The 107,420-nt window shown below is 35.1% G+C and overlaps 5 protein-coding genes across 8 annotated transcripts; 3 read left to right on the plus strand and 2 right to left on the minus strand.

Moving 5' to 3' along the window:
- Window positions 1-5,389: 5,389 nt before the first annotated feature.
- On the minus strand, window positions 5,390-17,666 carry LOC123549507 (transmembrane protein 231-like). The gene is made up of 5 exons (XM_045337648.2): window positions 17,499-17,666; window positions 14,012-14,178; window positions 12,338-12,466; window positions 10,739-10,882; window positions 5,390-8,409 (listed from the first exon to the last, which is right to left on the minus strand). The coding sequence occupies exons 1-5, from the start codon at window positions 17,635-17,637 to the stop codon at window positions 8,053-8,055; spliced, it is 936 nt and encodes a 311-aa protein (XP_045193583.2). The 5' UTR covers window positions 17,638-17,666; the 3' UTR covers window positions 5,390-8,052.
- A 2,622-nt stretch (window positions 17,667-20,288) lies between these two features.
- On the plus strand, window positions 20,289-27,950 carry LOC123549506 (uncharacterized). Of its 2 annotated transcripts, none has more exons than XM_045337647.2 (5): window positions 20,289-20,543; window positions 24,264-25,016; window positions 25,338-25,565; window positions 25,831-26,332; window positions 26,810-27,950. In XM_045337647.2, exons 2-5 carry the CDS (start codon window positions 24,287-24,289, stop codon window positions 27,513-27,515), a joined length of 2,166 nt encoding a protein of 721 aa, XP_045193582.2. In that variant the 5' UTR covers window positions 20,289-20,543; window positions 24,264-24,286; the 3' UTR covers window positions 27,516-27,950. The 2 variants fall into 2 exon arrangements, with proteins under 2 accessions (XP_045193582.2, XP_045193581.2); XM_045337646.2 differs by lacking the exon at window positions 20,289-20,543 and adding an exon at window positions 20,836-21,782.
- Window positions 27,951-28,801: 851 nt separating this feature from the next.
- Window positions 28,802-55,309, minus strand: LOC123549504 (nuclear pore complex protein Nup93-like). Its single transcript, XM_045337644.2, has 24 exons — window positions 55,204-55,309; window positions 49,701-49,907; window positions 48,582-48,699; window positions 47,433-47,495; window positions 46,579-46,707; window positions 45,107-45,181; window positions 44,374-44,469; window positions 43,943-44,076; window positions 43,348-43,480; window positions 42,795-42,892; window positions 42,384-42,443; window positions 41,283-41,360; window positions 38,471-38,643; window positions 37,663-37,854; window positions 37,003-37,129; window positions 35,877-35,949; window positions 33,948-33,992; window positions 33,306-33,422; window positions 32,503-32,621; window positions 32,133-32,253; window positions 31,588-31,671; window positions 31,096-31,166; window positions 30,430-30,490; window positions 28,802-29,947 (listed from the first exon to the last, which is right to left on the minus strand). The coding sequence occupies exons 2-24, from the start codon at window positions 49,883-49,885 to the stop codon at window positions 29,828-29,830; spliced, it is 2,472 nt and encodes an 823-aa protein (XP_045193579.1). The 5' UTR covers window positions 49,886-49,907; window positions 55,204-55,309; the 3' UTR covers window positions 28,802-29,827.
- A 4-nt stretch (window positions 55,310-55,313) lies between these two features.
- On the plus strand, window positions 55,314-80,449 carry LOC123549505 (alanine--glyoxylate aminotransferase 2, mitochondrial-like). The gene is made up of 14 exons (XM_045337645.2): window positions 55,314-55,462; window positions 58,619-58,692; window positions 60,792-60,976; window positions 62,041-62,164; window positions 63,942-64,036; window positions 64,942-65,035; window positions 65,456-65,521; window positions 67,163-67,294; window positions 69,801-69,893; window positions 70,457-70,529; window positions 71,066-71,214; window positions 73,317-73,466; window positions 76,419-76,517; window positions 77,333-80,449. The coding sequence occupies exons 1-14, from the start codon at window positions 55,417-55,419 to the stop codon at window positions 77,429-77,431; spliced, it is 1,479 nt and encodes a 492-aa protein (XP_045193580.1). The 5' UTR covers window positions 55,314-55,416; the 3' UTR covers window positions 77,432-80,449.
- A 2,766-nt stretch (window positions 80,450-83,215) lies between these two features.
- LOC123549503 (uncharacterized) lies at window positions 83,216-103,986 on the plus strand. Of its 3 annotated transcripts, XM_045337643.2 has the most exons (13): window positions 83,216-83,359; window positions 85,588-85,649; window positions 86,870-86,944; window positions 93,134-93,187; window positions 94,731-94,781; window positions 95,068-95,124; window positions 95,666-95,740; window positions 97,865-97,951; window positions 99,545-99,691; window positions 100,310-100,553; window positions 100,766-100,911; window positions 101,490-101,592; window positions 102,511-103,986. In XM_045337643.2, the coding sequence occupies exons 2-13, from the start codon at window positions 85,644-85,646 to the stop codon at window positions 102,600-102,602; spliced, it is 1,137 nt and encodes a 378-aa protein (XP_045193578.2). In that variant the 5' UTR covers window positions 83,216-83,359; window positions 85,588-85,643; the 3' UTR covers window positions 102,603-103,986. The 3 variants fall into 3 exon arrangements, with proteins under 3 accessions (XP_045193578.2, XP_045193576.2, XP_053401254.1); XM_045337641.2 differs by lacking the exons at window positions 83,216-83,359; window positions 85,588-85,649; window positions 86,870-86,944 and adding an exon at window positions 89,058-90,331; XM_053545279.1 differs by lacking the exons at window positions 83,216-83,359; window positions 85,588-85,649; window positions 86,870-86,944; ... (3 more) ...; window positions 95,666-95,740; window positions 97,865-97,951 and adding an exon at window positions 89,060-90,331.
- The last annotated feature ends 3,434 nt before the right edge of the window (window positions 103,987-107,420 follow it).

Consider the following 107,420-nt stretch of genomic DNA (forward strand, 5'->3'; position numbering starts at 1 on the left):
TACTTAGAAAATATCAGATTTCTTGGTTAAGTTTTATGTTTAGGTCAACTTTTCTCCTAAACTATCAAAGCTATTGCTTTGAAACTTGGAATACTTGTTCACCATCATAAGCAGACCCTGTACATCAAGAAACATAACTCCATCTTTTTTTTTGCAAGATTTATGGCCCCTTTTGGACTTAGAAAATCAGTTTTCTTGGTTAAGTTTTATGTTTAGGTCAGCTTTTATCCTAAACTATCAAAGCTATTGCTTTAAAACTTGCAACACTTGTTCACCATCATAAGTTGACCCTGTACAGCAAGAAACATAACTCCATCCTGCTTTTTGCAAGATTTATGGCCCCTTTTGGACTTAGAAAATATCAGATTTCTTGGTTAAGTTTATGTTTAGGTCAACTTTTTCTCTTAAACTATCAAAGCTATTGCTTTGAAACTTGCAACACTTGTTGACCATCATAAGCTGACCCTGTACAGCAAGCAACATAACTCCATCCTGCTTTTTGCAATAATTATTGCCCTTTTTGGACTTAGAAAATAATTTTCTTGGTTGAGTATTATGTTTAAGTCAACTTTTCTCATAAACTATCAAAGCTATTGCTTTAAAACTTGCAACAGTTTTTCACCATCATAAGTGGACACTGAACATCAAGAAACATAACTCTAACCTGCTTTTTGCAAGAATGATGGCCCTTTTTAGACTTAGAAAATCATGGGTAGGACAATATTTCTATTACACAAAAAAAATCAGATGAGCGTCAGCACCCGCAAGGCGGTGCTCTTGTTTAGCTCACCTGTCACAAAGTGACAAGGTGAGCTTTTGTGATCTTGCAGCGTCCGTCGTCCGTGCGTGCGTGCGTCCGTGCGTAAACTTTTGCTTGTGACCACTCTAGAGGTCACATTTTTCATGGGATCTTTATGAAAGTTGGTCAGAATGTTCATCTTGATGATATCTAGGTCAAGTTCGAAACTGGGTCACGTGCAGTCAAAAACTAGGTCAGTAGATCTAAAAATAGAAAAACCTTGTGACCTCTCTAGAGGCCATATTTTTCATGAGATCTTCATGAAAATTGGTCAGAATGTTCACCTTGATGATATCTAGGTCAAGTTCGAAACTGGGTCACGTGCGGTCAAAAACTAGGTCAGTAGGTCTAAAAATAGAAAAACCTTGTGACCTCTCTAGAGGCCATATTTCTTAATGGATCTTCATGAAAATTGGTCAGAATGTTCATCTTGATGATATCTAGGTCAAGTTCGAAACTGGGTCACGTGGGGTCAAAAACTAGGTCAGTAGATTTAAAAATAGAAAAACCTTGTGACCTCTCTAGAGGCCATATTTTTCATGAGATCTTCATGAAAATTGGTCAGAATGTTCACTTTGATGATATCTAGGTTAAATTCGAAACTGGGTCACGTGGGGTCAAAAACTAGGTCAGTAGGTCTAAAAAAAGAAAAACCTTGTGACCTCTCTAGAGGTCATATTTTTCAATGGATCTTCATGAAAATTGGTCAGAATGTTCTCCTTGATGATATCTAGGTCAAGTTTGAAGCTGGGTCACGTGCAGTCAAAACTAGGTCAGTAGGTCTTAAAATAAAAAAACTTTGTGACCTCTCTAGAGGCCATATTTTTCATGGGATCTTTATGAAGATTGGTCAGAATGTTCACCTTGATGATATCTAGGTCAAGTTTGAAACTGGGTCATGTGTGGTCAATAACTAGGTCAGTAGGTCTAAAAATAGAAAAACCTTGTGACCTCTCTAGAGGCCATATTTTTCAAGAGATCTTCATGAAAATTGGTCAGAATGTTCATCTTGATGATATCTAGGTCAGGTTCGAAACTAGGTCAACTGCGATCAAAAACTAGGTCAGTAGGTCTAAAAATAGAAAAACCCTGTGATGTCTCTAGAGGCCATATTTCTCAATGGATCTTCATGAAAATTGGTGAGAATGTTCAGCATGATGATATCTAGGTCAGGTTTGTAACTGGGTCATGTGCGGTCAAAAACTAGGTCAGTAGGTCAAATAATGAAAAAACCTTGTGATCTCCCTAGAGGCCATTTTTTTCATGGGATCTGTATGAAAATTGGTCTAAATGTTCATCTTGATGATATCTAGGTCAAGTTTGAAACTGGGTCAACTGCAATCAAAAACTAGGTCAGTAGGTCTAAAAAAAGAAAAACCTTGTGACCTCTCTAGAGGTCATATTTTTCAATGGATCTTCATGAAAATTGGTCAGAATGTTCTCCTTGATGATATCTAGGTCAAGTTTGAAGCTGGGTCACGTGCAGTCAAAACTAGGTCAGTAGGTCTTAAAATAAAAAAACTTTGTGACCTCTCTAGAGGCCATATTTTTCATGGGATCTTTATGAAGATTGGTCAGAATGTTCACCTTGATGATATCTAGGTCAAGTTTGAAACTGGGTCATGTGTGGTCAATAACTAGGTCAGTAGGTCTAAAAATAGAAAAACCTTGTGACCTCTCTAGAGGCCATATTTTTCAAGAGATCTTCATGAAAATTGGTCAGAATGTTCATCTTGATGATATCTAGGTCAGGTTCGAAACTAGGTCAACTGCGATCAAAAACTAGGTCAGTAGGTCTAAAAATAGAAAAACCCTGTGATGTCTCTAGAGGCCATATTTCTCAATGGATCTTCATGAAAATTGGTGAGAATGTTCAGCATGATGATATCTAGGTCAGGTTTGTAACTGGGTCATGTGCGGTCAAAAACTAGGTCAGTAGGTCAAATAATGAAAAAACCTTGTGATCTCCCTAGAGGCCATTTTTTTCATGGGATCTGTATGAAAATTGGTCTAAATGTTCATCTTGATGATATCTAGGTCAAGTTTGAAACTGGGTCAACTGCAATCAAAAACTAGGTCAGTAGGTCTAAAAATAGAAAAACTTTGTGACCTCTCTAGAGGCCATACTTTTGAATGGATCTTCATGAAAATTGGTCAGAATTTCCACCTTGATGATATCTAGATCAAGTTTGCAACTGGGTCACGTGCCATCAAAAACTAGGTCAGTAAGTCAAATAATAAAAAAACCTTGTGACCTCTCTGGAGGCCATATTTTTCATGAGATCTTCATGAAATTTAGTGAGAATATTCACCTTTATGATATCTAGGTCACGTATCTTCAAAAACTAGGTCAATAGGTCAAATAAAAGAAAAACCTTCTGACCTCTCTAGAGGCCATATTTTTCAATGGATCTTCAAGAAAATTGGTCAGAATTTTTAGCTTGATGATATCTAGGTCAAGTTCAAAACTGCGTCACATGAGCTCAAAAACTAGGTCACTATGTCAAATAATAGAAAAAACAACATCGTACTCAAAACTGGGTCATGTGGGAACAGGTGAGCGATTCAGGACCATCATGGTCCTCTTGTTTTTTTCTTTGATGCCTTTTAGGTCCTTCCCTCTGATTAAGAAGTTACAGGCATAACATTACAGCATTACTCAGTACAGACACCTTGATTTTGAGGAGGTATTGGCCCCACTTTAACTCACATTCTGAGTGGAGCACTTCATATATTTCTCTCGATAGGAGCAAATATAGCTTGTAAACTATCCCGACAATGTGCCAAACTAGACCAGAAACTTACCATTCCTTTTGACTTGGAATATAAGATTTCTTCATTTCTAGATATCCATTCTTGCACAATTGTCCTGTTTCAATGTTTCATTCTTAGAAATTAAGATTGAAATTAGAACTGTCAGTATCTGTGCATTACTGCAATGCCATAGGAAATAGCACATTTTGTCCAAGTCCAAGACTGCATAACTTGATAGACCTTTAACAAGACAACATTGTAAGACAAATGCCATCTGAAAATGCTTCTTAAAATAATACAATAAAGGCCAAAAAAGGACACTCAAACAAACATGAAACTCGTACAATATACAGAGATGGTACCTAAAAATTCAAATTCATCTTTACAGGTTTTTAAAAATATCTGAAGCAAAATGGACTACAGATGACTGTACGGCCAGGGTTTTTGAACTCTGGGTGGTGGAGAGATATTTACAAAGTGGTCATTTGTATGAGGTTTCATTGTAATCTGTTTAGAACTTGGCAGTACGTTCATTTTAGGCTTTCAGTGATATACTATATGCAGTTATTGAAAAGTGTACACCTTCAAGTGATATACAATAAGCAGCTAATCTATTGGTGTTCCTGTGTATTGTAGATCTGAACACATTCCAGTGTAGATAATAGGCAGTTATTATGTCTCCCCCAGTTTTTGCCCTGTCCGTCCATCCTTCCGTCACACTTCATTTCCGATCAATAACTGGTGAACCATTTGACATAGAACCTTCAAACTTCATAGGCTGGCAGGGCTTATGGAGTAGACGATCCCTATTGTTTTTGGGGTCACTCCAGCAAAGGTCAAGGTCACAATCCTGACTTTACCGATCAATAACTTGACCCAGAATGTTGAAACTTAATAGGGTGATTGGTTATGCAGAGTAGATAACACCTATTGATTATTGATTTTAGGGTCACTCTGTTAAAGGTCAAGGTCACAGGGGCCTGAACATGGAAATCCATTTACGGTCAATAACATGAGAACTACTTGACCCAGAATGTTGAAAACTTCATAGGATGATTGGTTATGCAGAGTAGATGACCCCTACAGATTTTGGGTTCACTCTGTTAAAGGTGAAGGTCACAGGGGCCTGAACATGAAAAAAGCATTTCCGATCAATAACTTGAGAACCACTTTACCCAGAATGTTGAAACTTAATAGGATGATTGAACTACTTCAGAGGTGGTGCTGAAAAATTTAAACTGAGAAGTCTGAAGACCTTACTTTGAGATGTTGCTGAATACCTTCTATTGAGGTGGGGCTGAACATCTTTAAGTGATACATAATAGGCAGCCATAATGCATTCTATCAGTGTTCCTAGATCAGGTTGCGTTATACACCTTTCATTCATATATAACAGGCAGACTTCTTATCAGTATTCATGGTTCTAGTGGTATTAAACATATCAAAAGAGGTGGTGCTGAACACCTTATTCTGAGGTGATACTAAAGACCTTACTCTGGTGGTGCTGAACACCTTCACCCAATAAGCTAACACCTTATTCAGAGGTGGTGAACACCTTCTCCTGATAAGCTGACCGCCTTATTCTGAAGTGGTGCAGAACACCTTACTCTGGTGCCCTTTTGTTTCCTTATTCTCGGGTGATACTTAAAACCTTAACACCTTCACGATAAACGACATGCCTTACTCTGAGGTAGTGCTGAACACTCTTTGAGACATGCTGAACATTTTTTTTTCTGAGGTGGAGCAAAACACCTTTATTTGGTGTCCTTTTATTTTGTGACTATAAAATAAAAAGTATTTTATTTAACAAGTTAAGACCAAAGACTAACACCAATGTCCAATTTTATCAGTTTTTTATTCTTGTAAAATATCTACAAATTATACGACCATAGTACACAAGTATAAATAAGATGACTTCACACACATTACCTCACAGCACTGAATAATGAAACACTACTGGCAACAAGAACCTCAGGGTTTACTTCTTTTTGCTACATTTTGAAATTTCATGCTAAATGCATATCTCTCCGTGTGATAAAATTTCAGAATAAAGCATCCAAGACAGCTTTTTTATAAGTTAACTCTTAAACTGTATTCTTTTTAATTATGACCTACTATATTTTCTTGTTTCAAACTTTGAAAATATTGTATTTAGACTGGGTTCTATCTTATACTTAAACAGGAAGGCTCCACCTTACACTTAAATAGCATTGTTCTATCCTATAACTAGAGCTATCACTAAAGGTGATGAATGTATCCCCCGCATGCACTGACACAGTACATTGCAATTTGACAATGTGGACTGTATGTTTATAGACTGTATGTATATAGTATAGTAACAAAAAACAAAGTCCCATAACTCTGAAGAATATTTATTTAACAGAACGTAACATGCACCATGCACAACTAGGGATGGTACTGATCACTTGTGTGAAGTTTCATTAAATTGTGTGCAAGGGTTCTGAAGATTAGGCACGCACAAGATTGCACATGCAGACTGTGTGTACAAAGTATGTTAAAAAAATATTAACAAAAAACAAAGTCCAATAACTGTGCAGAATTTTTTTCTGAAAGAACCATGCACCATGCAAAACTAGGGTTACTACCAATCACTTATGTGAAGTTTCATTAAATTGTGTGTATGGGTTCAGGAGATTAGGTGCGCACAAGATTGCATATGCAGGCATTAAATGATATAGTATAGTAACAAAATTTGAAGTCCCATAACTCTGCAATTGTTTTTCCTGAAAGAAAGTATCATGCCCTATGCATAACTACTGTTGTTACTGATCACTTGTGTGAAGTTTCATTAAACTGTGTCATGGGGATGAGGAGAGATGGTGCACACAAGATTGTGTCTACGGACAAACAGACAGAAAGACAACCTGAAACCAGTATACCCCACTTACAACTTCGTTGTTCCGGGGGGTACAATTAAACAGTAATATTCCATTTTATACTTAAAACACTATATATAAACACTAATGTTCAATCTTATACTTAAACACTAACGTTCCATCTTATACTTAAATTTTAACTAATATAGTAATGTTCGATCTTATACTGAAACAGCAATATTCCACCTTAGACTGAAATAACAAAGCACTTAAATGGTAAAGTTCTGCCTTCAACTTATACTTACAGGTAAATAACATGTACATTACTGTAACATCTATACAACTTTTTCTTCAAGAAATATGTGATAGACAAGCCTTGCATTTTTCATCATATAGTCTAGTGTGTTAATGTAGCATATGATTCTTTGGTGGTTCATCACACTGAATAGTCTCTGGCAACTGTATTGAATAGAGCGGCTATATACATAGTGAACATTCTGTTGTGTTTTTTATAAAATGTATGTATATATACAAGACTGAAATGAAATATAAATAACTTAATAAAATTTCGTAAATGACACACATGCTGAGTTTACTTCAACATGCAAACAAACAAAAAATGGTTACACTTTGCTAATTTGAATGCTCTTATATACAGTAGTACATAACCTCTGAATTTCAGACACTTTAAGCATTTCATTTAAATACATACATGCCTTTCATAAATATATAAAATACATTCTTCATAAACACAAGATAAACAATTCTATAACTGGATGTATAATCATACATTTTAGGGACGGAATGAATTTTCTGTGAAATCATTGATATTTGTGGGGGACTAAGTTTCCTGGTTGCACCAGTCCAATGAACAAATTTAAAAATCCTGTTCATGTTATCTGCCAAAGTTGACATCTACAAAAAATCCAAAAGAAATAGCTGTCGAGGCCTAAACAATGGAATTTTAATGCCCCAAAAATTAAAAGATTTCTCAGAAAGCTGTAAAATTTATTAAGAAACATGTAAAAACTATATCACTTGTGTCAGTAATGAGTATTTATGATCTAAAGAGAGTAATTTGATACAGATGTAAACTAGTTTTGAAAGTAGAACCTGTAAAGTAACTACTCAGTTATGGAAATAAAAATATATTTCAAATGACAGTTGGAAGTCCTCTAACGGCTGCATGGATAGAGGAAACTCAAGATTTTTTTTATGAATATTATTTCTGATAAGTAAAAGTGTGCTTCTACAAATTTGAAATCTCAAATATTAAGCCATGCTGGAATAATAAAGTTATCAACTGTATGTCTATTTAATGTACAAACACACTTGCCATCTGTCAAGTTTTATTATGACCACGAACTATTACTTCCTGTTCTAAAATCACCAGCCTTCCAACAGTTATCTTTACCCATCCCACATGTAACACATGACTAAACATTATCTTGTCAGGCCAACTCATGTAACTGGACATATCTGCTGCAGTGCAAGACAATAAGCATTAACATTTTCAATTTCCTTTCGCTGCATATCATTACAAGCTCAACAAACTTTCTGTTCATCACTTGACACTAACCTTTAACAGGATGGTACAAATTTACAAACTTCTCTGGCACTAAAATATATCACAGTATGTCTAAACTGAAGTTATAAATGTTTCTAATTGAGCTTTATATCCTCCTTCCATGGTCTGTCGACCATCGTCGCTACAAGCTGATTCTGGTATATAAAGATCTTTATTCTGTCAAATACGAAAAGGAACAGCAACAATACTGACACGTATTGTACCCAGCCCCATTTGATAAGGTACCAGAACCCTGGTATATAACTAAACAGTTCCTCGGGGTATGATATAGTTGCCGAGAGAACAAACGGCTGATCTGCTCCACGTCCTGTACTCCACACAGTGTATGGAGCATTGAGGTAAGTTGTGAGATTACGAGCCACGTAGTTTTTAAAGATTGTAGGAAAGTGATAAGATTCAGCATATATACTGGTGCTGTCAATAATCGATGTCTGGAAATAGAGAATGACAATTTATTGGTTTAAAGTTGAACAGTATTTACTTCATATTCATGTAAAGTACACTTCAAAAAACAAGAGGGTCATGATGACCCTGGATCGCTCACCAGAGTAATATGTTTCAAATGTCAAACTGATAATTTTTAGAAAATTTTCCAATGTACAATCAAGTAACCCCTAGGGCGGGGCCAATTTTACCCCGGGGGTCATGATTTGAACAAAGTTTGTAGAAGTCGACTAGGCAATGTTACATATCGAATATCTAAGATCTAGGCCTTCTGGTTTATTTTAAGCAAATTTATGAAGATTTCCTATGTACAATAAAGTAACCCCTGGGGCTGGGTCAATTTGACCCTGGGGGTCAAGATTTGAACAAATTTTATAGAGGTCCACTAGGCAATGCTACATGTCGAATATCTAAGCTCTAGGCCTTCTGGTTTATTTTTAGAAAATATTGGAAGATTTTTCTATGTACAATCAAGTAACCCCATGGGGCGGGGCCAATTTGACCCCGGGGGTCATGATTTGAAGCAATTTTGTAGAGGTCTACTAGGCAATGCTACATGTCAAATATCTAAAATCTAGGCCTTCTTGTTTATTTTTAGAAATTTTTTGAAGATTTTCCTATGTAAAATCAAGTGACCCCTGGGGCGGGGTCAATTTTGACCCTGGGGTCATGATTTGAATAAATGTTGTAGAGGTCCACTAGGCAATGCTACACGTGAAATATCTAAGCTCTAGGCCTTCTGGTTTATTTTAAGAAATTTTTTGAAGATTTTCATATGTAAAGTAAAGCGACCCCTAGTGCGGGGTCAATTTTGACCCCGGGGGTCATGATTTGAACAATTTTAGTAGAGGTCCACTAGGCAATGCTACATGTCAAATATCTAAGCTCTAGGTCTTCTGCTTTTTGAGAAGAAATTTTTTTAAAGTTTTCCTATGTAAAATCGAGTGACCCCTGGGTCGGGGTCAATTTTGACCCCGGGGGTCTGATTTGAACAAATTTTGTAGAGGTCCACTAGGCAATGCTACATGTGAAATATCTAAGACCTAGGCCTTCTGCTTTACTTTTAGAAAATTTTTGAAGATTTTCCTATGTAAAATCAAGTGACCCCTGGGGCGGGGTCAATTTTGATCCCGGGGTCATGATTTGAACAACATTAGTAGAGGTCCATTAGGCAATGCTACATGTCAAATATGTAAGGTCTAGGGCTTCTGGTTTTCGAGAAGAAGATTTTTTAAGATTTTTCTATGTATAATCAAGTGACCCCTGGGGCGGGGTCAATTTTGACCCCGGGGTCATGATTTGAAAAAATCTGGTAGAGGTCCACTAGGCAATGCTTCACACCAAATATCTAAGCTCTAGGGCTTCTGGTTTTTGAGAAGAAGATTTTTAAAGTTTTTCCTTTCAGTTGCCATGGCAACCAGAGTTCTGCATGGAATTCAATTCTTTGAATAATATTTAGAGAAGACCATCCAAGGAACATCCCTGTGAAGTTTCATCAAAATTGGCCTGTTGGTTTAGGAGGAGATGTTGTTTAAAGGAAAGTGTGGATGGACGGACGGACGCCGGACGGTGAGCAATCACAATAGCTCACCCTGAGCACTTTGTGCTCTGGTGAGCTAACAATAAAAGAGGCAATTATTAGTTTATTACAGAGAATTTGAAAACAAGCTTACACTGAAAACATACATGTATCTATTTTACTGACAATTTATAGATGTGATAAAAGTAAAAATAACAAACATGCAAAATGCCTTTTCATAATAACTTGTAACATAAAAACAAGTATGCCCATGGGCAGAATGTCAAGCCCACCAGCTGTCAAGTGTTAACTTGACCTTAGACCTAGTTCTTGTGCATTACACTCCGTCTCATTATGGTGAACATACTGCCAAGTTACATCAAAATCCCAACATGCATGAAGAACAAATGCTGCGGACAAACTTCAATTTGACCTTTGACCTCCAACTGTGACCTTGACCTTTGAGATAGGAACATGGAGTTTGCAAATGACACACCTTCTCAATGAGGTAAACATTCACGCCAAATAAAAACAAGATTGGTCCATGCATGTCAAAGTTATGGTCCGGACAAAATCGCACGCACGCACATACATCCAACCGCCCAAGGTGGCGATTATATAGGGCTCACCACAAGCGGGCTCAACAAAAACACTGTAAATTATCAAATATTATGTTCTGATGTAAAGTTTGGTAAATAGCAGTAAATAGTTATTTTATTACTTCATACAAAAGCTATGTGCTAAAACAATTTTTTTTTTCAAATACCAAAACATTACTGTCCCTTCTTTTTACTTACATTAAATCTGTAGTCAGTTCCTCTGTGAGCTAGAGGTTCTTTCTGGTTAAATCGGAGTTCCCCAACGACATCGTATCTAGCACCAGCCTTCATGCTGTCATGGTTAATGTACGCCATTCCTTCCATATTCAATGTGGAAAATTGCTATAAAAATCAGATTAGGGTTTTAAAAGGGTCATTTTGTCATGAAGACATTGAAAAACGAAAGTCACCTTCAAAAGGAGACACCTGTACAGACATGCAGTGTATATCATCATGGACAACTTTAACCACAGCTTCGTCTAATGCAGCAAAATATGCTCTTTTGCAAGCAGAATGGGTCAGGGCAGTAAAAACTGATTAACTGAATTATATTAAAAATATTTCCAGCTGTACCATCCTTTATATTTATCTTTCAACAGAAACAATACCTGTAAAATTGTCTATGCAGTCCTGATTTTTCATGACGGCAGATAGAGTTAACATGGAGCACAGTAGAGATACTGTCTCATAAAATATCAATAATAACCATATTTATATACTTAACAAGCAAATTTGATGAACTGGTATCCCCCGCCCAAAGGGTTTGTGGTGAGGAATGGCAAAACAGTATATCCAGCAAAAAAGTTAAGGATGTTAAGAGGCAAACAATTTCATTAGTCAAATTCAATTTAACAGAAAATGAATGCTATTTTTTGGTGGTGGTGGTGGGGGGGGGGGGGGCAGTGGGGGTGACTAGGTTAGGGTACAAAACATTATATGTTGATTAGTTGATTATAAATATTGATGGAAAATTAAAAATGAAAAAAAAATGGGGGGGGGGGGGGGGGAAAGAGAGGGGGTGGGGCGATGCATGCTTGGGGTGGTGGGCACGACTGGGTGGAGGAGTGCAGTGGGGGAATGGTAAAAATAAATAAATGCTCATGGAAAAGAATGAAAGACGTTTAATGAAATTCTACCAATTGGTTGGTTTCTTATGTACAAATCTGTAGATTTTTAAACAATTTAAGGGCAATAACTCTAAGGAAAATTGACCAATTAAAAAAAAATGACAGGCATCATCGAAGTATGTTGGTTCATATTTATTTCAAGTTTCATGATTGAATTCTACCAGCTTGTTACTGAGAAATTGCTGCAGACGTGGATTTTTCATTAAATCAAGGGCAGTAACTGTAAGGGAAATTGACCAATCAAAAAAAAAACTTGAGGGGCATCATGGCAGTATGTTGGTGCATGTTTATTTCAAATTTTTTGAAATTCTACATGATAGTTACTGAGAAATGGCTGCGGACGGACATTTTTCATTAAATCAAGGGCAATAACTCTAAGGAAAATTGACCAATCAAAAAAATATCTTGATGGGCATCATTGCATTATGTTGGTTCATGTTTATTTGAAGTTTCATGAAATTCTACCAGGTAGTTACCGAGATATGGCTGCGGACGGACGCACGCACGGATGCACGGACGGACAACGCCATTTCAATACCCACCTACCGATTTCATCGGCAGGGGATAATAAGTCAGCATACAATAAAAGTCAAGGAGTGATACTTTTTTAAAGATAAAAATTTTACTATTTTTTAAACTATATAAAAGAGTTCACAATACTAGTACTTACAAAGAGTTTGTAATCAAAGATAAGAATGAGTCTAAGTCCTATAATGTTTTCTGTGTCTGCCAATGGGACTTCCATGGTGAACAGTAACGTGTCGGGACGACCATCTCCATTCACATCTTCTTCTCGAGACTAATAAATAATCAATTACAATTATCATTAACATCAAAAGGTAATGAATAACAACTTGTTTCCCGAGAATAACAAAATGATTAACCACAGTTTACATGCTTTTTCTACAAAATGGCAGAATCGGGCATCAACTTAAAATTCATTTTACTTATGATAACTGGTTGTTTTCTTATGAAAACACAGTCATATCTTCAGGTACGTCTGTATATCTGACCACGTTACTATTTCTATTGATCCCTTTGAAATAGCAGGTTAGGGTTTGTGCATGACATTTATGCCAAACGGAAATAAGATTGCCTGTTCCATACACGACTGTCCAAGTCACAAACCAGACCAGTCTTTATCAGTCAGGGGTGTAACTGTTTTAAGTTAAGTGACCTTTCAAGTGAAATTAGTAGCAAACTGTGGTTAATCAAATTCTCTTTTAGTCTGATCATGACCTGATAAGCATAATGGGATGTTAAGAGTTTTATAGCTTTAAAACTTTGCGTAACACTTTATCAGCCTTGCATAAAGGATTCAGGAAATAACTGCATTAGTCTCATTCAAAATGAGAAATTGGCACAGGAAGGCTTTGTAATATTTTATGATAACTGAAACAAGTTATGAAAGTATAAGCAATAACTCAAATGGGTTATAAACTGCGATAACTTGAAACTGTTACACCCCTGACTGTTTATGGCCCATTTTCTGTCCAGTTTACCTTTCACCCCAAGGGTTATCTTGACCTTGGGGTTTGCATGTGACACTCCATCTCACAGCGGGTAACATTTATGCAAATGTGAAAAAAATTGCTCCATGAATGTCAAAGTTATTGTTTTGACAAAATGTGACACACATTAACAAACGTATTACACCAAACAGCCATTCTAACAACTTCTGTTGAGCTCCTTGAAAGCTGTCTTGACGAAAGGTTAAAGAACCAGAATAAAATGCCTTGGTCCAGCCCCAGCTGGAATATACTTCTACCACCTGGAGCCCTTATACCAAGACAATTATCAACAAGGTAGAAATGGTCCAGAGATGTGCCATACAATTGGTTAAGTGTTATTATTTCCCTTTTTTGAGTGTTACAGCCATGCAGGAAGATCTGGGCTGGCTGTCTCTGGAAAACTGGCGATTAGACTTCACGCTAGTTATGTTTTATAGAATCTATCACAACCTTGTAGCAATCAACCTACCATCTTTCATACGAACACCTTTCAGACTAATCAGTAATATGCATCCACAGGAACAGTATTAACCAAGACAGAATCTGATACAGGTTACCTTTGATTATGTTATGTATCTATGAAGTAACATAGTGAAAGTTTAATATTTAGCCTGCTGGGGGCAAGCGATTCCGCCTTTGTGACCAGTGCAGACCAAGCTCAGCCTGCACGGATCATGGTCTGCACCGTTCGCTATTCATTTTTAGAAATTTAGCAGGGTAAATGTTTAATCTGTTGAAAAGTTGAATATCTGTTATCTGAAAGAACATCTTCAACTGTTAAATCATTGATAAAAATCATTAAATCCTGGATAAAAAGAAAGTGTTATACTTACTGTGATAAGTGGAATCCTGACATGATCTTGCTGTAGTACGTTGTATGCCTGGAATGTGCTGTAAGTTACGTAGTTATTTTCACCTTCTAACTCAGCAACCATGAGTAACTCATTCTTGAAATGAATCTCAGGATATTCCCGGTATGTATCAGTCTTTAGCCAAAACCCTTGAAAGAGAAATGAAATCAAAGAAATAAAAAGGCATTGTTTTAGGAAATTCAATAGTTTTTTCTCATTATTATTTTTTGAAAACAGGATGTCCTTGGTGTGAGTTCATACCCTTTGAATATATTATACACTATCACTTTTTTTATCCGAAAACCAATCTAAATCAATTGTTCTTTATCAAGTATGGCCATGCTGAAGTTTCGGCACACTTCAAAAAACACAAGGAGCTTGAAGCTTTAAATGTTTATTCAACTGACCGCCCCTATGTTTTATCTTTTCCCCCCAGTTAACTTCTCAAAGTGTCAATTACAAAACATGACAGACATAACACACAACAACAGTAAAGATATCGATGTTTTTTTCAAGGTAAATCTGATTTATTATGAAACAGAGAACAAGTCTGGGTTGCTTAATTAAAATCGCTTATATCACTACAGAAATGGTGAAAAGAAAGCTTTTATTTTTGCCAACTGTCAAAAATCTTCACCAAATTCTTAAATCTGTCGCAAATGGCTATCGGTACATTGGCGAGTGGCATTGGAGGCCCTGATGACTGTCATCTTTTCATAGATTTGACCATGCACAGTGCACCAGGGCCAGCTATCATAACTTAACTGATGCTATATTAATTTTCTGACAGTCACATCCAACGTGACATAACCTATTTGTTCACCTAAACAGTTTTAAACCGTAACAGTGAACACCTGTGCATTAACTTGCATCAGAAACTGATTTAATATGTCACGCAAGATTTGTAGCAGACACAAGATTTTCCTCCCTAGAAAAAATTTGGAAGTGTTTAGGGGTACAGATCCGTATCCCTAGACAAGCCTGTTAAGGGTTGTCTTGGCATACAGACCTCCTTTTCCAAGATATTTATGGTTATTTACATCTTAAATTTTGTTGAAAATGAAATATCAAATACAATTAACCTAATATTCACAAGAAATTTGAATCTAAATGGTTAATAGAATTCACCCGATTGTAAAGATTTTTCTCTCAAAATGTAAATAACCGAGGAACACCAAACTTTGATAAATCACAAGGAATCGACCTGAGGCATAAAATAGATTTGAAAAAATAATGTAAATTAAGTTGTGAAAAAACATTTTTCTTAAATAATATTTATGGTATTTATGTTTTCCTTACATTGATAACCATTACGAGATACACTGAAGATTTTACAAACAGTTCGATTTACTTGTGTCTGTCAACTGATTATTTCAGTATATTCATTTGGAGTTTCTTGGTTATTACATTTTAGAAGAATCTGTAAACAATCGGCTAAATGCTAAAAAAATGTAAACAATTTGCTGAATGCTGGCATCTGTAAACCATTTAGATTTACGTTTTACTTTAGGCGAATATTGATTAAATCTTATTTGATATTTCATATTCAACAAAGTTTAATATGTAAATGAACCAAAATATTAGGGAAAATGAGGTACATACCCCTAAACAACCCCTAACAATATTGTCTATTCTAGAGGTACGGATCCATGCCCCTAGACACTTCCAAAAATTTCCAAAGAAAAACATAAAATGTTATGCTTACACAAATTATCAAACGGAATAATTTATGAGGAAGGACCAACATTTTCATATATGAACGGATTTTCTTGCTGGATACGCAGTTCCTAATTTTATATGAACTTAAAATACCATGTGTAGGACTAGGAGTAGTCTAGTGTCAGATATGTCTCAGTTAACAGTCAGGGATGTAACTGTTTTAAGTTATATAACCTATTTCAGTTACTTTTTCAAGCATTTTATAACCTGTTTAGTTATAAAATATAGTTAACTCAGGTAAGTTATTCAAAAAAAAGTCTTTTTGCTGTTCTCACAAACTGACCTTTAAAGTGTAATTAGTAGCAAACTGAGGTTAATCAAATTCTCTTTTAGTCTGAGCATGACCTGATAAGCATAATGGGATAATAATGAGATATTACCGTAAAGACTTGAATATATGACGCAGTTTTTTAACGATTTTTTTTCATTTTCTTAAAGGGATGCGTCATATATACCAAGGTAGAGCTTCAAACATTTTTTTCCAGCTTGAAAACCCGAAAATATCGGCGAAAATCGGACAATTTTGTCAACTATCATGTGTTTACATTTTGGGCCGTGCTTTTTTAACCTCCTCTTGAAGAGCGTTTTATTAGTCAGGTCTAAAAACACGTACGGAACAGAACCTGATGATATACGGTAAAGTTGATTTTATTTGTGAGTTTAAATTTTTTTTATTTGTAAATTTAATTAATAAGTATCGTACATATCCAGAGCACCGGATAATGTGTCAGTTTAATAATTAGGCAAAATACAAAATTTCGCGGTTCCGTGTTGTTGGCGTTTGATCATTAAAATCATTATCTTTCAAGCTAGGATGCTCAAATAAATTGCAGTTAAAACAGATCGTTTGTTATTTCTTTATTTCCAGCAAATTATTACTGATCAATATAGCAGCTTGTACATTGTTAAACAAACACGCTAATTAGCCGCGATTTTCTCGTTTGATGTGCCCATAATTATGAGATGTTTGTTTGCACGTCTGTTAAAGTGCCAAGGTGTTGACAGCTTGAGAAAGTCCTCAAATACTTTAGAAAGAATTTGTCTGTCAGTTATTGTCACTGTTGTCTGTAACCGATGCAGCAGTTGTGATTTTCACGAGAAATCGTTTTTACACATGCCGCTAATGGCCGCTTTCGACTTTGTAAACAACGTTTTCGACTGATTTTTCGGTGCGTGATATATTCCAATGTAAGCATTTTCCCCAAGATTTTGATACAAGATCGGGGGTGCGTCATATACATGCTAGCGTGATATATTCGAGTTTTTACGGTAAGAGTTTTATAGCTTTAAAGCTTTTGCGTAAAACTTTATTAGCCTTGGTAAAAATTTTTACTGCACAGCTGGAAAGATAAAAGGTCAAAGATTCAGGAAATAATTGCATTAGTCTCAATCGAAATGAGGAATTGGCACAGGAGGGCTTTGTAATATTTTATGATAACTGAAACAAGTTATGAAAGTTTAACCAATAACTCAAATGGGTTATAAATTGCGATAACTTGAAACAGTTACACCCCTGACTGGTTAACCAGAGGACTGAGCCAATAAACAAATAAGACTTTTGCCCTACAACATTTTTCTCGCTGAACAAAACTATACAGCACATACATAATAAAAAAGCCTACTATGAAAGTTAAAGCTTTGTTAATTTAACGATTCTGTACCCCACCCACTAATTTTGCATGGTAAATTACAAGATCAAACATGTTTATAGATTCAATTTAAGTTTGTGGCATAAATAAATCAGACTCACCATAACTTCTATATACAACAAATAGCGGAGGTATAAATGTGAGGAAAAGTATTATCACTAGCAGTATTGATGCTTTAGAACAGATATGAGTACGATATCTTCGCAACTCTGGATGCGAAAACACTTCGTAGACCGCCATTTCTAAACAAACGTTACTTCCGGTATTTTACATCGCGACAATAAAATAAAATAAAATGCGTTCTGATAAGTTGGTAAGTACAAACTACGGAAGAGCATTAGTGCCAGGTGTATGTTATTTATCAACTCGAAATTTCGAGTTACTAAGTCGAAATTTCGAGTTAAGTATCTCGAAAGTTTATGTTACGCATCTCGAAATTTCTACTTACTAAGTCGAAATTTCGAGTTACTAATCGAAAATTCGAGTAACTAAGTCGAAATTTCGAGTTAGTAACTTGAAATTTCGAGATTCATAACTCAAAATTTCGAGGTACGTAACTCGAAATTTCTACTTTGTAATTATAAATTTCGAGTTAGATATCTCGAAATTAATTCGAGTTACTAACTACAATATTTACGTTAATGTATCTATATAGCTAGGTCCTGGCCAAGATTAAGTAGGTGTATCCATCGGGTAGCCCTACAGGGTCATATGATTACGATTACCGGGCAGCGTTTGCTCATAAAAATATAACTATTTAAACCATGTTTAAGGATAGTTTGAGCCCATTATGACAAGAATATATAGACATACCTGAACGTGAAGTAATATGAGTCTGACCAAGATTGGGTACCTGGATAGATCTAGATTTTGAGAAGAGGTCATAGAAGGTGACCGGGAAGTATTCAAACTTAGAATATTTCACTATTTTGACCATATTTGGAGGTTTTCGACCTAGTTCGTGCCCCTGCCACCTGAACATACTATACATGTAAATGAAGGTATATATCCTGGATACAGTTTGAAATCTGGAGTAGCTATAGGGCAGGTCATACATTGATGTATGGTAGTATATGTTCAAGCCTCTACATGTTGGGTAGAATATATGAATATGCCAGTAGATAGATGATTCCACTTCGAAGAGTCAAAAGTCGTCCATTACATTTTTGGCCAGACGTTCAAATTCTACGGAAATATAGCAAGATACGAAGTCGAAATTTCGTGTTATTAACTCAAAGTTCCGGCTTATTAACTCGATATTTCGTGTTACTAACTCGAAATATCGAGATACGTAACTAGAAATTTCGAGATAAGTTACTCTTCCGTAACAAACCATTCTCGCATACCAGAGGTCTACCGTGGTTCCCCGGATGTTCGTCTCGGGATTTTGCCGAACCTCTGATGGATGAGAATGGTAACAAACATATAACGTTAGCTTAAAGCTATTTTCCGACAAACACAAGTAAATAAGCTCAACATAAGTAAAGCGGCTGTAAGAAAATTGCATACATGTTAAAGCACATTAAAGTGAAAAAAAAAAACAACATATCTGACAGTAAGCAAATAAGAAGAAATCACAAATTATCACATACATGTTAAAACACATTGAAAGCAACATAAAATAGCTGGCACTAAGCTTTTTTAAATTTTTTATGAAAAAATCACAATTTACAACATATACATATTAAAGCAACATAAAAAAAGAACTCACACACGTTAAAGCACCATAAAACAACTTAAACATAACTGACGAAGACATTTGCATTACCAGCATACATCATCTGTAACTAAGCTAAAAAAGAAAACAAGGATTACACACACAGAAATAAAAAGTACATTTAAAGGTGCTGATATTATATAATACATGCATTACAGATGACAAAGCAAGCAAAGCACAAAAGCAACTACTAGACTAGTAATCAAAAACTAAGAAAAAAAGAAGCAACTAAAGCGGGAACTATAAACACATGCACATTTGCATTTGGGGCCAGTCCAGGTGCGGACCAGTCTGACAAATTCCTTGTAGTTATCAATGACGCTGATCTTATTTGGCAGATTGTTCCACACCCTGACAGCCTCAAACCTAAATGTATTTTTGCCATACCTGATAGTCTTCACCCTGGGAACTTCTAACATATTTACGTACCTGAAATTATAGGAAGAATTTTTATCTTAAATTTTCTGGTGACATACGTACTATGAATAAATTTAAATGTTTCAGTGGCAGTAGTTCTGAGCCTACCTAAATGAAGTGATGTCATATTAACTTTGTTTAATCAAAAACAATCTTAAGTGCTCTATATTGAAGTTTTCCATTTTTTTCTGTATTACTTTTGCTACAAAAGTGCCAGATTAAAGGCCAGTAATTAAAGTTGGATTTGATAAAAGTTTTGAAAGTAACTAGTATCAAAATTTAAGAATTTACTTAATCTTTGCAGGACATTTAGTTGTTTTGCTGCCTTTTGACATAAATTAGTAACTTGGCTGTCAAAATTTAAGAGGTAATCAAGATTAATTCCTAAACACTAACTTCATCTTCACATATGATCTCATTTTGGCCAATTTGAAAATATTTTCTTACCTTATTTGTTTTACTCCCTACACATATAGACTGATTTTTTGGATTTGCTTGAATATGGTTAATTAATGTAAAACCAGTTTATTAAAGATTTACATTCTGTTTCTAGGATGTATTTGAAGATGACTGAAGGATAGAGTATTGTCATCTCCATAGTTGTATGGAGTAGATTGATGTACAAAATGCAAAATATCATTTATAAAATTATTAAAGATAAGAGGCCCAGAAATTGATCCTTGGGGCACTCCCTTAATGATTTCTAACCTGTCACTTTTAACATCAATAATTTTAACTCTTTGGCTTCTATTTGTCAGGTAACTATCCATTAATCCACATGCCTTGATCATCTGTAAGACCATGGGCTCTTATCTTTAAAATAATAAGATTATGGGGCAGACACTCAAAGGCCGTAGACAGATTCATCAGCACTGCACCCACATATTTGTTTTCGTCTAGAGATTGTTTCCAGTCTTCAACCAGCCGTAGAAGCTAGAGTGGTCTGACAGCCAAAAAGATGTTCGAAATGCTACTAAGGAAGGGTGAAAAATGGAGCTGAAATGTTCATTCAGTTAGTTAAATTACTTGTTATATTCCTGCGCGAAGATTTTGTCGTCTCCGGACTTAATTAAAGTTCTTCTCGTTCTAAATCATAAAATGTAGTCTGTGTTCAGACCGTATGGTTTGTTCACAGGAGATAACTCCTGAGGCTATTCAAATTTATTTTGTATAATTATGTCCCTTTTCTTCTCGAAACGTAATCAGAGTCTGGAAGACTAATGGATTCAGAATAGATCTATATTAAAGAATTGTTGTGTGTTTTTTTTCTCTAAAAAAAAGATTATCTAGTCGGTAGCCAGACTAAAGATCATGCAGCATTGTAGTAAAATTGCCAGTTTGGCAATGCAGTGTAGTTTTACAACAAATTCTACGTGGCTGCACAGTCAAGACAAAACCATCTCGGACAAAATACCTTCCGTTATTTTTATGAAGCGAACAACACCCACCCCGTTAAAACCCCTCCCGTTAAATTTTCAAGGTAGACCTAACCACGCCCGTTGAATTATCAAAATATCTCCGTCTTTATTCCAAGTAGAACAAAACCCATCTCGTTAGTTATAGAAGTATATTGGACATAATCGCACGATATAACTTGCTTTTGTAAATATCATTTCTTCACACAAGAAAACTAAAAATGGTTACTTTAATCTTTTTATCATAATTATGGCTATTAAAAATATTACTAATAATATATTTTACAAGCATCTCTACAGCACTGCAGAGATCGCCGGAAGGGGTTTTGTCCGCCTTGAAATATCAGCTGGAGTGGTTTTGTACAACTTGAAATTTAAACGGGAGGGGTTTTGTCCTAACATTTCGAAGTTCATCTTCCTTCTAAAATTACTTGCGTTTGGATAGGGGTCCTGAATTGGTGCTTTACACCTGGCATGCACGCAGCTTTTTTCAAAACAGACAAAAAAGAAAGAAGTAAATAAATTAATGACATGAAAAATAGAATAAAATAAAATAAGGGAAGAAATCGCCGCAATGATAGTTTTCATCATTTCTGCGTTATCTGTACACACAGGCGAAAATAATCATGACACGTGTATCATGCTGGCCTTGGACAGGTGAGTACACAGTTACTACATCTCGGTCACCATGGTAACGCTATAGGTATTCTCATAATCTGATGCAGTGTTAATTCACACAATATGTCTACACGCTTATAAGCCATGTGGCTGTCATGATAACATACACTAGACAAAGGTAAAATCGAGAAAAATAGATTTGGACGGATTTTACAAATGCAAGTATTCTTTTTTCGCTAAATGTGCATGTATATTTTCCTATTTAAATGTAGGTTACCTGTGGGGAACATTCCAACAGCGGTATGTACCTCAACACAATATCCTTTAAACTTGGCAGGAATATTATAATTCTTGAAAACTATTCAACGCTAAGCTGCTAATGCATGTAGTATTCTATAAAATATGTATTCGAAGTACACACTTTTAATGAAGAAATGAGTACGTATAGTGCTTGCTCTGCCGGTGTGATGAAGTATTTCGACCCCCATAGAATAATGACCCCCGGTCATTATTCTATAGAAAAAGTGACCTCCCGGTCATAGTATTATGACCTCCAGATCATAGTACTATGACTCCCCCACGTGAAGTAAACTGAACGTCACGAAGAATATTGACTCCCATAAAAAACGACCCCGGTCATTTGGTCAAATTTAGTGATAACTCGTGTATCCAAGGCCTAATTGCTGCATTTTATGCTCCCACTCGGGGGAGGGGGGCATATAGATTTGCCCTTGTCCGTCCGTTCGCCCTTCCGTTTGACCATTAGCCCCAGATACCATCACTTGGCACAGAAATCAGAACATTCCGCAATGGGAAAAGGGATTCTATTTCTAGACGCTGTATCTTGGTGTATACATTTTTTTCTCAGGAAAATAACAATTCGCAATACGTTCACAAAACACACCAGTGTCAATAATCCCTGCAAACTGCGGTATGAAGTAATTCTTCAGAAGAAAACTGCACAAGAAACTGCTAGCATAGAACTTAGTATTAATAGAAGTTGCAATACTTAGCAGTGGCAGTACAGTACGGTAGCGGCAACAATAGAAAGTAGTAGTAGTAGTAGTGGCGGCAGTGGTAGTGGCAGTTGCAGTAGCAGCAGCAGCAGCAGAGGAATAAGTGACAGCAACAACAGCAGCAGGAGAAGAAGAGGTAGATGTACAAGACGTATAAGTGGAAGCAGGTATAGCAGTATCAGTAGTAGCAGTTGTAGTAGTAGTAGCAGAAGTAGTAGTAGTAGTAGTAGAAGAAGAAGAAGTACATGCAGTAATAGCAATAGAAGTAGCGGCACCAGTAGTAGTAGTACAATCAAAATGTTAACTATTGGCAATGGAGGGTATTAGAGTTGTAGATCTAGTAAAAATGTCCGTTAGGTTTGGTGGGGAACACTTTTTAATAGATATTATCGTCGAAAGTCTTTTTAGGAGCCGGTGTTTTACACGGAAAGAGTAACTTTTTTATCCGGGAATCGATATTGTTTGAGAGTTCGAATGTAGTAATTTCGGCAGTGAGTATTTTACATGGAAGGAGTCACTTTTTCTATAGAATAATAACCGGGGTCGTTATTCTATGAGATTCGAAGGGAGTCCTCTTTAGGGAGTCAGTATTTTACTTGGAGGGGTCAGTTTGCTATAGAATAATGACCGGGGGATGGGGGGGGGGGGGGTGCCGTTATTCTATAGAGTTTTCAAAGGGAGTCAGTTTTTTATAAGGGGAGTCAATATTTTACAGGAAAGGAGTCACATTTTCTATAGAATAATGACCGGGCACCGGCAATAATACGCTCAGACAATTAAGGGCATATAGTTTTTCTTTTTTTCTCTCTTCATACCGGACCGCGTTCTTTGTCAATTATAAAACATCTGCAGTGCAATAAACAAAAAAACAAAAATCACTCTCTCTCTAGTGGTGTTGATTGCTAATTTGCTATATTTCAGGTAGGAACATGCATATAGGGGCTCACAAATTGAAACATATATATAGCCAAACCTTTCAAAAGCTTTCGGATACCTTTGTTTTTTGTAACTTTTGTTTTCTTCTATAAAACTAATATCTCAACATGTTCATTTCCAACAAGTTTGGCGTAGAATGTATATATGACACTGAAAAATGCAGTAAAAAGGGAAGAAGAATGTTGATTTTCTCCTTTTTCTAAAGCGTTGCAACGGTTTTCCCCCTTCTGTACAGTATTTTTGCTTATTTATTGCAAAAATGTCATGTCAATAAGTTTGTACCATTGGTCAGTTTCACAATAGGCCCACTTACACTTGTTGATTTTTGAGAGAATATAAAAAATCTTAATTGAAATACAAGAGCAACTGCTGTTTTAAACTTTATGATATGTAAGTATATGAATAATATCAGGAAGGTCTAATACGTATCAGTTGTTCCAGATAATATACAACGTGTATTTTTGTGTCTGACTCTATGGCTTTTCCTTTGGAATAGATGTATCACAAAGAATCTAGCGATATTTGACTGTACTTATTAGAGTTTTTCTGAATGTATATAGAAATTGTATTTTAGATGCAAGATTTTGGTGAAAAGCATGCTCCCATTTTACCGCACGTATACGTCTACAAAGCAAAATAAAATCTGAACATTGCAGAAACGCATTGTTCGGTCACAACATCTTTGAATTTATACAGGAACAAGCCGCACTAGACATGCTGTTTGATTTTGTTCTATTTCAATTGCAGTTTTTTGACCGCTTCTCGTAGACATGGAAGATGTAACTGAAACCGAAAAGGAAATTATTGCCATTACAGCAAAGATAGAAGTCGAGAAATCTGAAGAAAATTTTGTCAATCGATCCAAACTATTTTATTCAGCTCAGCTCTATCGTCAGGCACTTGATGATGCGAAAAGTGCGTTGAAAATTAACCCGAAGTCCATCGACGGGCTTGTAGCCGCTGGAAAAGCATCGCTGAAGCTTCAGAATTTCCTTGAAAGTTACGAGTTCTACAAGGAAGGTTTAGCCTTAGATCCTAAGAATTCAGAAATTGCCGAAGACTTACGAAACCTTCAGACTATACTGCTCTCCGATTATGAAAACGACAGAGAACTTTCAGAGAGATCTTATAACGCGGTTGAACTTTGCTCTCAAGACGTGTACCCTGGTGACGATGAACTCTTTAAACTGGAGGTAGAAATTCTCGCTAAGAAACACAAAACTGACGCGACAAAATGTATTGCTCCAGCACAGGTTGATATGAAGACACGAAAAGATGCGGCCACCATTGCTGTTATGGCCTATAACGCACTTGAGGACGGGCGGCTCCAAGAGGCTCTCGAGTGTATACAGGTGGCGCTGCGCAAAGATAGCACCAACGCTCGTATGATCCAAATACGTGCCGAGATTTTCCGTGATCTTGGTGAAGATGAGAAGGCTCTTCAAGACGTGATGAGTATTCCGAAACCACACAGAGTAGCCGATGTATGGAAACTGGGAGGTAAGATACAAACTATGTTCGGCATTCTGAAAAAAGAAATTAAGCTGAATACATTTTACGAATTTTACATTGCAACAACATCTGAAATACGAGTATATTAATACACTGTGAAAAAATGTTCCCGTCAGTTTTTACTCTATTTTTAAACGAAACATCGATTAGAAATGTCAGTCCAGATAACAAATCAACAGTATCAGTTATCTCTGTTAGATTGTTTTTGCTTCTGACTTAATTATTATAAAAGAAATATGTAGGTCGAATAGACAGAAGTTTTTTACCACTTTGTTAAGGTATGCTAACGCATTGCTTTTGCTGTTGCAGGTAAAATATTGGCAAAGCTGTCTCTGCCCATACTAGCGGAGTTCTGGTTCAGGAAAGCAACGGCACTTATTCCACAAAAAGAGAAAAGTAAGGACCTGGAGGCACCAATCTTGTTCCAGAAAGTTCGAGTCAAGAGGATCTATGGACCATTAACAATAGATTTCCCAGTGAAGGTGGACTTCACAAATTACGGGAGAGCAGTGTACGCGACAGATACGCTAGAACCAGGTAAATGATATTAATACCGTCATATTCATTTTAAATTGCACACACATCTTTCAGAAGCCTGTATACTTCGTTGTATTAAATCAAGAAATTATTTCTTCACTTCTTTCAGAAGCCTGTATACTTCGTTGTGTTAAATAAAGAAATTATTTCTTCACTATCTGTCGTCTTCTGAACTAAGGGTACGAAATACAGCAGGAAATTCCAAGAAAACGTATATGCATGTGTAAATTATAAGCAGTTATTTAACCCGTTTCAATAATTTTAGGTGAAGATGCATTTGACGATTTACCCGTCGTGGTTGGCCAGTTACTAACCTGCCTCGACCTCCCCGGCTGCGACCACTGCGGGAACTCGCTTATAACTCAACGCGATTACTTTGGTGATCAATGGAAGACACTTCCTTCACACCTGCGCGCCTTCGTGGACCAACACTGGCCGGAAGTGACGCCGCTCTATTGTAGATTCTGCAGGCGAGAAAAGTACTGTAGCGCCACCTGTCAAGCAGAGGCATGGGAACGGTACCACCAAATTATCTGTCCATCAGTGAACCCCGTTAGTACCGAGTTGTACGACATCATTGACAACAAAGGGCAGGCAAAGAACGAAAGGGGCGTGTTACAGGACGTATGGGCGGGTCATTATAGTCCCATAATTCTGATCAAAATATGGGCCTCCATAATTGCGGAAGCTAAACGACAGATGAAACAAGCTGGGTTGTCGCAGCCAAGTACGGAAAACTGGGCCCATGCAAAGATGCCATTCCGCAAGTGAGTTGTAACTGCTGTTTTCTTCAACACACTTTTTTTTTTCTCGGTCGGAAGGTTATTGAACTCCTTTCCTATTTTTTATCCACAGCACTTATTTATCCATGATGTTATATACCGATATGTTTTTGACATACAGTATTTCATATTGCAACACGCTTAAAATACTACAAACTCGTGAAACTTTGTAAAACCGCAGTTGCCGTGCAATTGACGGCGACAAAAGAATTTGAAGCGAAATTAAGTAAATGATCGCCAACAAACCGTGGAACTTTTAGTACTGGTACTGTATTCAGTCTCATTTAGTGGAAATGGGAATATAAATTCTCGAGTTTTTGTTTTAAATTTCCTTTTCTGAGTCTTTATTCGGTAGTAACTCGAGTTCGGAAACTAGTTGCTGTTTATTACTTCACACTTTACTATTGAGTGAATACACCAAAGAATTGTTTAGAAATTTGGTTATTTAATTTCCATTTTCAGGTTCATTTCCTTCGGTCGAGAATCCGCGGTAAAACGTATGCCAGAGATTTTCAAACTGGTTCAGAGATTATTCGCTGACTGTGGGGATGGAGTCAAGTATCCAATCAGCGAGGAGGAATTTGAGGCACGTTATTTCCAAGCCACGTGCAACCTGCAAGCGTTCAGCTCCTCGATAACACCAAAACATAAATTCATGGAGAAATTGCCAACAATTGAGGATTTACGTTCTTTGCAGATTTTGAAATTTCTCGAGGAAAAACCACCAATGGTTTTGTTTGCAGGAATGTTCCCGCTACATGCATGTTTAAATCACGCGTGTGACAATAATGTTGAAGTTATGGACGGGTTCGTAGAGGGTAAACCCGCCGTGCACGTGCGCGTTAAAAAGCATATTAAACCGGGTGAGGAATTGTTTACAACATACATAGACACATCTATGCCGAAAAGATTACGAAGGGCGTGGTTATACAAATCATTTAACTTCTGGTGTCTCTGCAAACGGTGTCAATTCGAAGGTGACGATAATACTTCGTGCACTCAGTGCAAAAAGGCCGCTCCCGAGGGAAAGAAGTTCCCCGGATGTAGTAAATGCAAGAAAGCATGGTATTGTTCTACAAAATGTCAGAAAGAGGCTTGGGTGAAAGGTCACAAAGATATTTGTGCCTTGCTTCATTCCATTGTGCAAATGCAAGCTGCTGAGAACTGATTTCAATTCTAGTCTGGCAAATGTCAGTGTGTCTGTGTACAAGTAGCTGTTCGTATTTTGGGTTACAGTTTTCACAAGTGTAAGAAGGTGTGAATGTATCTATTTCTTGTAGGAGTGCACATGCTTAATAATTAATTTTAGACATTACTACTATAGTTTTTCTCCTTGGAAAAGCATTGGACAAAATAAAAAATATATATGTATCACTTTTTTTCATATTATTATCTAGTTGCGAAGTTAGGAAAGTCTATGTTTTAAACATAGAAAATTTAGGTAAATTTCCACAACCTTGTCTCTGAATAATGGATTCTGTAGTTATTTATATAGTTCTATTTAAATTGTTCTAACTTATTTACAATGCCTTACCATACAAATGTATTATTTGTGATATATAAATTTGCTAAATGATTAATAAATAAATGGTGAATCAAGGACTTCACATTTTCACATTCACAAGTCAAAAATTGCTGTTAAGACATTTTGGACATTTCAGTATGAGTATCCAGATGGCGATGTACAGCACTTAATAGTGTATATATCCCATTCAAATATCCTTTAGGTACCTATTATATATTTTGGCGTAATTCAATTACCAGTATAGCACTTTCATACTAACACAGAAACACCTATTGCCCAGTCAATATTGTCTGCCATCGTGTGGACAGGGCTTGACCCACTTTTCATGCACACCAAATATCATTGCCATGAATACAAACTTGACGAACCTGGAAACAAAGGAAAATGGCTCTGTACACAAACTTCTCCCAGTTCCATATAAGGCATTTTGGAATATGAAATGTTTAACTAGTTTCGAAATTCATGACGTCGCAATTGTTGATCAACAAGCATATACGCGAGGCTACGCATAGATTATTTTCAAACCACTTAAATATAAATACATAGTGCAGAAAGGAGAGTAGAAGTGACATTGAAAGTGTGGACTCTCACTAGTGTCCCAGTTGAGTTAGGAGTGTGTATCTCCTACTTCCAATCTGGTGTCGAAAGTAAATATTTGGAGATGGTAACATGCAGTATGTAGTCTGATTCATCCCGTCCTTGTTGCCAAACAGCTTCTTTTGTGGTCGGGTGTCCTAAGGTTATAAAAAATCCAGGTTTTGTTAAATCGAGACTTTTCTAAAGACTTTATAACAAGTTTGAACAAGAAAAGACATTTCTGACAAAAATAATTCTTAAAACATGCATTGGGTGAAATCTCTATGTTTCTACACATCATTATCAGATATACAGCACTTAACAGTGTCAGTACATAATACACTAAACACATATCTACTTTTCTACTTTATTTTTTCTGTCTCTATTGTCAATCTCACATTTCTCATACAATGTCAAATATACTTTTGCAATTATAAATAACAGCTGTCCATAACATAGTGTGCTGGATGATTCGACACTTTCCAAGTCAAACAAGGGCCATAACTTTGCAAGACTTATGAAACTTAAGTTCTTTTCTTACACTGTAAAAAAAATCTAAATTTTATTATGTTAATGATATCAACTTGCATGCAAAACTTCAACCAAATTTTCAAAGTAAAAAAAAAAAGGGTCATAATTTAAACAAAATTCAACCAACAGTTACCCAACTTGGTATTTAATTAGGTCTGATGACTGGAAAGCATTGTGTTAAGTTTAAATTCAATACATACAGCTGTTACTGTCAGAGGTTCAGTTTGATATTAACCCTTAGTCTGCTAAATATCTAAAATGGACTGGTCCATCATTCAATTTGGGCAATACCATTTATCATTCGAAGGGGTGTTCACTGAAAACGGATGTGCAGGCTGATCTTGGTCTGCACTGGTCGCAGAGGCAGAATCACTTGTCGCCAGCAGGCTAAAGGTTAAAGATAGTTGCATGAAAAACTTTAACCAAATTTTCTAAGATGGAAAAAAGGGCCATTATTTGAATTAAATTCATTCAAGACTACGAAGCCTTTGTGTAAAGTTTCAATCCAAATGCAATGGTTACTGAGATGTGAACTTGCACGCCCAAGTGAGTAGAATAGCTCTCACTATTCTTCAAATTGTCGAGCTAATTATTCATTCATTGCAAAATGCATTTTTCTTTCATTCTTAATACAGGGACCATCACTCAGACTGTCAACACAATCAAATGAACACATATAAGGTGGATTTGTAGTCAGTCAAGTGAATATTTAAACTCTGTATCACATTTTGTTTCTTTTCTGTCGTTAATGATTTTATAAATTTTCATCGCAGCCTTTAAAGCAGGGTTACTGAATAGTTTCTGGTCACATCTGATATTTAAAAAAATCACATAAGCCATCCTGTATTTCAGTTCATAAGCACTTCTATCTGCACAAGTCTAGCGTATGTGTCGCCGGGTAATCTGTATGGTAACATGCCAGCAAACATGATCAGTGCCTTGGCTTGACTTCTCAAGTAGTTCAAATACTGTAACAAAATGTTTTATATCTATAATATTAGTATTTACAATGTACATGTACTTAATTCTACTAGCAAATATCAAGCTTTCATTTTTTTCATTTTATTTATAAAAAGGTGTGTTAACAGCATGTGATCTCCATGACAACACACATTTACTCTCCTGTTAGAAAATGACAATACAGTTTTATTCGAGAATAAAGTTTGATGCTAGAATAATTATTTTCATCTGCTAAAAACGAAAAAACAATACCTTGCTAATAAAAATGAAAATCTCTGTGCAAAAGAAGTTTACTGTGATAGGAATTAAGCAAAGTGTAATTTATTACATGTATGCATTTGTCTCGACAGAAAAGTAACGTTCCGTGTACAAACCTAAAGAAAAATATGAACAAGTGTTTTGTCTGTAAAAACCTTAAGTTTAAAAAGGGCTCAAATGTTACCATATTAAGTGACATGATATACATTGTCAAGTGAAGTGATATACATACTGTTTCTTTGCCTCCATCATCTGTTCTCCCTCGTACCAATGGACTTTGAGGTGCTGTATTTCTAACAAGGCAAGAGGAAACATGATTTAGAACTGTTAATAAAATGCTAACAGAGTCCATCTTTGAATAAACGGCAGTCAACAAACAGAGGAGGCAATGGTTGTTTATTGCTTTGTTTATAAACTGCATTCAAAAATATTAATCTGACCATGTAACCCGACTTTATTTTTTTCTGCAAATAACTGACATTCTGTACAATTACTGGTTTAAGATACATATTGTCAAATTGTCAAAAGAGAAAACTGACTCTTTGTTGGAGTAGAAAGCTCTAGATTTCATACTGTCACAAACACATCTGAAACCGAAACTTTAAAAAAAACCCCATCTTTACTAGAGTTTAGGATTGTTTATGATATATAAAAGATAAGAGAATAATTTGAGCTGTGCCATGGGAAAACCAACATAGTGGGTGTGCGACCAGCATGGATCCAGACCAGCCTGCGCATCCGCGCAGTCTGGTCAGGATCCATGCTGTTCGCTAACAGTTTCTCCAATTCCAATAGGCTTTAAAAGCGAACAGCATGGAGCCTGACCAGACTGGATCCATGCTGGTCGCACACCCACTATGTTGGTTTTCCCATGGCATGGCTCATTTTGAGTTCTCACCTAGCATTTTTGTACTGACTGTGTAAAACATTCATTGTGGCTAACAAAACATCTGGCAGACATCTTCGGACCTGTAAGGAAAAAAAAAGCTAAATACATGTAACCATTTATCTGAATTACTTCATCTAAATTAGCCTCTACCTAAATGTCTGAAGTGACCTTCAGATAACCAATATACCCATATGATTCTTCATACATGTAATATCTTAGAAAAAGGTGGACATCTGTGCAGTCACTGGATTAAAAATTTAAGAAATAGAACCACTTACCTGGCATGGTATTGAAGCAGACATGAAACAAGGCAGATAGGATTATAACAAAACAAAAAGATAGAACTGATCCTTTTATCTCTTATTTTGCTAAAGCAAAGTACTGTAAAATCAAAATATTTTGTCAGGTAAGTTTAAGAGATGAAAGAAAACAACTTGAGAAAATGTTACTTTAGAAAAAAAATGTAAGAAAAATTAATGTTATTACAGAAATAGTACTTACCTCCTCAGAATAATTTCTAAATGTGTTCACTTTATGTTCAACGGCATCTGTTGTCAGGGGAAGTAACTGCAGCTGCCTGATTATCTGAAACGAAAGAACTTGAGATTATATCTATTTTAGTTTCAATTGAAGGAAAACTTTAAAAGTTTATTTGAATCACTCTCTAGACCACTACTTGGGGAAATGCCGTATTTTTACTGGTAAGTCATTTTGTTCCGACTTGGGCCTGAAAACTCTAAACTTTACAACCATTCTTTAATTTAAATGTTACATAACACCATTTTAACTACTGGTAAACAATGAACATCTAATATTTAGATTTTGAAATATAGGTGTTGACAGGCCAAAATCCTAATGTCCGTATTATTTTGTAGAATCAAATTAAAAGCATTAAAACTTAGCTTGAAGAATAAATGTCACAGTCAAAATAATATTCAAAGTGCAGTCATAAATGGAAATCTTGAAAAATTCAGAAAAGTTTATTCTAAACATAGATAGTTGCAGATTAAAAGAAAATAATCATCTATATATCATTCAGAACCTACTTCCAAAGCTTCCTCCATTTTACTTTCATGGTAAAGGTCAAAGAATGTGATAAGGTCAAGGATGAGGTAAAAACTGCTTGTGTTTGCTCTTAAATTGTCAGCTACCCCACTGTTTCTGTATCTGTAATAAGAAAACAGACAACCATACATAAAACAATTTCTTGCCTTTTATCATGAAAAGTTTATATGAACTTTCACTTTTCAAAAACGCTATGAAGTTCAGCGTCAAGAATTTAAAAATAACTTTATTTGAAACGATGCATTCAAGTATCATTTCACATAAAAAGCAACATTTAATCAATTTCACTTCAACCAACATACGATAAATGATGAAAGAAACGAAGGAGATTTTCTGATGAATAAAATGTACCTTTCTGCAATTCCTAGCGCCAGATTTTTCAGTCTGTCCCTGTTGGTTTGATTGCTGGAGGTCTGTGACACCACCTGGCTTAGTAGTTTGTTCAACAACTCCAATACTTTGTCTGGTTTCTGAAAATTGTAAGCACTTTATGAACAATATTCTGGAATCAAATCCACCTTTTAATTGGTTATAGGGGCCTCCGTGACCAAGTGGTTATGGTCGCTGAGCCTCACTCAGGGCGTTGAATTCTTCATGTGAGGAAGCCATCCAGCTGGCTTATGGAATGTCTGTGGTTCTACCCAGGTGCCCGCTCGTGATGAAATTAGCCCAGAATACATAGTGAATATCTAACAAAAGCTGTTTGTAACAAACAGCTTCCGCTGAGAGATAATCAACTTTACTTTAAACATTATAATGATAATATCACACAGAACAGTGAGCTTTTTAGCCTAAAATATCAAATACAGAACTGCAAGTACTTTCTCCTACAATGTCAATTATAGAACACCTAGCATTTTATCCTACAATGACTAACACAGAACGGCAAGAATTTTATTATACAATGTTAAACACAGATTGCAAGAATCTATCCTAGTGTCAAATACAGAGCAAACAGCATTTTATCCTACAATATCAAACACAGCACAGCAAACATTTTATTCTACAATGTCAAACACAGCACAGCAAACATTTTATCCTACAATTTCAACAGGATTATTAAGTGCCAAACCCCTGTATCTATAGTCTAAATTTCTTCTTATTATGCTAGAAGGGAAAGTCTAGTAAAGTTACCAGGAGCTGAAGACATTTACCTTTCCAAGATCATATAGCCTGACAGCATCTTCAAATGCTCCTTTACTCTCGGTATCCCTGGCAACCTTCTCTATGATTCTTTGAGTATCTACTTGAAATTTGTCTATAGCACCAGGCTGCAAGAAGATTGTAAATGTTAGAAAGCCGAACAGAAATCATTTGAACTGTAAGGGCAATACTGAGAGATTTTTATGTTTTATACAGCAATGAAAAATAAAGTTCAGGGTTATGTATATTTCAAATTTTATAATATAAGGAATACTTACATTCTTAGCATTGAAGGAACATACCAAGTTCAACAAACTTACTTAAGAGTTTTTACATAAAAGTAATATTCAACTACCAGTAAATGTCTACACCTATGTAGCTATCAAACAATGTAGAATGCAAATTCTGACCAATTTATCCTTAAGATGACACAGCACATAACTATAATATATAAGACATGTAACCCTAGTTAATGTGCATGGTAAAGCATCTTGAGGGGTGAATGCAAGAGAAGTCTGAGTGCTTTTTTGTCTATATGCACTTCGGCTTCATTAGCATTTACCCCTCAATATGTTTAACCTCTGTTATAAGAATGCCTATGCATTGAGAAAAACATGGATATCATATTTAGATGACCAGTTGCTAGTACTGACCTTTCTTGTTCCGTCTTTGAGTAACTTGCCCAGAAGCATCTCATACTGTAAACAATAACACTTACAGGTAAATACAGTCTTGTATGGTATGTGCATATATGAGAGTATGTAGGGTATTTTAGGAAGAAGTCACTTCTCTCTCAGTCAAGATTAGAATAAGTGGAAAGACTTCAGGCAGAAGTGGTACTTCCTCTGTTTATAGCATGTGATGTAACCATGAAAGTTGTAACTGTTTAAAATCTGATTAAAGCATTTTTTTTTTTTACTTCATTTTAATCAATAAATTTCTGACCTTCAGTAGAATCTAAAACAAAATAGAAGCAAATAACCGTTTTAGCTTCACTGTAAAGCAACTGCTAAACTAAGCAGGGGTTGCGCTGTCTGTCGCCAAATGCGACAATTTACAAAATTTGGCTCTAATTAGGATCAACTGGCAAAAGTCTCTGGTGACAACAAAGCGAAGATCGGGCTGAGACATTTTTTGTTTCAATGACACCAAGGATCATCATTCAGATTCGCTGTAAAGTCGGCCACTTTGCCTAATTATCGCCTCTGGGCGAAATCCGAATTGTCAATTGTAATATGTTTACTTAAGTTGTAAAACTTGATGCACACAAAAGCGTAATACACTAGATGTAAATTATAGATAAATCCATGGTTAACTCCGCCTACTTGCCTGTCAAACTTCAACCAATCGTAGCATTAATATCCCACTGTAGTTTATCAATATTGTAAGACGGCACGATTTTGAAAATTTTCAATCGGCATGTAAAAAGCTGATAAACTTAACACCTCCTTCAACATATTCTTATGCATCAATCGTATGTTATTTCTTGATTTTATTATAAATTACTTCAGAATTTATTTCAAATACAGCCACTGTGGATGAAAACCGATTCCGCGGACGTCTGAACTGCCGTACAAAATATTGTAAAAAGATCGCCAAGTCTGGTATTGTTTTTGAAAAGATTAACAAATATAAATGTATCAATCTGAACAAGTTGGTGCAAAAATCGGCCATTATTAAAGCAAGAGAATCGAAACATGTATGAAAACTTTCGCGGCGTTCGATCGTGCACCTGATAAATTTAAGAGTTTCAGACGCGTAAATTTTGGACAAAAATTTAAAGGCGACTTTTTCCATAGCGCAGTTTGTACTTTATTTAGAAACAGTTAAAAGAACTTGTAAAACACTCATTTTACTAAAATGTTCTTTAAACTGTGCTTTTTATTTTTGTATTTGTTTTGTAGTTTTGAAAATAGAACTGAAAATAAATGAACTTAAATTTAAGCGCAGTTTGTACTTTATTTAGAAACAGTTAAAAGAACTTGTAAAACACTCATTTTACTAAAATGTTCTTTAAACTGTGCTTTTTATTTTTGTATTTTTTTTGTAGTTTTGAAAATAGAACTGAAAATAAATGAACTTAAATTTAAGTATTTGTTTTTGTTCTTGTAGTTTATAATGCAGGTAAAATGAACTTTCATTTCCCATCTTCCTTTGGCGCTATTGTTAGCTCCAGTGGCTCCTCTTTGGCTCCAACTTTTGCCAAATGGCGAGTGTTGGCGACAGCTAAAAAAATATCCAGAGCCAATCCTGCTAAGTGTCTATACTTCAATGCAATTCAATACTAAGTATATTAAATTATAACTGGATATGCAATAAAAGAAAGACTGCTACCGGTAGGATTTTCAACAGCCCTCTGTTCCTCTGAATGTACAATCTTATATTCTCATAGAAGATCAACTATTTTTAACTATAAATGCTTTTTACTACACAGCTATCATCTCACTAATATCAGCTATTTGACAGTGAATGGTTAGAGCAAGAAACAGGGACAAAAATGATGTATTATAAAAAAATAACAGAAAATTCTAATTTGTTGATGGAACAGAAATGTTTGAAACAAACAAAGAAATATTTTGTACCTCTTTGGTTTCTTGTACAAGCTCCGAGACGCAGGTCATAAAAAGGTTTTCATTCTGACTGGTCTTCAGCTCTCTGAAATAAAGCAACATTAACCCTTACCATGCTGGACATGGTGCAGTCTGATCATGATCTGCACTGGTCGCTATTCAGCCAATATCTTTTTGGTAAGCACCCCTTTTAACAGTTAATGATACCGTCCAAATTGGAAGATGAACAAGTTCATTATAGAAATTTACCAGGGTAAGGGTTAAACTCAGAAAGACATAAATCTGGGTGTTTATTAATGTCAATGGGCTATCTTTGATAACATCTAACCAAGTCAACCATTACATTCTAGTGTGTGTATTCGAGTTTAGCTTCTTTTTAAACAATTTTCACAATCCCGCTGTAGACATGTGATATGATACCCCACCCAGTCACAATATACTGACACCAGGCTGACCAGTCCTAGAACTATCCTCTCAATGCTGAGCGCCATTTTTAGTAGAAATGTACTAACTACATACAGTCTTCACGCTTCATGATCAAACTGCCAAGTCACTTATCCAACTGAACTACCTGCCTTGAAAAATCATGCAGGCCTAGATCTCATACTGATATAGCATTTCATTATTATTATTATACCAGATTTATATAGCCCCCTTTGAGGGTTGAATGATCAGAATCACAATCTAGGGAGGAAATATGTCGACGACTTAGTAGCTCAACCAGTAGAACATCAGAACGGACTGTATTTCGAAACATTGGGCTAGGGAACCAATCTGACTGGCTGCACCTGTTTCCACCTTGAGCCAATTGGCACCCAATGTGGGACTATGATAACATTACATGGTTAGTCTTACAACATTTGTAATTAATTCAAAGAACTCGCAGAAATTAATAAAAGTGCAGTGAGTAAAATGTTGCAATGCCAGGTTGAGTCCCAGGCAGACTATATCTCCATCACCTTATGACATATTTATTTCTACAAAAAAGTCAGTACAGATATATAAGTGGATTTTGCAGTCACTATCTCACTTCTAATTAATTCTCTGTTGTTAAAATATATCATAGTGACTTTAACCACACTGTATGTGGCATTATTTTAGTTTAACTATGGTACAACATGGAACTATATTTCCATACCTGAGAAAGTAGAAATATTGCAGGGCCTCTCTAGGGTCAGTCTCTTCAAACTTCCTGGTGTACATCATCAGTAGTCTGGCAAAGTTTAGTCTCCTCAATGGACTTGGGTCATCGGGATCTCTGCTTACTGTACAGGTATACAACCAACAATACAATGTGGTAAAACTGACAGATGAGAATTGAAGCTTTTCTACAAAAACATGACACTGTATCATCATTTTACACAACCCATTTCCATTGGCAAAAATTATTTATTCATAAATTCTATACAGTTATTTAATGATATACAATTTTATAATGGCTAAACTGACAAGACTTCAAGTTTTTCCTTTAGACCAACAAATTTTACATTGTTTATCTTTTTCTTCGCTTATGCGTAACAGACCAGTAATGACAGGGTCGGAAGAAATGCCTTTGAGGTAATAATTGTGGTACAAACAGTATAGTTAGTCCTTCAGTATTAGGATACCTGTCAGATTACCTGTAGTTTATATTCTTGGTTCCTTCATTATCAATGCTGACCCTTTTACCTTATCAAGTACAATAACTAACTTAAGAGATTAATTTTCCCTTGCAAGATGTTTGCAAGCAGCTTATAAATTTTTATGTTTATAAACTTTTCTTCATTTACAAAAATCATAATTTATAAGTAGCACATACATAGCTGCGCTTGTGTTGACTGTGAACATAACAGCAGTTTTGTTTGATACAGCACAAGAGCCACGTGCACAGCATGACATCGTAACCTCTCTATACGAGACAGGAATTCTATAGCCGCCTCAAACTGTCCTGTCAGAACCAATACTTGGAAATATAGGAATGGTTGCTGGTATCCATTGAAATGGCTTTCTCCTACAAAACAAAGGCACATTCATCAAGCGAATTCTACAGATATCTTAATATCTGATGTTTTTACGAGGCTGTAAGCTCAGTGTTTTTAACATTGAAATTGGTGAATGAAATATACATGTATGGCCAACTTGTGAAACATAGACAAGCAGGACTATATATAACAATAAAAGCACTATACTATTCAACATATTTTGCTTTTTGTAAATACAGCAAGCAAATATTGCAAAAATATATCCAGCATGAAGATGTTTGATTTTACAAGAGGGTATTGTCATGCTTACTTAATTTGTTCTGCTAGTTTTACAAAAAGGAACTGAATTCATAGACCAAAGTTTACCTAAAACTACAAATTTTCATATTACTGAGCTAAGTGTGTGTGAAATGATGCCACCAAAAACGAACACACAAATCTATCAATGAAAACAAAACTCATTTCTCATTTTACTATATGAGGATCAAGGTCATTTTTGTAGGTCAGTTTGTAGGTCTTGTCTCAAGGACTGCTGAGTGTGAGTATGAAATAAACCTTCTCATTGTGAGCTATCGGCAGCCCAGTATGTACGGACAGACAGTTCAATTGCTACATGGCAGGGGGCATAAAAAAATTACAGCTTACCATAATCCTCAAACATAATAGTCTGTAGTTTCTGTAATGTAAGAACATCTGATCTGTCTTCAGCCTCTACCTGTGTCTGACATAACTTCATCCATAAATAATCATCTATCTTATCTGCTATATCCCCGTGGTCCTCCATGTAATCACACTGTCCAATGATGCAAAACACTGCCCTATCATGTATATAATGATAAAACATTGTGGTATCTTGTATATAATAAAATAACACTGATCATGTATATAACAATAAAACTATGCCCTATCATGTATATAATATCAAAAGTATGCCCTTAGTATCATGTTTTTTATAACAGAACAATGCCGGTATAACAAAACACTGATCTATCATGTATAAAATAAGAAATCACAAGGCTAAACCTCTCTTGGTGTCATTTCCATTTTTATTTAATAAGACCTTTTAACACTTTTACAGTCATGTCAAGGTAATCAGTTAAAACACTACTAGCTGTGAACTGATTTCGTATCACACAATTTATGGGGGAAAAGAATCTCCAAATTTATCACAGAAGACTTTCAATGTAATGTTAAATAGACCAAAATAAACTAGAAAATGCTTTTGTAAAAAAGCGCATGTCTCCCCCAATGCAAAGTCCTATAGGCAAGAAGTCAATAGGGGTCAGGAGTGAAAGTCAAAGAGACACTGATGGTTGGCTGCAATAGGGATCATCTACTTGGCATGTCCAGTCATCCCGCTAAATTTCAACACTCTTGGCCTAGTGGTTCTCAAGTCACTGTTCAGGCTCCTGTGACCTTGACCTTTGATCAAGTGACCTCAAAATAAATAGGGGTCATCTACTCTGCATGTCCAATCATCCTATTAAATTTCAACATTGTAGGTCAAGTGGTTCTCAAGTTATTTCCAAAAAATGATTTTACATGAACAGGCCACTGTGACCTTGACCTTTAGTAGACTGACCCCAAAATCAATAGGGGTCATCTACTCTGCATGTCAATCATCCTATGAAGTTTCAACATTCTGGGTCAAGTGGTTCTCAAGTTATTGATCGGAACTGGTTATCAATGTTCAGGCCCCTGTGACCTTGACCTTTAATGGAGTGAGCCCAAAAATAATAAAGGTCATTTACTCTGCATGAACAATCATCCTATGAAGTTTCAACATTCTGGGTTGAGAGGTTCTCAAGTTATTGATTGGAAATGGTTTTCCATGTTCAGGCCCCTGAGGCCTTGACCTTTAACAGAGTGACCCTAAAATCGTTAGGGGTCATCTACTCTGCATGACCAATCATCCTATGAAGTTTCATCATTCTGGGTCAAGTGGTTCTCAAGTTACTGACTGGAAATGGTTTTCAATGTTCGGGGCCCTGTGACCTTGACCTTTCACAGAGTGATCCCAAAATCGTTAGGGGTCATCTACTCTGCATGACCAATCATCCTATTAAGTTTCAACACTCTGGGTCAAGTGGTTCTCAAGTTATTGACCGGAAATGGTTTTCAATGTTCAGGCCCCTGTGACCTTGACCTTTAATGGAGTGACCCCAAAATCGATAGGGGTCATCTACTTTGCATGTACAATCAAAATATGAAGTTTCAACATTCTGGGTCAAGTGGTTTTCCATGTTCAGGCCCCTGTGACCTTGACCTTTGATGGAGTGATCCCAAAATCAATAGGGGTCAATTACTCTTTATGACCAATCATCCTATGAAGTTTCAACATTCTGGGTCAAGTGGTTCTGTAGTTATTGATCGGAAATGGTTTTCAATGTTCAGGCCCCTGTGACCTTGACCTTTGACAGAGTGACCCCAAAATCAATAGGGGTCATCTACTCTTCATGACCAATCATCCTATAAAGTTTCAACATTCTGGGTCAAGTGGTTCTCTAGTTATTGATCGGAAATGGTTTTCAATGTTCAGGCCCCTGTGACCTTGACCTTTGACGGAGTGATCCCAAAATCAATAGGGGTCATCTACTCTTCATGATCAATCATCCTATGAAGTTTCAACATTCTGGGTCAAGTGGTTCTCTAGTTATTGATCGGAAATGGTTTTCAATGTTCAGGCCCCTGTGACCTTGACCTTTGACGGAGTGATCCCAAAATCAATAGGGGTCATCTACTCTTCATGACCAATCATCCTATGAAGTTTCAACATTCTGGGTCAAGTGGTTCTCTAGTTATTGATCGGAAATGGTTTTCAATGTTCAGGCCCCTGTGACCTTGACCTTTGACGGAGTGACCCCAAAATCAATAGGGGTCATCTACTCTTCATGACCAATCATTCTATGAAGTTTCAACATTCTGGGTCAAGTGGTTCTCTAGTTATTGATCGGAAATGGTTTTCAATGTTCAGGCCCCTGTGACCTTGACCTTTGACGGAGTGACCCCAAAATCAATAGGGGTCACCTACTCTTCATGACCAATCATCCTATGAAGTTTCAACATTCTGGGTCAAGTGGTTCTCTAGTTATTGATTGGAAATGGTTTTCAATGTTCAGGCCCCTGTGACCTTGACCTTTGACGGAGTGACCCCAAAAACAATAGGGGTCGTCTACTCCAGCAGCCCTACAACCCTATGAAGTTTGAAGGTTCTAGGTCAAATGGTTCTCCAGTTATTGCTCGGAAATGAAGTGTGACGTACTGACGGACGGACAGGGCAAAAACAATATGTCTCCTGGGGGAGACATAATAATGCTGCAAATAGAATTACAAATACTTGACAATAAATTAACTGTACTTCAAGTTACAAGTAAAACTTGACTCAGTTTACCACTGAAAATTTAAAAACATAATTTGATCTTCTTCTAAAGTTGAAATGTAGTAAGTTTTATAGTACCTTTTGTAAGGGTCAGGACACTGTTTCACAACACGTCTATACTGTAGATGAATTTTTGTTTCACTGCTGGGACTCAACCTAAAATGAGAATACTTGCTTTTATGAATCCATCACATGATAACTTTAAAACATGTTGATATTTTTCATAAAACCTATCACCAGAGAATTGTAAAACACCATGCAGAGTATACTGGTCTTAAATCCCAGGAAGTTATTTAGAAACACAACGTTCTTTACTGAAGTCTTAAGATACAGAGAACATCTGCCAAATAAAATCACAGTCTATACTATTAACATGTTGTATTTCAATCTCCTTGTTTTCACTCTGATAGTTCCTACTGATGCTAGCTAAAAACATATATATATTGAATATTTTAACACTATTTAGCAGTAAAGGATAAATGGTTATGGGCAACTGAAAAAGTATGTTTTAGGCACCTATATAATCTACTTACAATGTTGATGAATACAAGTCTTACTTTGCTTAAATTTTGTTTTACTGTTTCATTTAATAATGATTTTCTTTCAACATCATTTCTGTTAGGTAACTGTGGCCAGTAAGCCTGTCCTGTGTTTCTGCATTTTGTACCAACACTGGCCTGGTTTACTCTTAGTAACTTACAATTTCCCAAAATGAATCTGTGGTGAAGTGTAAATGAAGACTGACATTGTCTGCTATCAAATGGTTTTTTGTTTGTTTGTTTTGGGTTTAACGCCGTTTTTCGACAGTATTTCAGTCATGTAACGGCGGGCAGTTAACCTAACCAGTGTTCCTGGATTCTGTACCAGTACAAACCTGTTCTCCGCAAGTAACTGCCAACTTCCCCACATGAATCAGAGGTGGAGGACTAATGATTTCAGACACAATATCGTAAATCAAATAGTCACGGAGAACATACGCCCCGCCCGAGGATCGAACTCGCGACCCCGAGATCCGTAGACCAACGCTCTTACCTACTGAGCTAAGCGGGCGGGCTTGCTATCAAATGGTAAAAGAAATCAACATAAGTCTCTTACGTTTGGAACTTTTAACCTGCTAGCTCCCTTTTAGTGTTTCACTATTGTAACTGGTTAACAAACAATATTACAAGACTAACTTACCTATGGTCTGCGTTACTCATGTACTCTTTCAAAAATGTTGGAAAATCACCAAGCTGATGCCTATAGAGAGAAAGGAAATTTCACAACAACCAAATGAAACAGACTTTTCTCTCTTAAATTAACTGCAGTTCTGTTTCATTCATTAAGGTTTTAGCATTATACAAATAATAATTTGGTCAGTAATACAGCTACATCTACTATCTTTAACATGCTTCTCTCAAAACTGCGGTTATCTCGGAAACATTTTTAAGTCCCGTTGCAAAAATATGCACACAAAATATCATTTAAAGTTGAATTATGTTTATCTCGAAGTGTAATGCTCAATCCCTTGGAGTCTGAGATACCAAGTATCTGTATCTGAAAAATTGGAGCAGTTAAACACCTGCAAGTTAACGAAAATGTGAGTCATACCCAGCTTTCTGTACAATTGTCTGTGCTGCGTTCAGGTCCCCGCACCTTAGACAGTAGTAGATCATGGCCCAGGTAGGGTGACCTTCAACATCTCCATCCTACAGTATAACATGATATACTTGTGATTTATAGAGTACACCATGGTACTGTATGAGCACTTTTATTTGCAGTGTCCTATCATCAAGCATTTCAGGATTCTGGGAAGTGTGTGTGTGTGGGGGGGGGGGGGGGGGGGGGGGGGGGGGGGGGGGGATTTTTTCATTTTAAAGCAACTTGTGTACATTTTATGTGAAAATTTTGATTGTCTTTATTTACATGGTGCTTTTTGTAAAATGAAATATTTCTAGAATAATTCTGGCACAGTGTTAGCGAAACAGAACAGAATTAAGGGTAACTGCAAGGTTGTGCATAAAAAGCATTTTCCTTCATTGCTTTCTTGTGAATGCTGACTCAGACTACAGATAAATGAGACAAAGTATTCAAAGAAATCCATCCCTAAAAGTTGGCCACAGAGGTACAAACATTCGGATACAAGAATGAAGTATCATCTCACCTCAAGTCCTCTCGGTAAAGTTGCCTGTCTGATGTTCAGATAACTTCTAACGAGGTTACATGTTCCAGGTATACCTCCTAGTTGTGCTTGCTGGAGATTTCCAGAAATCTGGCTAGTTATGAATTTCTTGTACCTGTATTGTGTAGAATTACATATAGTGTTTGAGTATGGTAATATTGCCTTAAGTTAACAAAACTTCAAAATAAAATTTTTAGAATAAAAGGACATGCAAGTTTTATAATTACTGTATCTTGGGTATTGGGTATGAGCTATTCTGTCAAGGCCTTGTGCCCTGGTACCACTATGGTAGCCAGTTTGGTCTACCACTAATAATCGAAAAAGAAGCCAGATTAGTCTACCACTAATAATGTAAAAAGTAGCTGGGTCACACTACTTTTACTTTTCTTCCTGTTAACTATTTTTATGCATCCATGTTCTTGTCTGCATACCTGTTCTGTCTGTACTACATTTCTATATAAAGATCTTACTTAGTCTTGTGCACCGTTGAAGGATAGTTGATTAAGTTTGACAGATCAACATAGCGATGCAGATGTAGATTGCAGGTTTCAGATAATGCAATACTGTATAGACTTACGACTGTTCTAGATGCATTCTAGCATTTCTGACAAAAGCTTTCTGTGTATTTTTGTTCAGCCTCAACGACTGTCCGCTGGTACATGGGGGAATGTCTATCATACAACGTACCATCTCCCAGAGGTCTTGTACATGCTGAAAGAAACACATTATTCCATGTATACAGTACTTTCAAACAACATTCAATATTACAGAGATGTACAGTCCCAAAGGACAATACCTCTATGTTTTCACAAATCATCTAGATAAACTTCCAAGAATATAAATCTGGTTAGAGACAATTCTCTTACATCCAACATATTCCTTAAAACAAGAATACTAACAAGCATGGCATTGAAGAACTTATAACAAATACAAAGTTATATTATTTTGGGTTTTACTAGGTTAAAACAATGCTGAATTGTTCTATTTATTATTTGTACTGAAATTTACCTTGTTGTCAAGAGTTCTTGTAGCGTCAGCAAACATGTCAGCCAGGTTGGGTTTTATGTAATGTGAGTTTATAATCTGTTCATTATAATCATATACCTGAAAATGCATAAAAATACTCACAAACATACTCACAGAAATGTGTGAACTTTTCACATAAATGTGTAAAATATTTACATAAATGTGTAAAATGATTACAAAAATGTGTAAAATATTCAAAAACAAAGGATAATTTATTATAGAGAATTTATTTGTTTCACCTTAAAGTTTACCATTCACCTGTAACAACAAATCATAAACATCAGTATCTGTAAGAAATTTGTGTTCATTTAACCTTTACCCTGCTATATTTCTAAAATGGACTGGTCCATCATTCAATCCGGGCAGTACCATTTACTATCTGAAGGGATGTTCAATGAAAATTTACTGACTGAATAGCGAAACAGTGCAGACCATGATCAGCCATGCAGGATGATCTTGGTCTACACCGGTCGCAAAGGCAGAATCACATGCCGACAGCAGGCTAAAGGTTAATGCCCACAACTACACATAAATTCACACTGCATTTCTAATATACATAGATAAAATTTAATCACCATTTAGAGCTCTGGTGCAAGTCAACAGATTTCTTTGCTTTATTTAGGACATTTACAATTTAAAGTTGTGTAACAATAATTAAATATTGTAAGCAACAATGCAATATCAACAACAACTGTGTCATCTGGACAGCCCATACCTGTCTAGAGTAGGCCATTTCAACATTATCTAATGCACTGCGTCCCTGCATTGACACTGAATCCATCAAGAAACTCTGAAAATAAAGAATAAGTAACAGACTTCATACCACTACAAATACAGAAGACACAACAGTGCTCTACTTTCTTCATGTTTTATTTTGTTAATACTACTGTAAACCTAGAAATGTTCGCGGATACTATATTTCGCGTTTTTCAAAATGTGGACATTTTCGTAGATACAAATCTTCGCGGAATCATATCCATCGCGAATCCCGCGAAAATGAAGTCGCAAGTGAACATGTTTAGTATAATAAGGTAAGTATCACTGCATAGTTGCATTTATAGTACTGTGAAATCATTTAAATTCGCTGTCATGAAATTTCGCGCAAATGTGAAGAACTGTTTCGCGCGGGCTTTAATTCGCGCATTTTCAATTTTAGCAATGAAAAATATAATTAAAAAATAATAATAGCGCAGTCTTAAATTCGCGCATCGGTCCTAGTGCGAAATACGCGAAAATTCGTCCTACGCGAATAAAAATGATTTCACAGTATTCCCGAAAACGTTCAGTTTTATTGTACCCTTCAATTCAAATGCACCCAAATCCTTTTCATCCATATCAACGGTTATTCACACCCCCAATTATTAACAGTCAGTAAATTGCTGTTATTACACTGTCATTTGTTTGCCATTTAAATAGGCAATTAATCCACACTTAGCAGAAATACACACACTATTTTACTTTTCAATAATATATCGTCTTTGTTGCCGACTGTAAATTACATGTATAAAAATTATGTCGTTCAATAGATACATATTGTTTTTGTTTTTATCCCCTGTTTGCCTGACGGATCGATATTGAAAATGCTGTTGCTTCATAGATAAGTAACTTGTCAATCAATTGAAAAACTATGGATTTGTGCACTCATGTAATACAATTATGGTAATAGAATATGAATTATTAATATCCAGATATGTGTAAGTAAAGAACCATTTTATAGCCATCTATTTATGCTGAAGCTAAAATCTTTCGTGTTTTTGTTAGATCAGAGTTTTTCGCGGCTTTTTAATTTCACGGAAATATACTACCCGCGAAAGGCGCTAATTTAAAAAGCGCGAAAACAATTCTAGGTTTACAGTAATTGTTTTCCAACTATGGCATGTATACAAAACTGCTTATCTTTCTAATTTCTATTAAGTATTTTTAATGAATAAATTAACTTTTGTATCCTTGAAGGTTTGTAAAATTTACCAACAAACAAATCTGGACAGAGGCACACACACACACATACACCGAACAGCCATTTGGCTGACTGTCTTCGCTTCCGCAAGTGGGCTTGACAAAAACTAAGCATCTGATTGGCTGATTCTGAGCTTAGTCTTTAAATTGACCAATGAAAATGTTACATTATCAGACTAATTTCATAACTCTATTTCACTGTTATTTTTAAGGTATATTCAGTATTTGTACCTCAGTTTCTGGTTGGAAGTCTATTGTATCTTGTCCAGACCCAAGGAGGGCATTAAGGATCTTCTGTTTTTCCCTCTCCCATTCATTCTCCATACACTCCCAGTGGCGTCTTTCTGTTTCAGCAAATGTCTGAAAAAACAATAGTGTGTTGTTAAAGACTTGTATTTAACCTTTCTTCTATGTACATATGAGCCGTGCCATGGGAAAATCAACACAGTGGCTTTGCGACCAGCATGGATCCAGACCAGTCTGCGCATCCGCGCAGTCTGGTCAGGATCCATGCTGTTCGCTAACAGTTTCTCTAATTGCAGTAGGCTTTAAAAGCGAACAGCATGGATCCTGACCAGACTGCGCGGATGCGCAGGCTGGTCTGGATCCATGCTGGTCGCAAAGCCACTATGTTGGTTTTCTCATGGCACGGCTCATATTAATCTACAAACATAATGTATAGTATTACATAATAGGGAAATAACTGTCTCTTGCTTTGCACTCTACTGTTACTGGGTCGTTGGTCAAAACTAATACAAGTCAGCAAGTGCGAGACTGAAAGCTTTATACCCGTCAGTAAAGTTTGCAAGACTTTATTCATTGTGTTTTATTCATATCATTTCATAATTCCGTGAACAAAACTGATATTTAATTCACTCCAGAAATACATTTTATTATCTGTTATGCTGATTTTAGAAAATGAATATGATACATGTATATAAAACATGACATTTGGCCATCACGTAATTTTTCATTCTTGAAAATATGTTTGGGCATCAAATTTGATGCAAGAGTGGCAGAGGGTATGAGATCTCCAATTTTCAATTACAAAACTGTAAGTTTATCAGCTGAAAATATATTCTTACATTTTGCCGAGTTTGCTCGATGACAGCTAGTAAAGCATTTTCTCTCTCATTCCGCAGGAAACCCTGAAATTTGATTAACATTTATAACAGAAATATTTTGGTTTGTGTTTTATTATATGATCTCTGAATTTCCTAATCAATCTGTTAAACAGTGACAAATAATTGTTATATAATTTATTTAAAGTCTTATCACTTTAGCAACTGTTTCTGTTCTCAACTACTCAAAGGTGAAGATCTAAGTTTGAATCTAATGTTTTATAAAATAAAATGAAAATTTAATGTAGGTAGTAAAACAGGTGTCAGGAGACAGCATGCTCAAATATTTTCATGTTTGATAGTAAAATAAGAAATATATGACAAAACTAGATCTACCACTGAAGTGATTAACCCTTAGCCTGCTGGCGGCAAGTGATTCAGCCTTTGCGACCAGTGCAGACCAAGATCAGCCTGCACATCCGTGCAGTCTGATCATGGTCTGCACTGTTCGCTATTCAGTTAGTAAATTTTCAGTGAACACCCCTTTGAATAATAAATGGTATTGCCCAAATTGAATGATAGACCAGTCCATTTTAAAAATTTAGCAGGCTAAGGGTTAATACCCCACTGTGGATGATGAACTTGGACAAAAGTTTTAGTCAAGTCAATTTAACCGTAGCGAGATGAAGTGAAAGTTCATTAAAACATTAAGCAGAATCATTACACAGTATAAAAGAGAGATAATCCACAGACTGAAATTCAAAGTAAAAAGGGGCTTTATTCAATATCTGAACCAAAGTTATGGACATCATGTAATATAATGTTGGTGATGATATATGACAACATTTTTAGGTTTAAATCAAACCAATTTAGTAAAAACAGAGATAGAGTGAAAGAGCATCAAAACTTTAGCCTGAAATTCTATTAAAATGAAAAGAGAGGACAGTTAAGTTTTAATGAAATATTGGTACAAGTGTTACTGTCCTTGTGTCACATGATATGGGGGTGATAAGAACAATATTTTTTGAAGTCTGAATCAAATCCATCAATAAATAAAAGAGACAGATTGAAAATGCATCAAACTCTAAGAGAACATAGATGCAAGTAGGATAGCTACAAATACATTTTGTATAATCTAGCTAAAAATGAAGCTTTATACTGGATCAATGTTACCTGTATATCAGTGTCTCTGACAGGCTCCAGAGGCTCAAATGTTTTTGCTGCACTCAAACCTTCAAGTTTCTGTGATATTTTTGGTACATCATAACCTTTGGAACCAAGCAGAATTGAGCTGAAACAAGGAAGTGGTCAAATAAAGTATGACCAAAAATAGGGATACAGTACAAGACAGGGTTCTCCCCAGGATTTTGTTACTTATAGCCAGGATCTGTGGAATTATAGCCGGGTACACTTTTCAGTGGTGAAGAGAATATGTAAGAACAGCTTAACTGCCTTTGATTTAAAAATCAGTGATATGACGTCATTTATAAGCATTAGTATTGTGAAGTATCATCTGCAAAAAGGACTACTAAAACAGGCACTGATCAAAAGTCTATCAGCACTTCCCTGGTATTTACCTTAACCCTTATCATGCTGGACACGATTGATTCTGCCTTTGCGACCAGTGTAGATCCTGATCAGCCTGCACATCCTTGCATTCTGATTATGATCTGCACTGTTCGACATACAGTCAGTATTTTTTGGTAATCACACCTTTTAACAGTTAATGGTACTGTCCAAATTGAAAGATGGACAAGTCCATTATAGAAATTTAGCAGGGGAAGGGTTAAAGCCATTATCCTGACAGAAAAGTAATCAACACTTTTTTCACCATGTCCATTTCATTTCATCTGGACCTTAGTTTTAATGACAGATTATTGTACGGTAATATGTTCCAAAAAGTATAATAAAGAAAATTCTAGAAAAATTAAACTGATTTGTTAAAACAAAGAAAGCTGAACACTTTCACATGCAATAAAATCTTGTACGCCTGGTTAAATCAACTTTTCTATGAAATGATCCTACACTGTTACCAGCCCACTGCAAATGGTATGGCAAAAAAACAGGCACATATGGTGGATATCCTGTTTAGATTCAAAGCAATGATAGTTTTGTAGAATAACTTCATTTTTATTAGTTCAGCTGTGATTCACTATATCTCTTGCAGCAAGTTCAGCTAACACCTCATGATATAAATCATTCCCATCTTAACTGAAAATTAACGTAACTCTATGACATAATCACTTTGTATTAGGGATATATTGTAGCTTAGACAAATTGTAAGACACTTACGCTTTAACATCAGTAGCATCTTGACTGATAGGTCCTACTTTAGCTAGCAGCCTCTGTCCTGCCTCTAGAATCTGAGTTAGATTTCTCTCAACTCGAGGCAGATCTGTTCCTGTGTCCATATCTGCTGTGAGTTGCAGCGCCTGTTGCTGCAGATCGGAGAAATCACTTGGGTTATCAACATCCATGTTTGGGCTTCACAATCACAATCTGAAAAACATTAAGTAAGTCATTTAAATTTGGGTTTCGGAAATTGCCATTTTCGTGGTTTTTGGACCTATCTTTAACTTTTCTGACTGATTGATAAAATCTTAAAAACTCGTTATGAAAAAAAAAGCGAGAAAAAAAAAGCAACATTCCAATTACTTTATCAATGTACCAATGTAATCATTATTTATAACTTTGTGTGATTCTTTTGATTACTTAATATTTCTAACCTTTAATATTAATGATATTAAAACATGTCAACAGTCTGGAACACAACACATCAGAACAAAAAAAAAAAAAACATGCCAACAGTCTGGAACACAACACATCAGAACAAAAAAAACAAAACATGCCAACAGTCTGGAACACAACACATCAGAACAAAAAAAAACAAAAAAAAACAACAAAAAAACTGTCACTCAAAGATACTGTTATGCAACAAGTCTTAACTTTTAGATGACTAATTACAGAGCATCAGACAAGCTTTCAGAGTCCATCGGGTATTACAGTGATTTATTTTGCCATTTTGGGAAAAGGTCTGGTACCGGTTGAATTGGGAAAAATGACGGCGTTTTTAACCCAAATTGGGAATTTTAGCGGGGTTTTTACTCGAATTGGAAGTTTTTGTAATAAGTCTAATTAAACATCATTTATAACACTTCTTCCTTTAATTCCAATTTTAAATATCATTCAAAAACATAATGAATGACTGAATGATTCATAGTGAAATATCTTTTTTTTCATATTCTTGAAAATGTCAACTATGTTGGCTGTCTGAGCCCCTGTAAGAGGGGTCTGACCCTCTCTAAAGAGTAAAAAAAGTTTTGAAACTCAAAATCTTGTCATTGACTCTTCAGTCTAAATTTTCAAGGGTCAAAATTAGATTTTCAAGAGTCAAATTAACTTTTCAGCGGTCAACCTATGCTGGTATTCATGCAACTTCCACAAACTTTATCTTAAACAAGTACGTTGTCATTACAGTTTTTTTTAATCAATTTATATTTTAGTTGTCTAAAAGTGGGCGAGGTTTGGTGCCTTTGCACGATTTTATTCTCGAAAATTTCTTCAAAATAAGAGCTGATTTTGCAACAGTGATCATATTTTTCTACATGCAGACTTTTTATTGGCTTTTTATTTAGATTGTACTTTAAAATTTTTGTAAGAAATGATAGAAATGTCAGAAAATTACGGTCGCAAAAACAGGTGACAAATATGTAAAACTAAATTTAATATTTAAAATTCTTGATAAAATACCTATTTCAAATTTGTTGTTTTTTCACCATACCTATTCAATACTTGTAATTTCTACTTATTTACAGCATATAATTTGTTTTGGACCAGACAGAGCCTCGGCAATGATAATAAATTTGCTATAGACAGTAACGGTTGACCGGCTTATGTAATCGTATCGAGGACACAAAATTTTTAAGTTTGCAAGACACATTGCAATACAACATAAGCTGAATACCGCTAATTAACAATGGTACAAACATGATACTGTAAGGCAGCATTGTTTATAAATTAACTTTGATCAATAAACACCTCTGATAATGACACGGCATTGTGCTAAATACAAACCGCGAGATCATCAAGTGTCAGTCGGCGCGTGGCGTGACTGACATCTGTCAGTAGCTTATTAACATACGACGCTCCGCCTACTGCCATACTTCCACTTGTGCCGGCGAATAGTATTGAAATTCTTTTGGATTTTGATTGACAAGGGGCTGAACTTTCGAACCCATCAAAGAAAATTTCTGCGAGTCAAGCTGACGCACGAGGCGTATTATTTGCTGGTCAAATAAGAGTTTTTCTCGACTTTTCGCGGGTCAAAACCCGGGACCTCAGGTCAACCAAATGCCCTGAATCACTATCTGGTAAACCGGACCATCTTTTTTCCGGAGATATCGGCGGGCGGGGTTTATTCTTTTACAAAATAGAGGTTTTCCATTCTCGGGCTCCGGCGTTTTGTCAATTTAAACTATATAATCAGTTTGTCTTGGTCATTTTGAGAATTTTTGGATGAGAATTGGGAAAAAAGATACCTTTTTTCAATTGGGAAAAGGTCCGTTTACTGGACCTTTATAAAGAAGGAAAAAAATCGCTGTATTTCCCCATAATTTTGGTCTGAACTGTATACAGACTAAACTGAATTATTTTAAAACACATTACCTCATGATTTTTACTTCAGCTGTATATTCATATATTTCGGTTCAAATGTCTAAACAGTTATTTAAATTGCAATGTTGCACTTTAGTGGTCTCTATAATAATAGTAGTTTAATAGTGTCTTAAATATTAAAAGTTATAATGGGTAACCTTATTTTGAGATGAATATGTTTGGAGGCTGCTGCCCCCACGCCCCTGCTTTGCCCAACATTCCTAACTTGCTGCGCATGGGTATTGTAATCTTCCGGGGACCGCTAAAGTGCATTTGACTCATGCGGCAAAATTTTGATGAAAGCAGTCCTAGACTGGTATTCTCGCATAATGAAGTTGTCACCCAAATATATTTTATTTACCAGAAAACGTTCCCAATGGATTTCATGAAGCTTTCCTAACAGAAGTATGCAGATTAAGTTAGGACATGATGGGAGACAGTCGAAAGTTATCACGCTGGCCCAAAACATCGCTATGACTAGATACCGGAAAGGGCCCTTTCCGCAAAAAGGGCTTAACATGATCGGAAAGGGCCTGCCATATGTTTATTATTGGAATTTATTTAATTATTTCTTCATATTTCATTATGACATAATAAAAGAAAATAAATTATGAAAAAAAGTTATCAATTTTTTTATTTTTAAATGAATTATAGACAAAATACGAGTCATGGCATAAACCGCGCTGATCGGAAAGGACTTAACATGAAGGGAAAGGGCCTGTCATATGTTTATTAACTGAAATTATTTAAATATTTCTTCATATTTCATTTAACAAATGAAATAGCAAATAAATTAGGAAAAAAATATTATCAATTTTCGATTTTTAAATGAATTATAGACAAAATACGGGTCATTGCATAAACCGCGCTGATCAGAAAGGGCTTCAATCGGAAAGGGCCTGTCACATGTTTAATATTGAAAATTATTTAATTGTTTCTTCATATTTCATTTAACAAATAAAAAAGAAAATAAATTATGAATAAAAAATAGCAATTTTCGATTTTTAAATGAATTATACACAAAATACAAGTCATGGCATAAACCGCGGTGATCGGAAAGGACATAACATGATCGGAAAGGGCCTGTCACATGTTTATTATTTGAAATTATTTAATTTTTTCTTCACATTTCATTTAACAAATAAAACAGAAAATAAATTCAGATAAAAAACAGTATTCGATTTTTAAATGAATTATACACAAAACACGTGGCAGTGCATGAACGGCGCTGATCGGAAAGGACAGTCCGTATGTTTATTACTGGAACTAATTGAATCATTTCTTCATGTTTAATTTGATAAATTTAGAAGAAAATAAATTATGAAAAATCAGTTTTCAAAAGAATTATATCATGTTTAATATATAATTACAAAAACGTTTACTGCGTTCATTGTCAAAGCACAATTAACATAATGTATGCGGCGTAACAAACACGTGCTTCTGATTAGTCCTGATAGAGTTTGATTGGATTATCACACCTATTGATTATATCAATTAATCAGTATATTTGTAAGCACATACAAGTGACATGCGACAAATAATGTCTAACAATTTCTTTATACTGGACAGATAATCGCCTTGATTTAACTCAATGGCAGATTATTTTAACAACGAAAATGAGTAAAAACATCCTTAACCTTCTTTAATTATTTTGATTGACACGTATAGCAATCAGTGTTTACTCAACTTGTTGATTGACAGGTGACACTAGAATAACCTGTCTGTTTGTTATAAACAATTATAAGGTACTTTAAACAGAAAGATAAGCAATAAATTTTTAAAAGTATATTTCAAGAATATTGGTTATAATTAAACTTCCAATTAATCTGTATCAATTACATTCATGTATCATGTTTAATTTATCGAATTAAGAATAAAATAAATTATTAAAATGTATTTCTTTAGATATATGAGATATTTGAAAACTGTTCATTCTTCAGTTAGGATATATATGATATCAGTTGTGACTGTTATTCATACAGTAATGTGGATGTCTAAAAGTAAATTATTAAAAGTCTCTTGTAATTCATTTATGAATGACAATGTACTTTAGTTTATATGTTTTAACTCCATGTATATTGTACATTGATAAGACTATAATGAATAAAATATATAATATCTGAATATCTATTTTCTTTCTTATGCCAAAAAGAAATATGAAGAAATAATTCTATAATTTCTGATAATAAACATTTGACCGGCCCTTTCCGATCATGTTAAGCCCTTTCCGATCAGCACGGTTTATATACTGACGCGTATTTTGTCTATAATTCATTTAAAAATCGAAAATTGATACTTTTTTTTCATAAGTTCTTTTCTTTTTGATTTGTTAAATGAAACATGAAGAAATAATTTTATAATTTTTAATAATAAACATTTGACCGGCCCTTTCCGATCATGATGAGCCCTTTCCGATCAGCTCGGTTTATGTACCGGCGCGAATTTTGTCTATAATTCATTTAAAAATCGAAAAATGATACATTTTTTTCTTAAGTTCTTTCCTTTTTGATTTGTTAAATGAAATATGAAGAAATTATTAAATTATTTCCAATAATAAACATATGACATGTCCTTTCCGATCATGTTAGGCCCTTTTCCGATCAGCGCGGTTTATGCCATGACTCGTAATTTGTCTATAATTTATGTAAAAATATATATTATAATTGAATTTTTTTTGTCATAATTTATTTTCTTTTTTAATGCAAAAATGAAATACGAAAAAATAATTCCTTAATTTCTAATAATAAACATATGGCAGGCCCTTTCCGAACATGTTAGGCCCTTTCCGATCAAATACCACGGAAAGGGCCCTTTCCGGTATCTTGTCATGCCCCCAAAACATCCAATCATTTGAACTATTAGAACATTGGCACTGGAATTTTGAAAAAGAGTACAGTTAACAACGAAACAGAGTAAGTAACCCTAGTAATCAAAGGTATAATGTCTGTTACAAATGAACAATGCTGTGTGCAGAGGTGCACATTTTGCCAAAAATGTACCCCACCCACTTAATTTGACCTGTCGGTTCAGATTAGTTTCACTAAAACGCATACACATATACGGTAATTTACTGTTACAGATATTACGAACTATGTAAAAATATCCATATATTCGAAAAAAAATGCGAATAAATACATCTTACGTTGTTATTTCTTTTATTTTACTGTTTTTAAACTTGAAAATACCGGAGGAATAAAATCTTTCTCTTAAAACGCTCATTGAATATAATATGTAGAGCGCTTGTCCGTCAAGATTTTATATTGGATCCCGCGGTGACCAGGAACCAGTGCATACTTGGGCTCAACAGAGTTAAAAGTTGTAAAGTTACTAAGTTTAAATTCCAAGGTGGAGCAAAATGAGGCGTTGTGGTTTGTTAACTAGGAAAGTTTATGAGTCTCTTGGTAAGATTATGCAATTTTATACAGCTGACAACAATTTATTTGTTTCTTTTAATCTTTACTAATTTCAGCAATGGATACAGTGCTTTAGGTTTTTTATAGCCTACTATAGGTCTATAAAAAAATTGCATTGTTGTAGAAACTTTACTTGTTAGTAGACTGACATACTGTCATATAATTTATATGTTTGTGGAGTAATTCTTCACATGTAATCCAATGAAAACCAAAGCTTTCCAGTATTGATTATAAAAAGTCTTTATTTATGAGGGTAATTTATTAATCCAGTATGCTAAGATAATTTTCCATGGGGCCCTGTTAGATTGTAATGAGCAGTAGATCTTTTGTGATCAATTACAGTGTAAGAACAACAGGTATGAGGTTATAAAATTCACCTGGTATAAATTTACACTCGAATTTTTACAAGAATATTTTTTCTGTAACAACAAAGTTTTCACTTTTTGGTTTGCTAATCAGTAAATTTAACAATGTTTATTTACATTTTCACGACTTTTCGGCAAAGGTTGTACAGGTAAATGACCCTTTTGGGAAAGTTCATTTTTGGTGTAAAGAACAGGTTAAATATTTTGACATTACAGTAGCCTCAATTAATCTGTAACTGAAAGTCCTGTACTGTATCTAGTTCATTTAAAATTTAGACCCCCTATATAAAATTTTCATATACTGGTAAATATTTGCATAGAAATTATGTACTCCTCTGGTATCTGGACATAGTCATGTTAATCAGTTGATACAAATAGATATGTCATTTCAGGGGCGGTGAAATCTGATTTTGACTCAATTGCTTGTCCTTTTTGTCAATTGCTATTTTGTTCTTGTCCGAATGATAGATATATAGTAAATTCTGGTCAAATTTCACTTGTCTGTACAACTTCTACATTAAGCTTTGGGAGAACCTGGGCAATATGGACAATTGAATTTGCCGCCCCTGCATTTGAAACTGATACATGTTTGAATATCTGAATAAAATAGCCTTAGGCATAAAAAATAATTGTTTGTTTCTGGTATCCTGACCTACCCTAAATTTTTGGCCCGACCCTAAATGTTTTTATGGCCTAAAAGAATATTTTTTTCAACTTTTTGACAAAAAGTTGCAAAACTGCACTTTCTATGCTTTAAACATGTTCACTGGTGTTAGAAATCAACTTACTGATGCTCTTAAGCCATAACCCCCTTGCTTGTACTCATTTTTTGACACAAAAATAATTTCTGAAAAGTTTCGTTTAATTAATAAAATTTTTTTTTTCCAACCTACCTACCCTAATTTTTTGAGCATGTTACCGGAAACAAAGAATTTTTTTAGGCCCTATCACTGATTTTCAATAATTTTCATGCATTTAAGATCCATAGAGGGTGGGGATGGGTCCGGAATGCAGGAAATGAAGTGCTGAATTTCAGTATTTTACATGGAACCCCTAGCTGGTCAACTACTTTTCTATTTCAGCCTGCTCAAAAAACTTATTGACAACCCTGTACTTGTAAAAAATTGGCTGGATCTGCACATGAATTTGTAGGTCTGTCCTTGTTCAAATTGTCTTATCAACTGGACAGTACTTTCCACATGGCTACTATTCTAGAGCTATCAGGGAAAGAACTTGTTGTCTGTCAAATATTCAAGAATAAAGATATCTAACGTAAACGTAACTAAATATAAATCGCTGAATGTTTTAACAGATATTAAGTGAAATTAATTCAGTGCCAAAATATTTTTAAAAAGGGTCAGTATGGCTTAGAGTCAAGTTGTACTGTTAGCAGATCTTTAGACAACATGTATTAAGGTTTCGATGGAGGCCTTGAGAAACAAAAATCAAACAACACCAAATCATAGAAAGAAAGAGTTGTTTGACATGAAAATTGAACAGCATGTAAAACATGTATATTACTTTACGAAACAAGTGTCAGTATACTGATATAAACATTGAATTCCGGAAAAGGGCTGCCTAAAGGGGCTCCACTTCCGGACAGTTAAACGCCTTTAAAAACTCACCATTTTCAAAGAACAGTTACACATGTTCGTTTTGATGCATTTGCAATAGCGTGCGAGTGGTGAAATTTCGCATAACAAGGTGGAACACAGTTTTCAGCAATTGTTTATCTTTATTCCTTTACAAATGGCATTCATTTTCAAAGGGAGACAACTGTTCCCGATTATTTTAAGTACAAATGGCATTCATTTTCAAAGGGAAACAACTTTTTCCGATTATTTTAAGTAATCTTTGAGAAAAAGTTGTCTCCCTTTGAAAATGAATGCCATTTGTAAAGAAAAAAAGATAAACAATTGCTGAAAACTATGTTCCACCTTGTTATGCGAAATTTCACCACTCGCACGCTATTGCAAATGCATCAAAACAAACATGTGTAACAGTTCTTTGAAAATGGTGAGTTTTTAAAGGCGTTTAACTGTCCGGAAGTGGAGCCCCTTTAGGCAGCCCTTTTCTGTAATTCAATGTTTATATCAGTATACTGACACTTGTTTCGTAAAGTAATATACATGTTTTACATGCTGTTCAATTTTCACATCAAACAACTCTTTCTTTCTATGATTTGGTGTTGTTTGATTTTTGTTTCTCAAGGCCTCTATCGAAACCTTAATGCATCATTACCAACAAAACAATGTGTAATGAACCCAAAGTAATATTTCATAATTTATCATGATAGTATCTCCCAAAAATGAGGAACTAACATTAACAGACAGTATTAAATCAGGGCAAAAATGTTTGAATGGTCATTTATGATAATGGTATAGAAGTCCTTGGTATTCTGTAAAACCCAAAATACATTGCATAAAAAAGTTTAGATTTAGTTTATTGAATGTACTATCATTTTCCAATATTTTCCCCTTCGGTGACCTACTTATTTAAATTCAGTATTGTATACAAATACTGTGTATGAATAGATGTTATCTTAGAAAGTGTTTGATGAATTACATCCTTTTGTATGAGGGAAACGTCAAAATTTATTAATCATGAAATTATATAATTTTTAATTAGAAACAAAACTAAAAATAAATAATCAGCTTATATCATGCTTACTGAGCTTAGTCAAAGCGTTTTTTTTTTATGAAACAGGCCGATGTTCCAATTATTAGGAGTAAGCGTAAAATACATTATTCTATAAAATACATGTGTGTATGTATTTCAGATAAAGTTGCGCCAAGATGTGGTTGTGCTCTGTCAACAATGCCACCTTGCGACTTCAAACCAGATCCATATACAGTATGTTACTAAGTCTCTGTCATTTAATGTTAACATATATTGTGAAGAACAAATATAGACTTACTTTAAGGGGTTTATTTTCTGTATCCTGCTAAATTTCTAAAATAGACTGGTCTATCATTCAATTTGGGCAATACTTTTTATCATTCAAAGGGGTGTTCGCTGAAAATTTACTTACTGAAAAGCGAACAGTGCAAACCAAGATCAGCCTGCATGGATGTGCAGGCTGATCTTGGTCTGCACTGGCCGCAAAGGCAGAATCACTTGACACCAGCTGGCTAAAGGTTAGTATTGCAAGTTTTGGATACATGTAGTCAGTTTGATTATTAAATACCCAGCTGTGATGCAGTCTTATGTTCATGTAAAATACCAAATTTCTTGAGAAAGTAAGGGTTTTAAATTTGATCTTTTCAAACCTTGTATGATAGTATTGCCTTGTCCCATTAAAGGTTCATAAATGCTCTTTAAATATTATATTGAGAATACCAGTACCAGCGTAATTTAGTAACGTGCGTTTTCATAACATGTCTAGCTTGTAATATTCATTTTATAACAAGCATCTTTTTTATTGTTAAGATGCATTTTGAAACAGTAGATAAACAGAAATGTAGAACAAATTTTGTACAGGGTAATACTGTGTTCATACTGGTCACTGAACTGCTGTGACTGAATGAAATGAACTTTAAAATTTTATAATGCGTCTTACATTGCTTTAAAACTCTGCCTTGATAAGTGACCTACTTTAAGGCATTGGTAATTTATCAGGGATTTATTTGTACCATTTCAAATACTGTTATCTTACAGTACCATTGAAACTCAATAAAAAGCTGAGATATGCAAGCCTTGTATGGAGGTTTGTGCAATGTATAAATCGGTTATGCATAAACATGACTCAGTTTTTGTCTCCTGACCTGAATTCATGACATGTTATTTAACATGCAGAAAGTATTATGACAGTCATAAAAGTCAAATGGTGGTTAAAAGAACTGAATGTGGCATTTTACCATAAACAGGTCTGAATGAAAGCTTAAATATTGGTTACAAACAGCAAAATAGCCAAGCTCCTAAATCTACATTTTTGTCATTTTATATCATTTGTATACCAGACCAGAAAACTATTCATTGGTGATATCATACAGATCTCTAATTTTAGGTACATGTACTTTGCCGTATTTTATCTTAATTAGTACTTCAGTTTCAATTAAAATTTGTGGGATTGGACTTACGTTGCACTGAGTACTAACTAATGAAACATAAAATTCAAAATTTATCAGGCTCCAGTGTTTGTACTAATATCTGGTTGAATTTACGTCTCGAGCATAATTATTGTGTTCCCATTGAGACAGTTTGACTGAAAGCATCTCTTGTAATCTTCTCTGTTTCATTTTAAGCATGGCAGTAATGTTAATTTATATAAATATATAAATTTCTAAAATGAATTGGACTACCTGATGTGCAGGCTGATCTTGGTCTGCACTGGTCACAAAGGCTGAATATTGATTGCTGCCAGCCAGGTAAACCATTAAAGAACCATCAGGGGCCTCTGTGGCTGAGTGGTTAAGGTCACTGACTTCAAATCACTTGCCCCTCATCGAAGTGGGTTCGAGCCTCACTCGGGGCGTTGAATTCTTCATGCGAGGAAGCCATCCAGCTGGCTTACGGAAGGTCGGTGGTTCTACCCAGGTGCCCGCTCGTGATGAAATAATGCAGGGAGGGGCACCTGGGGTCTTCCTCCACCATTAAAGCTGGAAAGTCGCCATATGACCTATCATGTGTCGGTGCGACGTTAAATCCAACAAAAAAAAATTAAAGACCATCATTGGTTGTATAAGCTAAATATATTCATTAAATTATTTCAATTGCATGTGATATTGTTTTTCATAATATTCAGGTACAATGAAACACAACTTTCTTGAGCATCTACGACTGGAACACCTGAGCCCATTATAGCAGTTGATGCGATCCCACGCCATTTTTCTCATACATTTTTGTTTGGAAAGCTCAAAACCTTGGATTGCTCAAGAATTTAGCTCATCTCAAACGATTGGTGTTTTACTGTATTATGTATATTGTATATCTTCATTGTTTATGTTCTGTAGGGTATTAGTTTTGAAGATGCAGTAAAAGTTCGGAAGGAGAACCTGTCCCCGGCACTGTTTACATACTACAAGAAGCCTGTTATGATACATCAAGGGCACATGCAATGGTTGTATGACACTGATGGTAAACGATACCTTGATCTGTTTGGCGGCATTGTGACAGTCAGTGTTGGACATTGTCATCCGTAAGTCAGCTCTCGATTTATCATTAAATTTTGTGTTATGTCCGTAATCATTTTGTCTATGGTATAACTTTGCATACATGAACCTGTTTGTTATAAACCTATGGAATACAAGCCAGACTTTTTCTGCCTTACTAGCCTATGTGAGCAGATATCATAATTCATGTATGCTTCTGTGCCATTTTGCAGCTGTTACACTATCTTTTTCTATAAGTAAGTTATTTTAATCTGAAAAAATTGCAGTTTATTTAATCAATTATCAGGGCCTTTGAGTGGTTTGTCATCTAATTCCTCACGGTTCAGAGTTCTGATGCGTAGGAATTGAACAATGAGAGTGGTTGCCTGAATGGTTAAATATCTAAGAATATGAATGATGAATTCTGGTAAATTAAACAACAAACCATAAGAAGGCCTTGATTTTTTTCAGTCTTACATGTTCAATTTTTCTGGGCTTTATTTATCTGCGTAGTAAAGAATTGGCTGTCATGTGGTAATTTGATGTCATAATTGACTTCTTATAAATGCTTGTTACTGGTCCCCGTGTCAACCATTGTTTCTTGCAGAATATACAGAGCCTGAACTTCTTCTTTGTTTAATTGGCAATCAAATTGAGTCATGTTTGAATGGAATGAAAAAATTATGTAATAATTTTAACATCTCAGTAGTCAGATTTATGTACGTGTTACTCCTGCTGGTTAACTGAACACAAAACTATGGGGCCAGTAAGTGAAAAGTCAAGTAAATCCCAAGTCCTGATATAGTGGCATCTATTGCCAAATGGTTACATTCATTGACTGTAAAATCATTTTCCCCTTACCTGAGAGGGACCAATGCTTTGCCTGGATGATCATCTTGTGTGCGGTAACCATCAAGCTGGCTTGTGAAAGGTCAATCATGGTTCTACCCAGGTGCTAGCCAGTGCCTGAAATAAATCCAAGAGAAACATGTAGGGGGTCTTCCCCAAACTATTAAAGCTGACATAAAAAGCAAAACCATTGTAAATCAAATGACATAAGCTCAGAACTGTTTCTTGAAAACAACAGCAACAATAACAACACTGATTACAGGAAAGTGAATGCTGCAGCAGAAAAACAGATGAAGAAGTTATGGCACACCACAAACATATACATGCATCCTACAATACATGAATATGGAAAAAAACTTGCAGAGAAAATGCCAGGAAATCTCAAGGTGAGCTTCATGACTTGTACATGTAGTAGTGTTGTCATAGTATGCTGTTCAAATGTAATTTTAGCCACGCCATGAGAAAACCAACATAGTGGCTTTGCGACCAGCATGGATCCAGACCAGCCTGTGCATCTGCGCAGTGTGGTCAGGATCCATTCTGTTTGCTGACGGTTTCTCTAATTGCAATAGGCTTTGAAAGCGAACAGCATGGAACCTGACGAGACTGGTCGCAAAGTCACTGTGTTGGTTTTCTCATGGTACGGCTCATTTAATGTTGTAAATTCCGAATGTAGAGAAAATGGTTTCATTTACAAAAACAATTTTGAGAACATTTTATACATCATGCATTATTTTTAAAAGGGCTTAAAATGTTGTGGTTTAAATTTGTAAGGTAAGATTACTTGTCTGATTTTAATCCAATAGTGTGAATTGATGCAACTACAATTGCAATTAATAAATAGTGATTTTATCATATAATCATGTAAAAAAGAAATAAGAAAGAAGATGGTCCATTTTGTTGCTCCTCAAAACATTGGTGGGGCACTTAGGATTGCTGTCGGTCTTTCAAAATTTTCATTGCACATATCTTGAAAAGTATTTGAGCCGTGCCATGAGAAAATCAACATAGTGGCTTTGCGACCAGCATGGATCCAGACCAGCCTGCGCATCCGCGCAGTCTGGTCAGGATCCATGCTGTTCGCTAACAGTTTCTCCAATTCCAATAGGCTTTAAAAGCGAACAGCATGGAGCCTGACCAGACTGCGCGGATGTGCAGGCTGGTCTGGATCCATGCTGGTCGCACACCCACTATGTTGGTTTTCTCATGGCACGGCTCATTTGAGTCACCATACATTATTGGAATGTTGTTCAGCAGGTGAAGTTGTGAACCTGAGATTTTGTCTCAAACTTAACTTGGTAATACCCGATTTATGGCCCTAAACTTCTCAGTCAGAAATAATTTTGTGAGTCAAGAAGTTTTTTAACCTTTTACTGAGTAATGAATATGTATAAAAGACCTTGTTCAGTATGAATAGTTGTGTACTTGTGGTTTTGTTTGGGATGTTGTGCTTTACACATGATAGAACCAATTTTAGGTAAAAGAGAGTGACAAATTAACACATGCCACTGATGTCCATATCATTAATTTAGTGATGTATCTATTACCATTTCATGAAGTGGCAATTTGGAGTCATTCATTTAAATTGATGTCCTTGGACCCCTGCATGTAGGAGTGGGTGAAGATTTTCCCCGATGATGGCAGATGGATACAAACTTTAACCTTGCGAGAATTAGATTTTATTGTTGCTATTTCAGGTGTAGAATCAAAACGCTGTTCATCAGACAGAAAGCATGAATGGTCCAGTTTTTAAAACTGTTTAGTGTTTCTGAAGGAAGGCAAATGGCAGATACTGTAAAATCATTTAATTTAGTGGGCATGAAATTTCGTGGTTTTGGTCAAAATGGCAATTTCTTGGGGATATGAATTCGTGGATTTCAACTTTACAACAATAAAGTAATGGGAATTTTACTTGTTCATTGGGATTAAATTTCGTGGATTGACTCAACCACGAAATCCATGAAAATTAGTCCACCCACAAATATTAATGATTTCACAGTAATGCAAACTATTTTGGTGCTTAGGCAAGATTCACAAAATTTTATGCCCATGAAATTAAACAATTTCACAGAAAGTGTTTGATTTACTGCAAACTGGATTTGATGACAAGACAATGTTTGTTAGGGTTTCTTTCATTTTTGTACTTTGCTGGACTTATTTCAGGTGATATATTTTACAAACAGTGGATCAGAGGCCAACGATTTAGCTTTGTTGATGGCCAGGATGCATACTGGTGTGTTTGAAGCAGTTTCTCTCAGGTAAACTTCCAGTTGTGTATAGCGAGGGTTTTGGTTTTGAAAATCTTAAGTTTAGAAATTATTTTTGTATTTCTGAAGTGACATGTTTTGTGATGGCTTTGCTTGTCTGTCAGTTAGAGTATCCAGCTGTCTGTTAGCAATAATGTTTCTGCCTAGAATGCTTTGACCTGCTGCTTGCTTGAGCTAGGGTAAGCTGAATTTGCAAGCATTATAATTGTTTGTTATATACCATGAACATTTAGGTAATTTGCAATTATTTATCAAATACATTAGAGACTTTGGCTGTGTTATGATTTACCTAGTTTGAAAGGCAATCCATTATTAAAGGGTTTCACTGCACATATATGTAAAAATTTATACCTTCTTGTACCTATAGTATGGGTGCACAAGTGGTTAAAGTTGCTGACTTCAAATCACATGTCCCGCACCGCTGTGGATTTAAAACCTTGCTTGGGGACCTCAATGGCCAAGTGGTTAAGGTCGCTGACTTCAAATCACATGTCCTGCACCGTTTTGGATTTGAAGATTTGCGTGGGGACCTCTGTGGCCAAATGGTTAAGGCTCCTGACTTCAAATCATATGTCCCGCACTACTTTGGATTTGAAGATTTGCTTGGAGACCTCCATGGCTGAGTTGTTAAGGTCGCTGACTTCAAATCACATGTCCCACACCACTGTGGATTTGAAACCTTGCTTCAGGTGTAGAATCTTTTCATTTGAGGAAGTCATTCAACTGGCTTACAGAAGGTTGCTGGTTCTACCCAGGCGCTGACACTTGCCTAAAAAATGCCTCAAGGGCATCTAGGTTTTTATCCTGCATTGAAAGATTGAATGTTGCCATATTACCTAGGGTTGTTTCAAACTCAGTAGAAGTTAGAACATTTATCTCAGCAATATTGTATTTAGGAATGCATATCATGGAGCCAGTCCATACCTAATGGGTCTCACAGCTCTAAATACATGGAGGTTTAACTGTCCAACTGGCTTTGGTATACATCAGGTATGTCTCTACCTTTAGTTCTGTCAGCTTAAAAATACACTTTCTAGGTATTTTTCTATCTCTAGTTCTGTCAGCTTTGGTATATACCAGGTCTTTTTCTGTCTGTAGTTTTTTCAGCTTCGATATCTCTGTCTCTGGTGGTGTCAGTTTATTAGCACCTTAATACAATTACATTCATCAGCTTTTAAGTGAGAAATGAGAACTTAGACATGAAAAGGGAGAGTGAAATTCATTAGAAAGATGACTCTGTAGCAGTTAATTTTGGTTTCTGTTTAGCATTGAGCTGATATATGTAGCTGCTTACATGAATTCCAACCTTTGTTAGCAAACTCAACAGATTTTGCAATAACTGTACAAAAATATTTAGAAATATGTATGTTTAGTTAATTTGTATTGTTTAAGTATCGCCTGTATTTTCAGTCAATGAATCCAGACCCATTTAGAGGACCATGGGGAGGCAAGCATTGTAGGGACTCACCTTCTCAGGTAAATTGAATCATTCTGACTGGCATATGTAAATTGAACCATTCTGATCAGCTCGGGTAAAGTGAATCCTTCTGACCTGTTCAGGTATATTGAATCATTCCAACCGACTCAGGTAAATTGAACCAATCTGACTGGATCAGGTAAATTGAATTATTCTGACCTACCCAGGTAAATTGAACCATTCAGACTGGCTCAGATAAATTGAACCATTCTGACTGGCTCAGGTAAATTGAACCATTCTGACTGGCTCAGGTAAATTGAATCATTCTGACTGGCTCAGGTAAACTGAACCATTATGACAAGATCAGGTATTAAAATTGAACCGTTCTAATTGGATCAGGTAAATTGAACCATTCTGACCGGATCATGTGCATTTAATCATTCTGACTGGCTCGGGTACATTAAATCATTCTGATGGCTCGGGTAAATTGAATCATTCTTTAATACTGTAAAGAAGGATACAATTGTCAATATTAGATGGTAAGATTGACAAAGCTTTGATACATAGTATAAAACATTTTATAATAGACCTATAAATATTTGTAAAATTACAGTCAGTATAATCTCACAAATAAATAGGAAATGACAGAAATAAAAAATTCTTATTGCACTAGGTGGAAATCTGATTTCATATTTTGTCTGTGTCTTTACATAACTTTCATTAATATTCATGACCTGGCAAATAAATAAATCTGTGTTTCCAATTGGTTAGGAAAAAATAGGTGGATCTACAGTAATAAAAGGTCATTATAATGGTAGCTTAATCTAGGATATCTCTTGCTCTTACCAGATCATCTCATGCCTTCTGTAATCCAGTCCAGACAAAACACTATGAGAGCTGAATACAACATTAATACAGTGCGGCCGAGTGGTTAAGGTTGCTGACTTAACATCACTTGCCCCTCACTGATGTGGGTTCGAGCCTCACTCGGGGCTTTGAATTCTTTATGTAAGGAAGCCATTCAGCTGGCTTACAGAAGGTCGGTGGTTCTACCCAGGTTCCTGCTCTTGATGAAATAATGCACGGAGGGGCACATGGAGTCTTCCTCCACCACGAAAGCTAGAAAGTCAACATATGACCAATAATTGGGTCGGTGCCATGTTAAACCCAACAAAAAAAACAAAAAAAAAACAACAACAATAAAGCTTGTTGCCATTTTCATAGCTAAATGTACCTATTATGTGTTGTGTATTTGGAAAAAATCCTTTTGGGACATAATTTTCTGCTTAGAATGATCTAATCCATGAATCAAAAATTTCTACAGGTTAATAACCTCTAATTCTCACATTATCAGTTATCCATCAAGTGAACATATAAATTGTAAATTCAATTGGACAGTAAGTGACACAGTAGTTAGCAGGTGGAACCACAATGATATTGGCCATGTATGGTGTCTGGTTGCAACTGACTAATTTCCAGTTCTGGGTGATGTACTTAAATTTGTACTATTTCCAGTAGTATCAGCATAGGCAAGGGAGGTAAATATTGCTTGGCTTAACACTTAGAACCAGCCGTTCCATGTTGGGAATTTCGTCAACTACTTACAGTAGATAAGAGATCTTTCATGTCTATAGAATATCAAATGAAATGTTCATGACTGTACAAAATGTAAAAGGTATTATTGTTTTTTCCCCCCACAGACTATCCGAGACTGTGATTGTGCTGAAGGGGAATGTAAGGCAGGAGATATGTATGTTGATCAGTTAGAAGATGTTCTCAGGTTTTCTATGCCTAAAGGCAAAATTGGAGCTTTCTTTGCTGAATCTATCCAGGTAAGAATTTCATCCATCCGGTGTATTACTATTGTTAATAGGGAGCAGTCGTGTAATGAATAAGCTGTTATCAACTTGACCCCAGGGTCTTAGATTCAGTCCGGTCACAAGATGAAATTGTACACTGTAATACCTCAATTCTTTTTTCTACTCAAACTGTATATAGTTTACTTAGAAAGTTTTAAGCCATTTTACATTATTTGTTTCATAAATGAAGGAAATTCTTATAAAATGTTCTAAATATACTACAGTCGAACTCGCTTTATATGATCTCATCTGGACCTTGGAAGTATGTTCGTATCAAACGAAATTCGTATTAAGGAATGTATGACTCAACGGATAATTTGTCCGAGCAAGTTGGGCAATATTACCAATATCGTCGGTAAATAGATTCCGATATATGGAAGTAGTTAAGAGTTTTAAAATGATTAAGTTAATTTATTCAGATACATTGAAATTACTCAACATAAGTCGTACGTAAACACGTAAAACTGAATGAATTTAGATTTTAACATGCGGTTGAGGTCCAAAGCGCCAAATTCTGTCCACTGCCGAGATTATTCCTATTATGAAGCTTGTACTATATAATCATTCTTTAAGTTAGAGGGATAACAGTTTGTATTTTTGTAAGATGTCAGTAATGCGTTGAAAATAATTTACACCTCTTTAAATCATGACCTGTCAATTAAATAAATTGTTTTATATTGACATCATGCACAAAGTGTGAACTACTCAATTGTCCAATTAACACGCGGCACAATGTTAACAATATTATTATTTTCAACACTTTTTATTATACCCCACCAAACTTGTTTGAGGGGGGTATATAGGAGGCAGTTTTGTCGCGTCCCGTCCCGTCGCGTCCCGAAATCTATTATCTCAGTTATTACCAAATGGATTTGATTCAGACTTAAAATACATGTTCCACCTTATCACCCACATCATGTGACACAAGGTGCATAACTCTTGACACCAAGTTTTCATGAATTATGTCCCCTTTTACTTAGAATTTAAGGTTAATTTTGTTGTATTTTCACTATATCTCAGTTATTACTAAATGGATTTGATTCAAACTTAAAATAGATGTTCCACCTCATCACCCACATCATGTGCCCACATCATGTGACACAAGGTGCATAACTCTGACACCAAGTTTTCATGAATTATGTCCCCTTTTACTTAGAATTTAAGGTTAATTTTGATGTATTTTCACTATATCTCAGTTATTACTAAATGGATTTGATTCAAACTTAAAATAGTTTTTTCACCTCATCACCCAGATGATGTGACATAAGGTGCTTTACTCTGACATAAATTTTTAATGAATTATGTCCCCTTTTACTTTAAATTTAAGGTTGATTTTGATGTATTTTCACTATATCTCAATTATTACAAAATGGATTTGATTCAAACTTAAAATAGATGTTCCACCTCATCACCCACATCATGTGACACAAGGTGCATAACTCTGACACCAATTTTTCATGAATTATGCCCCTTTTTACTTAGAATTTAAGGTTAATTTTGATGTATTTTCACTATATCTCAGTTACTACTGAATGGATTTGATCCAGACTTAAAATAGATGTTCCACCTCATCACCCACATCATGTGACACAAGGTGCATAACTCTGACACTAATTTTTCTTGAATTGTGTCCCCTTTTACCTAAATTTAAGGTTAATTTTGATGTATTTTCACAATATCTCATTCTGAATGGCTTAGAGCCAAAGGGAAGTAACCTTTTTTAACTTTTGTACTGAGTTTCTTCCCCTTAAATTCCAGGAATTATTCTATTTTTAGAAATCCTATTTTTAGATTTTCAGTATTTTAGGTATTTTTCTAACTTTTTTATTATAAGTCCTATGTAAAAAGTAAAAACATTTTTCTGTGGTAACATGGGTCGGTAAGACACTTTTTTTGTATTCACTTTTAGTGTATCTCTAATATTAGAGATTTAATATATTTACTTGTATTACTATACTAGTATTACTTATATGTGGAAGCCCAGGATGAAGTACTCCAAAGTATTTTTAAGATTCCTTATGGTTGCCATTCTTCTGTGACAAGACCGTATGGTGGGGGTATGAGTCACTCCTGTGACTGTTCTAGTTTACTTTGATTGAATATCAGCACTGTACAGTTTCAAACTATTAATTAGTCAACGTAACAAGGGCGAAATGGCCGCCGACTTTTTAAATTAATTCGTATCAAAAGATGGAAAATTACAACATTTAACCTAATTGGGACTTCCAAATGTGTTAGTATCTACCGATTATTCGTATGAAGCGAGTTCGCTATTACCGAAATAAGTTTACAAGGAAATAGGACTCGGTCGGGGATCCCGATTTTGTTTGTTTTATCCGAAAATTCGTATCAAGCGAGTTCGTATTAAGTGGACTCGACAGCAGTATATGTAAGTTGTTATTACATTAAATACTGAGAAGGAAGATAGTATTTATCATTTTAAAATTATTCCATTTTGTAATGTGTTTTTCTTATGTAGGGTGTCGGTGGAACCGTACAGTTTCCTAAGAATTTCCTGAAGCCAGCATTTGAGAAAGTGAGGGCAATGGGAGGAGTATGTATATCTGATGAGGTAAATAATTATTGGTGTAGGTTGTATTGAGATATAATCACACATTCCTCAACAAGGATATTGGTGACAGGAAAGTAACAGCTGTCAAAATTGAAAGGCAAAGGCATGATACTGGTTAAATGATGTAGATTTTTGGTGTGATGTTAAATCCAACAAAAAAAAAGAATAAAAAAACAACGGAAAAATAAAACGTTAGATGTTAACGCTATGATTTGTGGCTGGATTTGATATTCTGATGTGCCTGTTTCTGTCATAACACTGTTACGTTACAATGACGTCACATTAATCTGCGGTGACATAAAAAAATTTGATGTGACCAAGAAAGAGTGCTTCTATATTTTATCTACTTTTCTGGATGAAGGGCATATTAGAATTGAAATAATCTATAGCATAGCCGTGTTTTAACACTATTTATACACTTGGGCGCCTTCGTGAAATTATTAAGCCGGACATATTACCGCCCATTGTGCATAAATAGAGTTAAAACACTCTTTTTGCTATAAATTATTTCTATATAAATCTGTTAAGGCAGAAATGTAATTATATTATTTCTCATGGTTCAGGTACAAACTGGATTTGGCAGGACAGGAACACATTACTGGGGATTCGAGGGCCATGATGTGATACCTGATATAGGTAAGACAAGATAGTTCACATGCTGATTGTCGTAAAGAAGAGTTCATAGTGAACTCATAAATGTCAGAAGTTTAAAAATACCCATACTATAGATTTGTACATTTGTTGATATCTAGAATGGAGAAGAACACAAATTCATAGTTACTTCTCCCACACCACTGTGGTGGGAGATATATACATTTACTCCCGTCTGTCTGTCTGTGTGTCCATCTGTCACAAATCTTAGCTGCACTTTTAGTTGAACATTTTTCATGCGATCTTCACCAAACTCTAACAAAACGTGTTTGCCAATAAGTCCTTTGCCAAGTTCGATAACTAGCCAAATCGGCCCAGGCACTTCAGAATTATGGCTCTTGAATTACCACACTCTAAGTTATTGGCACATGGTTGATTCATACACATGACTATTCAGATGATTAGGCAGTTGTGGGAAACATGAGCTTTTCTCAAAAGCAGCTGTCAAAACACAGAACTTACAGAAATGATTGAAAGTCAATAAAGTAATGGTTTAATGGCAATGTTTTATATCATTCCAGTGGTTATGGCTAAGGGTATAGGAAATGGTTATCCTATGGCAGCAGTTATAACCACCCCTGAGATAGCAGCTGGTATGGGAAAAGCTTTACACTTTAATACTTTTGGTGGAAACCCTGTGGCTTCAGCTGTTGGTTCAGCAGTACTTGATGTAAGTGAAAACATTACACAAGCTGTGTTAGTTCATTCAACAGATTTTCAGACATGACTATTGCTTAAAAACAACATATTGTTAGGTCATCCAACTGATCACAACTCATAACCTGAAACTTGTACATGTATATTTGATCACATAGAACCAGAAGTCACATTAACAATTTCTATGTGCATAGTGGATGTCAGACATTAAAGATCCAAAACTAAGGAAAGTGAACATTTTAATTCCTTTTAAAAAGCACAGAAACTATTTCATTTTATTGGAAAATGAAAGTTGGTATGTAAAAATTCGAAATAAATCGCAGTATATGTACAATTATTTTTCTATGAAGTATGAAGAAAGTTAAAAAGACCTGGGGGGTCATTCTGTCGATTCATTGAAATTTCAACATAATACACATACATTTCTTTGAGTTCCAAAGACCTTCTGTAAATTTTGACCTGCCAATCTTCATTATTTAGTGTCTTGCAGAAGTCTATGCACTGGCTATGAAAAAAATTGCCAACTCACTTTCCCTTAGTAATGGACCTTTAACTGTTACAACGGTATTTATCGATAGCCCTACCTGTTCTTAATCAGTATATAACAGTGATTCACTTGGATGATATCCAGAAAGAGATGCTAAAAATACATCGCTAATATTTTTCTTTCAATTCATAACATAATTTTGTTTACTGCTGGTTGCTCCAATGTCATGGTAAGTTTTTAGCTCCCCTGAGCACAAAGTGCTTAGTGTTAGCTATTGTGATTGCTCACTATCTGGCGTCCATCTGTAAATCGAGAGCCTGCAAAAGCATTTAAACTACAGGATATTTGTTCATGAAACTTGGTACATGGTTAGATGGCAATATGAAGAGTATGTACATGATGCACATCCTTTATTCAGTCAGTAAATTTTCAGTGACACCACTTTCAATAATATTGCCTACAATGAATTGATTGACCAGTCCAATTTAGAAGTTTAGCCGGCAAAAGGTAAAGTTTTGAAAAATTAAGGTTTTACTGAATTCTGCTTTGTAGTAAATAGTTCATCCAAGCATGCTGAACTACATAACAAATAGGATTTTTATGGCCCAGCTTTTGGGGGTTGGGGCATATAGATTTGCCCTTGTCCGTCCGTCCACCCGTCTGTCCGTCCTTCCGAGAATGTTGTGTCGCGCCTAGCTCCAAAAGTATTTGAAATAGAGTCACAAAACTTTACTGGAATGTTGGTCAGTATGTGTAGTTGTGCACCTAGGGTTTCGTGTCCGGATTCATTCAGTCTTGTAGGAGTTATGGCCCCTGACTTTGTAAAAATTGGCCATTTTCATGTTGTGTCGCGCATAGCTCCAAAAGTATTTGACATAGAGTCACAAAACTTTACAGGAATGTTGGTCAGCATGTGCAGTTGTGCACCTGGGGTTTCGCGTCTGGATTCGTTCAGTCGTGTAGGAGTTATGGCCCCTGACTTAGTAAAAAATTGGTCATTTTAATGTTGTGTCGCACGTAGCTCCAAAAGTATTTGACATAGAGTCACCAAAGTTTACAGGAATGTTGATCAGCATGTGCAGTTGTGCACCTGGGGTTTCGCGTCCGGATTCATTCAGTCTTGTAGGAGTTATGGCCCCTAACTTAGTTAAAAATTGGTCATTTTAATGTTGTGTCGCGCGTAGCTCCAAAAGTATTTGACCTAGAGTCACCAAAGTTTACAGGAATGTTGGTCAGCATGTGCAGTTGTGCACCTCGGGTTTCGCTTTTCATTCAGTCGTGTAGGAGTTATGGCCCCGGACTTAGTTAAAAATTGGTCATTTTAATGTTGTGTCGCACGTAGATCCAAAAGTATTTGACCTAGAGTCACCAAAGTTTACAGGAATGTTGGTCAGCATGTGCAGTTGTGCACCTGAGGTTTTGCGTCCGGATTCATTCAGTATTGTAGGAGTTATGGTCCCTGACCTAGGAAAATATTGTCATTTTAATGTTTTGTCGCGCGTATTGTTTTCCCAAAGTTGATCTGTGTTCTTTGTCATGTGGTGGGGGCATCAGTGTCCCATGGACACATTTCTAGTTTAAACTGTTCTGAATTAAAAGAAATTTCATGTGTTTTAAATTTTTTTCAGGTGATAGATGAGGAGAACATTCAACAGAGTGCACATGTTGTGGGAACATACTTCATTGAAGAGCTTGCCAAGTTAAGAGACCAGTTTGAAATTGTTGGGGATGTCAGAGGAAAAGGTCTTATGATTGGTATAGAAATGGTGAATGATAAGGTACTCAAACTCTCTTCATGACTGGTACCGTATAGAAATTGTCAGTGATATGGTATAAGCTCTTGTCATGATTGGTATAGAAATGGTCAGTGATATGGTTTAACTCTTGTCATGATTGGTATAGAAATGGTCAGTGTTATGGTACAAGCTCTTGTCATGATTGGTTTAGAAATGGTGATCAGTAGGGTAAAATGTTTGTCATGATTAGTATAGGAGAGGTCAGCAATAAGGTACACAAACTCTTGTCATGATTGGTATAGAAATGGTCAGAGATAAGGTACAAGTAATCATGATTGGTATAGAAATGGTCAGCAGTAAGGTACAAACTCTTGTCATGATTGGTATAGAAATGGTCAGTGATAAGGTACAAACTCATGTCATGATTGGTTTAGAAATGGTCAGCAGTAGGGTACAAACTCCTGTCATGATTGGTATAGTAATTGTCAGGGATAAGGTACAATTTTCGTCATGATTGGTATAGCAATGGCCAGCAGTAAGGTACAAAGTTTAAATGGTGTCATGATTTGTATAGCAATGGTCAGGGATAAGGTACAAACTCATGTCATGATTGGTTTAGAAATGGTCAGCAGTAGGGTAAAAACTCCTGTCATCATTGGTATAGTAATTGTCAGGGATAAGGTACAATTTTTGTCATGATTGGTATAGCAATGGCCAGCAGTAAGGTACAAAGTTTAACTGGTGTCATGATTGGTATAGCAATGGTCAGGGATAAGGTACAAACTCCTGTCATAATTGATATAGAAATGGCCAGCAGTAAGGTACAAACTCCTGTTAAGATTGATATAGAAATGGTCAGCAGTAAGGTACAAACTTGTGTCATGATTGATATAGAAATGGGCAGCAGTAAGGCACAAGTCAGCAGTAAGGTACAAACTCGTGTCATGATTGATATAGAAATGGGCAGCAGTAGGGTACAAACTCCAGTCATGATGGATATAGACATAGTCAGGGATAAGGTACTCGAACCCTTGTCTTGATTGGTATAGAAGTGGTCAGTGATTAGTGCTCAGACTCCTGTCATGATTTGGATGAAAGTGGTCAGCAGTAAGCTAATTTTAAGTCTGGTTATGATTGATATAGAAGTGGTTAGTGATAATGTTTTTGATTCGATATGTTAAAATTAAGTTTGAAGGAAGAGGTGAGAGGTAATCATGTATAGTTTGTCAGATGATAGAGCGAAGTGAATATGTTGCTCAAAAAGAAAGAAGAAAAAAGCAGAAATGTATTTGCTAGCCTTCAAAGAAGAGGGATATATTGTATCACTATCACGTCTGTCTGTTGATTGGTCTGTTCCATTTTCAATAAATAAGTAATGAAAACATTTGCCTTCTGTTTTCATACTTTATAGATGACAGCCTTTGATCAGAAGATGTCCTCTATTGTTTTGGTAGTCAGTAGATCAAGGTCACAGTGACCTGGAGACTGGAATGGTTTCCAATTGATTACTGGATAATGCATTGGCATGAAGTATTCAAACTTCAAAAAGTGAATGCCTGTGGACACTAGTTTATCTTGTTGGATTAGGGGTCAGTTGGTCAAAGATCACTGTCACAGTTACATCAACACTGAAAACATTTTGGTTGCTAGTGGTCAGAAGATGACCTCTTATGTTTTGGGGTTGTGTATGACGTTTTATACGCATAAAATGAATTTAGTTTTAACAATTTTTAGCTCAGGTGAGTTTTTCTGATCACTCGATGTCCGTCGTCGTCTGTCTGTCTGTCTGTCTGTCTGTCTGTCTGTCTGTCAATATTTAGCTTGTGTATGCAATACAAGCTGTATTTTTCAACTGAACTTCATGAAATTTGGTCAGAATGATAACCTTGATGAAATCTATGCCGAGTTTGAAAATAGGTCATCTGGGGTCAAAAACTAGGTCACTAGGTCAAATCAAAGAAAAACCTCGTGTATGCGATAGAGGCTGTATTTTTCAATTAATCTTCATGAATTTTGGTCAGAATGATAACCTTGATGAAATCTAGGCCGAGTTTGAAAATGGCTCATCTGGGGTCAAAAAGTAGGTCACTAGGTCAAATCAAAGAAAAACCTTGTGTATGCGATAGATAGGGCTGTCATTGATTGGGTCTTTGTCATATCGACGATACCGATATATCGGAAGACAGATATCGATGATACATTGATATATTGATTAATAAGTTAGAGTAACAACCTGTTTGTTCATGTACATGCTATATACCTTCTTGTTAATGTTATTTTTAGTTTAATTGTCTGCTTTTCATGTTTTTTATTTGTATTTATGTATTTCCCCATACAGGTAGTTCCGACTAGTTGGAAAAGACTGCTACGGTATAAGTTTAGACATGACCTTTATTGACAACTTCCGTTACTAAGGGCGCATTTTTGCAGGCAGTAAAGTTGTTTTAGAGGGTCTGAGTGTTTATCTATATAGTTTTTTTCTCTGTGTAAAATATCAATTTTTTAAAATGGGAATCGATAATCGATCGACCAAAAAATATCGTTGATACATCGATATCGTTTCTATCGATGACAGCCCTAGCGATAGAGGCTGTATTTTTCAATTACTCTTCATGAAATTTGGTCAGAATGATAGCCTTGATGAAATCTAGGTCAAGTTCGATATGGGTCATCTGGGGTAAAAAACTAGGTAACTAGGTCAAATCAAGAAAATACTTATTTATACTCAAGATTATTTTCTCCTATTGTAATGATAATTGGTCAGAATATCTTTTTTCCATGAAATCACTAAGTCAAACATGTTTACACTGTTATGGTGTGTTTCTTGGGTGAGCGACCTAGGGCCATCTTGGCCCTCTTGTTCTTCATAATTTTGTTGTAAATGGATCTTGCAGTAGTTTTGGAATTTCAGATCATGACGTTTCGTGAAATTAATGAAGAAACATTAATTATATCAGTAATACATCTGACAGTGATAACTTTTTTTCCATCCAGGCATCTAGAGATCCTTTGTCAGCTGATAAGATTGCAAATATTTGGGAGGATATGAAAGATGATGGTGTACTGATGGGTAAAGGTGGACTCTACGGAAATGTAAGAATTAAATGTACTAAATAAAATGATTATAGAAATTTGGTTTTAAGAATTAACTGCAATGATTTTAAAATGCACATGTTTTTGAAATCTTGGTGCTCATGAAAATATGTCTAGTAAACAGTGGATGGCCTTTCATATTTACTTGAAATTCTGAATTAGAAATACTGATTGTGATTTCTGTTTAACACAAGTTTTTGTCGTCCACGCTTTTGTCATACAGAGGTTTTAGTTACTTAATGAAGTATTTTCTTAAGTATATTTCTTATTTTTATACATCGTTTTCTTTAAAATTCAGAATTGTTGTGTTTTAATCTATGAAATAGTCATATACGGTTCTGTTATAGCTGAAAAAGTCAACGTTAAAGACACATAAAGAGCAAATACAGGCATATGAAATAACAGACTTAGCTAAGTAATTACTTAAGTTTTTTCGTGAAATTGGGGCCTGCTCAAATAAATGCAGTCTTACATATGAGCCGTGCCATGAGAAAACCAACATAGTGGGTGTGCGACCAGCATGGATCCAGACCAGCCTGCGCATCCGCGCAGTCTGGTCAGGCTCCATGCTGTTCGCTTTTAAAGCCTATTGGAATTGAAGAAACTGTTAGCGAACAGCATGGATCCTGACCAGACTGCGCGGATGCGCAGGCTGGTCTGGATCCATGCTGGTCGCACACCCACTATGTTGGTTTTCTCATGGCACGGCTCATATGTATAATGCAGTATTGTTTGTACAAATGTATGTAGTGGGAAACCCTTGTACAATCACTCGTAGATGTCAAATCGTCAGTTATTGTCCTATCTATTTGCAGGTTTTTAGAGTGAAACCACCAATGTGTGTCACCAAGGAGGATGTTGACTTCACTATCTCAGTGTTCAGGGATGCCTTACAAAAGAATTCTAACAAATGAACTTAAAATGCTTTTGTTTTCCTGCCATAGATAAATCAACTTTATATTCAAGGAAATCTAAATAATAGTTCATACTCCAGGAATGTTTAGTTACATTAATGATATATTTTGGATAATTGATCCACTATCTAGGTTCTCAAAGATATTCAGATCTCACAGATATGTTTTAAGTCAGTGTTTTTGTTGCAACCAAAAAAGAGTGCTACTGTATTTTATCTACAGTTTTAGATTAAGGGCATATTAGAATCGAAATTATTTATAGCAAAACTGTGTTTTCACACTATTTATACACTCGGGTGGCAATACATCGTACAAATGATTTCAGTCTGGCTGTGCCCTCAAGAAATTATTGAAGCCGACGTATAACCGCCCATAGTGCATAAATAGGGTTAAAACACTCCTTTGCTATATGAGCCGTGCCATGAGAAAACCAACATAGTGGGTATGCGACCAGCATGGATCCAGACCAGCCTGCGCATCCGCGCAGTCTGGTCAGGCTCCATGCTGTTCGCTTTTAAAGCCTATTGGAATTGGAGAAACTATTAGCGAACAGCATGGATCCTGACCAGACTGCGCGGATGCGCAGGCTGGTCTGGATCCATGCTGGTCGCATACCCACTATGTTGGTTTTCCCATGGCATGGCTCATATGATTTTTATGCACCCGGCATCTACTGATGCGGGAGGCATATGGTGATTGTCTCATCCATCCGTACGAGGTTAAGCAAATGGGACCGTTTCGTCTAGAATCAATACCCCTAACTAGAATGACTTGATACTAATGCAGATGTAACCTGTGACCATTCCCCATCTTCAGACATCACCTGACCTCAGTTTGACCTTGACCTTGAACTTGACCTCGTTTTGGACTTGGGTTGCTTTGTAACGACAAGGATGCCACCGGGGGCATCAAGCGTTTATTGAATGCAGCTCCTTGTTAAGTAATGCCTTTGTGTCTTTGGCACATTTATAATTGTGGTTGTAGTATTAAAAAAAATATATTGAGATGTATCATCATACATGTGCCATGTGTTTTATATTATATACCAGATCTATATAGCTTATAGTCATATTTTTGTGCTCTGCAAAATTTGAAGTGTGTTTTTACACAACTACGCATAAAATGCTTTTTTGATAAAGAATGATGTGTATTCCTTGTGGTATTGTACAAATTTATGATTTTTGAGAATAATTATTTGAAACATTTATTATCACAGGTGCTTAAAGCTTGCAGATTTCAAACTAAAAATGCTACAGGTTTGTTTATTTGCTGAATTTAGATGTAAAGATTTATTTAAATTCGTTTTTTTTCACCATTATCGTTTCTGCATATATACCTTTTGTTAAAAAGTCAGTGGGTTTGAAATATATATTTGTTCAAAATATTTACTTATAAATGCTTATACTTGCTATACTTGTATATGCTTCACTGTTAGTCCAGTAGTGTTTACTAGAAATTCTTGTATTAAATTTTACATTGTGTTTTATATCGTATTAGTAAATTTGCTAGTGTTTTCATATATAGATATTTACATTCTCTCTATTTGTTCCATTGAAAATTATGATGTTTTATTTTATATGAACCCCAAAGGGAAAGCCGTCAGAGTTTCAATGATGCCACTAAGTGGTATTGCAACTGTTGTTTTGACGACGCCTACATATAGTTCGGGAGAACGTTTATTAGATGATGTCACAGTAGTTCTGTCTGGAGAACAGAGTCGCCAGGAACCAGATTCTAATGTCTTACAACAAAATATGTGCAGTTAAAAAAAAACAACTTATCAGATGGAAATGAAATATAATGTTGATATAAAAATGAAATTATTTTGTGCTGAGTTTATGTGAAATGAACATCAGAATATGATCTGCAAATTAACAATGAAGTAGTAGCCCAATTCATGGACTTGCAGATTCTGTATCGTTCGTTTTGCATGAACTCCTAACAAAATAAATCCATTTATTTATAAGAAATGTTTTATGATGGATTTAGAAACAGAATAATTAATTACATATTACAAATATTTCAATGTGCCATATCTTCCATATTACTAAACGTAAATTTTTGATGTTTCTCATACGCTAAGAAACTGTAAAATGAAAAAAATTGTAAAAATTTCAACAAAATCTAGTTAATACCATTATACTGATGAACAAGTCTCTACCCATTTTTAAAAACGTTACAAAAATACATATCAATGTTTTATTTTTATGAAACAAGCAAATCTCTTTCAAATACTTTTAATAATTCACTTTTGTTCATATTTTTGTATGTGCTCAGTACACCATATTAACTTTATTCTTGTGCCATTAACTTTTCTGAAAGTTTTTCTCTATTTTTAATGCAGATATTTTACATTATATAGAATGCCATTTATTGTTTATTCCCATATTGTTATGTTTAAAGCATTCGATCCTTGTCAATATTTTTTTTTGCTGCATGAGTATGTTATAAAGCCTTTAAGCATTCCATTTTTTTGCTAAATTTGTGCTGAAATAAAAATATTTTATACTTGCATTAAACTTGTAACGATGTAACTTTGGACTCTTATTGTATAGGTGTGTAGCATATTTTACAGAGTGCCATTATGTTTGTGTAAATGGAGTTTAACCCTTAGCCTGCTGGTGGCAAGTAATTCTGCCTTTGCGACCAGTGCAGACCAAGATCAACCTGCACATCTGTGCAGGTTGATCATGATCTTCACTGTTCGCCATTCAGTCTGTATCTTTTTTGGTAAGCACCCCTTTTAACAGTTAATGGTACTGTCCAAATTGAAAGGTGGACAAGTTCATTATAGAAATTTAGCAGGGTAAGGGTTAAAAACAATAAGGGAAATATATTATCCCAGTTATCACTATAAGCTGATAAATATATTTTATTCAGTGCAGTATATTGTTGAACAAGTATTGTCTTCAATAAATGAGTCACATTTATATTTTACATAATATTATGCTTTGCATATTTTTGCTATGTTAGTATGCTAGTACTATTGTATTGCCTCAATAAACTGGTTTCTCCACAGTTTTAAGTATTGTTATTTATGCACCCGAGTTGTCAGTAAAATATTAACTTGTAGTTGTCTCCCTTTTATGTGTTTCAGCATGACAGGTATTTTTTAAAAAATATTTAAAGCACGGCATGTACTGTTACTTTATTTTGTATTAAAGATAGTTCTGCACATTCGACAATGTAGAATTTTGTAAACCTAATTTTTCAAAACTTCAGACATAGAAAATTTGGCAAATAAAAAAGTTAGGGTTGTGTGATTGATTTTCTTGCTTAACTGTTTTGAAAAATTTGACCTCACACAAGTTTTCATAATAGGAGTCAGTCGAAAATAACAATTTTGATAACATTTTTGCAAATAGAAATATTTCTACATCGTAGATTTTGATGAAATTTCTCACAAACGTAAATGAATATATGGCCTGTAATATGGTGAAATAAAATGTATAGGTCCTTGTGCTTTTTTTTTTTAGATATTTGCCCATGATTAAAGGGATCCTCACATTTCAAGCTGATTTTAAGGCATGATTTGGAACTATTTAATGTGTAAGTTGTTTTCATATCATAATTAAATTAAGGAACATAGTAACATTGCTGTTTTAACAAATTTACCCATGGGTTGCCATAAATTCATAAAAGGATTTTAATTTCCATATGCTGAGCCCCAGCTTTATTCTACTCTATCCGGATAAATGAGGTTATGCCATTTCTGCTGGTTTATCAAATGTGCAGAACTACCTTAAGTATCATTCACTACTGCCGGAAGTAATGGTAAGAAGGTGTCGGTCATTGTCTTCTTATAATTCTTATACCTTCAAACCTTGACAGAAAGAATATTTTTTTTATACTATTGGTCTCTTGGCAGCTTGGTTGATCGATTAGTAGACCATCTGGTGTTTTATCAAGAACAGTAGAAAATTTTGTCCTAGAATGTCAAATTTCAAGTGATGTCGCATTGTCCTCAGTAGGCAGTCTCCTGTTAAGTGGCTTATTATGTCAAAGGTCAAGGTCACACTGACAGAGGCTGAGAACAGCTTCTGATTTATAACTAGAGAATACTTAAGACTATGACCGTCAGTCTTTATGGGATAATTGCCAGTTGCAAGTAGAGGACACTTTCGGCTTTTTTTTGTTCAGGAGGTCAAGGTAATAGTGACTGAGACTGAAAATAATTTCTGACTGATCTTTAAAGAATGTTTAGGCCTATGACCCTTAAACTTCTGTAGATGATTTCTAAGGCCATTAGACTACCTTTAGTGCTTTAAGCGTAAGTTAAAGTTCAAGGTCACAGTGACCTTGAGACTGAAAAATTTAATAGTTTCTTGTCAATAACTAGACAATGGTTGGGCGTACAGTCTCCGAACCTTCATAGGAGGTAGTCGTACACACTAAGCAAAAATACATAAAGCTACGAAAAGCGAGCAGAAATCTGTAATTAAAGCGTACATTTAAGTACGTTGTTATTAGAAATACCTGCAAGGCAGATACTCAGTGAACTGCATACATGATACTTCTTCATATGAGACGTCTGAAGTATTAGAGAAAACTGTTAACATGTGGGAATGGTCTGGCAGTCCTTAAAGACAGGGCTCGTCCTAGCAGGCTCAAAACAGCAGGGACGTTAAAGCACATTGCCGCTGAAAGACGTCCGGTTGATAAAGATGTACGGGGTCCGAGATCTCGTCATTTCTTGGCATGTCAACGGGGGTAACTCACGAGATTTTCACCAAGCACTTGGGTTTAAGAAAGGTTTGTGTTCGATGGGTTTCTCACATGTTAACCGAGGAGCACAAGGCCAATGGGGTCGAATGTGCTAAAGAAAAGCTGAACAAGTTCAGAAAGTTAGATGAACAGGAGATGAGACCATGAACAACAACGTCGCGTTGACAACCGGACAATATACCAGTAATTGCAAAAGAACTGAAAATGTCAAAAAGGTTTGTATCCCGTCTTCTTTAACTCAAGGGGTACTGTTGTACAAATACATACACCGTCAGGACAGTCATTCGCTGGAAAGATTTATAGAGAGAAAGTACTGAAAGTTGTTAAAGAAAGCGTCCAAGGACTTGTTTTCGCGGTCTCCTGTCGATCCATGACAACGCTGCGGCTCACCGACTTTCTGAGAGATGAAAAAAGTGGTACAATTCAACCATTCCGCTTATTCACCAGATCTAAGTCCTTGCGACTTTTTCCTCTTTCCAAGGCTGAAAAATGCTGACTGGTATTTTTCAGTTACTCAGGATTATACCAAGGGGAAACTACTCTGCAGCGTTGATTGTGTACAATATTCCAGCACGATTGTCATTATTTTTTTAGAATGGCCCTTATATAACGTACAAAATATGATGATTCGGTTCAGTAATTTTAAAACAATGTATTTTGATCCAGTTTTCTCTCCGAGCGCTGTTAGTAGAAGTTATGCCAGACCAAAGATGCTCTTATAAGAGGATGCCATCCGGCTGACTTGCTCAATGACTCCTTGTGCCCGTGCTGAAATTGTGACAATAGGGGCAACTGGCGGTTTTATCCTCCGTGTAATATGAAAGTAGCCAAATGCTGTAGATATGGATTTTTATGACTTTAACAGCTGAATGAAAAGAAACACTTTGTTTTCTCTCTATTTCCGAGGAAAGACAAACACCTCAGTTAAATAAACACATTTGAACAGCTCACTTGTAATGTTTTGGCATGACGCCTAAAATTCCTTTTCGTTCTTTTCGTATGGAATGTTCGTCATGATATTGTTAAAATAGTTGTACATTGAAATCTAATCAACCGGTAAAGCTTTTGTTTTTATTAAAGTAGAATGTCATTTTAAACTCTTATATGATATTACAACCGAATGGAAACTATTTTTCTTTCGTTAACTACGCATTTATTTTCACGAGACTTAGAGGGAATCATTAAACACTTCTAGATATAAAGGTAAGCAAAAGTTAGACTCATTTTCAAATTTTCTTTCCAATCAATCCGTATTGTCAATTTTGCATTTTGTTCTTTTGACAGTACGGAGATCCAATTTGTTTCAAATCTGCACCAAAAAGCGATTCAGCCAAAAGTTTGTGATAAAGCAGTCAAAATGTAAAAAGAACAACAATAATGTAATACCTTTGCGAGGCTTCTCAGACGTGAATAAATGGTTTTTGACGAAACTTATGTCTAAGCAATGCTTCAAATGAAGCTAAATCTAGAGTTATATAATCTTTCTGTTGACGCTTTATTAATGTGCACATTTAATTAGAATTCACCTTGTATTGGCGGTATATTTCAAATAGATAGAAATCCGCAGCCAATAGTTAAAAATTTAATTGTTTAGAAAAAAGTTTGGCAAAAGGTGATACATCTGGTTCGTTTTTTATTAGGCCATTATTTCTACTACACACGTGCGCAGTGTGTGAAGTAGGGCGGCGCGTACACCGGTAAACAGTACAAACTTATTGAATGACTTGCCGGCCAAAAGTAAAAACTATTTCCCGATGTCCGAAGGATCGAAGACCGGTAGTTTTGACTATTGACTGGCAAGCAATTCAATAAGTATTTTATAACATAACATCATAAATTAATTTCACAGTTTTACTTTTAAATTTTTGATTTAGCAGCCCTTATTTTTAAATTTTGACTTACTAGCCCACATGTGTTGAGCTTTTACAGGTCACATAGCACGAACTATATGGACCGGCGATTTATATATGGAGTCATATAATAATGAATAATATGTAACATTACTTGGTCGGATAATTGTTTAAAAAGAATTAAAAAAAATGGTAAAGGTCTCCTTAGCCCAGTGGTTAAGGTATCTGGCTTCAGATTACTTGACCATCGCCTCGCGGGTTCGAGTCCTGCTCTGATCGTCATGTGAGGAAGTTGTCCAGCCCGGTGCCCGCACGTGATGTAGGGGCACATGGAAGAGGTACCGGTCTTCTTTCAAATAAAAGCTCGAAATTCACCAAATGGCCTGCCTAGTGTCGATCTGACTTAAAACCTAATAAAAAACAATCAAGCAATTTTGATTACTAGTACCATCTCTGAAAACTAGCATTCATTGTGTTCGTGTGTGTTATGTTACAATAAACAAAAGGACCGTGTCAAACGGATTATTTACCTGTTGGTAATTTGATAAAATCAAAGCTTTTCATGAACTTAGGTCATTTAAATATACAAAACTGTAAAAGAAGACGAGTACTGTCAAATAAGTTTACAATAACACAATGTCGAGTACGGCATATTCTTAAGAAGATTTTAAACATTTATGCACAGTAAAAACTGTCATTTATGTTGTTCGTAATCTGGCATATGGAGGTGTATGAATATATGAAGATGTAAGACTCTGTAAAGACAAAATTCGATGTCTGTATCCATTTTTCATCACTGTCCCCATATTTAGATTAAAGCAATAATAGCACGGTATGCCCAATGTTAACTCACTGGCTTCTGTGGAAGTCACTTCGAAGTCACCTTTTTTTCAGAATGAAGTTTATTATCTGTGTAATTCTGCTGAAATGGCCTTTACCTACTGTTGTAATTATTTATTTGATGTATAACAGTAACAATATGAACATATCTTTTGGGAGTTGTGAGTATCTTAAGTGTTTAACAAGAGGATACTTTAGTTTTGGACGAAGATTGTCAGAAATGTAGAAAAAAACAATATGTTTTTAACGTTTGTAAAATACTGAATATATGAAAATTGGCACTTTTTGTCTTAAATGATCCATACTCGTTGATTTTGGTCTAGTAAACTAACTGAAATTAGTTTGTACAAGTAATTTTTAAAATATGTATGTCATAGGGGCAAGATGCTTCTTGAGTCAAGCATTGAATCCAACGTATTTTGTATTTATTCGTCCCACATCTTAAGATTATAAAGGAAGCATGTCATTTAAACTAGCTTTCAAATCATTCATAAAAGTGTCCACTCATTCCTTACACTTTAAAACAGTTTTAAGTGCTGTCATTGTATGCAGACGTGATACTGTTTCGGAACAAATCTAAATCAGAATTAGAATAGAATTTGTACACGTGTTTACGGTAATAACTGAGGTTCCTTCGTCATTAATACTGCCGGTAGTTATCTGGGGTGTATTTTTATTTATCATATCAGAAAAAAGAAGAGAATAATAGTAAAATATGAAGTGCGTTTGTTATATTTTCAGATCCGTTGTGCCAAACCGCTTTTTCAATCAAATTGTATGCTATACAAAGCAGCGCCATGTATGTAAGTATTCTGCGTAACTTAGAGATTCATGAAGGGAGGTAATTATTTAAGAAATAATTTATAGCAAAAGAGTACTTTAACTAACACTATTTATGCACGATGGGCGGTTATACGTCGGGCGTAATAATTTCACGAGGGCGCAGCCCGAGTGAAATTATTTGTACGACGTATTACCGACCGAGTGTATAAATAGTGTTAAAACACGGTTTTTCTATAAATCATTTCAATTCTAATATGCCTTTAATCTAAAACAGTAGATAAAATATAGTAGCTCATATCAGTTGCTAGCAGTTTTGTTTTAGACTTATGACAAAAGTAATTTGTACACATATATTTTATCAGTATTCAAATATATTAAGGTGCTGTACTGCAAAAGTACAAAATCATTTTAATGTTGCGCCAGTATGACTGAATTTGACACTTCTGAAGCAATACGACAGGACTGCCGAAATGTTGAAACAAGAGGATCAAGCATTTTCCTATGCCATTTTGTTGTTTTACCAGAAGAGAATTTGAGTTTGTTTCTCTTCAAGTTTCTGTTTAAAACATGTAAAGGACAAATTGTCTTACCAGAGTTATTTTACTGCTTTAGAAGACAAAATTTTGAAATAATGAGATTCTTTGTTAATTCCAATTTTTCTTTCATCATATTTCGACCATTGGCATTTTCAATATCTGTGAATTCCGAAGTCAAAAGCATGGTTGTTCATTCCTTCCGTTTTCTACTAGTTGTTTGGTGCCCGCGAAAAAAAAGCCCAACAACACAGCGAGAACGCGCCGCACATCAGAAGAGAAGCCCGCCCGCTTAGCTCAGTAGGGAGAGCGCAGATCTACGGATCGCGTGGTCGTGAGTTCGATCCTCGGGCGAGGCGTATGTTCTCCGTTACGATTAGGTAAAATATATCATTCGTCCTCCACCTCTGATTGAAGTGGGGAAGTTGGCAGTTACTTATGGAGAACAAGTTTGTACTGGTTACTGGTTAGGTTAATTACCCGCCGTTATATAACTGAAATACTGTTGAAAAACGGCGGTTTTTTTAAAACCTAAAACAAACAAACACATCAGAAGAAAAGGACCGGTGAAAAACTAAGTAAAAGAGCCATAACCTCCCGAGTGTCATTTTGTTAGTGTGAGTCTGTTGTCTTTTTGTACTGTCGTTCTTACGCGTTTTCGTTCTATCGTTCTGAGTCCCGATGAAGTTATTTCATTTTATTTTCAGCACAACTTCGTAAAAGAAAGCGATACTTTTCGGAAAGATGTACACTACAGAACCTATCCAAATGATAGACGATATGTAAGTACAAGCCATACACTTGCAATGGTATCTTAATTAATCCATAATGCAACACATCTTATATTAGTATAGGTATTTCCTTTTTAATGTGTCCCTTTTTTTTACTTTTTTCATGTATAACTGTATAGAATAGAGTTTGATTTCAATAACGGCACTTTCCGACTACCAGTATTTGTCATTTTTGACGTTACTCATATATCATAAGTACTTGTCACTATTTTTTTTTTTAAATTCTATATATATTAGCCTAAAAGCTTTTAAAAGCATAGACATTCATTACACAGAAAGATAATGACAAGTGCATATACTAAAATGCAACATAATGTGTCCGGAGTCTCATGAACTAGTACTGAACACGTTCTAGTTTTTTTATTCCTACACATTTGTACCCGGCAAATATTACATTTGTCTTTCCATTTCCATGCAAACTAGACATTTGGCATTTACATTAACTTTTATTTACCATATTGATGTTATATATAAAATCTTTGAAGGGACATGTATGGTATACCAGTATACCAAAAATATATATTGTTACACTGAAGTTTTGAAACCTGCACTGCAATTACAAGTGTTATGTATGTTCAATATGGTCTCTCAAATTTGAACTTTTATCTAGAAACCCTTTGTGTCCAGTCCATCGGTCAAAAGCCTATAAGTTGTACAATCTATTGCTGCTGTCTAACATAGATGCACTTTTTTTTTTATCTTTTATCAAATCCGAAAGAGTGGTTTAGAACTGAATTATAAATGCGTTATTTTTACCAATCGTCCTTTTTTGCACATATTCAATCCATATTAATGCAAAATGTTCATGAATTTTTGTTTACATTTGTACTATAATTAAGTTTTGTCATTTTATTGGGTTTTTTTTATCTAAGATTTTTTTTTACTATATATATGTTTGTATTTTTAAAGTCTGCATATTTTGAAGCACATATATTGACATTTGCGTTCCAGTAGCTTTATATATAATATGAGCCGCACCATGAGAAAACCAACATAGTGCGTTTGCGACCAGCATGGATCCAGACCAGCCTGCGCATCCGCGCAGTCTGGTCAGGATCCATGCTGTTCGCTAACGGTTTCTTTAATTGCAATAGGCTTTGAAAGCAAACAGCATGGATCCTGACCAGACTGCGCGGATGCGCAGGCTGGTCTGGATCCATGCTGGTCGCAAACGCACTATGTTGGTTTTCTCATGGGGCGGCTCATATATGTTTTTATAGAATGTGTGTGATTATGAGATGAAGAAAATGTAGCTTTTATTTCTTGACGACAACAACATACCCCCCATGAATATGTCTAATATTAAAGTATATTTGCAGAGTTTGACTTTGAAAAAAAAAATGAAATCGAGTGACAAAAAAATCTGTTATGTAGATTATGTTATCTACAATAAACCAAGCCACTGAGTTTCAGGTACAGCCTCGCATTTCATTATATTATTTAACTCGTTAAATATACTCATTATGAAAAAAAAAAACACTCTTGTTAGACCCCCTATTTATTAAATTAAGTATTACTATCATTATTGTTTTCATTATTTTGACTGTATATATTTCGAAGTGTCCATCATCGTTGTGTAACACATACAATAATGTTAGCATACAATAATGAATCATCATCATCATCATCATCATCATAATCATCATCACTACTACTATTTTTATTATCATTATAAAATAACTTTTAAGAGAATGAAACTATGAAACTGAGTGATCTACAAGACTTTAAATAGAAAGAATATATAGGCACTACATACATAACAGATTTTTTTTCACTGCAATTCTCTTTCACACGTCTCGATGATTCTTTCTTTCAAAATCAATTTCAGCCAACCTCATAAAAGACATTTCTTAAACCTAAGCTAACATTATTTCTTCAATTAATACTTTTCATACACTTATATCGATGCAATGAATATCATCAATATATTCCATTGATAACACGTGCCAGGATTGAATTTTGCCATTACTGAAGTCTCGGTTGAAGAGAAAATGTAATTGCATGCACCATTGATGATGTTTTATGAAAGAAAAATGAGTTATCAATAGACCTAGCAACAAGACGAATTTATTTCAACTGCTTGATTTTGTAAACAGTTTGAACTTAGTATGTGGAGAAAACTGTAACATGAACTAATATTTTGTTGGTGGAGAATATTTTTAAGATAGAAAATCTACACGAAGTGGATATATTATAAAATTTGAAGTATATTTTTAGATATAAGATAGATATATTCATTGAAGGTCGATTCTGTCTGTTAAGGATTTTCTAAATAAACATTGGATTATTAATCATAACATTTATCACGTTAAGTACTTTTTATATGAAAGTGTTTAAAGGGTTGATATTGGAGACATTGTCATTCATGAATACCCTTTATATCTTTAGCTGGAGGCACTTGACAATATCTGTATTTGTTTTTTGACAAGCATAAAACTTAACACACCAAGTTTACGTTGACTGTTTAGTTGCCGAGATATTAAAGACTGTCAGATTTATTGCATTTTAAAGTGTTCTTTAAAACCTTGCTTGACACTCTAGTAAAGAAATATGACAGCCCGAACCCCACCTCCTTATAGCTCCATAAATGTTGGTAAAGAACCCAAAGAAAATAAAACCGAAAATTCCGATATAATCGATTACAATGGTACACTTGCAAACAAAGCGGGGATTAACCAATCACCGGTGGGTGGTAATAATTCAAATACTACTGCAATCGAGAATAGACCGTTGAATCGAGGACATAGGCCTTTTCCTAGTGACAATTTCGGTGCTTTATTTGATATTGAATATTATCATTTACCTTATACTAAGAAAAAAGAAATAAAGAAGGAGGAACCTGTAAAGGATGCAAATGACACTGTAGCTAAGGAATATCAAGGTGAAAATACTACTGAAAATAGAAAGGATTCTGAACTAGACATGGCGTACGAAGGACGAAGAGTCGAGGAGTTAGAAATGAGAAATAAACAGCACTCGGCCAAAATTCACGAGTTAGAAAGAGAATTGAGAAATGTTAAAATGGAAAGTAATAGGATTAAAGGACAGTTTTCCGTTCAAGATGGACCGTATACAAATAACGGATTTACTGAAAGAGGGGTTTCGTATGATAGGAGCCCAGAACGATACCAGGAAAGACCCGACTATTATCCTGACCCGAGATACTCTGAAGCTCAAGGTAACCCACGAGACCAGGCTCCGCAAGATCCGGCCGGTCGACCACAGTATAAGAATGAGCAGCACAGAATTACACATCGGCCCGGGGGCGCTGATGGGGAATCTTACTGGGGTTTTAATAAGTTCTACAACCCTCAGTACGTCACAGCCTACAGGAGGGAACATATACCTTTCTACGCAAAAGCTGAAGAGAAAGAAAAGGTAGGAAAAGTAGGAGATATAGTTAGTAAATGACAACAGTTAGTATAGTTAATGGTCAAAACACTGTTTGACTAAAACAGTAGTATTATTTTAAAATACAGTTCATGTCTAGAGGCGCTGTATCAGTACAGTGGAAAATTAAAAATACAGGTATATCATTTAATAAAACATCGGTAAGATTGAAGTGCTAACAACAACAACAACAATAATAACACCAACAACAATGATGCTCTTACATTAGAATACAATTCATGTCAACATGCTTATTAACTACTTCAGATTGTAAAATCAGCCCAATTTACGTAAATGTAAACATAAAGTATTTTTTTTTTGTTTATATTTTGAAAATGGAGTTTGTGTCCTTTACACAGTCAAGTTAGAGCTACTAACGAATATAAATATATATTCACGAAAAAGTTGCACTCATTGGTAGAAAATTGTCTCATTTAAAACAGTTCCATGTACATTCATTAAATTTAGACAATTGTATTTATCGGACATTAGCCTTGTTGCACACAAACTCGTTTTTTATCTGTTAAATCATATATATTCTTTTCATATATAAGGTCTACATTTTAACTTTTAAACAATCATATAACACCTATTTTTATAACGAATCAGTTAATAGATAATGTCGCCCATCATGAATAAAAGTATTTTAGTATGTTTTCTTTTTTTGTTAGTTTTGTTACAATTCATTATGTGATCTTAATGTCATCTTTTGTGTACGAAGTCACGTTATATATCTTTCTTTTTGTACGAAGAGACTAGTAATAATATTGCACCATTAAGTCGCCTTTTCCATAATAATAGCTAATTTCGTATATGGCCTTCGGAATAATTATATTTGCTTTCAAATATAATATTTCTAAAAGTTCAAATAACTTTTTACATTTCACGTACTTATATTGAAAGTGAACTGAGAGTATTCTAATTTCAAGTACCGCAAACTTTCTATTCAATGGGTAGTTATTTAATTTTTAAAATTCTTTTAATCTATAATAATTTCTTTTCGTGATTTAGAGGTCCCAACAAATCAACTAGGCTGGAAAATACATACATACACGTAGTGCATAAATGTCATGCTGTGAATGCAAAATTTTGTATAGTTTCGTATATGCTTACTTTTACCCGTATTATCAACATTTGAATGTACTATAATTCTCGTATTATAATGTTGTTAAACCCATTTCCATTTTTGACTTTCTTTTCCTTAATCTTTTGCCTGAGTTAATCGGATATCGATCAGGGGAAATTAAGTATAAAGAACAACCGTTCGTTTGCATTTGGATCTTTATTAAAATTCTGTTAAAGCCGATAACGGAATATGTTCGGCTATTCATATTGATAAAACAGCCTTCTACTAATCCTATAGTACACATCGATAGAGTTTTTAAATATTTTCCTATCGCACATGCTGTATATATTTGAAGATTTATATTTAAATGTCATACTTAGTAAACACAGTAGCATATTAGCTTCTTTTAGGTATTCAGTATTCCTCTAGCAACGCCAGCTTATGTTCAAAACAAGCAGACGACCATAGCAAACAGAGGGATCTGTAAGATCTATATAAAAACTGAACATGATTTATATATACAATTACCATAAAAAATCCTTCAAAGTTGTTTACTTTGAAATACAATAGATCATTTGGTAAATGCATGTGAATGTCTTTTTGAAACGCTGAATGCTACCTAAACAAATCGTTATGACTGGTAATGCTTAAGTGCCAGGTCTCGCAATTTCAATAGATAACATAAAATATCACTGACACACGCATACATCCTATAGCAATGAACTATTGTTTTTCTTTTTTGTGTCTTTAATTAAATATGTCCGTTTTAATATTAGAAAAATTCAAAATTATTTTGTTTTATAAACATTTGTCAGTTCCTTAAACAAATTATAAACATATATCATTTTTGCATAAATAAGCATGTTCTCTAAAGACCTATCTTACACTAAGATACAAATGACCAGGTTCAGTCGTCAGAAAAATTTCAGCAGTCTGGAAAATAACTACAGCAGACTACAGCAGGTAGTTCGTTTTGAAATGATAATACTCTGACGTTACTTCATAACAATTTTCAACTTTGCTACAATAATTAAACACATACTGGAAATATGTTTATAGAGTAGAAAAGCTGCCTGCTGTGAACGATAATGGACAATGTAACTTTCAGAAAACCCACCAGATCTGAGATATGACGAACAATGATATTTATGTCATCTTCATGAGATATGATGATCACTCGTATATATCTGCCCTTTCTGCAGGAAATACAGATCTGAGACATGACGAAAAAAATATATATTTATGTCATCGTTCATGAGATATGATAGACACTCATTTATATCTCCTCTTTCTACAGGAAATACAGATCTTAGTTATGACGAACAATGATGTTTATGTCATCCTTTAGAAACAAAGACAAATTTAAGATATAAACTTGTAGCCACTTGATAAACAAGAGGGTGCTTCACATCAGATACATGTACTATTTTTTAATTTCAAATGCAGTATTACGTTAATTAACATTTTTTTTCTAAAAAAATCAAGCTGTAATTAATCCATTTACTGAATCTAGTTTTTAGAGAAGCCTTTGTAAGCTGTTTACAAAGTCTGTGCAAGTTTTGAACGAAGAGGACATTAGAAGTAGTTGGTTTCTTTTGTTGAAAACCTCAATTCATTTAGAATGACTGGAGTACCTAAATAGATTCCGGAACTAGTGTACATGCTCAGAAGAGAATTTCGGCCGGATGATTTATTTTAAAATTCTGTTTTGTTTCTTCTTACAGCAAACACAATACGATGATGATTACAATTATCTACACGAGTTACAACGGCGACAGGTCCATTGCAATGGCTTGTCTTTAAACCGCAGATCTTCCACTTCTTACATATTCTAAATTCACACGCTCTGACCGGTGTCTTACGCCACAACTTATTCTTACTGCTCTGATTTCATCAATTCAGTCAAAAGACTATTCTCGCATTTCTCAGGTGTTTCGTCTCGCATTTCTCAGGTGTTTGTTCTCGCATTTCTCAGGTGTTTTCTAGTTGTTTTGCTGCACATCTAAATCCTGTTCATCAAATTCTTACTCTGACCATGATCTTTGTTATTGTATTTTGTATCTGCAGACGTTAATCCCAATAATGTAATATATATGATGTAAAGCTAGTAATATAATATAAATAACAAACGACATTAAATATACACGTCATGCATGACGACTTCATATTAATCTCACGATGTTCTGGATATCACATCTCTAAAAGTTTTTAGTGACTTACTTAAAAGCATTGTAAGTATTGAAATAGTGAAGATAATTTCTTCAAAATTTAAGATTTGAAATGTGTAAGAATGCTTTTATGAATATTTTGTTATTTCAAACTTAATTTCTTGTCACTAATACAAGTTTTGTTATGGAACAGACCGATTATGTTTCATGTTGAATGTTTGATTTAGCCCTTGTTGTTTGTTTGTTTTTGTTCATGTTACTGTACTTGCTTGGTCTTGTCCCTTTTGTTTGTTTGGTTTTGTAGTTTGTTTGGTCTTGTGTGTTTGGTTTTATCCCTGTTATTTGTTTGGTCTTGTACCTCTTGTTTGTTTGGTCGTGTACCTGTTGTTTGTTTGGTCTTGTACCCGTTGTTTATCTGACCTTGTTGTTTGGTCTTGTACCTGTTGTTTGTTTGGTCTTGTAGGTATTTGATGTTTGGTCTTGTTGTTTGTTTGGTCTTATACCTGTTGTTTGTTTGGTCTTGTACCTGTTGTTTGTCTGGTGTTGTTGTTTGTTTAGTCTTGTACATGTTGTTTGTCTGGTCTTGTTGTTTGTTTGGTGTTGTTCCTGTTGCTGTATTTGTTTGGTTTTGTCTGTGTACCTTATGCTTTTCTTATCTTACCCCTGTTGTTTGTTTGATCTTGACCCAGTGGTTAATTTTGATATTGTTAAATACCATATATAATGTAAATTTATGTAATACACAATATTACACAGACTGAGTTGACTGGTATCTTTATTTTCTAGCTTTCCTGGATTCTATCAAGCACAGTGTGACATGGTTACATGAGGTATTGCACTTTCTCGCGGATTGTTGTCAGTTTCTGGTCTTTCAAGGTTTTCGTGTACATTTTACTATATTCCTGTAATGCAAAACATATAAATTTTCTTTGATATGAAATAAGCATTAGATCTATAATTTGATATTGTTAATAAATCATACTTTAATCGTATATTTGTTTCACAATTTGAAAATTTTTTTAGCATGTTTAATGCACTTAAGGCTCAGCAATGATGCAAACTAAATAGTTACATGTTCTTATTATGCTTAAATTGTACAATTATGAAAGACAGAAAACAATGTGTAAAGATTGATGTGCTTATTTTGCGACAGGAGGAAGAATGGCGCCGTAAGCGCATAGAGGAAGAGGAATATCTAATGAAGGTGAAGATCCGATAAAAACAAAACCAGTCCGTATCTAGTAAAATTACATAACTTTCATGGATTGCGTAAGACTTATATTTCATAAAATCACAACCAAAGTATTAATTAAAAGTAAAGATGCTGAACAGAATATACAACGTAAAATGAACAATATCGCTGTAAATTAAGACAATAGACAGTATATTTTGTAAGAATCAATAAGAATAATATTCTTAAAGTACAGGTGATTTTATTTTACATTTATAGGATGGTGTTATATCTTTGGATGTTTATACATATTTTTCAGGACAAACCCAAAACGTTTGAATATACTGCTCCATACCAGTCCTCGAATCCGCCACGGGTGTGTAATAGTAGCAAAATTTATATGCAAAATGAAATGGGAAGGGTTTCTATAACCGTGTGGTTTCATTCGCTGACTTTGAATCACTTGCCCCTACCGCTGTGGGTTCGAAACCTTGCTTCGGGTGTACAATTCTTTCAAATGATGAAACCATCCATCTGGCTTACAGAAGGTCGATGGTTCTATCCAGATGCCCGCTGGTGCCTAAAATAACGCCAATATCTGGGCTTTTCCCATCTAAAGCTGGAAAGTTGTCACATGATCTATCATTGTGTAAGTAAAACTTTATGTTAAACCAAACAAAATAGAGACGAAGTGGGAAATTCATTTATCTAAGCTAACAGTATTAATTCGTAGCTATATTTAATCATCCGTTTTGATAACCCCAAATAATCTTATATTTTAAAGTACGTTTTTCACAGTATACAAAGTAATTAATAGCTTTAACATTTGTCTACCACGTTTTCGAAATATGCGAAATATTACCACACGCGTCTTGTTTCTCCTTTTTATTACAACCATGTGCATAATTATATTACAGGACATCAATAAGTATTTCCACGACTCAAAATATCTGATGCCAAAACCGGAAGAGAAACCCGATGAGTATTATTTTGTATGTTAATGTACTGCTTTAACGAATAAATTTCATCCTAAAGAGACTACTTAACTCACCAGAGTACTACTTTATAAAAATAATAGTTTACTTCCAAGTTCATCAGGGCACAAGTTATTGTGATAACTAACCGTCCATTGATTTTCCGTGGTCCATCAGTTTACAATTTTCTTCAAGCAACATCTCCTCTTAAACCATTTGGTGGAAGTTGATGTAGATTGGGCTAGATGGTCATTGGTAATCGTTCAAAGATGTTCAAACATATTCGCAATCTCCTCTAAAGCCGCTGGTCCAGTTTTAAAATTATTTCAACAAATTTCTCAAGTGATCCTCTACTAAGTACGTTTTGATTAGTCAAAAACATGACAGCAAGGGACCATCGTACTTTCCCCTCTATGTATACAGTTAAAAGCTTAAGAATCATCTTGTCAGAATCTTTCCGCCCAGTTTTAAAATAATTTTACAGAAATGGTTCTTGGACAACCCTCTGCATAGTCTGTTCAATTTACTCCGATTAGTCAAAATAAAATGCCAAGCAAAAACACGACAGCCAGAGGCTGAACTTTTCATTTTCCCCTATATGTAAGTGATGGAAACGTTAATTTGATTTGTCAAAACTCAACATCAAGGAATAACATATCTATCAGATAACATGACCACCTTTCCCAATGTGTGTATAGGCCCCTAGTGGATTTTTTTAAAAAAAGTATTATTTCAGAAACGGCTGGCCTGATTTTGAAATAATTTCACACAAATGTTCTTTGGGTGAGTTTCTACCGAAATAAATCAGCTTGGTAAAAATTACTAAAAACTCATGGCCGCCAGAGGACGTAGTCAGTTTTTCCATATTTGGCGAAACTTGAAAAATCTTATCAGAAACTGCCTATCTAAATGTAAAATAATTTTCACCAAATATTTCTTAGATGACTCTTTTATCATGATTGTTCAGTTCAGAACAGTGAGTTGTCTTTTCGAGCTCAGATGCGAAAGAATTATTTAAGGAGGGTACAGCCTGTTCAAGATATATTCTTTCGATTGTAACACGTAATCAATGATTATCATCTACATCTTTGAAGATATTCACCAAATATTTGCCTGTTTTGTGATGTGTTCTTATTCAGCATGCCCGCTATGACGTTTGACCTTATGACGTAATAAATATTATGCACAGTGTATGTGCTATGAAAAAATAAATCCCTAAATCACTGGTCCGATTTTGAAAAAGTTTCAGCGAAATGTACCTTGGATGACCCCCCCCCCCCCCCCCCACCCCTTCAAACTCATTTTGATTTGTCAAACAAAAGCACGGCAGCTCTGGCGGATCTAGGTTTCTTTGTATGGGTGCATGAAAGTAGGCTATTTGAAAAGCTATTTGAAAAACTCTTTTTAATAAGTAGGACAGTTTTTATAGTAATTAGCAGATACCTGTTTCAGCTGCGATACTCTGGTGAGCGATATAGGACCATGAAGGCCATTTGTTTTCTTAAAAGGTTATATAGAACGATTACTGGATTTTGTTTTTAACAATCATTAACTTCCTTCAGTTTAATTTATTTTTAAACAGTTACTAGGAATTTCGAGAAATTGGATCGATAAATTATAAGTTTACTTCCCTTTTTTCAATAACAGAGGTGATATTATTCTTCATGTCATTAGTGAGCTTTCAGCTTTCAATTTACAGACATTTGCCTAATTTGTTATTTTTAATGATTCATCACCTAGGCCTACTTCTAGATATTAGTATCCTATATTAAACCGTAGGCTAATGTTTGAGGTTTATGTAAATAATATTGTGCAAACAAAAACTGTTATCTAACCCGTACCCTGCTAAATTTCTATAATGAACTTGTCCATACTTTAATTTGGACAATACCATTTACTATTAAAAGGGGTGCTTGCCAAAAAGATACTGACTGAATAGCGAACAGTGCAGACCATGATCATACTGCACGGATATGCAGGCTGATCTTGTTCTGCACTGGCCGCAAAGGCAGAATCACTTGCCGCCAGCAGGCTAAGCTTTAAATTAAAGAAAAAATCAATGTAACAACATGTACTATTACCGAAGATGCACATTTAGGTAAAAACTGAACGATTAAAAAGTAATTATTTAACATTAAACAGGGTGCCAATGCTCCGTTTAAACAAAATCCAGGGACAGGTGTGTCGACATATGAACGTGCTTTTGTTTCCCCACGTTACGGATATGTGGTAAGAAGCCCACGTCGCACCTGGTTTTCTTGCTCTTGGTTGTAGTTAATCATCCGTGTCTTTGAATTTGCACTTGATTGTTTTTCATCTTTTGGTTGTTTTCTGGTATTTGCACTTGGTTGTGTTTCATCGTTTGACTTCTCTTTGGTATTTGTCGTTGGTTGGTTGTTCTGTGGTATTTGCAAGAGGTTGTTTTTCATTGTTTGGCTTTTCTGTGGTATTTTCGTTTGACTGTTCAGTGTTATTTGCACTCGTTTGTTTGCACTTGTTTTGTTTTGCTGTACGGTTGTTTCCCCTCTATTATTTTTGTACGTTTCGATGTTTTGTGATTTAAACTTTGTTGGTTTCATTATTTGCAATTACGAGAAGTGTTCAACTTTTTAAGAAACGCATAGCCATACGATTACATTCCACGTGATGGCTCGTGCAAATCGATTTTTATGTACACACTTTGTCTAAATACCAGTCAATAAGTTTGATTTTTCAATTCAAAATGGTGAGGAACAAACTAATAATTTATTTAAAGGTGTTGTTCTATGACATTTAAAGTAAGATATATACTGATTCAGTTGCTGCTACTATGCAACGTATTCATAATGTGAAAGCAGATATTAGAAATTATTTGTTGTGAAATTTCTTAAACGCCCAGCCGCTGCAAAGACTGACGTTATACGTACAATACGTAATATGGTCAAACTGGTGAATCCTCCTACACAAAGGGAGATGGCAAAAATGCCGTGGATCTCTGGCATTAGTAAACAGAGTTATAGCGAAAATTCTCAACGCAAAACTTCAGAAATAACCGTGTTCATATTTCGATGATCCCATGTACTGAAAAGACGCTACCGTGCATGACATCTATACCTCTGTGGGAAATAAAAAAAATGACGTTAACACAGATGAAGTGATATTTTGCTTTGGCCGTAGTTTTGGTCGAACTCGTGTTTATTACAAGTTAAATTTGTAAAACGCTGGACTTTTTGTGTAGGCTGCGCTGGTGTTAGTTTGTATGACAAAACGTCGCTATTTCTCATAAATAAAGGTGTCAAAATGGATGCAGATTATTACATTCAATAATGCATTTAGGCCATTCCTGGTAAAACATGTTCCATGTTTATCTCCTGTACGTGAATGCGATAACGTGTTCCACCAGGACTCCGCTTCGAATCACATTGCTTTATGCCGTTGCTTTAACTGCATGTTCGTAAAGTGAATGAAGAACAAGGCCTGCCTTCATTTCGAAAATTTCTGTACACCTGTATTAAACCTTGTAACCTTGTTACTATCTCTCTTTGTGCATTTGTATAGCAATATAATTTCTCCTCTTACATGTCGAAATGGTTAATATTTTATTGATAATTATATTGCTTTATCATGCGGTTCGTCATTGTCCCTGTAAAACGGTTCACACCTATGGTATGCGAAAATGTTTGTTTTCTGACCAGTATGTTGTATCTGCTAGCTTGTTATAATTTATGTATCTGAATGCTTTGACTTTTAAATAATGTGGTGAAACAAGGACTCAGTCAGTTTCAGCATAGATCTTTTAAAGGAAAATAATATGTTAAAAGCACTTTGTCTTTTATCTTGCAGCATGAACAACGGGCAGGTGGACTCTACATTATTCGCTTTCAGGACAACGACACTGCGTATGAAGACGTCGTTGTGGCCCTAAGACAACTGCAGCCCATAATCAAAAGCAACTTTGGTTATATTCTTGGTATTGCTAGGAAACATCATGTTAGTATACACGGTTACAGTGTTACTTAAATTTCACTGCCATCATCACGTGACCATACACTCTATATTCTGTATTGAATACAATACATCTCATTCTTTGACTGGCAAAAATACAGTATGCTTTTTTTCTTCAAATTGACGCCTGTTACATGACTTGTAATTCATAACATAGGGTTTGTTTGTGGTTTTGTTGAAATAAGAAATTGTTTGTTGATATTCTTAAATGAAATGAATATAATGTTCAATATGTTTTTAGTAAGTAAGATTACTTTAACAGTTTTTGTTCAATAGATTTATATTACTTTTTGTTGTTTGCAATGGATATGTCTCACTTATTTATAATACAAAAAGAAATAAAACCCCACACGCTCCGTATGTTAGTCTCTCTTTTTTTAAAGAAAAACTCCACGTTCTTGACAAAATTACGGCTAACAAATATAACTCAGTATCATATCTTTGTTTGCAGATTATTTTATTAAGAGCATTTTAGTCTACTGTGCATAATTATCATCCAATAGATGCAAAGATAGCTTTTTGTCTATATAGCATTAATGTTTAGATCTCATTATTTCTAATTTTCATCTCGGTAATTCTATTTCCTACTTTCTCGTTATAAAGGTGTACCCAATTGAAGGTGACCCGGGTTGGTTGTTTTCAAAGGCACAGCAGCATCGGCACCCAGGAATTCGCATTCCGTGCAAGAATGTTGAGGAAGCAGTTGCTGTGTTTTGGTTTCCGAACAAAGATAAAGCAAAGGCCGTCTTTGACAATAGCTTTCACAATCGTTTTAAGGATCCCTGCTTCCCAACGCCACATTCGTTTGAAGCATATTATATTCCTTTGTTGACGCCGCCTATTCTTAGTAAGAAGGATTTCTATTTGTGATTGATTTATTAAAGTTAAGCATATGCAATATTAAATTATGGCCACTAAATGTTCAACACTATTTCATAAACTTTATTTGATCCATGAAATGTTTCTAGATTTTATTTTTAGTGAAGGAATTTATTCTAATTGCGCCCAAAAGTGTGCTGTGTTATACATCGAACCATAAATTGACTGGTTTGTTTCCAGGCAACTTGAACACGTACCTAGTTATTGAGGTTTTGAATGCACGGAGATATTACACTGAAGATCTTCAGGACTTCCAGACAAAGGCAGGCGAGGCCATTTCGCAGTTCACCAAAACCAATTTACGATTTATTGCATCTGCACTTGAGGTTTGATCATTATTTACAATTGCAGTTGAAACATGGTATCGCAAAAACCAAGAGATCGGGGGTTCTATGTCGAAATAACCGAAATTCGATTAAAAATGATATTTTGTGCACATGTTATGGGGACGGGACCTGGAAATGTCTACGAGATCGCCGGAATTTTTAATGGGCGAGATATCGAGTTTCAACTTCATATCGCCTGACACGTGTAATTCTTTCAGCAAGTATAAGTTCATTTTTTGCGTCTCGTGTTTACTAAAACTACTTTCCATATCACTTTTAGCGAGAAGGATGAAATATTATATAAGTGTAAAAGTCTAATTAAAGATTGCATAATTAAGCAATGTTATAACGAATTATCTCCTCATTTTTTGTTGTCATTTTCCATTTGTTCAGAACATTTTGCAATTTGGGTTATACATTTAAAAACAAAAGTTCCAGGTTGAAAATTCTTTGTCTAAATTAGCATTACTTTATACATTTTAAGTGCTTTTATGTCCTTGATACGTATTACCACAGATTTCATGCGTATTGACACATGTATGATAAATTTGAAGACACAGTGTTTGCTTTGATTGTAGGGACGGGCAGACTTTAAACCAAAGACGTTGTTTGACGGTAAAAGTAAAGTGTTCATCAGTCGGTTTGACTCGATGGTTCAGCTTTCCGAGCTGTGGGAAACAAGTAATGATTATTCACCTTTTTTTATTAAACATTGTTATCAAATCATGAATCCACATTGATATCACAAACATAGGTGTCCTGTCTGACTTGTTTATTATGTCAATATTCAGATTGTCAGTCCATAGGTCCAGCGTTACGTCCTACAGCGTGACGAGTCTTTTCCTATTTGAGATGTGTCATAAAACCCAGGCCAGATACTCAAACTGCATGACTTCGAGTCTGTTTTGCGTTCTATGCTTCCGTATGATCTTCTTTTATAAGCGAGCATATTCAGTCCAACTGTGTAATAGAGTTCTGCTAAAACCGGTGCTAGTGGGGTGCTGCACATTTCTTTACGTCTCAATAGCGGACTCAGTCAAACCGAGTCTTCTGGGTTTTCTTTGCTCGGTTGTGTCCTATGTATCTGGGTGTATATTTTATTGAGCACTACCTAAACAGCATACAATCCAATAAAACAAAACACAATTAAACATTAATACTTCATGTATATTAGTACAAATAATGTTATTTATTACATATTCATTTAATAACTCCGTTAAGTTTCAATGGAACATGAAACGTCAATATTTTTTCATGTTGACGTTCAAATTTCATATCAGGTGTGTGACGTCATTTGTGACGTCAGTTTCGTGTATGTCGTCACGTTTAAAAGTTCTTTAACGCAATATTTTTAATTTTACTCGGGACTAACAACACATTTGTAACATTTATATGATTATTTTAAGTGTAGATGCGTATGTAATAAAAAGATTATGGGATTACCTTGGAGAAATGTGCACTCGTTCTTTCGCGGAATAATATTGCGCTCCTAAAGACGGGCAGAACTCGTGCATATTTCTCGATACAAATCTAATAACCTATAAATATCATTGATGAAGGAAGCTTTCGACTTAAAAATCGATCTTCTACATTTTTCAGAAACTATACAGAACATATTAGGCGGCTCTGGAATCACAGGACCTAGGAATGTCTGGGCATTTTCTCTACAAGATTGGGATGACAATATGTGATTTCGGAGGAGAACATGCAATTGATTGAGAATTTTAGACCAAGGTCTTGATGTTGTGAAATGTGGACATATCTAAATAAATAGAGGACTTTCTAGTTGCAATGATTCATCAATATCTAATGATGCACAATTACGTTAACATGTGTACAGGCATCGTATACACAAATAAAGGGAAATCTTGTGGCTCATTTTTCATTCCATGAGTTGTCATATAATTTTTTTTTACTTTAATTCGGAATGGTCTAATAACAATTCAATAAGGAACATTTGTTTTGAAATTTGTTCATAACGGGCTCAATTTCACTGTAAATATACATATTTATACGTTCATAGAAAATATGGAGACAGGCCGTAATAAGTTGTTGGGAAAACATTTTTACTTTTTTGTTATTGCTTTTAATGTTTACGACGTTCGCTAATTGTTAAGGACATGATAAAATAGATAATTATGATGACTCTTTTGGTTTTTATGTTGAAGTTAGCAGAATAATAGACATGTAATCAGTGTAAAATGCTTGATATGTTTTATTTTAGTTTTATATTGCCATTCTGTGATAATATTTTGTGTTTAAGACTCAGTTTTATGTATATTTTGAGTATTGTTTTCCTTTAATTTCTTTTGATATTTGATCTTTACATATAATAAATCAGTTACGTTCTTAAAGATGTACTATATTCATTTTGTCACGAGGAAAAATTTTAGTACTTATTATTTTGAGTGGTTATCATGATTTCGAATTCATTGAATCATTTGAACCCCAGTTTAAGAAGTGGTATTTCCCTGAAAATATTAGGAGAACCCTAAAAAACGTTCCTTTCCCTATTGGCAGTAGACATCTTATCAAACTTTTATCAATATATCTAATTGAACTGTCAAAATGACTTTTTTTCCTTTACCTATTGCTATTTCTTAGAAAAGTAGGTTCTTTCGGTCTTAAGGGGGAGGGGTGGCAAAGCATATCTTGGTCCCAACTCTCCTACGCCTATGTATTTATGTTTTCACAAATTAAGTCAAAATGCAACAATCTACAACATTCTGTCGAATTCGTTCCATACGTACAAACTAAAATATTTAAATATTAGTATTTGATAAAGCCTAAAGGCTGTAATAAACAAACAAAAAGTATGAATGTTTATTTACTTTAAAATTTGATGAAAAGTATTATATTGCTGTCCATAGCATTCTGATTCTGTGCGTAAATCAGTCATTGCATGGAAAAGGCTTTAAACTTTGAACGAGTGGCTAGATTTCAATTTCATATGACAAAACGCGAATAAACGTAAGAGCAATATATGCCGTACATTATAATGTAGAATATATAGATAGAAATGTATACTGTACATGTGAGAATATACATTATGATTAAACAATTCTATAAATAATTGATCTGTGTTGAGTTTTAATATAGATGTACAAATAACAGTAATGTAAATGTAATGTAATGTAAACATTGTGTTTACTCGCCAGGTGAGTTGTGAAACAGCCTCAGTTAGTGCTAAAGACACTTCGTACTTAGCCCATCTGCTGTCTTCACTCGTCCTTCTTGTCCTATACCACACAGTGGTGTACACAATCATTCCTATCAATAGAAAACGGTATTAACAAAATTACCATAAAATAATTTTATTTTACTAATTAAAAGATGAGCGTTTCAAAATGTTTACAAAATGGAAAATTTGCATCAAATCTTCATAATTATGACACTTAAACGACAAAAATTGAACTTAGTTGAACTTTTAATGCTGAATCGAACTTGTATCAATCATCTGTTTTATTTTGAAATATTGAAACGTGATATCACATATTTTGTTAAAGTCACAAAATACAGATTTTTCACGCCTTCAGTCTTATAGTCATGTAGCTCTTGAGATTTTTGACACATGCCAAATGAGTTTTAAATGAAACATAAACAGTAATCGAGTGTTTGATAAAAGTATAGGCAATTGCAAGACAGAGGTGTTTTGATCCAGTGGGAATTTACTTCCATAGGAGTTCCCAAAGGTGATTTCACAATGTGTCAACTTAAAGATTGGAACACTGGATATATACCGTTTTTTTCTCATTTCAAATAATCATAGTTTTCAATGTTATTAGGATGCACACTATATTTTTAATAGAAACCGGAAAAGAAACATTTACAATTTTCCCAATGGGAAATTCACTCACAAATGGCGCTGTCAGATTCTCCCATTGGATAATACTTCCTAGGCAATTATCTCCTCCTTAAAGATATAATTTAGAACTTTGTAAGGCCTTTACATAGACCATATTTTTTATGATATTATCATTGCCTATAGAATTGCGTTTTAATTCCGTTCCGGCCATCACTAGCATTGAAATACTTTCCCAAAGTTTGTAAATAAACGATTCCCTTTCCTTCTTATGAAAAAGAGGTAAACTGACACTTTTTGATTTTAATGGACATAGGGTTTGAGATCAAATAACTATGTCAAAAGAGACCTATCTCTATAATGTGACACTATTGGAGCTCCTACCACAGACACACATGGACCGAGATTCGACACCGCAGCACATATTGCTGTACCTTTTGTAAACACCAGCATTTGTTATTTCCCTTTGTACGTAAGACTGGAATTAAGCAATTAAGCACTTATATTCAGGAGTTATCTCTGTGGCCACTTTTCCTTTTATTTGATATTCAATACTTAATCACTAGGTTTTTGTTACCGAATATTTGCATTAGACGTTAAGGTATATACATTTGCTACAATGTATCGTCCAACCTATACATGTTAAATGACAGGTAAAATTTGAAGAGTTATAAGACGATCATATTAAAATACGAAACTTTGTTTTTCTGACGTTTAAGATTATAGTTTTGTATAGATCATTCTAAGTGTTAAGTGACACGAAACAAAGGACTACAATAAACGGTACGTAATATCTTTGTTGATAATGTTTATTTATAACCATTCACTGAAATTAATCTTCGATTAATCTCATTCAAAAAAACTGACCCATATTAACGGTAAGTTTGGTTTTCATTAAAATAGGCAAATATTATATATTAAATTGCAGACCACGACAAAATGAAGAGAAGGGCTTGAGATTAATACAGTTTGATATTAGTATACAGGCAAACAAGACAAAGAACATGTTTACAATATTAATCTATCTATACTTAAGTTTGAACGGTGTTAATAGATCAATAGATCGTATTGAAAGATATAAATGATCAGGTTGAATATGTTTCATATAATTTTACGGGAAATTTACTTTCAATAGAAGCTATCGAAGTTGTTTTATGTTATCATATCGATCTTACTAGGATTCTGATTTTTTTACTTGTCAGTATATCTTGATGAATAAAAACGGATTTCATTTGACGCATTTGGCAATGTTTCAGAATAATACTTTATTTGCTGAATTGTTAAATATTCTATCTGTATTATCCAACTGTAAATTGTAAATATTGCTATTCAACAGGCCTTAATATGCATTGATTTTTTTGACGTATTTTCAAATTTCATTTACGAATAGAACATGTGCAGTATCATGCAAATAGTCTGCTTTCAAAAACTCTATGCATAGACATCGATAAATAAGATTTATTTTGAACTTTGATGAAAAAGAGATAAACTAAGGCAACACGACTGAGGCCTTCATTCCCATACAGCTACTCTTTTCGTTATAGCAGCTATTGAATCAAGAGTAAAAAATGATTTATTACGTCGCGAGCAAGCCTCAGACCGCCAATTTCATTGCCAAAGATTTATGTAGATGCTGATCTTAAATATCATTTAAGTATGAAGTGCTATTTGTGTGTGTTTAAACAAGTATGAACCACACTGAGACTTCTTGCAAATCCACGAACCGTGCTAGCTATCAAAAAAGCTATAATTTGATATTAGTTTTGAAATTTGGTGTCCAATTTTGAAAGATGTTTTCGAACGACGCTATTTTTTCACATGCTTTTCTTTGAATGACGACAGTTCGTTGAAAGGGATGCACTTGATTTTATTACACCAATTATGTTTATACGAAAATAAACGTTTTTTTTTTCATTGTATACAAAATATATAGTGAATGTAAATTTTCCTACGTTTATATACGAATTTTCAACATGTTCATATGACTGGCACATGACCAGGATCTCTCAGATTCAAGGTCATTGTCACATATAGATATCAGTTTGCGTAACTGCTTTTTTATGAAACAAACTGCTTTTTGTGTAATATCCCCCCTCTCCCAAACATTTATCATGCACGCATAAATATTGTCCCTAGTTGGGCTGTAAATGATTATCCAATTGGTTGATCTTCAGCAATATAACAATATTTAAGTGTGCAACGCCCCGCATGTCACTAGTACCAGCTTGAGCGGAAGTCTGATACAAGAGAAATTGGAATAAGCTGCATGACTAAACAATTGGGCCAGATAATAAGGACAATACTGGTATAACAAGTTACAAACGCGGCAACACAATATTCATGCTTTGGCATCAAGGTCTACATTCCAAGGAAATATTACAAAATAACAGTATACAGCAGTCTAGTATTTCTCTTTTAGATATTCATTAACTCAACTTGTATTTAACTCTCTGTGATTAGAAGCATATGCACGCAGGCCCAAAGACACAGATAACGACAAATAGAAACAGTCACGTTCAAAAAATGCAGACCTCACATAAAGTTTTATTGCAGTGTATGTATAAATAACGCAATTTGTGGAAAGATTCCTTTGAAGCAGACAACGTTGCCAGGCAACATAATAACAGACTCGATTTGCTCGAGTCTGTTTATGAGAGTAAATGAAAATCTGCAACACACTCACGCCCCTAACACCAGCTTAAGTGGA

Source organism: Mercenaria mercenaria, chromosome 6, assembly GCF_021730395.1.
Source record: "Mercenaria mercenaria strain notata chromosome 6, MADL_Memer_1, whole genome shotgun sequence".
NCBI lineage: Eukaryota > Metazoa > Mollusca > Bivalvia > Venerida > Veneridae > Mercenaria > Mercenaria mercenaria.

Bases quoted from the DNA above. Each gene is read 5' to 3' on its own strand.
- LOC123549507 (XM_045337648.2), bottom strand. From the start codon at position 17,637: ATGGCGGTCTACGAAGTGTTTTCGCATCCAGAGTTGCGAAGATATCGT. The intron at 12,467-14,011 runs GTAAGTATAACA...ATTATTTATTAG, and splicing joins TCAGGATTCCACTTATCACA to TCTCGAGAAGAAGATGTGAA. The intron at 8,410-10,738 runs GTAAGTAAAAAG...CTCTATTTCCAG, and splicing joins GAACTGACTACAGATTTAAT to ACATCGATTATTGACAGCAC.
- LOC123549506 (XM_045337647.2), top strand. From the start codon at position 24,287: ATGGAAGATGTAACTGAAACCGAAAAGGAAATTATTGCCATTACAGCA. The intron at 25,017-25,337 runs GTAAGATACAAA...TTGCTGTTGCAG, and splicing joins CGATGTATGGAAACTGGGAG to GTAAAATATTGGCAAAGCTG. The intron at 26,333-26,809 runs GTGAGTTGTAAC...TTCCATTTTCAG, and splicing joins GCAAAGATGCCATTCCGCAA to GTTCATTTCCTTCGGTCGAG.
- LOC123549504 (XM_045337644.2), bottom strand. From the start codon at position 49,885: ATGGATGTTGATAACCCAAGTGATTTCTCCGATCTGCAGCAACAGGCG. The intron at 44,470-45,106 runs GTATGGGCTGTC...ATGCATTTTCAG, and splicing joins AAATGGCCTACTCTAGACAG to GTATATGATTATAATGAACA. The intron at 35,950-37,002 runs GTATGGAAATAT...GCTTTATTTCAG, and splicing joins CAATATTTCTACTTTCTCAG to AGAGCTGAAGACCAGTCAGA.
- LOC123549505 (XM_045337645.2), top strand. From the start codon at position 55,417: ATGAGGCGTTGTGGTTTGTTAACTAGGAAAGTTTATGAGTCTCTTG. The intron at 60,977-62,040 runs GTAAGTCAGCTC...CACTGATTACAG, and splicing joins AGTGTTGGACATTGTCATCC to GAAAGTGAATGCTGCAGCAG. The intron at 70,530-71,065 runs GTAAGACAAGAT...ATATCATTCCAG, and splicing joins TGATGTGATACCTGATATAG to TGGTTATGGCTAAGGGTATA.
- LOC123549503 (XM_045337641.2), top strand. From the start codon at position 89,504: ATGACAGCCCGAACCCCACCTCCTTATAGCTCCATAAATGTTGGTAAA. The intron at 95,741-97,864 runs GTATGTTAATGT...AACATTAAACAG, and splicing joins AACCCGATGAGTATTATTTT to GGTGCCAATGCTCCGTTTAA. The intron at 99,692-100,309 runs GTTAGTATACAC...CTCGTTATAAAG, and splicing joins GTATTGCTAGGAAACATCAT to GTGTACCCAATTGAAGGTGA.